Genomic DNA, 117,664 nt, shown 5'->3' with positions numbered 1-117,664 from the left:
TGAAGCTTCCAGCTCCCAATTCTACCAACACCACCAGAGACCCCTCTGTCCTGCTTTGCTTTCACATTTCCCTTCAGATGAATGTCATTTCTGCACATAACTTTCAGCCTTTAAAACCCTACTTTTTTTTTGAAGCCCTGGCTAATACCTGCCAATTATTAAATACTTCTATGATCCAGCAATGCCTTTCAAAGCTGCTGTGTTTGCGCTAGATTCCTCTGGTCTCAGTCTCCAAAAATGTGTCAGGCACTGACTCTGTCCATGGTTCTTTTGACTGGCAGCTGTTTGAGTGCTCAGGTCACCACTTCCATAATCTGCCCGTGCCCCATACATATGGCTGCCCTGCAAGCAGATTATCTGCAGCCTGTCTGGATGAGCTCAGTGCAAGATAAAAGTTTCCTAAACTGCAAGGCAGGCTCAGGATGGATGGTGGCAATGCACTGCAGAGGGCTGCCTGGGACTGCATTTGCAGGCTTGCTTCTAGGATGGACTGAAACTCTTGAGTCAGGCAGTCTACATGCACCCACCGAGCCCAGCTCCCAGACCCTTCACCTGGAAGCTTAAAGGCAGAAAATTAGCAGTGTGACCAGGGGAAAAGCAGGAAGCAAAAACCCAAGATCATCACATATGGATTTACAGGCTTTCTGTGTTTATCTGAATTTTGAGAGCTTGGTCTGGAAAGCATCTGCAGTGCTTGACGTCACACACAAGCATGGACAGCTCACCCACCGAAGGGAGAATGATCTCCTAACTCAGCTGCAGTGCTCTGGCAGATGGCAAAGATAGGGACACCTCACTGGTTTGTGCTGCTGCTCTCAGCAGCATCAGCCTACAGTAGAAATATCAATAAAAGTGAAGTTTCTTGCAAATTTTCTATGACTGAGCCAGTCTTGGTCTCTGGGCAGGGCTGTAGGCAAGGAAGAAAATGGGAAAGGCCCCTGTTGTGTCTGAGCACATGAATGAAAGGTTACCTGCTCTTCTGAGTGGGAGCCTCATCTCTCACCCTGGCTGAACCAGGGCAATTGTCCCAAAGTCCCAACCCTCACAACAGCTTTTCAGTCTCAATGATTTCCCAAATACTTTTTTTTTTTTTTTGGTAGCTGTTGGCCAGGTGCTTTGTGCCTCATACAAGATCAGGAAATTAACACTTAATTCCCATCTCCAGCATTGCTTCCTGCCTAACACAGGGTGTGTTTGGCAAGAATAAGGGTTTTTTTCCTTAATCCTGCATAATCCCTTTCTCAATGGATCTTCTTTTGCAATGCTAAGGATGATTTATACCCCAGAATAGCAATCTGAGGAATTTAGCTGATATGAACCAAAGTCCAAGAAGGAGAGAGAATGTGAGGTTTAGAAAACATCAGCTAGGAATCTGAGCATTGAGATGTCAGCAGAGAGCTCTTCTCAGCTGTATTTTATAATCAGGAAAGAAGTGAAAAGGGTGAAAGAGGATTTAAAATAACCTGTTTTACTCTGAAATGGAGAGGACATGTTTACATTTTACCAGAGTGAGAAATATTTGAACTTTTAGAGCTGGATTCTGACCATGCCCCATGCACACATCAAGAGGCTAAAATAAGGCTTATGATGCAGATGGCCTTGGAAGTGCATGACTTCATATTTGGACACTATCCTATGTTGTGCATAGGGAGGAGTGAAATGTATTCATCAACTAAAAGTCTCACCATGTTTCAGGATCTGCCATATGATGAAAACATGTCTAAATATGGTGCAGAGATAAGAGAGAGACTACTCAAAGCATCAGGACAAATACTAAGGTCTTGTCACTGTTCTTATTCATACTAACTCCTAGTGAAGGCAGCAAACATCTCCACCCAAACAGCAGTTCAAAAGCATTCTAGCTTTGTCCCATAACTGTTATATCCTCCCTTCATCTACTGATCAGCTCCCCTCCAGAAAGAAATGTGCAAAGCAAACTCTCTGCTTTTCATGGACTGCTGTTGGCATCTCTGAAAGTTTTATTTTCAATCCAAAAATCTCAGTCCTGCCTAGGATAATAAAATTCTGCAAATTTAACAGATAAATGCCATGCAATAAAAATATATACATATTCTCTGTTCCCTCCTACCAGTGACACTGTGCACAGCTGTGAGAGCATTCTGACCTGTTGAACTGAACATGTAATTATTTGTAAATGCAATATTTGTAAAATGCAACTTGAAACAGATTTTGCAGGAGGTCAATTCCTTGAGTGCTGTATCATTAGACAAAGACAAGACATGCTGTGAGGCATCTTCCAAAACTCTGTAATGTTTCCAATACAGCATCACTCATTCAGAATAGAAGCATCTGTAGGCAAAAAAAAAAAAAAAAAAAAAAAAGACAGTAAACATTACATTTTCCAATGTCAGGAATGCAAGGCTTGGTCAAACACACTGTAAGGTAGAGTGGAGAGAATTAAAATGTTAGGAATACTTGTATGCCTGTAGAGAGGTACTCAGTGGGAAATTAGGGCATTCCATGTTGTAAGAAGCCATCATTCTCTAAGCCACTCCTCCCAAGCCTGCTGGCATGATTGAGTACCTCCAGCAACAGAGCACACCTGGGTTCCCCAAGCCTGCCCACAGCTGGAATGCTTTGGCTCACCTGCAGGAGCTGCTAACCCCTGGTGTTGCCGAGGTGGCTCACTCCAATCCGGTCCAGAGGAACTCCAAACCTTCTCTTAGGCAGCTCAAGCACTTTCCTGCACAAGGAAAATGAGCAGAGAGTGGGGGAAACAAATGGGAAAGACATCTATGAATAATCAAGATGTTACTACATGTTTGATTCCTGCCTTCATCCCACTAACACCTTATTGTTCAGATAGAACAGTGTGCAGGAACAGCCAAAGATGTGAGTGTTTAAAAATAAGATGCTGCACTTGTCTGACAAAAGGCTGCAGTTGCAGCTGTTTTACAGACTGGCTGAGCTTGATCCACCACCCCTGTTTTTATTTGGCAGCAAACTAACTTCACAGGTTAACTGCTATTCATAAAAGAAAGGTGATACACTGCATTTATAAAGGGGAATTGTTTCCTGCACAGTATCACACACTGCAGGTCACCCATTACCTGGGTCTTTGAAAGCTCCAGGGCCAGCTGAGGCTAAAATTAGCAAGGAGGTAGAAAGTATTGCTCAGTAATAGAGGGGATGAGTCAGAAGTGCTCTAACAGGGTTTTTCTATAGGTTCTTTGGCAATGTATGTTCATCAGAATTGTACAGGAGCAGTCCTTCAATGAGATTGAAAATGGGAAGATTTTGGTGTTGATTTTTTTTCCTGTATATGGTAAATTTCCTGACCATTTGATGAATTAGGGCATGAGGAATGTGTGAAAGAATTTCTACACAGCAATATTTTTTTGCAATTATTTTTATATAAAATAATGAGTTTTCCCATCTTATTTCAGCATTTTTGGAGCATTTTTTTCCACCAGCAGAAGTTTTATTTTAATTAGTTGTGGAAATGACAAGAATTCCTGCAGCTGAGAACAACCTCAACTTTTGCCCTCAGAAATACTTGTCAGTGAAATGCAAGTCCAAGAGAAGCCCTGGAAGATTAATTCTTTATCAGTCCTTGCTGAGGAACATAAATAAAAATAAATTTTGTTCTGTAAGTTGGCAACTGCAAAGTAACAAGCAGGAGAGAACTTTGTGCCAGCACTGCTAAGCTGCCTCACCCTGGGGCTTTGGGGCTGTGCACACCCACCCAGAGCCCCTGAGCTCATGTGAGCAGCTCCTTCCCTCACAGCTCTCTGCAGCCCAATTCCAGCATCCACAGCCCTGCCAGCTCTGTCCTGGCTGCTTGAGCTCGGGGATTGGGAATTGGGGGCGTACCTGTGTGAGGGGAGCACCACATCAGTGCTGGAGCAGTTAGAGGGCATCACAAAGGAAGGGGAGCCTTTTGTTTGGCCTGTCCTTTCCTCAGGTACCCAGCACTGCTGCCCCAAGTCCGAGGGAAGGCAAAGGGAAGGAAGGCCGGGATGCTCAGCCTGTCACCTCGAGGGAAGCGCTGCTTTCCCCGCAGGTGGGGAGGCACAGGGGGACACTTGGGCTCTCAGAGCCATCCTGAGCCCGCCTGGAGAATAGGGGAGGTAACTCCTCGGGATGGAAGGGGATGGAGAAGGTGAGGCGAGGCGGTGTTTCTGCCCCGGGAGCAGTGCCACTGCCATGCTGGGTGTTCAGAGCAAGGATGAGGAGTTGTGTCAGTGAACTGTACCAGTGCTCAGAGCAGGGATGGGGAATGGTGCCCGTGGTTGTACCAGGGTTCACAGCAAGGATGAAGATTGGTGCCTGGGCTGTACTGGGGTTCAGAGCAGGGATGAGGAATGGTGCCCGTGGCTCTACCAGGCTTCAGAGCAGGGATGAGGAGCTGTGTCAGTGAGCTGTACCAGGGTTCAGAGCGCGGATGAGGAGCGGTGCCCGAGCTGTAGCAGCGTTCAGAGCAGGGATGAGGAGCGGTGCAGGGATGAGGAGTGGCGCCCGGGCTGTACCAGTGCTCAGAGAAGGGATGAGGAGCGGTGCCACTGCCTTGCTGGGTGTTCAGAGCGGGGATGAGGAGTGGTGCCCGGGCTGTACCGGGGTTCAGAGCAGGGATGCGGAGCGGTGCCGGGATGAATAGGGTGCAGGGATGAGGAGCGTTGCCCGGGCTGTAGCAGTGCTCAGAGCAGGGTTGCGGAGCGGTGCCGGGATGCGGAGCGGTGCCGGGATGCGGAGCGGTGCCGGGATGCGGAGCGGTGCCGGGATGAATAGGGTGCAGGGATGAGGAGCGTTGCCCGGGCTGTAGCAGTGCTCAGAGCAGGGATGCGGAGCGGTGCAGAGATAAGGAGCGGTGCCGGGATGCGGAGCGGTGCCGGGATGCGGAGCGGTGCCGGGATGCGGAGCGCAGCCCAGCGTCCCCTCTTGCGGCCGCCCGGCGCCACGGCAGCCCCGCCACTCTCCGCTCCGCAGAGCCCCCGTGCCGTCGCGCACGAGGGACAAAGTGGCTTTTTCGATTAAAACAGCCTTGTCTAGGATTCCCGCAGGTTCTTTCTCCTGCCTCCTGCACGCTTTTCCCGTGCTTTTCAAAGCGCTACAAGCCGATGCTGATGCCAGACCAGGATCTGGGCGCTCCTGTCATCATCGCTGGGTGTCACAACGAGCTGTGAAGTGGACTAACACTTGATCTGCTCTTTTCCAAAAGTTTCTGCTTTGTGCCAGGCACTGCACACACTGCACTGATTCGGGGGGCTCAATCTATTGATCAGCTCTCCCGAATTAATTTCCCGTTCTCCAAAGGTGACCGGCTCAGCTCGTACAGGACTGAGCTGCTATCTGCTGGCTGAGCCACCGGGACAGGGTGCTCAGCCTCTGTCTTACTCCTCCAAGTGCAGCAGCCTCTGCCAGTTTCTATCTAAAGGTACTTTTCTATCAAAAGCTTTCTTTCACAGCAATCTGTCTGATCTGCAGTCCATGCTGCTGGTGCTGTCAGGCTGTCACTGCAGTGATCAAAGCAGCTCAGGTGGTTCTAATAAATGGCTCAACCCCAAACTTAAAAGGTAAACAGCGCCCCCAGAGTGATAATCCCAACTCAAAACTGCAAACGGTGCTGATGCTGCTGGGAAAGGGGGAATTTTGTGCAGCATGTCACTCATTTTCGTGAGCTCATTATTCAGAGACAAACTGTTTTTCACCACCATTTTCCTTTTTGCTTTTTGTTTGTTTGCTTTTTGTTGTTGTTTTGGGGAATTTTTTGTTTGTTTCTTTGTTTAGGTTTCCCCTTGTACTGCATATAGAATGAAAGATTTCCAACCAAAAAAACCGTGAGAAAAATTTGGAATACCATGTGCCTTTGCAAAAAAGTATAGCTTAAAAAAACACTTTTTTTCTTTGCCTGGAAAGGGAAAGCATGCTAAAAAGCAAATGAAGAGTAAGCTGATTTTGATAACTTGAAGAGGCAGACAGAACAGAATAATTCTACTTAAGGTTTTAAGAATTTTGTATTTTATCACTTTTGGCTAGAGCCAAACAGTCCTAGTGGCAGACTGAGTGGATAAATGGAAAAACAACAAGAAAATATTGCAAAACTTTGTTTGAAAAAAATTCTTGTAATATTGACTGGCTCTCGTGAATACTTTCCATTTCCAGATTAAGCTCTAAGCATGTTATTAAATACTTTGTGGCATTAGGGATTCCATCCAAGAGAAGACAGTTACCAGAAGAGCAGAACAAGACAGGCAAGCTCTCTCAGACACAGGAACAGCCCCTAAAGCTGTGCCCCAAACTCGCTGTCTCTCCCCAGCCACAGTGAGCATCATTCTTTGCTTAGCCCTGTTATAAACAAATTTATCTTCAAACACACATTGCTGCATTGTTTAAACCCTCATTTATCCAAAGCTAATGGAGGTCTTGAAGCTCTTTCTACTGTCTGCCTGCCCATTTCCATGATGTGTCCTCCATCTTTCTGTTCAAAACATCCACTCCACCACACCTTCTTCCCATCCCAGCCTCAGGAGCACCCAGCCCTGCCCTCTGCTTGTGAACCTCAGGCACTTTTCTTGCTTTAGCAAAGCTCGTGGTCAGAAATGAAGTGTTAAACTGAGTGTTAGTTCAAAGCAGTGGAAAGAAGTGTACTGGAAAATCACAGGTACTGGGATGTTGTCTGGTAGCTGTGCAGCACTGTGGGGATAAATGAGCTGGTGAATGTATTGTACATCACAGCTGAAGGGTGACACACTGTTTGAAAGGTTTCTGATCAGAGGCACCTCACAGCTGACCAGCAAACATGCTGAGGGCTAAAGCTAACCCATCAGTGTCCAGAGCACCTAGCAACAGCCTTCCTCCACCTTTATTACTGGCAGGAACATTTAAGAGTTTACCTCTGCTTGCCTTTAGCATCCACAGCGGATGAAGAAATTCTGTCAATGGGGGAGCCAAATCCTGGGAAGCTCCTTTTCTTCTTGGTCTCAGTCACCTCGTTCTCCAGAGACACCAAGTCATCAAGAAGGAACAGTTTGGCTGCCAGATTGGTGGCTGACTTCTCTTCACTGGCAATGGGATGGTCTCCCACACCCAGAGCAGCAGAAGGCTCCAGAGGCTGCAGAAGAAAGCAGTAAAATTTCAGTTTGCTGGCTCCTCAGGTCCCAGGATAAAAAAAAGAATTTAACGAGTGTCATAGGAGCAGTCCTGTAAATAAAGAATTACCAAGACACTCACTGAAATTGGGACAATGTTTTAAAACAAAGTTCCTTCTCTGGAATGTGGACTGTTTCCATCGACAGGATTTTGCTGTCAAAGTCTGGAATTTTTTTTTATAGAACTGAACTTGCTTTCATTATTATTGCAAGAAATATTAAAATCTGTTACTTCACAAAGCCTATTTCTTCAGGCCATTCCACTATCCTTATCTCAGCACTGTGATCAGTATCATTTATAGCATGAGCTGACTAATATAATTATTCTGAAAAATGCAGTCACCATTGCCTGACTCCAATATCCATTCTGATAGTTTTCAGGGAACTGTTTTTTGTTTTTTAAATGAATGCTAATAAGTAGTAATGAAAACTTCTACAGAAGTTTCCATACATATCTGACAAATTAATTGTTATACAAAAAATGCCCCCAAAAAAAAAAACTTGCTTAGCCCTGGCATTCAAAGAAATTATGCAGTAACACTACTGGGGAGAAGGAAAGAAAAGAATATGCTCTTGAATTGACACAGCAGTTTGAACCTTAATTACAACATTAGGTTTAACACTACTTCAAATCCAAAATTTGCTATAAGAATAGCTGAGAATACTGGGGTCTATTGAGAGAGAAATTAAATTATTCAAAGTGAAATAGTTGCTTTGCATGTGACAGAAAAATACAGGGCAACAATTAGTAATTAGTCTACAAAAGCAAACTCAGATTGTTGTCTCTTTTAATGAAATGCACCTTCTTGTTCCCTTGATCTTCACAGAATTAGACAGAAACATTACAGCTTACAGCGTCAAACAGGTTTTATTCTCTTTAGAAGCACACTGCTGTTGTTATTCACACATGGTGGGGTTAGCACAGGTGTGAAGGAAGGCAGCACATGGATGGTGCAATATCTGTCTGCTCCAGGTGTGGTGGGGATGTTCCCCACTGCTGATGGGTGGCAGACAGTGATGGAGTGCACAAAACTGACCTTTATATGAGGAGGAGCACACAACCACAATGATCACACCAATGGTGTAGCACTGTTGAAATCTTTATAAAGGATCTCACATTGTCCCCTGACTCTGCTTTTTGTAAGCCTCAAGTGCACAGGGCAGTCCTTTCTATTCTCTTTCAGGGTTATAAAACTTTCATAGAGGTTTGCAACTGAATGATGCCTTCAAAAAAGAGTGAACCCTTCCTTCTGGTTAGTGGGGATAAATATCTACAATGTCTGTTGAAACTAGAAGCCAAAAAGAGCTTCTGCTCTTGAATACCTTGCAACTCCACTTACTTTGTCTTCAAAAGATGGAATGGAATTGTAAGAAGTGACAGCTAAAATGATAATCAGAAGTAGAAAACTTTTTTTTTTTCTGGTAAACCACTGAACAAAGTACAATTTCACAGATAAGCAGAGATGAGAGTGGGTGTAGGTGGTATAGTGGAGGGTTTGCAAACTTAGGAACAGCAACGAAATGAATAAAACCTAGTCATTCTTTTCCTCAAGAGAAAGAGATTCCCAGTCCACCCAGTGAAGTCACCAGATGGTAGATTTAAAATAAATATAACGAGTTACTTTTTAAACACAGAACACAGATGAAGGGAAGACACTGGCAAAGAATGTCATGGATACTGAGATTTTGAACTGGTTCAAAGACAAATTCTGGCCCATCAGCAGCTAAAACTTGTCCTGATCCAGTGCAGGTCTCTAGATCTAGAAGTCTGCAGAGATGTTCTGCTCTTATATTCTTTTCAGAAAAATCTATCACTGGTGGAGGCAGGATACCAGGTGTCTGTGGTACGAGAACAGCAGCTGCTGCAGCACTTTTGGAGAATCAGGTCATGCTTATGTGCAGACAGAAGGTAGAGGGATCCATCAGTATTCTTCAGTAGACATCTCATGTTAAGTTCATCTTAAAACCTATGTAAAAACCCTAGAGGCAAACAGTGCTACTTTGAGTTAACTTTTAAATACTTTTTTTTCTTTTTTTTTTTTTTTATGGCATGAAACCATTACATAAATACCTTTTCTGCCAAATCTGCCTTATGTCAAGATGACATAAAAATAGGGAATGCAGTAGAAGTATTTTCAGGTGCAACCCCTACATATCATCCTGGGTGAAACATGAGACAACTCATCCATTTCATCTGCTGCTTTCCTCTGCAAGCTTAGGCAAGAGACTTTGCTCCCTCCCCCTCCTGGTCTAGTCCATCTCCTTTAATTTGTCATTTTTGTGCAGGTGATCTTCTCCCAGGGATCTCCTTATGGCTTCTGAAAGTTTCAGCTTTCTCATGTTATTATTTGTCTGTAAGAAGAAGAATTCAACTTTCCCTCCAGTGTTAGAGAAGTTTGCTTTCCTCCCTTCCATCACCTCCTTCCCCTCTTCAGGAAGTTCTCTATCCACTGGACAATGTTTCAACACACAGGAAATCCCCAGATGTTTGGGAGACGCTGTGAGGGTTTGGGTGAGGCCTCATTCAGTCTGTTCCCCTAAAGCCATGCAATTTGCATCTCTCTCTTCTTGAGGCTCCTCCTTTGCCCTTACAGAGTCAATACTGATCCTACACCTTCCAGTTTGGATGCTCCAGTGTCCTCCCCACTCTGTGGCTAATGCCCAAGGAAGAGCAGTTATGTGACAACCCCCAGAAACCTTCACCTACCTCTGGAGCTGCCTGTGCAAGGAGCACAGAGCTGGAGTTCCACCACAGCAGGGCAATCACAAGGGCCAAATGCACCACCACGAGCTGGAGCTGCAGCATCTGCAAAGGAGAACAATCTATAAATTATTCCACAACTGCATCCCCTGAGGAATCTTGCTCCACAGGTCTTAAAGAAGTAAAAACAAAGGGAGACTCTCCCCGTGGCTGTTAATAAGTTTTGTCTGTCAGAGTCACTGCATAAAGATAATGCCAGCTGAATGCTCTTCACCCTTGCATGCAGAATCAGCTCCCTCCTCTGCTCCTTCCTACAGCCCTGCCAATCTTCTGATTCCTTTCTGCACAGTGGTGCAATCCTTGCAGCAGCAGCAGCAGTGAGGAATGCAAACTTGCCTTAAAACCAGATGAATTGCATGCTCACTTGTAAGCAGGAAGCCTTTGGCTTGTAGCCCAGGCTGCCCCTGACCTCCCCACATGCTGGAGAGGTGCTTGAAGCTGTGACAGAAGTCATACACTCCTCCAGTAGCATTTTGAAGGCAAGGCTGCATTTTGCCAGTTCCCAACACGATCTAGTGGGAGCCACAACCTCCAATGGCACCCTGCAATAAAATTATTCACAATAAGCTTGCAGAGGGATGTGTTGCTGAGGCTGGTGGTGGTCTGACCATGTGTCACAGCTGCAGAAACACAGATGCCCACCAAGCCTTTAAATAATGCAGGGAGTTTTGGGGGCTCAGGATGGGGAAGGTGCTTGGTTACCTCTGGACGTGGGTTTAGCCTACATTGTTTAAGTTCATGTTTGGATCCAGATCTTAAAACCTGATGTGCCTTCAATTCCCCAGGTGGGAGTGTTTCAGATGATGTTAGGAAGAGCTGGGCTGGGGCCTTTTGCCAAAGGCATCTCCTAATTTGCTGTTTTGTCTGTCTCCAGGTCCTGCCCCAGAGTACAATTCAAGTCTGATTCTGCCATTCTTTGCTGAGTCTCCACTTGGCAAAAGCAGAAACACAAAGAGTGTATGAATAATTATATATACATATATAATTATTACTTTTGTCCATAGGGGATGGGCAGTTAGGAAGAAAGCTGCTGGTTTCTCTGCAGGGGTGAGGCAGACAGTTCTCTGGAATCCAGGGACAAAGTCAAAGCACTAAGGCACCTGGTGTCCCTCAGCCCCACAGCAGCAGCCACTGCTTGACATAAACACAGAGGTTTGCCTGGGTGTTTTTAAAGTTGGAACCCTCTACAATGTATATTTTTGTATGTGGGCGTGCATTGAAATTTGAAGTAGCAGTCTACTACCTTCACAGATAACCACATCCTGATTATTTGGATACAGAGATGTAAAAATAAATGGCAAGGTTAAAAACATATGTTTATTATGGTTTTAAGATCTGTGCTGGTATTCATTCAAGCCAAAGACTAAAGAGCTAAAAATAGCAACTGGTACACTAATGAAAATAAACAGTGAGGCACCTGCAACACTAAAGACATTTGATTAAATGGTCAGAACTCGACGCCAGTGAAATTAGAAGCGGAGGAAATTTTAAGGACTTAAAGCTTGGCTCTACTTCCCAAAGAAATAAGCAGCTAAAGAGGTGGTGTCACTGACTGAAAAGGGAGCAAAACTTGAGTCCAGCAAGACTCTTTTGTACTGATTTTCATGCAGCAATGGGACCAAGGCAGGAAAAAAAAGGCAGGGTCATTGTAGTGGAGCAGTTCGGCTTTAGAAAAGTAATTGCAAAAAAACTAATAGTGCAGTGACGATTATGTAAATACAATTAAAATCACACTTTCTTCTGCCAGCCTGGGACTTAGTTTTACCACCTTCAGCCATGTCATAGGACTTCAGTTATTAAAAGAAGTTATTGGTATTTCTCCTTGAGCTTATTTGTTGCAACTGGCCAAGTAGAGCCCTCTGGCCAAAAAGGGGTTTTCCCAGCCATGCTCTGGCTATTGCTTCACTCCATCCATATTTTACCTTGACACATTCCAAGAGTCGCTTTAAGAGAGGCTGGACAGTATTTCTTCCTGAAGGAGACTAAGCAAAGCTCTGACAAGCTTTTCAAGATTCACCCTTAACTGAGTTTGAAATTCATTGTATTGAAATTGTATCCTTCCAGAAAATTCTTCACCACCAACTTCACAGAGCTAGGTCAAGGGATTGGTGTATAATTCCATGTCTGTAGTATCTCAGGGTCTTGTGTTATCTGACATAAAATACGGTTTTGCCTTCTCTAAATGAAATTGCAAGTCTGAAATTCAGACATATTTATGTGTCTTAGCGATACTTTAGCTTGAAATGTGTCAAAACTAAAATTCCTCATATAATTAGCTATCTTTGTTGCTGGTCCAATTAAAATAAAATTAAAGATAAAAGAAAGAACAGTATTCTACCTTATCAAAGCAGGATAAACACACAAAACTTTTACTTAGGAACCAGTGCAGAGCCATTTTCCAAGAAAATATCACAAGAAAGCAAAACGCTTTACCAAACAGAAACTGTTAAGTCTCCAACATCAAACCAAAGGACTTAAAAGATGTTTTTCTTACAGACAAAAAAACAAAACCCAAAATGACATCCTGAAGATAAGTGAGCTGAACAAACCTCAGACAGAATGCAATTCATCACCAAGCTCCAAACCCATTGCCTGTCAAAAATGGTAACAGCCATCATTGTTCTTACCCATTTGATCCACGATATTTCACATTACTCTGGAGATTACTCTGCAGGCATAAATCACAAGGGACTTATTTTTCTTACTGGCCTGTTAGCAAGAGAACCGAGGCAAGACATCAAGCCTTGCTCTGCAACCCTTCACTCCAGTGCCAGCCTGTCCTGATGGCTGTGCTCTGCTCGTGGCTGTGACACCAGCAGGGGACCTTGCTCTTGCAACCAGCACCTTGTGGCCAAGCCTGGAAACCCCTGAGGTTTTGCCTGGATGCCACCAGAATGACCTGATGCAGAGCCAAGGCTTGGCTGTCCCACAGGCACTGGGAAGCTCCTGGTGCCTCTCTGGCCTCCAGTGCTGCTCTTAGGACGCTGGGACAGCACTGGGAAGTGATGAACTTCATCCCTGCTAGGCAGGAAGGGCTCTGGGACCGTGCAGATTCCTGCCAGCTGGGGGAAATCAGGTCTGCAGACCAGCTACTGAGCTGTTTGTTACTGCTCCTGCACCACAAAATAGAATATTAACTGCTGCTACCTATCTTAATTGAATTGATTAATCAAATTGAGTACTCGCACTGGCCTTGCTATGCTTGCATTGCATGCCCAATAGGAATATACCTTGGCCAAAAAAATGATGATGGATGATTATCTTACCAAAAGAACAACTTAAAAATGGCTTGTGTGAAGCTCTAAAAAGTCTGCTCCTGCTGGAACAAATTTTTCTTACTTTTAAAAGTTGTAAAAGGTATCCTCTGATCACCACAAAGCCAAAAATACTGTCCCTAGCACCAGTCCCAGTGATTTCAGAACTGCTGAAGGACCCTGTCTGTCTCAGGTGCAATCTTGTAGTTATGTAAATGTAAAGGAAAAAGGATAAAAATCAAAACCAAATCCCACCCTCAGAAGAAAAATCAGATCTCAAAAATAGGCTAGAGTGGTGTTTTTGTTGTCATCCCACAGACAAGATATGGAGCATTTCTCACATATTGCTTTCTAAAAGATACTGAAGCCACACATTGAAATATGGGGCTTTAGTGACAAAATGAAATGTAAGCTGCCAGTGTCAGGCCCTTTATGTTATTAATAATGTGTTTTCTGGAGTAGGCATAGATTTTTAAACAATGCCATATGTTTTGTTATACATGGAACAGAAACTGACAACTTCTACAATGTATTTTTCCTTCTATTTTCAGTTTCATAACTATATGGATATATAGAGGCAGGTAGGTTTCATCTAGTGGAGCCAGAGAGAACTGGAAATTCATAGACTTATGCAAGAGGCTTATGATTAGTTATTTTGAGATAACTAGGTATTTTTGTGTCCTGAAAGAAACTTTTTGTCAGACAGTATTTCAAGGCCAAGTATGCTCCACTTCCTGAAAATGAAGTTCCTTCAAGGTTTCTCAAGACAGTCAAGATTTGTTGATTGATTTCTAAAGCCTTCATTTCAATAATTGTATTCCCTGTACCCTGATTCTGGTGCTCAGTCCTGACATGTTCTCACATCACCACGTTAGTCATCCTTGCCTGTTTGACAGCTGTGCTTTGGCTCAGAAGTTGCTCGAGCACAGCTGTTCCTACCACTGGTAGTCAGATAAAACAGAGTTTTATGTCATGGTTTAGTCACTGCATGGCTGTCCTGGACCCTGCCCACACAGGACACAAGAAAAAAGGATGGAAAGGCAACCCTCTAATTCCCATGAGGAGTTCAAGAAGGGCATAAATGAGCACAGCCCTGTCAGGGCACCTTGGCTGGACAGACACAAGCATGATTCAGGAACAAATTAACTGACAGAGTTGGGCAAACACTTGTGAAAAGACTAGTCAGTCATGGTTCTCATCTCTTCCTTAGAAAACAGGGCATGAAACTAAATGGCCATACAGAACAAATGAGGACAATTTTCTTTAGAATGGGCAGGAAGGACACTGGTTTGACATCCTGCAAAGCTGGCTACACATTTACACTATCACACTGTGTAATAAATCAATTTTTAGCAACAGATTTCAAAAATTAAAAGCCCCAAATTCACATATATTCCATGAAAGTAGGAGACCATGAAGCAACAGACAGATAGAAGTGATGGAGCCCATCTAGAAGCCCAGGGGCTATTAAAACAGAAGGATGGTATGAAGTGCAAGAAAATATCTCTTAGTGGGAAAAACCTCTTTGCACCTTTTCTCAAAATATAATTGAGTAAGCTGCAGTTTTTCTGGTCTGTGCAATGGAATACAAAACATTATTAGACTATTCTTCATTGCCAACAAACTCTCAGTCCTACACTGTTTATATATGTACTGACTAAACATGCCAACTTTTCTTAACATTTCCAACAATTTGACATTCAGCTTTCTTTCTTCTTTTCCGCAAGAGCCAAAAACTTTTCATTGTTTGAGTGCCATCTTCAGAATTTAGAGCAAAAATAAGGAATCTTTCCATCAAGAAAAATCAAGAAATAAACAATGGTTTTCTATATTAGAAAATAATTTTTTCCTAACAACATTGAAGTGATAAGTAGAAGATCTTTACATCAGGTATCAAGTTTATATTAGCAAAATAGTTTATCAATCGAAAAACAGACCATTTAAAGTATAATAAAAATATCCCTCAAGATAAGCTTTTAAGAGACCAGAATGGCATTGGAATATCTTAACAAGATTCAAACAGTGATACTGATTTACTCAAAAAACACTTAAACATTCTGATCAAGGGTATTACTTGAAGAAGAAAAGGCTTAGGGGAGATGCACTGCAAATGTAAATCAGAGAATAGCCCATCTCTCTGAGTTAAGTAAGAAGAGAAGGAAGGTGCAAGCACTTGCAATCTTTGTCAGGGTCCAAGAGCAGAGCTCTTACAGCTGTTGTGTGTTTTAATTGGCTCTTCAAGAAAGCCCAGAAAGGCACTTGTCATTCATTCAAAGAGTGAAAACAAAGTCCTAATCTGCTGAAATCAGATTGGCAGGTATTTATAAAAATGAAGAATGCCTGATCCAGTCAGATATATTTTGCAGTTTTCCCATCATTTACACCATAGATTTGCTTGGTTTGAGCTGGGGGTTTTTGCCTGTTATTCCTCATAATGTCCAAAGTATTTTACAGGAAAAGTAGGTTGAGCTGCATTTTGAATACAGGTGAGCAGAGACAGATAAATGCAATAATAAGTTTCTTGAGTTAAGCAGTGGGCAGAGGCACAAAATGTCCTCTCAGCTCCTCAGGTTTCAGCTCTGCTCTCCCCACGAGAGAACAATCATTGCAAAGTGAAAGACCAAGTAGGAAAGCTAAGGGCATTGCATGCTAGTGCTTCAAAAATTAGTGTATTCTGAACTTTATTGCAGCCTCTGGACATCTAAACCAAACGTTATTTGCATGTATTTACTTGTACAACTTCAGTGTGGGAGGAAAAAAAAAGTGAAATAGTTTGAACTCAGAATGAAGAAATTACAATGACTATCACAGAATCAGAGTCTGCCTTCAGTTACAGGGGTACGAAACTGAACTAGCCAGATCACTGGATAATGATAATTACTCTGTTAGTGTAGGAATGTTTTTGCAGTTATTCTATTATTGCAGGAATTCAGCAGAATCTGGATCAACATTTGTCTAATACAGGATACAGTGAAACCCTTTTGCAGATCCATAAATTAAAGGCTTTTCCTAAATAATTTATCTCATGTTTTCCAATATATTAGATGTAGCAAACTTGTCTACCACATAAGATATTTAGCAATGTAAAAGAATTATTCTGTCACAGCTCTTCAGCTTATTTTAAGAAGTAATATGCATTTGACAATAACTTACACAAAAGGAAAATCCATAACAATATAAACAGACAGTAGTTTACTGCAAAGCACTGCAACAGCATAAAAGTAATTTGTCACTGTTGCAAAATGCACTGACATATTCTGTTTAAGTATTGGCTGATTAACTGAAGGATATAAGTTTCCACTGAATATTTGTAGCTCAGTTTTACTACAAAAAATCCTAGGTGATAGCCACCTTGTTATCTTAATTCCAAAGTAAAAAGTACTGGAAAAAGTACTTGTGCTTTTCCCATCAGATTTTTATACCTTTTACATGTCTGTTAATAAAAAAAAAATAAGAAAACATCAAAAAAAGGAAAACACAGAAGGGAAGAAAGCTTCTGTAAAGAGAGCAGAAGACAGAAAACATTCCCAACACATTCTGCCCTCACTCCTCTTACCTTGCATTAGATGCAAGCAATTCCACCTTAATGGTCCTGCTATGTTCTTCCTCCTAACTTATCCTTAATGTTCAGCTTTCTTTCAGAGTTTTTATAGTGTCTGGTGTAGGCTACAAACTCCAATCACTGCCTTTGCTTTCTCTTACATCATTTCTAAAGATTTTCCACTGATCCTTGCCCTAAACCTTTCTGTCCTGCACTCTCACACACATATTTGCCTCACATTTGTTATATTTATTGCTGTGATCAAAATGATTAGGTTATAATTAAAGGTCTAGGAGTTTGCTCTGGGTTTTTCCCCCTTTTTTCATTTAATTTCAAGATTCAGACAGTCATGGGAGTAGAAAGATTTTCAGCAGCATCACCATTCCTCTAAACTCTCACTGTTGTAAACTGCAGTACTGAAACACAATGTCCTGAGTCATTACTGAGGGTTTGTTTTTTTTTTTTAACTTTGTTTCTTGGGGATATCAGAAGGACTGTATTAGCTTCAGAAAGAAATTAGCATGTTTTTAGTAAACCAAACACCACTGTAAGTTAAGCATTAGAAAAAGATTGTGCTTTGTAAAGCAAGTGACATGAACTTAAGTCTTTCAGAGACTTAATTTCTGTTATTGAACTGTTAAGTTATTGAATTGTAAAGCATGGGTTGTGGAGATGCTTATCTTTCCTAGGCAGTATCAGAGGGCTTATTTCTTTCCCTGTTTGCCTCCCTAGACTAACTCTATCTTCCTTTTTTAAAAATCTCAGATTTTAATAGATTTGCAGAACATTTTAGACCTGTTTTGGGGTTTAAAATTCTAACCAGAGCAGGCTCCTTAAGACTTGATTCACAGTAATTTTATTCCCTAAATAGAAAGGCACAGGACATTGAAAGTTTTTACTCTGACTTGCCAAAAGCTGTTCCTACAAGCCATGGACAGTGAAAGGAAATTTGCAGTATGTGGGAAAAAACTGTCAGCCAGGAAGCAAACACTTTGACTTCATTTGTCTTGATCAAAGTGATTAGAGAAAAATAAGAGCTTGGTGATATTGAGGCAAAGCAAGGACTGCTGCCCCATATCTGGACATGTTCCAGGCCAGGCTGGATGGGGCTCTGACAGCCTGCTCCAGGGGAAGGGGGTTGGCACTGGGTGATATTTAAGGTCCCTGCCAACCCAAGGTGTTCTGTGTTTCCACAGCATCTCCCAGCACAGGCCAGTGTGGGAATGTGGCCTAGAGCAGATCTGCAGAAATCCTGCAGAAACACAGAAATGGGCTGGCCACAGGAGCAGCCACAGCCGAGTCAGGCAGGTTGAGACTCTTCTGCACTGCAGGGTGTAACAGAGCAGTGGTGGCAGCTGCAGAGTCCAGATGGGCTCTGTGGGCACTGGAGGAGCAAGAGAAGCACAAGAGCAGAGCCAAACACCACCAGAGTGCTGAAACACAGCTGGAGATGCTGCTGCACAAAGAGAACGGGACTGAGGTCCATTGTACTGCATTTAGGTGGTGGTTTGCTGCTGGAAGTCCAAGGACACAGCTGTACTTGACTGATGGGTCTAAAACAAGCAAGCAGGACCTCAGGGGGAAAAAAATAATCATGACAATCTAACAATGAGGTATGATCAGTTTATGGGCTACCTTAGTGACATAGGTAGCTGCTGACCAGTTACTGCAGTTCCAGGCTCTGGGTTTCCTTCCTCTGTTGGATGGACACAAGGTGGCACTCACAGGCATTTACTCCTCTTGGGAGTTCTTGCAGGTTCTATCTTAAGGTTTTCAAGCAGAATTTCTGCAGGACTCCATTCTGCCACCACACTTGGTGTTGATGTGGCTGGTAGGAGACCTGGGCTGTGACACTGGGAACAAGCTGATGACAGAGAACTGAGTGCTGGCAGTGAAGGCATTTCAGTGTTTCACAACACAGGAGAAAGTCTGGAGAACAGCTGAGACTCAGCCTTCTACAACTCAGCACCTCAGAAGAGTCAGGGAGACAGGGGAGGACTGCAGAAAAAACAGCAGAAGTGCAGCCATAGTGTCACCTCCTTTGGCTCCAAGAGTTTGTCTAAGAACTGGCATCAAAATTTTCTTTTATTGTCTCCACGGATCAGTGATGCTATAGCACAGCTTCAGCCACTTTTGTTCTACCTATTGGACCTACTCAGAAGTTGAGGCTCTTCCTTTAAGAAAAGTTATTTTCTATTTCACAATTTATCACTGTATCCTTCCTACAAAATCTAAAATATTTCAGAAATGGTTCCTGATACACACAGCTATCATCAACTCTGACTAGGAGGTATGGAAGACTCAGATCTAGGTAATTTTTCATCTTCTTGGGCTGCTTCTGGCCTTAGCATAAGACATTCTACCAGCACACATGTGGGTTTTGTCTCTGGGGAAAAAGAAACCCCAACAAACCAACAAACAAAGCAAGCAAATAAGCCAACAAACAAAACAAAAGAAGAAATACCACTAATAAAAATGAATAGTGTGTTAGAGTGCTAACATTTAATTTCCTGCTCTAAATTGACTGTGATTTATTAACACTTTTTTGACACCCTCTAGTGAAGACTGCCAAGGAAGCTTCCCAGACAATGAAAAAGGTATGTGGTGGTTACTCTGCTGGCAGAGCATCTAAGGAACAGATATCCTCAGCAGCACTGTGGCTTAATTATACTTACAATGTAATTAAGTTACAGCAACCAAGAGTTTGGAAGGAGTCCTTATTGTCTTAACAATGAATGAATGAACAAATATAATGTGGTTTTTCTCAGCTATGAAGACAAGAAAAAGGAAAATTGGAGGAGATGAGGACACAAGACATGAAGCTCTTTTTGTTACCATTAAAGAGAAAGACAAACTTACCTCCCTACTGCCCTCATGGTCCCACAAGAATTTCTTTAAATCTTTCAACACTGGTTTACACATCAGTTGAGCTGGCTGTTTTCCTTAAGTAGACAAGTTGTGATTCAGAGAGCAGGGGCTCACTTGTGTAAGTGTTGAGCAATCTTGCTCTTCAGCACCCTTGCCTGTGGAAACTGTATTTGGGGTTGTCAGACATTGTCTGTAAAGGCGTGGGAATGGCACATGAATGCAATGCTTGATATTTCTGTACTTTTAGTCCTTCCCTTCTGCCACTAAAACTTGCAGCAGTGTTGTAGCATCCCTGTGATCTATGCCACAGGAGTCCCCTCATTCTATCCCTGAGCTGTCCCATGGGAACTTCACCTTCCAGCCTCTTCTAAGTGTGAAACCCTTTCCAGCAACCACGGGTTCCCCACACAACACCACACCTCACAAATCAGTGTGAACAGTGAGGGTCCAGCAGGTGTTATGGCCAAAGCAAGAGACCTGAACTCAGGAAGTTTTGATTGATCTGGCATGGACCTGAGGAATTCTGATTACTTATGATTATACATATTATACATATTTTCACTAAACACTGAGTGTGTCATCAGGAAGAGTCCAGTTCCCAGTTTAACATGGAAAAACATCACCACACTGAAGTTAGCAAAAGTGGACATTTTTCCAGATGTGCAAGGTTTGCCCCATAATGCTAAGAAATAATCCAAGGGCTTTTTTTATTTTCAAATTAAAAACTATATTCTTTAAAATAAAGAGCTGATTTTCATGAGCCAGGTGCTCAGCTGATGTTGATTCATATAGCTCTGAGATAAAAAACTAAGATATTCCAAATTACAGTGACTTCAATTTATTTTTACTTCTTGAGACAATAAACTCTTCAGACAAAATTGGCCCAATTCTGACACCAGTCTAAAAAAGGAATAGCATTCCACCAGATTAATCAAAACACAGCATTTTACAGCTACATTATTGGTACAGGGAGAACATCCAACATTACTTTTGTTGCATTTACATTCATATCTTGTCTGGAGAATGGGAAACATTTAAAAATAACCACCCCACATTTTTAGTCAATACAAAAGAGAGAATTTCAAAAACCAAGCTAGTTCCCACCTCTTTGCATGTTGATACAGAGAGCCAGAGAGCAGATGACTCGCTGTAAGACAGACTATGGAAAAGAGACCCTGCACTAACAATGTGCATTAAAGTTTTCCAACAGAAGGTACATTCCACCTTGGAAGGAAAACCTATGTTAAGACAGCTATTTTTAAAGCTGCAAACTATCAAAGTAGGCTTTGCTGTGTCACTTCCATTTAAGATGAATCCTTGCAGCTAGATAGAGTTGGAGAAACAAAACCCACAAACTGATGGTAGAAAATAGCACTGAAGACTGTAACATTCCTTAGGAATGTTAGGCTTCCTATGAGCAGTTTCTATATATGTACTTTTTAAAAGTCCTTTGTGCTGGAATTATGTGCTTGCAATAGGTGCTGGGTCATGACATCTATGAATCCATGAAAAGCTCTCAAAAAACAAAGCAAAAGTCCCAAAAAGGACAGCTTCTTGAAAGGCAAGGCATGCTCTGGTGCAGAAGGCTGTGTGTGGAAATAAAAGATGTTTTATCTCCGGTGCCCATGCCATTGGCTCCTAGCCCAAGATGGACGTGAGGAGTGAAGATGGCCAAGAAAAGCAACAGGACCTTCTGTGCTGTGGACACAGTGGTCCATGAGCTAATGGACAAGGGGTAACAAACACACACATCTCAATGTACCAAGCAAACAGTAACAGTGCTGGGCCAGCATCAGCCTGGTCCTGACTCAACTGGCAACACAGAAATGAAAATGAGTAAACTGTTTCCATCCCCTCTAACTATGCTCCTTGGAGTCAATGCTGAATATAAACACAACAAATTGGGAACTAGCCCCATCTTTCTGTGCTGGGAGGGAAGAATGTTGTTTTCATACTGCCTGCCTTGTCAAAGACATGTGCTGGTGGCCCCTGCCACTGAAACAAGCTCTTTGTGGCCTGTGAACCCTGGTGCCACAGTGCACAAACACAGGACAGCAAAGTGGCTGCAGAGCACGGGCACAAATGAGGCCATGCAGCACAGCCCTGAATGTGCAACAGCAGGTCAAGTTTAGAAATGCTCAAAGAAGAAAAAATGTGTCTGCCCCTGAAGCTGTCCTCACCTCAAACTTTATTTCAAACAACTTTTCATCATTTTCTTGCAGACCTGAGAAGTACAGTGGAGTTGTGTTTATTGGTACTAGGATGAGAGGTGCAAAAGAAATAAAGAAAGAAGCTAACCAGCAAAATGGTGACAAAAGACTGGGGAAAAAGAGGAAGGATAGATATTCTTCAGGCAGATGCAGAGGTGTGGAAGCTGGGCAGAGCCACGTGGACCACTCCCAGCATCACAGGATGCTGCAGGAAATCTCACCACCCATTTCCTACCTGACATGCAGGTAAAGGAAGTCATGTGAAAGGTGAGGCTGGGAAGCTGTTTCTCCATGGAAACAGTTCCTGCACCAAGTGGTATTAATAAGGAAGATTCTGTCCCAGAACAGAATCCAAACAGAGCATGCTGTTAGTGTCAACCCAGGAGTTCAGAGTGTGCTGGCTGATTTGATTTTTTTTTTCCTGCTTTGCTCTAGAATAAATGTGCTTATGGATTGGTTCTTTTAAGGGAAGCAGCAAACAAGGGAAATAGTAGCAAACCTTCATTACAGAAATGAAGGTCTCTGGTATTTCTCAGAATTAACCACCTCACAACAGTTTGTAAACTCATCCTAACACTTGAGCCAAATTCTGGTACATGACTTGCCCACTTCAGCTCCTCTATCCCTTCAGCTGGACAGAGACCTGACTGAGCTCGACTCTGCACCTCTCTGCAGGCAAGCTGCAGCTCCCCGAGCAGCTGCAGCTCGCAGCTGGATTATTCCGGGATATTTCGGGAGCCATCCCGCTAGAGCAGAGCGATCATCAGGCGATCACCGCCCTCTAGAGGAGCCCACGCCGGGCGTGGGGCTCAGCCGGCTTTGCTGCCATCCAGCCATCCTCCCCACAGCCCCAGCTGCAAGAAGCAGGAGGAAGGTGTTGGCTGGATTGAATGGATCCAGGTAGGCTCATGGCTACAAAGGACTGAGCCCCCATTCCCAGCTCCTCCGTTATTCCTTCCCTCTCCACTTCCAAGCTCACCCAGCTGGCAGCACTTTCCCTCTGTGCATTTTGCAGAGAGGAGTGAAACACACAGAGAACTGCAAGACACAGCTACAGTAAAAAGCAATAAAAGTAACTGCCAGACTAAACTCTTGCCACAGCTTATTTTTTTCACAAGCAATGTGCATAAACTAAAGCAGTGGCACAGCTGCAAGAACTGACTGTGCCCACATGAGCTGGATGTGCTGTATGAGAAAAGCAGCAAGCCCTTCTGTACAACTGCACACTCACGTTACTTTCCCTTGTCTGGAATAGCTTGGGAGCTTTAAAGAGAAGAATACAAATAGTGATGTTTGTTTATGATGTTTGTAGGTAAGTAACCTACCACATAATCAAGAGATGAATCTACTGTTCCTGGTGTGCAAAGGTCCTCTTTGATTAGGTGAATATTTAAGAAGAAACTACTCTGTACAGAGACTTAACATAAGATCCTGGAGGCAGGAATAGCACATGGCCAGGTTTCCCCAGACACATCCTTTCTCTTTTTTCCCAGCTGGAAATTCTGTCTAGTTGGAATTCAGCAATCTTTTACATTTTCTTCTGACAGGCTGGCTGGATGTGCTGGTTTGCCTGCAGATGGAGGGATTCTGCAGGTAACCATGCACAGACCACCTGTGCATGTGCAGCCCAGGATCCAGCAAACATTACATTTCAAACCTTACCCTGGGATTCAGGAGAGCTGTGTTCTGTTACAGAATCACAGCATGGTGGAGCTTGCCAGGGATCTCTGGATACTGATTAGTCCAACTCTCCTCAAAGAAGGGTCAACAAAAGCAACTTTTTGCCAGTGCTCTCCATGACCTCTCTGAGCAGCCTGTTCATTCTTCAGCTACAGTAAAACAAAAGTCTGATGTTTAAATGTAATTTCTTGTACTCAGTTTGTGCCCTTTGCTTCTTTTAGTGCACACCACTGAAAAGACTCTGGCTCTGTCTTTTCCTCCACCATGGGGTGTTTATATGCATTGAGAAGATCACCTCAGCTCTCTCACCCTTTGCTCACATATGACAAATGCTCCAAGGTGTGCCCTCCTAGTATGCCCACACCTCTCTTGCACTAGGAGCCCAGCACGCAGGTGTGCACACACTCAGCCAGCCCAGGTGCTGCTGCCCTTCTTTGCTGCAAGGTCACTGCTGCCTCAGTCAGTGTACTCACCAGGACCTCCAGGTCTTCTCTAAAGCTGTTTTCCAGATATTCAGTCATCAGCCTGTGTAGGTGCATGGGGTTACTCACAGCTTCACTTCTGCCTTGACTAGCTGGCCTTGGACTCAGCTCCCTGGGCCTTGCTCTCCACGGTGTGGATAACACTGATCTCTTTTGTAAAGCAATTTCAAACTTTGTTTATGTGATGTAGGTGTTATTTCATTTGTCAATCATAGGTAAATATCTTATCATCCTCCTTTAATGTGTGGCTCCTCATATTGGCAACATTCACTCCCATGGGGGCTTTTATAGCATGTTCACTGCCCTGTACTCCCTGTAGGATTAAAACTGGGGCTTCTCCCTCACTTTTTATCTAGAATACAACAGCCAGAGAGGGGAGAAAACTGGTAAGATGAAAGGGCATTGTTCATGTCATAATGTTCTGAACAGGACTTTACAACCTTTGGCTACAGGATATTATACAGTGCTCAGTTTACTGTCCCAGTCTCTAGACTTGTGGTGCAGTACATGTGTGTGCATGAGCACTTCAAGAAAACATATACTAAATACAATCTGAGGCGCCTGAGCAGCAGGACAGTGAACATTATCCAGTTCTTCTGCATGGAACTGAACAATTCATGCTTGATTAAAACTGAGACTGACAGCTTCAGAAATCTCAAGGTCCTAACCCTGCCTGCTTATCCATGCTGGTTTCCTTGTCCACCTCTGCACTGCGCCAGCCACACAGTCAGACCTTTCCTCTCTGCAGGCCAAGGCTTGTCTTCCATAAGGATCTCTGGGCTCCTTCATGGGTTTTTCTATCTCGTTCAAAGTTATAGTGCCCAAGCCCTTTGAAAATAATCAATGATTCATATATTTTCATACCACCTTCGGGAGCAGAGAAGCACAACGATCCCCTGCCAAATTTCAAAGCCCAGCTCTAGCAGTGCGGGTTTGTCACAGCTCCTCAGCATAACTCTTGCCCTGCTCACACACAGCAGGAAGCAGGCTTGTGCCACGCAGCAGCCAGCCCCTGGAGCTCCAGGCATTGCTGCTGGCACGTTAGCCAGCTGCAAAAATCACCAGAGATTCATGTGAGCTGTGTAATCCTCTGGGCTTCAGTCACTCACACCAAGCTGGGCGCTGTCCCAAAGCCACACGCTGCCCTCCCTGCAACGTGGCTGCTCTCTGTTTGGTGCCTCTCCCTACCTGTCTCTTGTTTTCCCACATCTTTTGCAAGGACCTTAGAACAGGGGACAAAGCCACCTCCCTTGCACTTGCTTGCCTCATTAATTAATCCCAGGTGTGAATCCATGGAATTGTGTGTGGAAGGAGGTTTCCCCTCTACCTCCACAAAGGCAGGCACACTGCATTTGTGCTTACTTTACAATTACACTTGGAGCCACACAGCAGGGATATAATACAGTTCCTTATGTAACCATATATTTATTTTGGTTACGTGCGGCTTCGAGACAAATCTGAAATGGTGCTGGACTGTGCTGCTGCCCTCAAAAGAAGTTTGTCAGCAGAGTAACAATAATATTCTGCTCCTGAAAATGATGTGCTGGGCTTTATGGTCAGCTTTTAAAACTGAATGCTTTTTTTCCACTTTGATATTTGAGCCCTGCCCCCAAAGCAATTCCTTTGAGTATATACATAGCTCTCCAAGCAATGGTCACGGGAGGACAGAGACAAAGCATTAAAAAAAAAAGATGCTGACAGCATCTGAAAATGATTGGCAATCTCAGCCACAGGAGCTCAGTCTCATTAACACAGTAATTTATATACTGGGGACAGTTTTCCTGATGTTCTTCTAGAAATCTCTTTTGGAATTATTAGGTATCGAAAATACATTCAGAACTAACTAACCAGAGGAGTGGAGATGGAACAAATAACATTGACTAAAGCACATTGCCCCCAAACACACAACTGCAGTGACCAGTCAGAGAGGATTTGGAGTTGGGTTCTGAACTAAATCATGTAACACAACCTGGGATGTTGCATCATGAGAGGATCCTTTTGGGATCTGAAGCATCTACACCCACCACAGCCCAGCCTTGCCACAGCAAAGCCTGGCTGTCTTTGAGAAAAAAATGGCATTGGGAGAGTATGGAAGCTTTGAACTTCAGATGTGCTTAAGTAAACATAGAAGAAGTAGCTGATCTTTTTTGCAAAATCTGCGATGAAATAACAGATAATAAAATCATCATCTCTGCTCATCCCATGGGGCAGAACCCCTGCCCTGGGTGGTGCCATGTGTGGGTGCACACAGACACTCCTGGGCACACAGCAGTGCCACTGGTGCCAGTCCTGCTCAAACCAAATGCTCAGAGAGCTCCAGTGCTCTCAGCAGCAGGGAGTGCCTGAATCGTGGAGGGATGAGTTTAGTTCTCAGTAGACCAAATAAACAGGGAGAAAAACCAGCCAGCCACCAGCCATCCCTGGTTCTTCCCAGCCCAGACAAGAGACTGGCTTCTATTCAGGGATGGTGAATAACTGCAATAACTGCTCTCAAGTCAGTACCCTGACACAGAGAATGATGCCATTACACAGTCAGCAGTGCCACTGTGACTGACACCTGTACAAACAGGGCAAAACCTGGCTGCAGAGGCTGAATGGACAAAAAGTCAGACCCCTTTTCTTCAAGGCATTTATCACACGCAGTCACTGTCTGAAGGTCCTCAATCCTGCCCTTCTTCCTTCTCTTTTTTCCACCTGGTCCTGTAAGCTCCTGGGAGCAAAGGGGACTCCCCCTGTCCCCTCCATCTCCTGCCACACAAATAACTCAGTGTGAGCAGCATCACCCTGAGGAGCAGCCAGGGCTAATGAACTGAAGCCTCTCCCTCCTGCTGCTCCTGCCCAGGCTCTGAAGCCCCTGGGCAGCCAGGCACATCACCCAGAGCCTCTCCAGCTTGTGCTCTGGGGCCGTGGGAAGCAGTGTCAGGAAGGGCTGTCTGAGCTCACTGTTAGGGAGGAGAAACCTCAGCCCAGGGCTGACAGTGACTGATGACTGTAGGTGCTGTGAGAACTCACTGCTGCTCACCTTACCAAAATGTCAGTGGGTGACAGTGATGTTACCAAAGCACCACAGGAGTGCAAAGATCTGTGTAAACTGAGAGGATAATCACCATGCAGGCAGAGCAGAAGCTGTTTGACAGTGTTGAAATTAAGTTCTTTGGTAGTCCTCTGGTTTGTCACGTGACTTCACACACTAAAACCACCCATATTGTGTTTTTATGTCCCTGACAATTGCTTTTCCTGCAGCAGACAATGATTTGTAAAATTACTTTTCTTATTCCCAAACCACTCAAAATTTTGCAAATTGTTTTCCACGAACTTAAAGTGGTTTGGAAATAACCTTGGCTCAGGGAATGACTCTGTTATGGGGCTTTTGCTGCCACGACAGCCAGCTGGGAGAAGACAGTTATTTCTAAATTACTCTATTTTTTACATTAATATCTCTTTTAGAGCAAAACAGCAGCAGAAGCAGTATTATTTCCATTGTGTGCTCTGAAATAGGACTGGTTCCTAGGAACCACAACTTATTGTCATCCCATCACAGGCATCCCTGGCCATTCCATATGGCAGTACATCCACTGTCTCCCCAGTCCCAAGCCCTGAGATCATTGTGGGGCTACAGAGGCAGCTCCTTTTCTCCTCTGTACTGGGAATTGCCATCAGAAACACAGATCCCACTTTACAACAGACAGCCTTGTGTGGACAAAATCCTGCAGCCCCATAGCATAGAATGGGTTGGGTTGAACTGAGCCTTAAAGGTGATCTAATTCCAACCTTCCTGACAAGGGCAGAGGAAAGGGAAAACCCATCTATGCATGGGCTCAAACCTCAGCTTTCCAGTTGTGAGCTGAACATGCTGATGGATTGCACCACAGAGAATCCCTAGTTCCAGCTATCTTCATAACAGAAAATAACTTTCCTACCTAAAATAAAACTACTTGCTGAAAAACATTGCTTTCAGGTAGCAGAAACATCACATAGACCAACGTGGCCTTTATCATGACATTAACAGTGGTTCAAAACTGCAAGGCCAAGAGTTCCCCTATGCCAGAGACAAACCAGCAGCTTCCCCATCTGCAAACTGAGCAGCTCAGACTGACAGGATAGCACCTTACAGGATCAGATCCCACATTTTCAAAGCTCCTGTTCCAGCAGCAAGGACACAAATGTGGTGTCTCCTGAGCACACTGAGGACTGAAGCACTGATATGCCTCAATCATTTCACTGGGCTCTTCACATTTCAAGATCAAATATGCAATCTTAAAGATTCCCAGAGAAATTAAAGGAGTGATTCAATGGATCACTTAAAATTTTAAAATATTTATCATTTAAAGAGAAATCCAACATCTTATTGAGGTGGGAGCAGAAAGAGGGGAAGGGGAAAAGGAAACAAATGAGGAGAGGCACAAAACTGTATTCCAAGTACACACAGTGGAAAATGCAGGTCAGTGCCAGCAGCCTAATAATCCAAATTCTCTTTCTATGCACTGACCTCTTCTGAGTCAAGGAAAGAATTTAAAGGCACATAAATGATAACTGTACATATTCTGGAAGCAAACCTAAAAGTGCTGCCAGGAAAAATCATCCTTCTCCACGCAGAGCCATTAACACATCCCTTCCACCAGGGCAGCAAAGGTCACACCCACTCTGGAGGCAGGGGAGAGAGGGAATGTTCCTTACCTGCCACTCACAGCCAGTCCTCAGCACAGCAGCAGGATGAGCATCAAATCTGAGTGCAGAGATGGATGTCAGGGCTGGCAGGACCGATGTACACACTGGCACCCAGGCAGCACTGCAGCTTTCTGGAGAGCCCAAGAGTGGAACCAGCACTGCACCTCCAGGAGTTCCCAGCAGACACCCTGTGGGTCACTTGCCCCTTCCCCTCCCTCAGTGAACCACAAGAACTGCTTTGGGTACTGCCCTCCAAAGAGCTGGCAACTGAGAAAATTGTCCTAAATGCTTTTTTTTAAAAAATAAATGACAAGTTTCATCCCTTTTACATGCTCCAGATGACTGTAATAGCAACAGTAATTCACCAAAATACCAGCAGCTAGATCCACCAATAGCACAATTCTGTACAGGGCTTTATTTTCCCTTGTTCTTCATGCAGCTAAATGCCCACACACATCTCTGCATTAGATTTCTCCTTTCATGCTGTTCAGTGCCTCCCCTTGGCCCCAGTGAAATGGAAGTACCACTCATTTTGCACACCCACTTCATACCAGCTTTGTTTAGATGCTTTTTCTGGCCAGCTTACACAATGATTGGGTCAAGTTTGCACAAAGAGGATTGCAAAATCTGCCCCCAGCATTTCCAGTGGAGGATATTCTTCCCTACCCCACTTTGCCTTTGGCCCATCTGCCACAGTTGGTGCAGGGTTGAGGTAGTGTCAGTACTTCAAGCAATGAACCAAATGCTCTTTAGAGGGGATCAAAATCCTGAGAAATTCACGAAAATCAATGGAGGTATTCCAGATGGGGGAGGTATATGGCTCAACAAAAAGAATGAAGCAGAAAACACCCGCAAATGCAGGAGATGATGTCCAGGCAGTTAAGCTACCCTGGCTCAGTCTGCCAGGAGCACAGCTCCTAACACCCATGAAAAAACCTTCTGCACTGCAGCTTCACCCTGGCACTTCTCTCCCAGTCACTGGCCCCAACCTGCTCACTTTGCTGGCTCCTGCTGACTGGCACTGGGGGAAAGCTTGACCACTGAAATTACCTTAAAAACACATTTGGGGGTGCTCAGGAGTGGTACCCTGAGTGCCTCTGGGGGTGACTGCAGAGCAAACCTGCCAGGGAAGGCTTGGGGCAGGAACACTGAGGAGATCCTGCTGGACAGGGTGAGGGACACACAAGGACACAAGCACAGGGTGAAGAATAAACTAGCAAAATAAGTGTGAGGTTTCTTGTATCTCTCAGTGTTATTTTGGCGTTGTAGCTCCTCTGTCCTCAGTAGCATTTACTTTGGTGGAACTGCAATGAAAATGTGGCTAAGTAGGATTGGAGGCCTCTGAGACCAGCTGAAAACAGAGAAAACACCACTTTACTCCACCAGCTTAAGCAGCTTTCCATGGGGCACATACCCTAAAAGAGGAAACAGTTCACTGTACAGAGCTGCAGAGATTTTCACAGCGACTTTAAACCAACTAGACTTGCCAACAGCTGAGATTTTGGGCAACAAACTGGTCTGGAGCTGAGCCAGCCTCTGCCAGGCTGGGATCCTGCCCTGTGAGATCCTGAGCACAGAGCTAGACCCTCGTGGGCCGAGTGTGACAGGGAGGATGCCCAGGGGACAGAGGCTGAAATCAAGCCAATAGCTCCAAACAGAAAGCAGGCTTGGCTGCAGCTGCAAAAGTAAGGATACACAAAGGAGGGCAAGACACCTGGACTGGAATGGTGAGCTGGGTGCTCACACCTCCTCTGGGAGCAAACACCTGCATTTAATGTACACACTTTTCTCACATTTGAGAATGTTAATCCAGCATAACGAAAGCAAGGGAAGTCAGCAGCTGTGTGCTGATGAAAGCAGAGCCTTTGGCTACTTCAGGGAGTTCACTAGGTGTGTATGAATAAACATGGAAGACTTCACTGCAGCAGTTTAACAAAGTACTAGAATCCCTTCTGAAATCTTTATGAGGTGAAAATGAGTAAGCAACCTCTGCAAAACCAACTGACATTTTTCAATTTATGAGGCTTCCCATGTCACAATACCTATTATTTTACACAAATATTTTAGTTTAAAAACCACCTCTCTGAGCCATGCTGAGATGAGAAGGCTGCTGAGATCCTGGGCTGACATCCCAGGAACCTCAGCAGAGTGCCTGGTATTCACAGCTGAATTTTCTAATAAGGTGGTGCACATTTCCAAAATATCACTGCACAAGTGTCCATTGGTGGAGTTATTTTAAGGCAGTGGTTCAGGAAGGCACTTCTTGTGCCTGTTCCAGACATGCCTGCCTTGAACTTGCTTAAGACCCCGCTGTGAAGAGAGACTTTAATGGCAAAGACAGCTCCAGGATCACTTACTGGAAGAGATTTTTATCATTTGATTTTCTTCTCTTTGTACTGATGTCAATTAGAAAAACAAAAACTTCTGAAATTCAAGGAGTTAGCCCTGGATCAAAGCAGACTGAAACCTGAACTGAGCCATATAAAGCAGCTTCTGCCTTAGAGCAGTGGTATTTTCCACAGATAATCTGCACTAGAATAGATGGAAACAACCATTTTCTGTCTCCCTTTCCAACACCACATCATCAGGGACAGCTCTGAGGCAGCTCTGTTAGGAGTGCAGCCAGGCAGGTTGAGGGGTATCACAGTCAGGGTTTGCAGTGCCAGGCAGGGATCTGAAAGGCATGTCCAAAGAATCTCTTCTGATCCTCACTTCAAGGCTCTCAAAGGCACATACCTCCATCCCACCATCCCTCACATCCTCTCTCTGGGAATCTGACTCATTGCCTTGGTTTTGTCTTTATCTCTGCTCCATGAACACTTTTAAAGTTAGACTAAATGCTCATGAAGTTGCTGCTGTGGGGGATTGATTTCCTTTTCCCTTCTAGAGCTGCAAGGTCCTTCAGCCACTGCTGGTAAGTCTTTCAAAAGACACTCATGAAGATCAAAATATTTACATTCTCTAAGTGCAAGGTAGAAAATCCAGGGAGTCTTAAGGTAGCTGCTGTTGTTCCTTAAGACACATTGGAAATAATTTTATTTCCATTTTTCTCCATTAGTCAGTATTTCATCATTCCTTCCTCACTGCTCAGCTTCTGTAAGAACATTTTGTGATGGACATTGTCATAGACTGAGGGGACTGCAAACAAGTCAGACCAGCTCAGCCTCCTTTAATTATTATTTTCCAGCACAGAAAAGGCCAATCATTTTCACTTGTGAAACCAAGTGCTTTAAAATTTGCTCTGGTACCTTTGTCGTCTGTATAAGTGTGAACTTTAACTACCCTCTTCTATGGAAAACAAACAAAAATCAGAAACAGTGAAATTGTAGCTTTTTACATGTTCTTCTACTCATGGAGATGACTACAGGAGATGCACTTTTGAGAATGAGGAGCAGTGTCCCACCTACACTCAAATTCTGCACATGCAGAGTCACACTTGGTATGGAAAGGACATGGCAGCAGAGGAGCAGAACTCCTTCAGGATCTCCCTCACCCTCCCTGCCCCTGCCTTGCCCAGACATATTTCCTAAATGATTTCAATTCTACCTTTTTTATACATAAAATGAGCTTCCTGCCTCCCCTCATCTCTGTTTCTACTGCATTTCAGTGAAATTTTACTTTGTCATATTCCCACAAGAAACTTAACAGAGGAGTCTGGAGAGTGGACAGCAGAAATGATACACTGGAAGGCAAAATACAAGCAGCAGGGACAATGTAGGGGGAGACACTAGAACTATTTTAATTCCTTTTCTACTGACTACTGAAATCTCCTGCTTCTGCTCTTTCTTTTCTTTTATGCTGGGGAAAGACTATCATGTGAAGAAGGAGCAATGCCTCCTGGCACACTTCAAAATTCCCTCTTACTGGCACTGAAAAGTCCCTGAGGAAGCTGCTAAGAGGTGGCAGCTGCCCTGCTCAGAACTTCTGAGCATCCCATCTCCAACAGAGATATTCACTTCCTTTGGAGCTGGAGAGGTTAAAGTGACTCAGCAGAGGAGCCACTGCTCTGGAACAGATTTCAGAGAGGATTGGAGAGCAGGGGGCTTGGGAGTCCCAATGTCACTGCAGGGCACAGGGTGCTTCACCTCCTGCAGGGTGGTGGGTTTGCTACCTTGCAATTCCTTCTCCCTCAGTCAGGTATTCCTACACCTGCCTGACAATCCCACATGAGGAAGCCACAGAAGCCACTTGGACACTTTCATCAAGAACTGTCTGGAAAAGGGAATTTTTGATCTGTGGGAAGTTCCAACATTCTGAAATTTGCTTTTCTTCCACTTATAAATGGGAGGCCAAAATTCCATGGTCTGTGTGGAATGGATCTCCTGGAGAGGAACAGAGGGAAGGAATGGAGAAGATTAAGAAACTTCCTTTTGAAGGAAAAAAAATTAAAATCCTGTTGATACTGTTTTGGTGAACTTTGCCACCTTTTAACTTCCATGGGGACCAAACCAGACCCCTGAAAAAACTCTCAGAGTTTGCAGCTCACAGGGAATCTGGCAGAGATGCATGAAAAACAAACAAATAACTAATGATCAGTCAGAAGTCCCTTGATAAAGAAGTTATTTTCAAATTGATTTTACATTTCAAACAATTCACATAAATTCAGTATTTTCAGACAGCTATACAACTCCTCAAAGAGTCCAGCAAAGGCTTTAGGTATGGTTTTCAATTTCAAAATATGTGTCCCTGCTGAAAATATTTACTCAAGCATGCACAGTTGAAGGTTCATTTAACTTATTCCTGGACTGGTTCCTATTCATTCTTAACCCACAAACATTATTTTTACATTTGATACAACATCCTACTGATTTCTAAGCAAGTTTCACTCTCAATTTCAGTCAGCTCTGGTCTGCTATTTAATTTTTACCAAAATCTATTGGCCTTTGGTGTGTCAAGTCAGCCCTTTAAAGTCACATAAATAAAAGGTACTTATCTTTCATTGAAGCAGGAAATCTGCAGTTTTCCTTAATCATTGCTATCAAGCATCTGCAGTATTCCCTTTTACATGACTCATGAAATTTTGGGATGCTCATGGGCATAGCAATATGCATATTCCTGACACTCCTGACTCCCACCTCCCTCTTTTTTATCATCTGAAGTGGCTAAAGCTGCTCAAAAAACCCCTCTTTTGGTATTTTTAACTTGAGAAAAAACAAGCTTTGTGCAATGATCTAGAAAAGACAGAAAACAGTTAGAAGAGAGTTTGCTACCAATTGTTAGGTATTCCAAAGTATTAAGGAATGATTATAGAAAACTTTAGGTGAAGGTGACAAGATGGTTTGTCTGGCCCAGAAAATGGACAGATGACATTGGGTGTCAATAAATGTGAAGTGATGGACACAGGAAGAAACAATCCTGAATCCTTCTACTTTGTCTGCATAGCAAAGGGCTTTGCTGGCTGTTCCTGATCCAAAATGAGCACCAAGAGGGGGTTTGGCAGGGCTGGTTCTCAAAATGATTGGTTCCAATGTAACAGCTTGGGATCTTGAATTGAAAACGACAGGAAATATACTTAAAAACCAGAAAGGACCTCTTTTTAACCAGAGTGTATTTTAACAGTGGAACTCCTCACCAAATTACGTTCTAGGTGCCAAAAGCTTACATAGATTCAAAAACAAAGTCACCAAAGGAAAATCCCTCAAGAACTATTAAGCACAAAATATTGTGTCTGGTTCTAAAATCCCCCAGCCACAAATGGTTGGAGGCTGGGAGAATGCTTGAAGGAAGTGACAAATATGCTTGCAAGATTGGCACTGTCAGAGTGAGCATCCTGAGCGAGACAGACGCCTGGGCTGACCTGGTATGACTGTTCTTGCACTTTTGTATCACATTTTCCTGTTGCCTTGTTCTCAGAAAAACCTAAAAACCAAGTCACTTTAAAAATGATAATTTACATTCACACACGCCCCATATTTTGTTTGATAGACAGAGTTGGCATGGAAAATTTCAACAGAAAGACTTCAAGTTTAGTAAATTCAATAAGCAACCAAAGGAAGGGAAATGCTAAATGTTGACAAGTTAAATAAGACACAGAGCTATCTGCCCTATCTTTAATTTAAAAAAATATTTAGAGTTCAAGTGGGTAGCACATATCAACAATTTAGGGTAATACAAAATACAGCAGTTATATAACTGCTCATGAAGTGAGCTAAAGAAATTCAGAGAAAATCTTAAAATTTAAAGAAACTCAAATATACAGACACATGAAAATAAATACATATTATGCATCCAGACATAGTGTGGTGACTTTTGCAATGTTTCCCACAGCCTAAAAGACTCTAGTGGTTTTAGAGATATTCTTTGCAGTAAAAATTCCGAGTCCTACTAAACCTAATACTTGTTCCTCCATTTGGTTGGAATTTCTTGTGCACACATATATATGCAATGTCTTTGTTTGAGAGGCCAATGCAAATTAAATGTAACTGCTTCCCCTGTGGACTTAAATCATGGCTGGATGCTAAATTAATGTACTTCTATATATAGTCTGTTTATAAGTAATTCTTCTTCAGCAGTTGCACCTTTTCCACCTAGTTTAGAATAGAAGCTGCCCTTGTTCTCTAGCACAACCTCTACCATGAAAGCACCAGAAGAAAATCATTACATTTAGCAGGCACCTCCCTTGTTTAATGGTGTATAAATGTCTTGGTGCCAGTCCTGTGGTTGGCATACAGGGAAAGGTTAAATGAATTAAACATCTGCAGCCCAACTAGTGAAACAAACACCAGTGAAATGCTACAGGACATGTGATAACCACAGAGAAGCACAGCAGAAATGGAAACACTAATGATGGAAGGGCACTGTTTAGGATAATTTGTAGTCATAGAATATGCTTTAAAAGTAAGTGCAGGGAAAATGATGCTGGAAATATTTTCTAATGGGGAGACCTAACAGGGTGTGGAATAATCACCCAAGGGAGAGGAAGGAAGTCCTTTTTACTGAGTAATTTCTTTCTGGACTGGGCAAAGCAGGGAAAAAATGTGCTGGCAGACAGAAAGACTACCAGCTCTGCTGTTCAGAAGCCTAAGACATTTCTGTTCTCAACAGCAGCAGTTTTATTCAGAGCAAAACCAAGCTCATGAAACCTTTTCTATTGTGCATGAAAGGATGAGTGACTTCTGTAATCTCTCCCTTCTCTTCCTCAGATTTAATTCATTTACATACATTTGTGGCTCCTTCTTAAACTTCATTTCCAGAAGAGAGGATTCCAGGGCTGCAGTCCATCTGATGATGTGTGGCAAGAACAGAGGCAGCTTTATCAGGAACTTGTCCTGATCAGGCTCTGGCCAAGCATGACTAGTTTAATGTGACAGATTATAGAACGAAAGGAGAGTGAGAAGGGAGGAATAACAAGTGCCAGGGAAAGATTAGATTCTCCACATTTCTGCATTTATTGACCTTTTCTCCTTTGATATACCATTAGTTACCCAGATTTACAGCTCGAGATGGCAGGCAAGCTGTCAGGTGCACTGCTTAGGTCATTGATGATGTTATGAACTCTACTGGAAACTGATTTCATTAAGCAAAGCTATGTGGCTTGGCATTTGATATAGCAAATATCTAACTGACATTTTAAATTGTTCTTCATACCATTCCTTTGTAATTAGTGAGGTCATTTTAATAACTTTTTAGGGAGTTAAAAATTTTTAAAAATTGCATGTTGGGCACCAACAGCTGGTGTACAGCATCCACCCCTGATGAACAGTCAGTGTATGTGAGTGCAGTCTGGCATCACTGCACATAAATCTGCAGACCAATCTGCAGAGAAACAATATTTTATACAATATAGTTTCTTGAAGGCTCACTTCTTTAGTTTTCTTTCAGCACCCTCTACATCAAGTATTCTGTCATAAATTGGACTTGAGTTGCAATTTACTCATTAATAAAATACCACCTCTGGTACTTCATCCAGAGAAAAAGTAAAGAATCTAACTGCTGCTGGCCAGCAGGACACCAGTCTGAAATGATGCAATAGCCTACAACAGTGCAAGCAGGATTTTCTAACCTTTAGACCCATATTTCTGAATAAAAAAATCTATCCTTTTTTTAAAGCACATGCAGGTCTCTATCTTTTTTCTAAGCCCAGGCTGTTCCTGTGTGTTCACTTTGCTCATTGCTGTCATGGTTTAACCCAGCCAGGAATGAAGTACCACAGTCACTCACTCCCTGACCCCAGCAGGGGAAAAAACTTCCAAGGGTAAAAGTAAAAAAATTGGTGAGCTAAGATCAATTTTATAATTGAAATAGGACAACAATAATACATTTTAATGAAAAGGAAATTAACAAAATGAGAGAAATAATGCTCAGAAAGGACAAGTGGTACAAATTAAAACAATTGCTTCCATCAACTGAGAGATCCCCAGCCACTCCCTGAGCAGCCTTGCCTGACTCTGACCTTCTCTCTAGCTTCCTGCTGAGCATAATGTCAGATGGTCTGGAATGTCCCTTGGGTCAGCTGGGGTCACCTCTCCCAGCTGTGTCCCCTTCCAGCTTTCCATGCACCCCCAGCCCCATCACTGCTGGGGTGAGGTGACACAGAAAAGGCCTTGGCTATGTGTAGGTGCTGCTCAGCAACAGGGTTCTAAAACATCCCTGGAATTCTCAGAACTTCCCAGCACAGATCCAAAACACAGCCCCATTCCAGCTACTGTGAAGAAAATGAACAATACTTTAGCCAAAATCTGCTCAACTACACCAGCTGAAGCAATGGAGTTACAGTGATGCACAAAATCCCCACCACTGGATCTCGGTAAGGGTTTGATCTCAGTTCAACTGCAGCATGCTGGAGCCATCCACACATTCATCTTGTAAGAACACTTTCAGGCTACAGCACACATCCTAACCCTAAACAAGTCAGGAAGAGGAATGATCCCTGCAGCTGAGACTGTCTTGGGTAGAGCAGAGCAATGATCCTGTTGAACGTGCTGTCCCTGCTTCCATGGGTGAGGCTCCAGGTCAGCACATTGCCTGGGTCTGCTCCACAAGTTATGTACAAACAGAGCTCTCCCCATCACCTTTCTGCTCCTGAACACCTTTGAGGGAACCACAAGCAACTCCACCTGGATCAAGTTGATTGTGTCACCATGCCATGAGTGTAGTACACATTTTATTCACCCCTGCAAGGGAACCAGGGCACTGGAGGTCAGCAGGGTGGGGCTGGCACAAAGCAAAGAGGGGGACTTGTCACCTTAAAAGTTCTTCCACAAAAAGTGCCTTATCATCCCCCAGTTCCTGGATTCTCAGAGTGAGAACAGGTGGGCACATCCTCCCTCTCCCCCAGGGTAGAAGGTTTCAGTCCTTGCATAGCTCAGGCTTCTGCAAAGCTGGGTGTACATGAGCAGACATGCTCACACAACACTAATGTCCAAATACTCCCAAACCCAAATGACATCAAGATTTTCTTTAATTATTGTATTTTTAAACCATTGATTTTCTCGTGGTGGAAGCCCAAGAACCATTGGAGACCTTGGGGGGTGGAGAGGTGCCAAAGACAATTGTGGCCTGGGAACATTTGGCAGTTGGACTGTGTGATTTTTTTTTTTGTTCTCAATTTTCGTTTCTCCTGTTCTCCTTTCAGATCCTCCATTCTGGCTTGCTGGGGTGTGCAATTGCCCTGATCTAGAAAAAGAAAAGCCAGACTGCATTGCTGCATCAGTCCCTGCAACTGAGAGCCAATGCAACAGTGAGCAGCAATCTGAGATACCAGGAATGCTGCCTTTAACAGCCTGCACTCACTAGCCCCAATTCCCACTGACCTTTGAAGGCCCAGGTTTGGTCCTTTTTGCCCCCTTCCAGCTTTACTGCTACTCCTGGTTCATATGAGGAATACAGTTTGGAATATGGGATTCATTTCCTATTCTAAAGAAAGAAAAAGGAAAGAAAAACCACAGTTTGGATCCAGCTATCTTTCAGGCTGAAATTCTGTTCTGCATTTTTTCCTTCCCTTGCTGCAGCCTCCTCTGCTCCTTCTGTCTACTTTCAGATGAAATGCTGAGATGCTGAAATTCAAACTACACAAATGTGCATCATATCTATCACTCACAAAGACTGTGTTATCTTCCTACATCAAAGTAAAATCCTCTGGGTGCCTGACACAGAGAAGACTATCATGCAAGTGTGTTTGGAGTTCTGCACAGAAGAGGGTAAGTGCTGCAGCAGCTGGTTCTTGAGGCTGCTGCCCACCATGGAGATGTGCAATGCTGCTTGAACTCAGCCCCCAGCTGATGTGCCAGCACAAAGCACCAAGACCCCTCCTTTGGAAAAGATACGAGGTGTGAGGCAAAAGGTGTTGATCTGCTCCAGCTGGTAGAGAGGCAGCACTCCCTCCAGCTGCACACAGAGGGGAGAGCTGGAAGAGAATTTTTGATCTCACAGGCCCCCACCATGGAGAAGAGCTGAGAACACAGCCCTTTTATGTAATAATCTTGAGGCATTGTCAGCAGCAGAGGTCTGAGGGGAATGGCTGAAGCAGGAGAAGGACATTACAGGCCCTAATAAGGAGCAATCACATAATTGTCTGGGACAAACTGGGGCTGAAGCTCCTCCATAGAATCTCACGAACATGAGCTGCCTTGCCAGGGACTGAAGGGACACATACAGCCTTCATGCTCTCAGAACAAGAGAAGAAATACCATAGGTGGAGGGCCTGAAGATTCCCATTTCCTGCAATTCTTGCAAAAGACTCTCTGTGGCCAGTCTGCAATCAGTTTGGTGCCATCTCCTTTCTGAACTGTTTCATCTTTTCCTCATGAGTCAGCTCCTGCAGTACCTGAAGCAAAATAGATCCACCTTTTGGATAAGAGAAACCTTGTCCTACACACTGGTTTTATCTTTAGCAACCTGAGCCAGCAAGATACCTAAACACCAGGAGGGTTTTCACAATCTTGTTAAGAGAGCAGGAAGGAGAAGCCCTGCTGGAAAGGCAAAGCTCTGCTGTACACTGCATGGCACAGCATTAGCATCCTTCCTCCTCCTCTGCTGTCCCCAGCAACTTTCCAAGACTTGATCCTCTAACAGCACACAGCATGCAACACACTTGGAACCCATGGTCTTATTTGGAGACTTTGTCTTATTTCTCACCCAAGTTAAACTTTTCTTTTGTGACCCTTACCAGCAGTTTCACAGCACTTCAGTCACTCCTTTCAGAAAGGAGGAAAATACTCCATCATCTGGATATGCCACAAACATGAAAGGAGGATCAGTTTACATGAGCAAAGTAGAAGCACGCTACATCTGTGCCTGTCCAAATTATCTGGCAAAAACCAAGTATACTGGGAAAGAACAGATAGACCAGGACAAAACAGAGGAGTTATTTCCTCACAAAACGCATTCTTAATAAATAACTTGAATCACTTTGCTAAGAATAATTTGACTGGAATATTGGACTTAAACTATTTAAAACTTTTATTTTCCACTTGCTCTTCATGCACAGATTCTGTGACAATTTAACTTTTTTTTTGCTGGATTGGGAGACCAGAATTACACCCCAGCATTGCATTATTAAGCAACACAATTACCACTGTTCCTCTTTGTGTGCCTCCTCTCTGTTTTAGCTTTCTTCACTGTAATGCAACACATTTCTATCCAAACAGAAATCTTAAAATGCAACTGCGGGGTAAGATGTAAAGTGCCCTGCATGGCTGATCAGGACATAAACAACCACAGCAAAAGTTGCTTGCTAACCTCCTACCACTTGGCAGAAGAACTAAAGTCAAGAAGGCACTTCCTCCCCCTCACCCCATCCCCTCATTTTTCCTTTTCCTACAACCTATACAGCTTCCACAAACACAGTTTCATTTGCAGAAGTTTCCAGCTTTTCCATCTGGGTCACACATCTTTGGGTGATACCAGTACAAGTTAAATACTTAAACAATTTGTGTGTGTTTGCACTGCATTCCTGTCCAGAGCAAAGCTCCTGATGGCATGCAGGCTCCATCAGCAGCCACACACCCTACAAACTGCCCAGGCATAGAAAGCAGATTTCTTTGCCATCTTATGGGGCTTTTTTCACCAGATCCGTTGTCAGGGGAAGGGAGTTCAGAGCTTATTTCCTTCCACCAGTGGACTGGTTTCACTTTGCTACATTAATGGGAATTGCAGGTGCACTTCAACCCAAATGTTCATTTCTTCAAACAGCAGAAAAGGCTACATGCACTTGGGGAGAAAAAATATCCATCCGTTTGTGCAATCTTAGCTTTCAAGGGGAAACGTGCAGTGGAAAAAGAAGGAATGATAGGGGAAATTAAATTAAAATGCAGGAACAAGAATATTAGTAACAGGAGGGAACTTTTACCTGTGGCGCTTGCCAAAACGCTTTCATGCTGCTCAGTGAGAATACACAGGTGTACAGGAAGCCCAGCAGACTATCCAAATAGGATGCCAAGTTGCCAGGTTCCAGGGAAGTTGTCCTGCAGCTGTCGCCTCAGAGAACTTAGCAGCTCAGTCAGCTCTGATCCGGGTGGCTCCCTTGTCCCTTCTTTCCCTAGGCTGGCAGGACAGCCCCTGGGGCATTCCTGCAGTATCTCCTGGCTCTCCTGCCAAAGCTCTGTGGCACCTTCAAAGGCAGCGCAGGGCAGCGCTCCCCGGCACGCACAGGGTGTTCTGGTCACCCCTCCACAGGCACTTTGTGACAAACAACACGGGAGGCTGTTTGCTCTGACAGTCCACGCTGCTTGCTCAGACCCACAGAACTGCCCAAGCACTGCCAGCCTGCACTCAGATAATTTGCAGAGCCTTACTACCATGCAGTGCAGTTCCATTTCCAGATATTTCACCAGTTCCTTGTGCAGCAGCATGAAAACATCCTTATCTCCACAGGTCACCTGCCTAATATACCTGGATTGTACTTGCAGTGGCAGAGAACAGCCAATGTTTGAATACCCAAGGCTGCACTGCTGGTGTTTCAGTTCATATAAAAAAACAGAGAATTTGCTAAAACACCAATCACGCGAATATTGTATAAAAATTATTTTCTCTCCTTTTCCACCTCTCCCATAAGTTCACTGGCATGGCAAGGTTTCTGATACAGACACCAGCCCTTAGATTAAAACTTGGCAAGTTCCACATCACTCATTTCATGCAGCACAGTGCTGCATGACATTAACAGCTTCCAGCCAGACCATTGACAAGAGGAAAATAATTCCTTCTGTTACCCGTGACCTTCCAAGGTAGTGTGCTAACAGTCTTTCTTTATTTAATTGATTTTCCCAAATCATCATCAGAATTTCTGGTAATAGGTTCATTAGTCTCACAACAAAGAGATGATTAATACATCCACCAAGACAAGAGCAGGAGAAGCTACAAAGGACACGAGCACACAAAGATGTGAACGACAGATCAGCCTGGGTCACAAGTGCTGCTGCCCAGTGTTGTTCCCCTTCTGTGCTGTTATGAATTGGGGTGTAATCAGGCACAGAATTGATTCTTGAAGACCTCACAGTTTTACCACTTAGCTCACCACGTGCTGATGACTTGCACCCAAACAAGCCCAGCTACTGTCACTGCCCTCACTCATCTCTGCTGGCCAAACTCTCCCTGCCACCACTGTTCACATCAGAGAGAGCAGTGCTCATGTTGAGGGAGCTTCCACGTGGGGCTGGCACAGTCCCACAGCAGATGAATGTGGAATAACCCATCAGGGAATCAGTACTGATGAAAGACACAGAGAAGCCATTTGCTGCCACGCCAGGCTGATGTGGCAGAGCCCATGCTCTGTGTGACACAGCTGCAACAGTTTGTTCAGAGCTAGCTCAGGTCTCTGACTTGGTCCTCAGCATGGTTCACACTAGCCCATCCAACTCCTTGGCAGCATCCTCCAACACTGGGGGTGTTTTAATAAGGATTTTTTATGGGAGTGATCTGTTTTTTTTCCCCAAATTCTCTATGATCTCTCTTGTTCTTTAATCACCTTGAAATGGAAAGAAATGCAACTGAAAACTTACCAGCCTTGGCATTACTTGAAATCACTAGTTTCTCATTTTTGTCAACTCCACATCACTCCCCCTATCTGTAAGTGGTTATACTGGAGATAATGTCTCTTCATAAAGTCTCCTGATTGGTTTGCTTAAAATGCAAACCATCAAAGCACATGTTCATGAAAATTGTCTAACTTTCTCCAGTAGAGTGGCAACTTGGAGCAGAGTTTGCAACAACAAATATTTAAAAATCAATAAAAATTGTACTGAAATAACAATTGCTGATATGATGTTATTGTAACCTCTTGAAGACTTAGACCAAGGCCATCTATCCATGCTTTCATTCCCCCATATTTCTAATTTCACTCTACTTTATCTACACCCTACCAGACTGTGGACTCTCAGAGTGTTATTTTTCCATTTCTCTTACAGGGTGGGATGGTAGAGAACAAGTATCACCACAAACTCCTCTGTGCATCTCTGAATCTCGAGGAGACAGGAGAACACGCAGAGCAAGAGGCCCCAGGCTCAGGGGGCTCAGCACCATCTGTGCTGCTCTCCTGCCATGGTCACGTTTAATGCTTTCCTGAAGCTACACCTGCATGCCAAAGTGGACAGAGTCACATCCTCAGGACTGGAGAGAAGCAGTTTCAATGCTCATGCAATCTTCTTTGGCTTGCTTTTGCTATTTGTAGTATCACTATAGAAACCAAACGTGACTCTGGTGATCTTTATTTAACATTTGCCTTCCCCAGACATGATCTCAGCTAACTTGTGTATCACTTAAGCCCAGCCCATTCTTTCCCATACAAATACCCAGGAAATCAGGTTGAACTGGAAGGCAAGGGATGATGGCTTGAGGATAATTTTTGTGTCCTGTCCATGGAGGGCTCCAGGCCTTTGGAGCTGCAGCACCTGTGATGTTAACACAGCATGTGATATGTTTGTTATAAAGATGATAATAATAATACCTCTTGCTGGAAGGTCTCGCTGCTCTTTACAGCAGTGGGATGTAATTACCTACCAGAAATGGAGACAAAGGGATGGGATGTGCCTTCTCTAAGGTCATCTACCTAATCTGGAGCAGCCACCAATCTTACAGTTCAGGACTTCCATGTTCCTACCCAATGCTTCGTCCAAGTGAGCCTGACAATAAAGCACACTGGCCTAGAAGAAAATACAGCAAATTCTTTCTTAAATCCAGGCTCAGCTCTACCCTTTCATAGCAACTGACACGTTCTTTTCAAAGCACTTACCTTAATTTCTGAATAAGATGATCACTGTGTGCCAGTGCTTGGTTTTGGTTACAGGATTTTAGTTTTGTAAAATCTGAGGGGGGTGTAAGGGAACCCAACAAACCAACCAAATCAGAACTCTACTTTCGATTCAAATTCCTCCAGAAATTATTCTGGCCTGCTTCTTATCCTGTGAGCCAACAGTGGGTAAGGGATGAATTTTTCATGGCAAGATTAAAGTACAATTTGCATTTTCTGAGCTTGATGTTTTCTGCACTTTTCCTCACAATTAACCTGGGGATATGTGACCTTTCCTAATGCAGAGGTGGAGTCACACCAAGGCCAAGCTCTGTGATCACCCACACAGCTACAACTCACAAAGTTCAGCTGATTGACACAGAGAAACACCAGCCATGCAGGGCTTGTTGTTGGCTTATGTTCAGGCTGGCCCTCCTGCATCTGGGTGCAGCCACAGGGTGAGGCAAATGTGAATTTATGTCACTTTTTACAGAGTGGCCAGTGGCACCAGTAAGCCACCATGCATCACCCAGCCTGGAGGAGCCACCCCTGGGAGGGCTCTCACCTCTCGGCAAGGGCAGATCTGTCAGACCCAGCTTAGTGAAGTTTCCCTTATTGCATGCTAAGGCAACAAGACCTTACATGAAGGGAGAGCTGAGCACCTGCATCAAGACAGGGATCATGACTCAGTGGTCTGCAACAATTTGTCAAGTCACAGCCATGTGAGAATCTATCCAAATTCAAGTGATTTCACAATAGTTACAAAAGAAGCCCAAAGCACAACAGAGTGAAAAGCTTCCCTGTTTCCCAGAATCTCAAATAACAAGCCCAGGTTCCCCTCCCTCCCCTGATAATAAAAAAATAGCATTCAGGTGTATCCTTTTATCAGAAAACCAGTACTTCTCTAATTGCTCCACCATAAGAGTTTTAAAAATATCATTCATTTAAACAGCTCCCAAAAGCACTGAATCTGTACTAATGAAGATTAATAGCAGATTTGCAATAACAAAGCTTGGAAAGGGTACTTTTAGAAATTAACATCTCGCCAAAAATACATTCAGCTGTACATTACTAATTCCATGGCTGTCCACTGCAGGGTTTCCTGGACTTCAGAAATAAAGGTATTGCAGGCTGTGGTGTATAGGACTAGATGGGACCTCAGTGTGGCAATTCCTGTGCAAGACAAGACTTCCCTGTTATAGGATTTCCCATGTTATCAAAGCACTTATGCAATCTCTTGAAAGGGAAATGTAGTGGAGTTTTACACAGCTGAGAATCATTATTCCACCTTGCAGCATGAAGCTGTTCTGCACAGGTAAGTGATCAGTGGGAAGAAAACAATTATGCCATTTCTGGTGCCATTTGGGTTTGCAGTGCTCATTTCCTATACACATATCTAAGGGTGAGACCCTGAGATTGGGCTCTGTCAGGCACTAAGAGAACTGTGAATTAAATTAGTCAGAAGTCGGATGCTTTCATCACACCCCAAAGTTATGTGAGGCCATTAAGTGTCTGGTGCCATTCTAAATGGCTTGCTACACCTCATTATTCATGCATATTCCTTAGGGGTTACAAGAATTTAGTGTGTAAGAACTCGCAGTGAAATCCAGCCCCACTGCACAGAGAAAAAGGATAGGCATCAATATTGAATTTTCCAGAAATCTGAACCTAAAAGTTTCCACAGGCTTTGCAGAAAGTAAAAAGAGTGGGGGCAGGATGCCCAGAAGCTGCCAGCCCCAGCACAAACCAGTTTTTCTCTCCAGTCTGCTCTGGCCCAGCCCAGCAAATGCACGTAGGGTGCAGAGTGGTTTGAGACTCAGCCCTTGCTGGGAAGGAGCAGCACTACTGACAGAATAATGCTCTGCAGGCTGCAGCAGAACTGGCTTTGGTTAAAGGCTTGGTCTCACTTGGAGCACAGGCAAAGCTGAGAGTCTTGCAGCCAGCTGTTACCCTGAGCAGGGGCAGTGAGGGCCTGCCACGATGAAGTGGAATTGGAGGAGTTTCCATGGAAAATATCTCTGTTGATACAGTTCTCTGTGCACCTGGGTATGGCAGAATTTAACCCCCAAGAAGCTCTGCCAGCCACAGCTGCTGTCAGTAAACCCTACACTGCTGAGAAAGGACCCATGACAGGGGTAGCACGTGAACAGCAGCTTTGCAGAAAGAGGATAAACAACTTCGGCTGAACTGCAGCAAAAGGAGATGGCCAAGCACCCTGTCCAATTTACACTGAGTGCCCAGGGCACTTACTGCAGAGGATATTACGTCCAAAGGACAAAAGACCATACCCAGAGAAGCTTACCTCTGGATTTCAAGTGTGCTCTAACTGCAGAGCTCCTACACAATTCACCTTTCCAGGTATTCTGCCAAAGAAATCCAGGCACGGATTATGGGACAAAGCCCGGAGAAACAAAGAACTGCTAGATATTAAAGGTGGAAGCTGATTTCCCTCTGTTTCTCTTGTTAGAGAGGTCAATCCACCTGATTTCTCCCACATGTTGTTCCTGCTCAGGCTGACACTTGCATCACTTGCAGCCAAAGAGGAGCATCACACTGGTAATCTTCCATGTTTGGCAGCAGACACACAAACAGTGAGGCTGACTAAATGCCCTCAGTAACTTTTGGTTTATGTATGAGTTGACAGCACTCTGACACTTTCAGGAGGTATTAAATACCTCATAGAATTGGGCCAATAGCCAGGGCACAGATCTGGCACACGGAAAATAATAAGTGGAGTATCTCCTTGTAACCACAGCAACTTGAAAAACACAATGAAAACAGTGCATATCCCTGCAGAATTACTGAAAATGAACAGACATATACTTGTGAAATAGTGAAATAAATATTATAATGATGCTTCTGAATTGCAGAACAGATCCTACTTCATGCAGATGTGAATGTCAGAAAGCCAGATGCTGTCTGTTGATACTGAAACCTCCTATAATCCCCTAAAATTTGTTGGATAACATACAGGAACTGATTGTACCAAAGCTGAAAAGAACAAGAACAGCCCTGACACACAACTAAACACAGGGCAATACTGATAGTATTTCAGAACTTGCTGAGGTTTAAAAAAACTTCAATTTTTTTTTTTTTAAAAGGCATATTTATTTACTTCCATGGATTGTGTGGTAGGGACCTCATCCACATTACCAGAGTTTGTATCAAGACAGACTTTCCTTCAGAATGTAATGCTAAGACAGAAGGGTAATTGAATGTCTTGAGATAGGGACTCTGATGCAGAAAGTATGGAATTATTACACACTCCAAGCTCCTCACAACAGCTGCAGAGCAGAAACTATAAACCAATTATTGGAGATAAAATATGTGATCATAATAAAAAAAATACAGTAAGAACAAGAATGTCCATGGCCAGAACCAAAGTGACAATAATTAGTGTAAGGCCCTCTTGGGTCTTGCTGAGTTACAGCCTTCTCATATTGTGTCCATCTAGTGATGAGGCCTAAGGAATTATTTTCTGGATCAATCAGATACTACAGCAATACTAAATTTAGTCTACCTGAAGTTCTGCACTGAGCCTGTCTGATTTTCTTGTCACAATCAGGGTGGGGACACATTCAGCTAAAAAGAGGATGAAGATCAATCTTTATCCAAAACTTCAATGAAAGCCATGAACTTTTCATGAACATTTTCTTCCCTAATGGCTAAACTTTCTGTTTGCATTTCCTTGATTTCAGACATTACTGTTATTAAAGGTAGGCATTACCTTGAAGATGTGAATAGTATCAGGTTATGAAGAAGTTTGCAGAAGTTTGCAGCAGTACAGAGCTCTTTAATCTGTGGGTTTCCCTAGAGACTAAAAGAAGCCTCAAATACACATAAAAAAATGATGATGATAAATAACCTGTGCTGGGTTCAGTTTACAAGAAAAAAGCCCAGTATTTCAAGACAATCCATTTGTGAATTTTTCCATGGTAACAGTAGGAAAACCCAAGGGCACGGCATCATTGTGGTTATCACTATTTGTCTCAGTTCCACAGCATCCAAGATTAAACAAGGGCCAGGAGGAATCCTAGGAGATCAGTCTGATCCAGACACTTTCAGTGCTGCAGATCCCAGACCCCTCTTGGCCAATTCATACTTAAGCTTTGTTGCCTTTCCATAAGGAACCTTTGCTGGAAATTGCAGCTCACACAAGACAGATTTGCACATGTGTTGTGTTTCACTGGTGAATCCACTCCAACCTCACCAGATCCTTCCAGAGGCTCATAAAAGAGGACAGAGATCCCAGCTTTATGGGAAATGGACCACTGAGAGACCAAGTGAGATTCCCAAAAGAAAACACACAGCATGCAGTAGAGCCAGAAAAAGAGTCATCGAAAGTAAGTCTTGTCAGGTGTTCATTGAAAAACTGCAGTTGTTGTTTCCCACTGGAAGGCTTCTGATCCTAAACCAGTGATCCAAGGGGAACACAAATGCCACAAACTGTTAACAAGGTCTGTTTCCATCATAAGCATACATTTATCTCATCATCCTCTCTCTCAGACCTGGATACTTTCACTGTAAGTCACTAACATGTCACAACAATTTCCTGAATTGATGCCAAAGAAACTGTTGCTTGTGATTGCTTTAAATATGTCAGAGCTCTGCCTTAATTTTTTGTTTGTTTGTTTTTTTTAAAAAAAATACCTTTTACCTGATAGCTTTTGCCTTAGACATGGCAGTTCAGTAAGAAAACAGAATAAAGCAATTTTTCCAACATATGAAAGTCCTTCTTAATTTAAATGTAGCGATTTTAAGCAAAGTAGCTGAGAAAAAAAAAAAGATTGATAGATGAAAACTGTGGTGACAATCACACATCAGGGGAATAACTCTGAGGCAGGTCCTGTTTTCTGCAGAAATGCCTGTGCTGGGAATGGGGAGTGCCTGGTGCACAATGTCCTTTAATCACTTCCACAGGGAGAAAGCCAGGACAGGCTTTCATTCTGGACTTCCAGCAAGACTCCCTCCATGCTGCTGGGCTGCTCTCTTTCAGGTACTCATCCCCTGTGAAATCCAGGGGTGAGGACCCTGCTGCAGGTGCTGCAGAACCCAGGAGACAATTCTGTGCTGACCAGACCAAGAACTGCCTTCAAGCATCTCAGGAACAATTCACAGAGTTTCTGTTTCCATGTATTTTTAATTCCTTTCTAGCTTGTCTTCTTTTAAAATGCAAACTTGTGAGGCAAGAACCAAATTAAGTCCAATTGAGTAATTCAATTTATCAAGGGGCAGAAAAACCCCCAATGAATAAGATAGTCCCACACAACAGCTCATTTATATTCAAGATAAAATGATGCTGCAAACTCAGCAATGATTACCCAGTAATTTAGAATAAAACACATCAGAGAGGCATGGTAATGGTCACCTTATCAGGTGCTAAAACAATAGAAGAAGTACTGTTGCCTCTTATCATGTGGAAAGCTGAAAATGTACAAATTGGGAGAAAATGTCCCCAAACATACTTCTGGTCTAACATTAATTTAAATGGCAACAGAATTGTCATTTTTCCTTTCAATGCTGCTGTCATTAAAAAGCTTTGTGGACTGAAGGGTGCCTGACCAGTCAAATCTGGGAATGAAATTGGGTCGAAGCAAATAAACCATAGAGATGGAAAAGACCCAGTGGGACTTACATTAAAAAAGAGATAAAAGGGTTTGTTTTAGTAATACAGATTAGGAACATTAATATAGATATATCTCTCCAAACTAATATATACATAATCATTTTTCATGTTGGCTGCATCAGTTTAAAGATGACTCCATGGCTGTTACCCAAAGGTTTGGAGAAGTGTTGGCCCAAAGAAAGTCACTATTATGGAGACAAAACCACTCGCTCAGGTTATTTGGTGTACATGGCAGCACAGTCGTGAGTTTTGCAAGGCTGGCCTTGTCTCTGTAGTTAACTCTGCCCTCTCCAATGCAAAGCTGGTGTCTGCCAGTGCCAGTCCTCCTTCACTTTGGTCAAATGCCTCTCAGAGCTGATGCTGGCAAGCAGCAAATTCTCAGCTTGCTGCTCTCCCCTGAAAGAGTTTCTTTCCTCTGCCTTTCACCAGTGGGCAAAGGGAGAAATCTAAATTCAGTACCTTAATCTTGCTGCTCTGGTGAAGTGCTCTATCACTCTCAAGTGCCACCAGATCTAAGCAAAGCCACACCAGCCCTCTGGAGTGACACTAACCCTTTCCACATAAACAGCGTTCCAGGACTGATTTTTCCATTAGGTTCTTGATCCTTTTGGCATGCATTGTTCTGACTTTATAAAATGAAATCTGAAACTTCCTGCTCTTGAGGAAGAAAAGGCTTTTGCATGCAACACAATGCCCTACAGCTCCAAAGAGGCAGGGTCTGTGTATCCTGTCTGCCCCGTGCACCACGTCCCTCTGCCAGAGGGCAGCAGCAAACTGCACAGCAGAGGTCCCAAAGCAGCAAAGAGAAACATGCAAGCTACCCAGACTTTCTGCAGCTGAAGAACCTGCAGTTGACTCTCACTATCCCTCTGAAGGTTTCGGTGTTGCAGCTTTGCAGAAGCAGAGGTGCCTTCAGCAGCCTGAGGAGCAGCATCGGGAGGAAGCTGAGGCAGGACAGTCCCAGCTCCCTGCAGGGTGGGACAGGGGGGTGGTCTGGGGGCCCTCAAGTACATTCCTGCTAGCTCCATGTGGTGGGGAAGGAGCTGCAACCAGAGCTCAGAGCACAAACAATGCCTCTGTGTTGGCACCCTGCGGTAAGGAGAGCAGGAAGTGCCAGATCTGATCAGTCCAACAGATAATTCCAACCACAGCTCACAGGCTGGGGCAGTGAATCACCAACCAGCCCAGAAACATTTCCTTCCATTAGTCAGGGGAAAGCCTCAAGAACGAGAGCTTGTTCCACTTCTGGTTTTAATTTCCACTTTGTGGTTAGCCCTGAAAAACTAATAAACATTTAGTGTATCCACCACATAATTCTATGTTTGCCTGCCTGTAAAGGAGCTGTAGGGAGCAAACACTCACAGCACACATTAAATCAAACTGACTGTCATTTGTCTGCACCAAAGAAATTTTTTTTTTTGTTCAGTGACAGCTTTTCAACCCCTAATAAATTTGAAATCAACTACATAAATGTGAAAACAGAACAGAAAAATTAATTTGCTAAAATATATGTGTATGTTTATGTGTGCAGATTCAACACAGGCTAGATGTCTTCCCACAATTAATTAATTCTAGGTGTTTTCCAGTTTTTAAGAATGCTGCTCTCCTGAAGCCAGTCCAGCCACACAGTAGAAGGCTCCTGGAATTACATCAGCCTATTTCTGATCACTTCCCATGTATTGATACTGAAACTCTCTTAAATTACCAAGATGCTGCTATTCTTCAGTAAATGCTGAAGAATACAGGTTCACCCCAGGTTAACAGCCTCCTTCAAATGACCTATACTTAATAACCTTAACAGCCAGCTGTAAGAGAAATCACACCACAAGCAGCTTGCTAAATAGGCACTGAACAAGCATCAGAATTTTGCTAAGCACATAGGAAAGGCTCTGTTTCAAAAAACCCAACTGACAAAAAACAACCATCAAACACCAACTAAAATAATACCAAAACCCTAAATCCAGGATTCTCTGTGTTTTATACACTCAAAAGAACTTCAGTCAAAGAACTTCCTCAATAAATGAGCTGCACCTTCATTTACAATACTCAATCAGGTTTACAGCAAGTCACTGCAATGATCTGACTATAATTACAGCAATAGAAGACACCAATTGCAACACTATAGTGTTACACACTCATCACTAAACATGCAACAAAGCATCTCCAGCCAGTCCCAGCACTCACACCCCATCATTCACTGGAGCTGGATGCAGACAAAGTCTTTATTACCATGACAGTTTAGGAGGTCTGTAGGTGCATTGTGCTTTGTGCCACTGAATCTGAGAGGGGTGGCACACATTACAGCAGACTACTGCCATGCAGAGAAAAGGCCAAGTTACTCACAGCTGTAGCTCCCATCCCACTCTGGAGCAGACCGTCTAACAAGACAGCAGGAAAACAGGGGTGGATATTTAGCCAGTCCCCAGTTCGATTTAGAAGTTAAATAATGCAAAATGTTGCTTGCAGTATTAAAGCCACAGTATCTTTCCCACAGGTCTGTTGCTCAGCCTTAAGACACAATGGATCCATGCTCCTGCCTCAGTTTCCCTTGGGTGAGCTGGCTAATTATAATTCATTGTACATCTTCTTATAGATAAAATAACAGGGTTTGAACTAAATCACAGTTTGGTTTTTGTGTAGAATTTTACACTGACTATAAATGCTGCTTCTGCAAATGGTTCCCAAAACAAACCTGCAGCTTTACACTTCCTGCAATTCCTCACTGACTGGAATATTGCTTTAGCAATTATAGGGATGCTAAATGAGGACAAGCCAAGCACATAGTTTGGGAAGGGTTTTAAAACTCTGATAAAATATGATTCATATTTTAACATTAGTCAGTCTTGCAGTTATGTAAATGTAAAGGAAAAGGATCCCTGAATATGTGTTTCCTACACAAGAAAGTTACAAGAACAGTGATTCAGGTTTGAGTACCAATGAGATGTTGCACAATTCAAACCTATGTTTACCTCAGGCAGCTCTCAGCATGCAGCAGAGCAGTGTAAGGCAAAAGGAAGGAATTCTCTCTTCACCCCCTTCACATAGTCTATACTGCACCGCAAATTTCACCTCTGGATTTCCACTTTTCAGAGTTATACTCTGAGATCACTTTAGAAAAATATACAGAGGAATTAAACTCTAGACTCGATGGGGTGCTCCAGAAATATTTCTTTGGCAATTGCTTCCTGTGAAGTAATTGAAAACCCAGGATAACTGAGCCCTGTGTTGTCACACGGATTTGCCGCAGTTAAGTGTTACTGCACATGGTCCCGTCACCTGGGGGTGGTGATCCAGGGACTTCTGATGGGCAAGTGCACCTGAACTGGTTTGCTGGCAGCAAAGCCTCTACAACCTCTTTGGGATTACATGGCTCCTGCAGGCCTCATTCCCCTTAGCTGGAAATACATGGGACCTGCTGCCAGTGAAGAGTGGGCACCAGAAGGAACACAGCAAGGGCAAGTGGCAGGGGCTGGGAAAAACAGGGGAGTCTTCTCTCTTCCATCAGACAGCTCTCCCACTAAACCTTATCCCACAGCTCTGACACCCTCAGAGAGCCCAGGTGATGAGTTAGAAAGTAGTCAAAAGTAATTCAAAAGAACAGGCAAAAATTAATGTTTGCAGTATGCTTGGCTGATGGCACACTGAGGTGAGAACTGCAGGAAGAGGGACCACATCAGTTACACTTCCAGTTTTCAAATACACTTATTCTGCCCTACTAGATTAAACAATCTTTGTAGTACTCATAAAAAGGTACAGGTTTTCCACAACTGTTCCTGTACCTGCTCAGCACTCACATGTGGCATTTCAGTAATTTCTGTTGATATCTAATGATCCAGCATCACACAGGCTGCTTCCAGGAAACCTGCGTTTCTGCCTCTCTAGCTGTCCACAAATTAAAATGGGGTCCCAGAACAAAAGAAACCTGATCTGTGAGGAGATTCAGATCCGGATTTGAATTCCAGTCCAAACATCACATCTGGTTTAAAGAAAATAAAATAATCACACACACAAAACAAATACAGAGATCTGGACTCCCCTGGGGTTCCAGACCAGGGACTAGGATGTATTTTACCTCTATCCAGTAGTCTTCCTAGATAATATATTCTATTAATATATATTCTATTAATTTCTATTTTTACTCACAAAATGTTTTCAAAGAAAACGGTGTGTGTCTTACTGGGGCAAACAGGATAAAGCTAGGGGAGGGTTCAGACACTGTGGAAAAGACTCCCTCCTCCCGGAGCTGCTCGCTGGAGGAGGGAGCTTTTTTCCCAGGACTGCCAGGCTGGATCATTCCCTCCTGAGGCCACGTAAGACAAAACGCTGTCCCCCGAAAATCCCTGGCTCCCGGGAATGCCCCTGGCTCCCGGGAATGCCCGGCCGCGCACCGCTCCGCGTGTGCCGCGCACGCCGCGCCGCGAGATGGGGCTGTGTGCGCACGGACAGACGGACACGGGACAGACGGCCCGCGTGGATGGGGCTGTGTGCGCACGGACAGACGGGCACGGGACAGACGGCCCGCGTGGATGGGGCCGTGTGCGCACGGACAGACAGACACGGGACAGACGGCCCGTGCGGATGGGGCCGTGTGCGCACGGACAGACGGACACGGGACAGACGGCCCGCGTGGATGGGGCCGTGTGCGCACGGACAGACGGACACGGGACAGACGGCCCGCGTGGATGGGGCCGTGTGCGCAGGGCAGAGGTGTCCCTGGGGTGTGTGAGTCACTGCACAAAGGGATGGACGGAGCTTGCCTGGGAGTGTCGCGAAACAAAAGCCAGCGCCTGACTCTAGAGACAGGAAAGCGCTGGAGACAGAGCCCCTGGCTGGGCCGGCCACAGCGGGGACAGACGGGACTCAAGATGTGCTCAGCAAAGGGGAACTGCCAGCCTTGCCCAGCTGGAACTCTGCACCGAGGCATGCCAGGGAAAGCAGTTCCATCTAAAAGCTGCTTTTTGCATAAAGGAGGGAGCAGGATATGCATAATGCTCTTTTATTTTAAAAGGACTAGTAATGGCTGGAAGGATTTGGAAAAGAGGAAAAATAAAATGCAGTCAAGTCCAGAAGACTACAAATGGTGTACATGGGGGCTTCTGTACAGAACATTGCTTAGCTGTCCTGCAAAACAGAAACAGGAGTAAAATGCATATCAAATAACTCCATAAAAAGTCAAGACTGGAGCGGAGTCTCCTGGCCCTTAAACAGGCTTCTGTGGCAGAGGCAGAGCCACAAACTTGTAAAGCAGCCACTTAAACTGCCTCCAAAATCTGCTGCAGACACCTCCCACACCCTACTGCTTCCTCCCAGGGGCACCTCTGCCTCTTTCCTTGATGCTTGCTCAGGGTTTTCTGCAGTTTTCAGCAGGGTTTCTGCAGAAGGAAGAGCAGATGATCTGCTATGAGGCAGAGCCATGGGGCACCCAGCCCAGCCTGTCCCTGGTCCCACTGGGCAAGCCAGCTGAGTGTGTCCAGGTGCACACCAGAGGCTGGTGGGTTATTCAAATGACCCAGACATCCAGGATGTGAAGTCCCACCTACATTTGGATGGTACATTTTGGTGATTTCACATAAGGGGTCTGGTCTGTGTGGTCTGGCAGCAATACACAGAGCTGAGGCAGTAGAGAGAGTCCCCTGTGATTCCACACTGCAAAGCAGATTGCAGGGGCTGTCCTTAGTGCTCTCTGGGGTGCCTAGAGATGTATGCATGGTAAGGTTGGAGTAGGAGATAAGAGACCAAAGAGCCCTGTAAGAAACATGAACACAAGAGAAACTTCAGCAGACACAGTATTTTTCTCTCACCAAGGCTGAGCCAGTAGGTGCCTCCCAAGGAGGTTGTTCAGAGTGCTCCTCTTCCCTTGGCAGCAGGGCAAGTGCATTTACTAATGAATAGGACTCAGAAAAGGCAAGGAATTTTTCTTCCTCCCTACACATATTCAGAGAAGCAGAGAAGTTTTTCTGTGTTTTTTTTTTCTTCACCCCCCTCTTCAAGATTCTTTCATTTGTGATTTCTAATCATCATTCCACTCTTCTTTCCCTCCTTTTCTTTACTCCCCATTCGTGGGTCACCCCCCCAGGCTTGGCACCTCTCCAGACCAAATGAACTCCAGGAAGGTTTTTTCCCTCTCCTTTCCTCACCACCACCACCTTCTCCTCCCTATTCAAGCTGAACCTGTGGACAAAATAAATGCTGGCACTGGGTCATTGTCCTTCCCCTCCCCATCACAGGATTCTGAGAGAGGATTAAACTAATCTCATGCATTGCCTCGCTCCTGGGTGCTGGCCTGGGCTCCTGCCATGCAATGAGATGGCATCGAGTGCAGTGTCCCAGCAAAGTGTTTCTGCAGTGACCTCCTATGCAAGGGCAGCAAAAGGCTCCAACTCAGGAGCTGGAGGTTCTATATTGTGCAATGTCAACACAGTCACCACATTTAACACATTGCCTTGATTTAAAAGGTAAAAAAACAAAAACAAACAAAAAAAAAAAAAAAAAAGAAAGAAAAAAAATAAGAAAGCCTAGGAGGTCCAAGGGATTCAACAATCCAACCAAACCAATCATTTAAGTGCTTCTGCACTGGCTCATTTGTTAATTAGTACTTAAGCAAACCAAATGCAGAGTTGTACTGTGATGAGAGGGAGGCTACTGGGAGTGGGAATTTCTGGAATTAAAGGGCTCTCCTCCTGTCTCCCATATATTCAGATGATCAGTACCTGCAGCCATCTCCTGGGAGCTGGCAGTGCCTGCCTGCAGGGAGCCCAGGATCAGCAGCCTTTGAGTGCTTCACAAAGGAGGACAACCATCACTGCTGCCTCTCAGCGAGAGGGGAAACCGAGACCTCAGAAAACACAGTTATTCCCACAGCCCACATGGGTAAACAAATGGCTTACTCTGGAGCTTTCATTTCAGAAAATAGCAGCTCGCTGCTGACATCTCTGAAAAGATACTGCTAGGGTTCAACTGCCTGGACAGCTCTAATGAAATAAAGCTGCTGGGCTGTGTGTGCATCTCCAGCACCTTCACTGACTTACACAAAGCTACTTCTGTGCAAAGATGTCAAAGCATTCAGCAGACAAGGCCACAACTCAGAGTTTGTGAGTCCCATGTGACAATGAGTTGACTTTGATGCAACACATTTTTGAGGCACTAGTGGGTTTTAATTGGTAAGGTTAAATCAACCTCAAGAACCAGGTGAGCATTAAAGACAGAAATGCACAAATGATTGAGGGTCACAGTTTGCCATTGGTGGGGACTGTATGTAACACATTTCTGGTATAAAGGACACTGTTTCAAGGCTTGGAATACCAAGGTGTATGCATATAGAGGAGCTATGGTCAAGTGCCTACAGTGGCTCTGTTAGCAGCATAACCCATAGGGGCACAGCCTGAGGAGAGCTGTAGAGCTCTGCCAGGCCAGCTGAGCCCCTGCTGCAAAGCTCATCTGCACAGCCAAGGCATCCTGGTGGCTGAGTCAGGAGCTGTGGCTATTCCTCATTCCACACCACAGATACCTCCACATCCTTCAGCAGCACACGTAACCTCTCCATGCTACAGGTTCTCATTTCTAGGTGCAGCTAATACAGCCAAGGACACCTTCCTATGCCATCCACCCCCACCCTTGGTGTGCAAGCTGGCAGAAGGGTAAAGGTTGCTGGGAAGAAATAACTGCAGAAAAATTGAAGAGGCCAGAGCATGACCAGAGCATAAAATCCTCCCTGATCCATTTCAGACAGCAAGTGCTAAGGGAACAAATTCTCATTCCTGCATCAGTCTTGCAACTGATGCCTGAACAGCTCTGAAACAATCCACAGACAGCAAACAATTCCAGTCACAAACACCCAGGCACAAATGTCTAGGTGGTTTGTCAGTGAGCAATTAAATCCTGTGCTGGATAAAAATGTTAAAAATGCATCACATTGTGGCTTTAAATAGTCTCTTGTTGGAGAACTTGGTCTCACTGCCAACTTGCACTTGGGTAAACTGTTTTTGCTACTGCTGGGATTTGCTGAATGTCCATCAGGCAGTTGCATCACACACTGAATAGTTTGGCATTACCTCATGCCTTAAGGGAAAAGCAGAAGAAAATGAACTAGCAGCCTGTTTTCTGTCTACTTATTTATTTACTTTGGTGAGGGGCTTTTTTATTTGCTTTTGTTTTGGGAGTATTTTTCTGTCCCTTTTCCTCCTGAACTATGGGTAACTTGAGTGCACAGCAATCAAAAATGTGGTGAGGAAAGTACTTTGGAAAGTAGTGGGAATGTGGAAGGCAAAGGAGAGAAGGAAAAATGTGAGTCAAAGGATTAAATCCAAATTCCAGTCTGGGACTTTTAAACGAAGATGGAATACTGACTAGTTGAGCAAATTAAGGTTTTTCAAGGGGGTCTGGGGAAATGATTGGTTTCTATCCAAGTAGAAAATGTCATTCTTCTCCATCGGTACCAGAGAAAATAAGAGAGACAAAACACTCCCAACCCTGCTCCGGGAAATCTGAAAAGATGGGAGAACAGACAAGGACAAACAAGCAATTAAAAGGAAATTGCTTCTCTCTCCCCACCAAACCTTTTGTTTCTTCCCAAATGAAAGTGGAAAAAATTGATTAGGGGGTCAAAAGGAGGAAGAACCAAATAACTGCATCATGTGCAGTGCCACGTGAAAACAGACACTGCTCTACCAGGGTGTGGGCAAAAACATGCTGCAGCAATGGGGCTAAAGACTGCAGGAAGGGACAAAAACTCACTTCTCAACCTGTTTGGGTTGAGCCTTCTTCCCATCTCTGAAGCTTACTTTGACAGTTACAGTTTCTCTGCCTAAGTCAACCATGACATGACTGAAAACTTAGGATATTCTAACCTGTGTTGTTCTTGTCTCATCAAGCCCCTCCACCATCTCTCAGTGTGCTTTCCCAGGGGACAGCAGGCACACACAGACCAGCAGCTGCTCAGATCTTCAGCTGGAGTCCCTGCCTGCACAGCAGGTCAGCAAAGAGGAATTTCTCATCTCTGCCACTGCAACAGCTACACATCCTAGTCACATCTGGTTTAACTGGAATAACTAATATTAGGCTGGCGAAGTGAATAAAAGGGATGCTCAGCACTTGCTACCTGCTGCCATTCTACCACACAGAGCTGCAGACAGCAACTTTGTCAACTTCTTCTGTAGGATTCATACGGGGACTTCCCCTGGAGCCCAGAGCATAGCAGCTACACAGGAAAGGGGGCAAAATTCATGGGACACTAAATATAAACTTTGTTTTCTGTAGCAGTACAGTACTTCTTAAGAAAGTAAAATTTCTGCAAGAAATCTAGATTCCCTTCTATGCCCAGTGGTCTGCAGCTTCAAAGGGTTCCATCTATCAGCTCTGGATGGAAATAATTCATACCCAAATTATCTGAGAGCTCAGTACTCACTAAGACTGGAATATAAGGCTAGGAGAAAATTATGTTAATAGAAAGAATTTTTATACAGAAACAGTGTGTGCTGCATTGGATCAGAGTGAACACCTCCCTAAGTAAGCAGACAGAGCTCACAGATGTGTGATACTTCTCCCTTAAATTCCTCCACTCTCCAACTGTTTTCAGCCCAGGAACTTCTCAACTGAGAGGGGCATTTTCAGTGGTTGGTAACCCTGGCTAGATCTCTCCTTTCTGAACTTTCCCAGCCTTCCCTTAAACACAAGTCCAACTTTATCCCCTACAACAGTTTTCGGCAAGGAGACTCCAGTCTCTAACATGGAATTTCTTTCAGGAGTTATCTGAAAAATCAGGCAGTGATGTACATGATCACTTGGTGGTTTGCAGGGCCCACAAAATTCTCAGCTCTTCTCTGTAAAACAGTGTTTAGCACTCCACAGGTGGGAAAATCAGAACCATCTCTCCTGCATATCCAAGCTGTCTCATAGGATGAGCTGTGGTAACATGTACTGGGCAGCTCAGCTGAGCAAAACTCAACGTCAGAGATCCTAAAGCACATACCACCAGAGCAGCTGGAAACTCTCCAGACACCCCCTAATTCCACCTTACACTACAAAATCCACCTGTGCAGAGCTTGGACCGTGATATCCACACAACCATGATAACTGTGACTCTGTCAGCAAAACAGTGTGAGAAATCATATCAAACCCACCAGATTTCTTGAGAAGCTTGAAGTTGACACATTTGTCAGTGTTTCCTAGAGGTCTGCATATTTCCAAGGAAACCTGAGAGGAAGTATCACTGATTTGAAATACAGCCACTCAGAATTTTGATGAAGGTGAGAAATCTAAGACATTTTGTTAAGCTCCACTTCAATATTTCAAACTCATGTGTGACTGCAAAAATGAAGTGACAAATTCATTGTGAGAAACACATTGGTAAAGCAAAGGGAAAAGCCAGATGAATTTCTGCAAAGTGTGAAGGCTGTTTCCAGCATGTCTCCTGTTGGACACACATAACCAAGAAAGCTTTCTATAGTAATTTAAACTGAGCCAGGAGACCTATGGCCAGCAGCACAGCCTCATCCTTCTGACCCTTGTTTCACCACATTCTCTCTACACACTCTTGTGCTGGGGAGGTTTATCCCGGGAAACTCCTCAAGCATAAGGCATTAGTGACAACAAAGGTTTAGAGTTCTTGCACATGTAAAAATGAGAATTCATTTTTATGTTAGACAAAATAAACACTTAAAATAGTCCTAACCTCCTGCACATCAGAGAACAGGCTGAGCACTCATTACCTCCAAATCAAACTTCCCTTGAGAATGTTAGAGACTGTAATTTTTTTTTTTTCCTGTTTTCTGTTTTTTCTTAACTAAAGCATTTTTACTGATATTTTCTGGACATAACACATTTATCTACTTGTGATATTTACCCTTTACAGTACAGATTTATATAACTGAGTGATGTCATTATATACAAGTGGCACCATAATCCACTTGCAAGTGCCATGTGGACAGACATTCCCCAGCAAGCTGAGGAGGAGCAGGGCAGTCAGTCTGCACTGGGATTTCATTTTGCTCTGCAAGCCTTCTGCTCAGAAGGGCTGGGTTCAGTAACCCAGAGGTCCTGGGTAACCCAGAACAACGATGCCTCACTCTTATGCTCCAGGCTTTGACTGGTGCTAGGGCAACAGCTCTGTCTGGCTGGGACATTTTCATTATACTCTCAGTGCTAGAAAACAAACAAATTTGTACAACGCACACAAACAGTCTTTTCTAATCTCTTTTAATGGCACTCTGAAGACCAGACTGTCAATTGTCTGCTGTGTTCTCAACAATTTGCTAATGATAATTAAAGATGCTCAAAGTCTGCCAACTATTTCTGCACTCTATTTAACCAAGAAGATAAGGGTTCAGGAGGAAAGCAAATGAAATGAACTTGATCCAAGGAGGAGGTGTTACCTACAAAGGAACCCATAAGGGCATAAAGATAGCAAAGGCAGGGTAAAATGTTCTCTAATCTGCACAACAGATACACAGGAGATGATGCCAAAACCCTGGAATGAGATTACAAAAGCAGGAGAGTAAGTGGATTCTTTTCCTTTCTTTCTAAAGGATTCCATCCCAAGGGAGTTGCTTAGACAACGGCAACCCCCTGCCATGCGATCTGTGTATGAAGAAAAACAAACCCATGCTGTAGTAACAGGAAGATCAAAACCTGGGTTGTGGTTGCTTTCTTGGGGTTTTTCCTTCAGCTGAGAGAAATTAAATACTCATTGTGTGCCCATTTCTGCAGAAAAGGGCCCTCTGGGCTGTGGAATATTGGGCACGCAGGCCCCAGAAAATGGGAAGAGAGAAAGAAGAGCAGGTGCCTCTAACTGGAAGTACAACTTTGGTTGCTCTGAAGTTCTGCTGAATTAAGGGTCCTGTATAAATTCTCGATTCCAGAGAATCATTTAAGGCATTCAGCTGACCCATGCAACAACAATCACTTACCACTAAAGCTGTGAGTTCACCAACTGATTTTTAAGAAGATCTACTGTGGCAAATTCCTAAATGTGTGTCAACACATGCTGCAAGTACACACCTGTCCCCTTGTGAGACTGAGCTTGTTGCCTTACAGGAAACATCTTTCCTTTCTGAAGGTCACCAACCCTTGCAGAAGTTCCTCTGCCATGATCCAGTGTGATCACATGCCTGCTCTCAGCATTTTTACAGAATTTTATCAAATTCATACTTTCTGCAAGCCCCATACATGCAAAACTGTAGCTATGGCCTTCTGGCACCCTTAGGCATTAGGCTCTTTGTACTTCTACTGGCTTATTGCATTGTGTTCTAAACCTGCTTACTCCCTGAGTGGGCCTGTGTTTGGAGCAGCATAACTTCCCAACAGAAATTAATAACATGGAGAAAACATTTGTAAAGGGCAGAAAGTCTTTAGTGGGAAGAATAGTCTTGCCTTATACCTGAAGGAGCTTTATCTGCCCACCTATTTTCTGAGAGCATCACATTCCACTTCTGCTTATTTCAGTAAGTGCCAATGACTTCAGCAACACCCACTTGGCAGGACTATGTTCCCTTTATGTGAGAAAAATAGTAATGGTTTTCCAACAGATTTCCCTCCACATCATTCTCAACTAGAAACTCAGTGAAAACACTGTATTCCTTAATTCTTAAATCACACTTTCCCCCCTCCAAATGACTGGCACTAAAAACCAATAATCAGAGACCCTTATTAAATGCCAATTTTGAATCCGGCCGTATCGTTGCTCAATTAGCTCCTACTGCTGGAACTGTTTTTATAAAATACATTCCTGCTAAGTTTCAGATAATTATATTTTCTAAGAAATTCAAATTTATGTAGAAAATCTGCAACAGTCAAAAGCAAATAGAAGCCTACTGCCTGTAAATGTATATTTCCAATGCAGTTCCACTTTTAGTGTCATTTATCTACAAAATCCTTTAAATTAGTGGTGCAAATTAAAAGCTCAGGAAGAATTTCATGTAAATATTTATAGGTTTGAAAGCTTGCAGCATTATGTTCACAGGTTTTGATGTTAGCACTTTGGGGCTAAATTGTCTTTATTTCCCCCACACTTTCATGCTCCCAAACTCATGTGAAGTAGGAGTCAATTCTCTACCAAAACACCAGTCATTTCAGATTCATGTCAGTACCTTTCTGGCCTAGTGGCAAGAACTCCAGGGGTGCCTCAGCACACAGCGTTCCTTGCCCAGAACTTGTTTGACTTGAACCAAGTACTTGGCCCGGCAGTGACAAATCAGGACATAAGGTGGCATTATTGCCCTTCCTTAACTGTCTGCAGGGCCTGAGTCCAGATCTGCATGTCAACAGTGCTACAACACCGTTGTTTGGCATTCCAGAAACAGTACAAAACAATTAAAAAAGACAGTGAGAAAATCAAGTCTGCACCAAGATGCATTCAGAATACTAGACACAGCCAAATCCTGACTGTTTCCTGACTGTAAATTTTCCCCAAATACTCCGTGTAAAAAGTGACATGACTGAAATTTAAAAAAAAAAAAATCAAACAAACAAACAAAAAAACTGTTAGGCTTTTAGTGCATTAACTGTACAGGACTTCTGAAATAACGTTTTAAAAATCTGGACTTCATTTGCATCCTTGACAGTGTTCAGCTGTGATTGCCCACAGCAGGAACTCCCATCAAATTGATACAGATGCTTGGAATAAGAAATGAGAAAGTAACTGCAAAGGACACAGCAACATGGTTTGCAGGTTCATCTGTTTTCAGATCACACAAAAAAATTAAGGATTTGAAGCTATTTTTTAAATTAAAGAGAGCTGATAGCTGTACATTTCAGATAGAGGAATGAAACTACAGAACAGGGAACCAGCTTTTCCGTGGTCTTGTCCAACACTTGTGGTGTATTTGGGTTGAGAAACATCTTTTTTGTCTGTTCAGTCCAGCAAAAGTGAAGAGTAGCATGAGACCAAGAGCCACATGTGAGCATGCTTCCAGTTTCAGGTACATAAAGGATCTTTCATTCAATAGTTGGAAGCCACTACTCACAATGGAAAGAAGGGGAAGACTTCAAATAATGCCAGCAGTTAAACACTGGAACTGTTTCCCACACAATGGCACTGTCCCTCACACAGTGACACTGTCATCTAGTGCTTCAAAATCAGGGCAGGTGCCTTTTGGGAGAGGATGTTTTAACCACATACAAAACCCCAGTGTAGAAAGAACTAAAAGAACTGACAGAGCAATATGGTGTCAAAGGCAAGGTGATCCCTTTTATGTTTCAAGTTCTGCAAACACTTGATTCTACAAAACAAAATTCATTGCAATATCCCCAAATATCTCATTCATTCATTTCTCCTAACAAAACACACTCATGCCTAATTTTTTTTTTTTATTATGCATCTAGCATGAAACTCACCAATGTTGGGTCCATGTCTGTATGAATAGAGGTTTAAAGATGAAAAGCTCTGCAGGTGTAAAACAGACTGTCACAGTGTTCTCCTCTGCAAATCTTGTGCCACTTTAACACTGAGATATGGGGGCCAGAAATAAGCAAAAGTGGGAAGCATCTAGTGAAAAACCATCAGAAGCTCAAGACAGCTCTGCAAAGGATTTGTTTGTGCTTGGTTACCGTGGTGGTGGCAGTTGGGGTGAGCTCCAATTACATCTGACCGGTTGCAAGCTTCACTGAAAAGGAGCTCATCACAGTCCAAGAGATGCCAAGGACAAAGGTGCTTCTTTAAATCTGTCTGTCTCTGGTTCCATTAATAATGACCTCCTGACAACTTCTGGATCCCACTTTCCTCTTCCCCCATCTTGCTGCAGCCCTGAAGAGCCTCTTTTATCAGGTCCATGGAGCCAGCACCCCAATCTCCATGAAAGCTCCCAGTGTGCACTGGCTCACTGTCAGATGTGGCTCCAGCTCATTTCTTTCCAGCACTGAGTCCCCTGACAAGGTTATTAATCATGGCCTCACTGACAGGGCACTGAACTGTCTGCAGATGAAACTTCATATTCCCCTCCAGGGCTCCCCAGGTAGGACATGGAATTTGTTTCATCTTTGTGTAATCAAGAAATAGAGCACTAGGGGAGCGAATTAACCCCAACTTCAGGTTCATAAAGGTGTCCCTGCTCTGTTTAATTAAATCTGTCTTAAAACCTCCTAATCCCAAACTAAAGACTTAATAATGTTCAAGAACCTATTTTTCCTTACAATATATTGGTATAAACTGCTGACAGCTTAATATTAAAATAAACATGCTGCTCCTGTACCTGACCTGGCCAGTACAAAGACCAAAACCCCCATGACTAAGACCAGCTTCTCCCAGAATGGCAAGAGGACAGTGCACCACAGATGTTAGGTGTGTAAAAAATCTCTTAATTTAATGCTACAAAATGTCAAAGACTGGGAAAAACATTTAAAATATCAAAATAAAAATCATGAATGGAAGCAAGAACAGGGTGTAAAGGTTTGATTCTTTCTCTGAACATGCAGAGATCTATCCCTTTAGACTGAGGATGGCAAACCCTTACCCATGGGTTTGGGGTATTACACTTCCCTTCAAGAGAGTTTTGAGGCACCAAACATCACTCCAGGCCTGTTTCATAGTGGTTAGAGAGAAGTTCTGCTCAGGCTCTCCAGATGTGGTGGCACATCTAGTTTTGTAGTTCCTTTTTTAAAAAAGTGAAGAAGATTTGTTTCAGATTGTGATTAGCAAAATTCAGACCTACATCAGAGTTTTCTTCCCTACAATAAAAAAACAGGTGGTTGGATTTGGAATTTTGGTACCAGAAAAGACGTATCCTGGAATATTGATCTCAGCATCTGTTTAGTCTCAAGAGGTGGAAAACCATAATCAACATTTTAGAAGACAGCTTGTGGAAAGCAGAGTGACTCTACACGAGATCTTTAAGGAGGCAACCACATCAAGAGAAAAACAATGTGGTTCAGCATTGGAGAAGAAAGACAGCAGGAATAAAGCAGAGATGTACAGAGGCAGCAGTGCAGGCTGGAAGGAATGCCAGTCTATGCCCAAAGTGATTTATGGAAGGCAGACCTATTGATAGCTCTCCATCCCAAATCCATCCAGGTCCACTTGAGGAGGGGTATGACTTGTAGTGCTTCTCCCTTCCTGAGATGTCCTGCTGTGCCTCAGAGACAGAGGACAGGGAGAAACAAGAAGACTTGGACACAGCAAACACTGCATCCCAACAGAACATGGAGCAAATGGAAACGGTTTCCACTCTTTCTTTCCTAAGAGGATTATGTCAGCAGGGCCTGGCTGGCGTCTGCACCAGAGCTCAGCGCCAGCGACCACGGCAGCCAGTCCTGCCCTCCTGTCAAAGGCTTTCATTAAGACTTTGGTTCCCTGTTGCTCACATGGCGGCTTGCACGTGCTCCCTAAATATCCTGCATCCACCTCCAAGGTATTTGCTGATATAGAAATCTCTTCCTCCCCCTTTGCCCCTCCTCCCAAGAACCTGGGGCCACAGCACAAATCACCACCCTGCTGAGAAATTTTCATTACACAAGGATGGGACAGAGGACTCAAGCTGAATGGGTAATACCAGAGGGGCAAGGACCTTAAAACTGTACATGGTGTCTACTGCTCTGAGCCTGCCATCAGTCAGCTAAGGGTGCACATAAACCCTACAGAGCACACAAACAGCAACAACCCCGTGCTGGGAATAACCAAAGGAGTTGCTGCTCCTGGCCAGCTCCAGGTGCTCTGTTCTGGCTGCAGAGCCACACCATGGGTTGGCACCTTAGACTTCCCTCATTGCTAAAGGGGTATTTCAAACCTTAGAATTAAATTAGAATCCTGAAATCCCAAAGAAACCCTTGTAACTCCTCTTTTGCAACCTGCCTTGCCCTCAGGCCTGCCTCTACCCCGTGTCCTCAGACAGCCAGAACAGATCCAAGGGGGTGAGAGCCATTGGGCCCAAAATAGGGAGGTCAAAGGACAGTCCCAGCCGTTTCAAATAACACAAATCTTTAATCTAGTTTTGAGATGAAAGTGAGGGATTTTCACCATTAAGCTCAGGGGAGAAAAGCCAGGATCCTTGTGGTCAGTCACACAGTTAAATACACCCAGCTGCAAAGAATGGTCACAGACCCTGCAAGTGAGGATGGATTTTCCCAGATATTTAGCTCCCGAGCACCCCAGTAAGAAGGGATAGCTCTACCTGTCTTGAGGTAACACTTCCAGCAGAATCAGTTAATGAATCTACATGGAAACCAGCTCACCACTTTCATCTCCTTTCCCTCTTACCAATTTGAACAAAACCAGGAGAAAGACTTGCCTCTGATTGAACAGATAGATTAAAGGCAATTCCATTTACAAAACACACCATATAAAATTGCATATACTCCTTCAGAATAATCAGCACATGTCAAAAATCACTTATAAATCCCATTTGTTTGAAAGCATGGATTCTGGCTTCAATGTCATGTTATGTTTCTGAAGTAGCAATTATGGCTCGAGGGAGGAACCAAAGCATCAGACAAGTCAAATGTACCATCTAATGTGGAACTACCAATTTTTTTTCAGTATTTTTCACACATGATACCTGCCTCTAGAGATGTTTAGTATGAAAGCAAAAAGGTAATCATAAGCTGGGATATTTGGAAAGGAACTTTTTTTTCCTAAAAACAATTAAAAGAAGTCTTCTTTACTAACCCCTCTCAATCATTTGGAAATTAAGAACTACCTTGAGTGTCTTTCTTTTCTTTTATTCTATACCAATTTCCATTCTGTCACTGGAGAGGTCATACTTCGTTCCTTTTTAATTTGAGAAGGCTTGTTTGTTCCTTCTTTCCAAAGACAGAAAAATTTGGAGAACCCAAAAATCATTAGCAAACCTTTTATTTTTGAGGAGGGATGAGCTTGTAAAGGATTCGATCAGGTCCAATAAGTTATCTTTGAATTTCTATGACAATACACATGGAAAAGTCAAAGCGACTAAAAATATTCATATTTCCTAATTAAGTCTCAGAATATTGAAGAAAATCTATTTCCATTTTAAAGTTTATATTCTATTGTATTTTTCATTTGATTCTTCTTAAAGCTTTAAAATCCTTTTTTTGCCAAAATATTCAAAGAATGAGCCCTTCCAGAAGCATTTAGGAAACCACACATTTGCAAATACAGCACTGCTGGAACTGTGACAACAGTTTCACCAATCATATCATTCATTGGGCTATGCGAAGTCCTCCTCTTTCCATAACCATTTAGTCCTTTAGCAAAGAAATATAAAGTCTGTATAAGCTAATGCTTGCAATCCAAGATGCAAACCAAGTCTTAACTCCAGGTTTAAATTAAGGATCCAACTTTTAGCAAAAACCAAATATCCAAGCAACAGCTATAAAGATGATAATCTGACATATTTATAAGGATGAGGTTACCTGCACATGAACACACACACTGCAGATAAAGGAACGGTACAAACTACTGATATAAAATGTAATTCACAAGTAACTGGATGCAGCATGCCTGTAACCCAAGTCTTATATTTAAGAGAGCCTCAGTGACAGCAGTGTATTTCAAGACTAATGATTACCTGAGGTGGCTTAAGGCAGTTCCACTTGCATCTCAGATGGGCAGCATGTTTTCCAGAGCACAGACTAATGCTACCATCTCTTTTGGAAGTCCTTGTCTGTCCCAGGTGGCAAGAAGCCCCAAGCAGAGCTGGTCAGGACAGTCTGGACAGGAGCCATAGGCACAACAGGTCCAGGCACAGGGCTGGGGCAGAGCCCACCACTGACAGTTGCTAATGTTGGCTTTGAGCACTTCCAAGACTCAGCCCAGTAATTCCTGAGCATCCTGGCACCCTACATCTAAGACCCAGGCAGGAAATAATGTTTAGAAAGGCCATCCTCAAGTCAGCACTTGGCATTGAAGGGTTTGGCTTTCTGATACAATCTCTGTGTTTCTGGCCCTTCATGCATTCCTCCCCAAATACATATCTTGCAAAGTCAGTGGAGAAATCACCTTGAAATGTGATCTGCCAGTCTAAAAACATTTAGGAAATGACCACAAGAGCCATTACTAACTAAAGCCCACCAAAACAATGGGATCTTTTTAAGAACACACAATTATATATGGTTATATGTGTGCAATATATGCACAGTGCCTATATCTAATTCCATTGTATTGTAATCAAGTACCTGTGCCATAAGGGAAAGTCACCAGGATGAACTTGCATCCTGCACAGAGCTAGATTCTGTTTTATATGCACAGATCTCAGTGTAAAGGCAGATGGAGGGGCCAGTTGTGTTAAACCCAGGTGATTAGGTCACAGGTTTGCAGTTTTGTTTTACGTTTTCTTTACCAGCAAACTGTCCATTAACTTTACAGAGAGCAGAAAGCAAAAGGAGAGGAATTTGTGAGGTTGGTAGCCCATATGGCTGGTGGGGAATTAATCTGTGTCTAAGCAGCAGGTCGCATGAGCCAGGCTGTCTGTTGGGGTTGTTAGTAACCTAGGGGCAGATCATGGAGCAGCAGGGAACAGGATAAACCCAGCCTACAAATACAGTCAGGAATGTGGCAGGAAATTATTTCTGAAAACATACTCTGAAGCATAATAGCAATGATCAGACGGTCAGGCTGTGTGTATGAAATCTATCTGGACTCAGGGCACACAACAGGAGTGCACACAAGGGTGTGATAAAGCAGATTGGGTGTATGCTCCTGTGTCCGTACATGCATGTTAAAAACATAAACTCTGCTCAGAGAAAACGTGCAGGCACACCAGAGTGTAGCTAGACAAACATTGCTTCCCCTACCATTCTAAGCAAAGGAGAATAAGTTATTTGCTTATGTTTCATGCAAACCATCTGCCACACAGCTTTATAAAATTATTCATCATGTCAACACTAAAGAATGAAGGACAGAATTAGCAGAAATTGAAAGGTTCAGGCAAGGAAAGATTTTTTTCTAAAGGGAAAAAATCAAGAGGCAAGTCTCAGGTCGTAAGAGCAGCACAGGACAAAGCCTTTGCACCCCAAGTACAGACTGTGACACCGGGCAGGGAGCAACATGACAGAAAACCAAGAACCAGGAGACACCAACAGACACAGCCTGAGGCAACATGGAGGAGGTCTGCAGGTTAGACCAAAAGAAGCAGGAAATCTTATTAATTTCTAAATTTCATTTTAAAATAAGTCACTCAATAAGAATTTTGATGCTCTAAGCTTTTTCAGCATTCAAGACAACAATAAGACAGCAAACAATTGTCTAGGCTGGAGCACTTTATTTTCAATCATCTTTTTTCACTCATCACTGGCAGAACCCCAGATAACATTAACCCTCCAGCTATTGCCAACTTTAGGATAAGAAATAGTACATAGTGGACAGTTTAAGCAACACAACACCACACAGCTGGGCAATCTGCCCTCATTTTGAGGAGAAGGGGTAAAAGATGATCAAATAATCTTTGTGAAAATGTAGATTTAACAGCACCAATGGACCATTTAGCTCTACAACCTGTCTTCTGCTGTGGCTAGCAGAGGTTGTCTAGGAAAGAATGCAAGAGCAGGACACTGCTTCAGCCATATACTCATCAACTTGTGAGGCATTTCAAGTTCAAGAACTTCTAGAAGCATTGTCTTTGTATTTACTACTAGTGATCAGTGCACTAGCAGGACTTTATTTTAGCCTCAGCAAAGAGCAGCCCTCTTTACTGACCATAACAAATTGCAAGGCAGTTCAACTCAGAGGGAGAGACCCAAAACTTCCCATGACAAGTGAGAGCTATTCTTCCCCAAACGTAAGCACCAGAACAAATCAAACATGACAGATGTCATTTGTATTACATATTAGGGCACTGCAGGAAAGCCAGGGCCCACCAGCAATGTGTGCTTTATAAAAAGCCCCAGCACAGACTGCATAGTTAAAAGAAAGCAAGCAATAGGAAATTATTTTTATGCAATGACTGATACTCTTTGATACCACTTGGAAACAAAATTTTTCTGAAAGTAGCAAAATGTTGAAAAGTGAGTGAAAAAGAAGATAGGCTGCACCTTGCCTCAGGTAAGCACTAGAATGCTATTTAGGTCCATGTACAAAGTCAGGCATCAGGGAAGTTTTAACAGAAATTAATTTCCCTAGATTAATACCTGTCCTCAAAACTGTAGGATGACAGCAAAAATGACAGAGAGGAGTTTCTCTTGGGAATACACATGAGCTTTGGAGGGGTATTAGATGTAAACCAAACCTTAAAGGGAAGAACAGGTCAACCTAAGTGTGAAAAAAAATCTTAAGAGGTTCTCCCATGACCTTTAGTCAGAAATTGACAGTATTTTACATCCAGCAATAGAGGAATGGAGAGCCAATAGCTGGGCAGAAGCACTGCATGCTGCCCTCTGGATCATCTCTGTATCTGCCCACCAAGTTTCAGAAATGCTTGTCCCAGCACAGAAAGACCCTGTCAGGCATTGATCTCAGCCAACTCTCCTCTCTTAAGAGGGGAAGTCCTGCTTAGTGAAAGAATCTTATCACAGTCTCCTAGAGAAACATGCAAGAAGAACTCAGTCTTTAGTGGATGAATGGAGTTGATCTGAGCATCCCTAGAACCTCAGCAACTGCAGGGCAACCCCATGTCCTTCACTGCCACGGGTCTGCACACACTGCCAGCCCTGTCCCAAAGATCAGCAGCACTGGGGATGCAAGTCTCCTAAGCAGAGTACCTGTGGAGCTAATTAGCACAATTGCACATAAGCTGAAGGTGAACACTAATCCTTTTCCTCTTCCTTAACCATCAGACTCTACCTTGGTCACACAGATAATTGTCCAAAAAGACTCTGTGTTAAGCATCATCTGAATTTCAAGATGGATATGGCATTCAAAGCAAATAAACTGCTGCTGAATATTCTTTGCCTCAAAGGGTTTTTTTCATTAGTTTTCAAGTTCTGTTTTTCTGCCTTTCTTCAGGTTCAGATATTCCACATAAGTTTATTCCTACAAACACCTCTCTAGCTTATTACTTTTAATTCCCACAATCCTTCTCCAGTTCTATCTTAGACCCGCAGTGTGACCTCAAAGATTCCAGCTGTCACAGACCACAAACACTAACATATTGGTCTTGAATTCAAAGTGAGATTTCTTCCAATACTTTAGTCCATACATGGAAAAAAATCCTTCCCTCCTGCATTTGCTTCTCTCCTTTAACTATCAGGCCCTGCAACAGGTCAAAATACTTCTCTGCACTAAGAACCACTTGTTTCAGGTGAGCAAGGAAGAGAAAAGGGGGTTCATCTCTTCAGAGGGCTGGTAGCAGCTGCCTGCTGGTCCTGGCACGCAGGCAGTGTGGGGGCAGAGTTCCACCTTGTATAGAAGTTGTTTCATCAGGTATCTCAGCTGACCAGCTGTTACTGACCAAAGAAAGACAACACTGAGATCCCAAATACCTCCATACTGCCTGCACAGCTCCCACCTCTGATGGGCTGAGGGTGCTTTGCACTGCTCAGTTCTTTAAAAGGCAAATCGAAAACCGCCAAGTTAATGGGGAGGTTTTGTGTGTGCTAATTATAGAACACAAACCCTCATTGTCTCTGTCCAAGGCTGGGTCACACTCTTGTTACAAAGCTTTTGTAACTCTACTAATGCCTTTAATATAAGCTCCTATTAATTGTATAGTCAGTTCCTAAGCCCAGTGCTACTGGGTTGCAGTAGCCAGGCAGCTGACTATAATTACAATGTGCTTATAGTGTGCTTAACCTGCATTTATAAAGCATGTTAATTCTCATGATTCTGTTTTAATTTGGTGCAGGATTGACAGCCTTTTGATTTTAGGCCACAGATCAGATCTAGCATAAGCAGCAGCCAGGTAAATACACCATGCTGTCCGTGTGGAAGGAGGTGACACAGCACTTTATCCTCCCTTGGGTAACTGGAACCACACTATCCCTACAGCTCTTTGCAAGTTGTTTTTTTGGATTTTTGGGTTGTTTTTATCTCCAAAATAGCCACCCTTCTAGAAGGCATAAGTGGGAGTCCAGGGCAAACAGGAGCTCCTGTGAATGTCACCATTAGTAAGGAATCCACAGCCTTCAAATGAAAAGTTTCCCTATCCATGAAAGCCCCAGTTCCAGGCCACTATGCAATATTTAAGCAGTTTTAGAAACTAAATGATTTTTTTCCTCAACTATTTCAGACCAGGTCTGGACTCTACAGGTGAATGCAGATCAAGGGAAACACTGCTTTGTCCATTTGCTTTTTTGTCTATAAAGAAAACCTCAGAGAAGCCCTGATAAAAACCAGAATACTGCATAAATTGGGATGGAAGCCAATTCCTCCTTTACTCTGCTGGCTGTCTGCCCCATGAATGTCCATTTTTGAATGACTCGGGGGCACTGAGGCGTTCAGGTCTTCCTGGTGCTACTGCCATGAGCTGCACTAGGATCAGGGAGCTCAGTGCTTATGAGGGTGAGCCACTCACAGCTGGGATGTGCTCAGACTGCAAGATGACAACTGTGGCTGCAGCACATATCCAGCACTGACTCCATTCCCCTGACACTCCAATTAGCAGGTGGCTCCTACCTACAAAAGTTCTCCTGGATAACAAACTCTCTTTGCAGCAGGGTTCACTCTTACTTCTCATCCACCCCCCATCTTCTCTTGGTTGTTCAGCAAATAATAAATAGCAAATAGACACTAGAACAATTAGTGATTTGGATACTGTGAAAGAAGAATAAAATGTGGTGTTTCATCTGAAGAAGATTTAAGAAAGGTATCAAATATAGGAAATGCTGCTGAAAGAGGCAAGTGAATTTATTTTATGCTCAAGGAGCGCAGGACACAAAGCAATGAACTTAAGTTACCACAAATTCAATATCAAGGAAAATCTCTGCAGTAAGAACAGTGGCATTCTGGATTTGGTTGGCAAGGACTCATTCTTCTCTGTTTTCAAGAGTGGGCCAGGCAAACACCCATCAGACACAGCTCAGCTAAAGGGCAGCTCATTTCAGAGCATACAGAGAGACATTTTGACTTACCAGGATTTCTTACAGCCATCTTTTTAAGAATTCTTTTAACCTTTATATTACCTTTCTTTGTGTCTACCCATTTGTCTCTTATTAGCTTTTTCTTTGGGAAAAATACTTTTAAGTGGGAACACACACCCTTCTTTTAGGACTTAATACCAATATCCAATCGTTCTCATTAGTGTTTCCTCTCTTGAAAGAGATATAAAATCCCTCTATTTATTCATGTAACTACACTGATAAATATTTTCAAATTAAAATGTTCTTTGGAATAAAGTGAACTTATGTACACAATACTAACTTCAAAAAACTTAACTTTTTTAACAATAGGCTCTCATGATAAAAAAAAAAATCACTGTTTTAGAAGACACTTTTCAGCAAAAAGGATCTTTGACTATGTTTTCAAAAGAAAAAAATTAACTTCCTAATTTGAAGTTCCTTTTATGATTATCTCAACATTTCCTGCATTAAACTCCTCATTAACACATAATTTTTATTTCTTTCCTTTAGTATTTTTCTAAAAACAAAGGCCACCAAAACCTAGAAGCTGAAAGTGTTTATATTGCATATTAGATCACTGCCCATGCACACGAGCACTTGTTTAACACATGCTCCAACAATAATATTTCAACTTTACAAATTCAGAGCCTGCTTAATCTCTGTTTAACAAAATCCAAACAGGGAAGCCCTGTGTCCCCAAATGCTGCTCTGCCTTCATCCCAACAGGTGGGCTCTGGGCTCCTCTGTGGATGTGATTATTGCTGACCAATTCCTTGCCTTTCTCCCAAGGCCATTCTCGTTCTGCAGGATGACTCATTAGCCCGGTCCCCGGCAGGGAGCTGACATCCAATTAACCAGCTGACAGTCCTCCAGTGCCTCCCTCTACCCCTCTAAGGCTCTGTTTACAAACACAGGCTGCTGTGCCCATAAAGGAGAGAAAGCTGAAAGTCCCCCTGCCAGGCCAGTTTGTCCAAAACGTTCCGAGCCCTTTAAACAATACTTTTGTAGGGTAAAGATTGGGCATATTGCGTGCAGCGGGATGCAAGTCACCCCAATGGCTGCAGCTGCATCCGGCGGGAAAGGGAGCAGCAACCAAACTCAAACAGCAGCATCAGGACTCAGGGCTCAGCTGCAGCTGGGAAACCACAAGAAATTAGCAGATGGGGAAAAAAAATCACTGAATTCTATATGGGGAAGTTCATCCAGAGTGATATCAAGGTGTCTCTGACAAAGAAATAAGCTTTTGAGTATAAACCCACAGGTGTTGCAATTCCTGCACGAAGGAACGAGTCATTTTACCAACACACAGCAAAGGAGCTCCACACACTCAAGCAGGAACATGATGTTCCTTGCAGAGAACAGAGGTTTTCAGTTTGCAGGGACTCACTGCAGAATGCCTCTGCCTTTGATCTGTATGTGTTGGTCTCATTCATTGGCACTGTGAGTTCTGCTTAGATTTTTCCCCCCCTCTGGCCAACTCCAGAGAAAAAAGGTGCCCAGAAAACTATGATTATTGCTACCCAACTTCCACTTGGCACCAGGTAAAGCAAATAACTGCTTCTATTAAGTTACAGGTCTGCCTTGGCACAACAACTTCCAACTTCAGTCAGGAAAGCTTCTCCTGCTCCAGCTAGGAGATCTCCCTTGCAGCAAGTCTGAAATTAGACTTCAAATTCACATGTTTCTGAGTATTTACTGTATTTTTGGGATTATGATCTGCATCCTCATTTTCATCCCCAGCTATCTTTTTGAGTTAGGTAAAAAACCCACAAACTGATCCAGCCAGTTTCAAATCTGAGCCAAATTCAGTTTAATTTTTCATAACCACAGTCTCATCTTTTTAAATAATCTCCACTTGCTATAAACCAAGGCAGTGGCTGGTTTTTGCAGTGAGGAATGACAACACTACCTCAAGAAGGTCTCCACTGTAATATATTGCATCTCTGGGTAAGAAACACAGCAGAGATGATCCCAAGAGAGAAAGGGAAGCACCAAATCCTGGTTCTTCTTTCCTCCAAACGTTTTTTGCACCATGCAGACATGCTTATAAAGTGTTATGCTGGGATTAAGAGCCCATTCCTTCAGATTTCCCCCTCTCACACTATTAGAGTGATACAAATAAGAATTTATTGAGAATTTAAGGCTGAATATTTCATCTCTGTGCTTTTCTTTAATGTAACTATTCCTGTTTGGTTACAGAGCAGGCAAAGATTTCAGCCAGGGAAGGTACTCACAGGCAAACACAAAACAAGGCTATGGCCAGAAATGTTCTCTAAGAGTAGATTTAATAGCCTGAGAATTTAGCCCTCCACCTCCTCTAGATGACAGCTGACTAGGGAGGAACATGTCAATAGCCTGTACCTGTAGTACAAGTGACATCAGTGCTTCCAACCTGCAGCAGTGTAGCTTAACCAGGTGAACTCAAACCATCTTCAGCAGCAATATGAAATCTCACAGGACTGCTCACATTCTGGTCTTCAACTCAGCTGCAGCATCCTCTCACAGGAGATAAGAAATAGATGAAGGACAGGCACTTATTTAGCCTCAAAAATAGTTTCAGCTCTAACCAGCTAATCACAGCTGAAAGGACAGCCTCTGCTAAGAAAAGCTATTGCTTTGTCTGGGTGAATTATATTCCAAATTATTGTGTACAGATCAACTTTACCCATTAATTAACTGCCCTAATTCATTCCATTATAGAGGCAAAAATTGTAATTGCTATGAACATTGTGGTGTGACACCAGAGCCACAAACCAGCCAGCACAGCAGCACCCAACAGAACATGAGCCATGTGCCTCTGTCCCAGGCCCTGGGCTGTGCTCCAGCTGCAGCCTGATCATAGGAAAATTAAGAGTTCTTTCCAAATTTAGATCACATTGCTCAGCACTTGGCCCAGGCAAGTTTTTTTTTATGGAAAAAACACAGAAATTATGATTTCATGACCTCTCTAGCTTATCATGTCTGGGTTTTCTTTCTTTTTTTTTCCCTTCCTCTCATACCTAATTGAAATATAACTTCTCCCAGTTTTTGAATGCTTTCTCTGTGCATGTCTGAGTTGGTCTCTGTCTTCTCTATATACCCCCACAGCAGCAGAAAACTGCCATCAGATTCATTTAGCCCTCTTGTCCAAGCTAAGCAAGCCCAGCTCCCTCACCCTCACATTCTCCAGCCTCCTGACCAGTTTATTGGCCCTCCTCCTTTGATTTTCCAGTTTGACAACAACTTGCTTGCATTGTGAAGACCAAAACCAGGTGCAGTACCTCATATGCAGTTTCACCAGTGCCTAGTAGGGGTTACCAACCATCTCCCTCAGCCTGCTTGTGGTCTGACTGTGGTCTTGCTAATGCACTCCAGCACACAGAGAGCCCCCTCTACCCACTTTTGCTTTGTCTAGGTAGTCATTAAATGATCTGTTTGTTGGCTGTGTCAAATCACTAATCCCTGGAGTTCTTTTTGATGCCTGTTACTAAAACTGTCTTCTTTCTACAGGCAGCATTTGCAGTTAAGTGAAGTCTAAGAACCCTAAAAATGTTTTAAAAGTTTGGGCAGAACTAATCTCACTCTTTCTGCAGACCATGTACGCCCACAAAAAACCAGTCTCTAACTACACGGCTTTGAATCCTGTGGCATAGACCAATTCACTTGTGAAAGACCAACAGATGGACCGAAAGAGACACCCTCCTCCCCCCTCTGGCTGGTATCAATTCCCATTAAAGACTCTCCTGTGTCCAGACTATGCATGCTGACCACTCAATGCAGGCAAAATTGCAATCCACCTTGATTAACTTCCTAACAAGTTCTTTGCGCCTCCCTCCTTGTTCCTCTACCAGTCACACTCCTTCTCTCTAAAGTTTTCCTCTAATTAATTCCATATTAAGCTCTGAAAGTCGGCAGGGTCCTCTCAGACAGCCCTTGTCCCTTTCTGTGCAGACCCTCTGGGTCCCCAGTGCTAAGCCCACTGGTAAAAAGCTGACATCTGTGCAGCAGCTCCCAGGCTGCACTTTCAGGTACAGCATGTGTTGCACCTTGAACTACCATCTCATTTCAGACCCCACCATTGAGACCAATTAAGAACAGAGCATGCAAGGAGCTGACCGAGTGTCGCATGCTGGCTAAAACCACAAGGACTTAGAGGCCCCAAATCTGTTATTACCAAGCTGTTCCTGACAGCAGCATGCTGCCTGCTAACAAAAAGAATAGATTAAGATCAATCAAGTCTCCCTCTGGCTTGTCAGTGGGACTTTGGACCACACCTTCCACCCAAAATTTCCCTCCGCTCCTGCTTCTGAACACCTAGGCAGCTCCAGGCTAACAAGGTGGCTGCTGAGTCGAGCGTGAGCTGAACCATATGTTCATAATTAGTTAACTTCTTGCTTTATTGCTAGAAGCATTATCAATAAATCAGTGACAGCCCATAGTGGCCTTAGGAGATGCAACAAGCCACCCCCAGGCAGCACAGGGCCCTCCCCTCCACACGGGCAACTGGCCATATTTCATTCCAGCTGTGGCATTGTGCACTGAATTAACTTTATCCTCAATTTAGAAAGCCAGCATGAAATCAAGAGACCTGAGGGAAAGCATAAAGAGAAAGAAAGAGAGAGAGAAGAGGAAGGGGAGGGAGGAGAGGGAGAAATCCTAGCAGGTCAACCCAAAAAACAGTTTGGTAAGTGACCATCTACAGGGATGGTGCTGCTTAACCCATTGCTGCAAGGCTGGTTGCAGGCAGCACATTAATTAATAAGAACCTTTCTGCCTCTTATTGCCCAGCGCTGTGATTGAAGGTTTCTTAGCACAAGCTAAAGGGGAACCCAGTGATATAATTGTTTTTTAACCAGACACTGTTCAGTTGCAGGCTAAATAGCAGGTAAAGCAGAGCAGTATTCAACAGTGGTGCCAGGATGAGTCTGGCTGGACACACCACGAGCTCTCGAGGTGAGGGCGCTCACACAGAGCTGTGTTCAGCTTGAGCACAGTGCTGTGACAGGTCAGCTATTCCCAGATCTGGGAAAGCACACAGGAACTGTCACAATGCTGGGTGTTAAGGCAGACTCTCTGTGGGCAGTGGAGAGTGCTGGAGGCTTCTACACAGCAACTCACAACACCTGAATCCAGAGCCTGCCCCTCACACCTCTGTGTACTGCAAAGTTACACAGACAACCTGAACATGACCCACAACTAAATGCTGAAATGCCTGTAGTTAACTCATCCTGGGATTGTTCTGCCTGCCTGGACATTTAACTGAAACACAGCCTGAGCTCGCAGTGCTCCCACTGGCAACTTTTATCTGGTTGAAAATGCACCTGAAAAGGTCATTGTCATAAGGCACAGTAAGTGCTATCATCCTCCTGGAGACATTGGAATTTTGAAAATGCAGCACAAAATAATTCCTTTCCCCCATGTTGCTCAGTCTCCCCCATCCTCAAAACCTAAATCCAGCTGTAAGATCCTAAGTGAAGGCTTCCTGATTTACCCAGCTGAACCTTCTTGCTGTGCCTGGGTGGGAGCAGAGGAAGAGATGCTAGCAAGCCCTCTAGTGTCCACCTGCAACATCCTTCTATAAAACATCCCAGCGTCCAGGAGTGCATGAAAACCAAAACATGCTCAGCAATAAGCTAACCCTCCAAATTCATGATACCAAATCACATCTTTGAAAGAATAAAGTCTATAATTAGTGTTACTCTTGAAATAAAACTGACAGCAATTACAGAGGGCTATTCCTCAGTAAGAACATCTATCATAGTATCTTCCTCATCACATGTTTAGGATAAACAAAGCAATAAAAGCAAGTTATTGAAGGGCACTTTGTGGGCTGGCAGCCAACCCAGAATGGAGCACTGTAGGGTCTTTCAGATTCCCAGTGAAGTATTTTCTTCCAGGGACCCCCACTCCTTTGTGCCCAAGGCACCAAGGGCGCTTGCCCAGACTCTTCCTTGTAGATTTTGTATCTCCTGGGTGCTGGACATTACAGAAAGGTCCAAGCCCTGTCCCTGAACATAAAACTCTCTTAAAATGTGTGGAATTTGCAAAACAACATCCAACAGCTAATAGCTGATAATCACAAATTAAATTAGTTCAGTTGAAATTAAGCTACAATTTTTCTCTAAGGGGGAGGTCAGCAAACACTGACCAGAGCCAACAAGGTCCCCATGTGCGTGTCAGGAGTCTGCTGAGCTTCAGTGCTGGCCACGGGTGACAGACCAGTCATTGCAGCCTCTGTGGGTGGCAAGAGGGCTCATTTCTGTCTGAGTAGAAAGAGAGAAAGGAGAGATAATACAGAATCCACATGAGCTTCTGGGCAGCGCAATAGCTGCCATTTAAGTCTCTGTCCCTTCCAGTCACTTCCAGAGATTCAGACACAAGAACATCTCCCCTCCAAAGCCTGCTCGCTTGCACTGTACTAACCTCTTCTTTCTTTCCCTGCTGTACTATTACAGTTTGCAATGGAATTGCAAAATTACAGTAAGGCATGGATGAATCCTGCTCTCTTATCCAGGAGCAGTTAAAAACCAAATACTTCTCTTGTTTCTTATTCACTCTCAGGCCTTTTTACATTGCTTTGGCACAGTATGAGGCTGCCAAATGGATACAAACCTCCCCCCACCCCCTTCTCCTCCAGGATAGCATAAAATATAACCAGACCAAAAAAAATCCTGTCTGCAGTTATTATCCACTGCATATCATTCCTACAGGGGAAGTCACACTGCTATTGAAGTGTGTAAACTTTTGGTTAAAATTAAATTTCAGCAAAAATTCAGGGAAAAAAGCAGCTCTGATGTGTTTTGAATGGAATTCTTTTAAAGGGCCTTGGGATTTGGAAGACATTTACTCTTTTAATCCATTATATCAAAATAATTGACAAAATCACAATGAAACATTTTGTTCCTTCCTAAAAACAAAAACCAAAGAGGGGAAAGAAAAAAAATCTCTCACAGAGAATTAAAAAGCATTCAGGTTTCATTCCAACGAGCTGGGCGTCAGGACCTCGGCATTCTTCGAGAAAAGAGATTATTGTCTCCAGCCAGCCCTGGTATAAGCCTGTAAAATCCTCTGCCAATCTTTTAGATGAATTACCAGCCAACTAATTCCTTTTCTTCGCCAGTTCATCGAACACTACCTGCACGGACTAGGAGCTGGAAATTTTGTGTATACAGACAGAGCTGTTTTACTAGGCTATCTCCCCTGTGACTTATTGCTTTAACTCAGCCTTTGAAAAGTATGCACAAAAACCCTGACATCTTTCTCAGCTCATGACAACAACATCCTTCACCTTCTGACCTCCAACACATTTACACACGTCCTAGAATCTTTCTTTCATTATTGATTAGGGAAGGCAATGCCATACAGCTCTGCAATGAAGAGATGCCCTCACACATATTTACTCAGATCAGAGATCTCTGCCAAACATCCCAACTGCCAGCCAAGAATGGAAAGTGCCCAGCTCTGCACCCAAAGCAAGATGGAGAGAAGCCAGACTGCCAACTCCTGAGCCAGGGCCAAGAGGAAAAGCACTGTTCAGCAGGTGAAGCCCAGTACATTGGGCTGGCAGCACCGTTCACACAGGAACAGGCCAGGTTAGAAGCAGGCAGATGCACACATCAGTGCATGATTAGACACGAGGCCCCATTCAGTTCTGCATCTGGTCCCATGAAAATTCATCCTAATTTGGACTAAACCTGTGAGCTAAGCTTTTCTGGCATGTCTCCCTGCAAAATAGTTTGAGTTCAATAGAAAACACCATGGAGAAAAACATGGCTTTTTAGCACACAGCTCTTTCTCTTGCAGGCGCAACAATTTCCCCCAAACCAGGATGGTCAACACTCCGAGCACACTCAAGAAAAACTGTTTCTGCCATCTGTTATTTAACCCTGGGACTACCTCAGGGTTTTTGTTTGCACTGCTGAATCACTTTCTATGGTGTAAATGTTACTTAGCTGCAGCATGGCAGCTCAGGGCGGTGGGAACCTCTGGAATGAGGGACATGGACAGCAGCAGCATGCTGCTGAGGCCAGCCAAGAGCAGGCTTTGCTTCCATAACTACATCATCGTTTCTATTAAAACTCCCATCCAATTAATTCCCAAACGTCACAAAAAATTATCAGTTCACAATTAATTTGCTCTTCTGGAGCAAATTGGTCTCAGCCAAGAACAAAGGAACTCATTTGGCCTGGGGCTACATGAGGACAGTTTTTATTACAGAAATGCGAAATCGAAGCAGACACACCAGTCCTAACTGACAGATGAGGAACTGAAACAAAGATGCAGAGACTGACTTATACCATAAATGGTGTATACCATAAATGGGTGATCTGAAGTTTCAGAAATTTAAGTGCTACTATAAAACCGTACAACATCAGACCCAGGAGTAGAACATGTTTCTCTTCCTTAAACAAATCAGATTGGCAACAGTAACAAATTCTCACCTGCAGTTTTCAGGAGAACCCATCAGCTCATCAAAAGCCAGCCCTAAGATCAGGATCACAGGGGTTTTTTATGATACAATTCCAGCCAAAGGAAAGGGCAAGAAACAGGCAATAAATAGAGCCTGGGATGACTTCTGAGAGAACATGTCCATAGGATACTAAACAAGTGCAATTAATGCCCTTCCCTGACAAAAGATCAATATACCCAGAATTAATGAAAGCATTCAAAAGAAAAAAACAAGAATCACAAAACTCATTATGTTTTCATCCTCTCACTCTCAGTGACATTCTGCAAGGAGTGAATTCTGTAAACATATTCTGTGCTCATAAAATCTGCACTTTTTCCATTTCAGGGAAACCTCATACCTTGCACCTGAGGTTGTAATCAAGTGCAATCTCCAGGACTGCTTCTCAGATGGCTGGCAAACAGAAAAACAATAGCACAAATCCAGACAAACACAGCATTGATTGTTGTTTATAACACATCAAATGACACAGGGCAAACCAGAAAAAGCAAAAGCCACAAATATCAGATTTGAAATTGGAGTGAAATTCTGAACAGTAAAAAGCAGCACCAGCATCACAAGAGCAAGCCTCTCACATAAAAGTGCCATTATCTAGAAATCTTTCTAAAGATTTCTATCTTTCTATCTTTAGAAAACCTTCAAGTTTTTCGGATAAATTCCATCCTCTAGTCACTGACTTACCACTCTTGCTGTGAGAAACACCCAGAAAGGTGTTTTGCAGTTTTTCCACCTTGTAGTCATCTTTTTTCTTCATTCTAAACACTTGTGGAACTCCACAGTGCCAAGAAATATCAACATGGGAGAGCTGGAGCCCAACAGCAGTGAAGACTCAGTTTGACTTAAGTGCATTTTACAGGCAATAAAGCCCACAGGTGTATTCACTGCCACCTGACAGTGCTTTCAAGACTAGTAACAGGGGTGAGAGAGTGATGAGAAAGGTAAAGGCTGCCCTAAAATATAGCAGGAAGATATAAAAGAGAAAGATTTCTCCAAGCTTTTCTCTAAACTATGGTGTGTTACACAGCAACCTGAGTAATCCATCCGAGAAACAGGTTAATATAATCTGGAATATTTTCAGAGGTGGGTTCCTAAGGTTAGGAAAGACTGTAACAGAACCTGCCTTCTTTGACCTAAAGAAAAAGACAATGTGTGATAGTGCTTTGCAAAGACATCAAGGCTAAACACTGGAGAGGCAGATGAAGTGTCTAAACTAGAGCAAGAGTTTGGCACAAGGACAAAAGGGATTATACCTACTATGAATACATTCAGCCTGGAAACTAGAAAGTGTCCAGCCATCAGAGCTCAGAGTACAGGGTAGCCTCACAGTGGGAATAACATAAGGAAAATAACCTAATTAGTTTTAAGAGGCAGATTGAAAAGTTTAAGAATGTCTCAACAGCAGGGGACTGGATTTGGGAAGTGCCTTTTAGTCCTGCGTTCAAGGAGGAACACTGATCAGAAAACCAGCCAGAACCTGGACCTGCATAAATTCCCTTTCAAAAGCATTTTTGCAAATCAGTCTCATCAGGTTTAATTTCTCACACCTTTGGTTCACAAACATGATCAGAGATTCATGCAAGTGCCAGGTACCTGTGTGTATCTGTCTATAGGTTAATATCCTCAGTTATAAGTGAGCCTCTGCTTTGTCACTGATTCACTTACACGGATAAAGAAGCACTGTAGCAGTAACACAGAAGGAAAAGTAAAGAGGATTTGGGGTGGGTTTGGACACCAGTGCAGGTGTCAGCACACAAAGTAACCCATGCTGCAACTGTTGTAAGCCTGGTATAAAACTTGTATTGAACTATATTATTTTCTTCTCTGTACCATCCCTTCTGAGAGCCCATTCACTATGATGCAAATGCAACTTTCAGGCCATTTTTACATAAAAAAGGGATAAACCAGATAAAAAGTTGGGGTTTTTTGTGTTTTTGTTTGGTGGGGTTGTTTTGGTGGTTTTTTTTGTTTTTTGGTGGGTTTTTTTAGTATTAATCTGAAGGATTAGCTTCACCACTGTTGTATAAAAAAAAATCATAGAAATTACAAAAGAAAATATAGGTACAAAGAACAGACAGTAATTAACACACTGCAATACACTTAAATATCTGTTCCCAGAACTTCAGAAGAGTTGCTATGACATTCAAAGTGAAATCTCCACTGAAGCAATATTGCAGTCTTGATAAACCTTTTCCCCCAGAACTTTATTCCCAATCCATCATTAAGTGCAATAAGCAGTAAAAGCTCCAGATGAAGAGGAAAATTAGCAGATACTGGTTACTTAGTTTTGTTTTACACACACACATCAATGTGATTGTTACCGTGACTTCAACCTCTTCCACCACCATGTGTGATCATCCATGCACCATTCTGCAAAATGAGGTGTTTCTCTCCTACAACAGCATTTTTCTTTCTTTGGCAGTCACCGCAAAGGGCATCTTCCCAAACCTACCAGGGTTCTGTTTGGTTGTCTTTTATGCATTACCACCTTCCACTCCCCAGCATACCAGCCCTGGTGAGCTGACCTGGATTCCCTGAGCTCAGAAAGCCCAGCGCCGTCAGCCCCAGCCAACACACTGTGCCACGCACTGTGCCACACACTGTACCACGCACTGTGCCACACACTGTGCCACGCACTGTGCCACGCACTGTGCCACGCACTGTGCCAGCAGCGGCTCACGGGTGGGTGTGACATGTCCCCAGACAGGGAGAATCCACACACCGCCTGGGCAGCTCTTCCAGTGCCTGCTCCCTCAACAGACAGTTCTTCCAGATGTTGACGTGAAGCTTCTTGTGATCTAGTTTATGGCCATTGTTCCTCGTCCTGTCACTGGGCACCACTGTAAAGAGTCTGGCACCTGCCTCTTGACCTCCGCCTTTGAGACATTTATATGCATTAATAAGATCCCCTAAGGAGAGGCCGCGTTCCCTCAGTCTCTCCTCACACCAGAGCTGCTCCAAGCCCCAGTTCCCCCCTGGATGTGCTGTTCATCCACCCGGCTCTCCTCTCCCTGCGGCTGCCCCGACACACGAGCCGCGCGGCGGCCCGGGGCCACACGGGGAGCGCTCCCTGCGCAGGGCATCCCTGCTCTTCACCCGCTGCAGGCTCCTCTGCGCCCGCCTCACCCCGTCCGGGGCCAGCCGGGCACCTCCCGAGCTGCCTGGAGCCGGGCACCGGGAGCGGGGCACCGGGAGCGGGGCACCGGGAGCGGGGCAGTCCGGGCCCCTCACCACAGAGCGCGGCTCCCCCCGCCGCCATCGGCGCGCGCTGATGACGCCCTCTTGGGCAGCCGCAGCATGGCCGCGGTTCGGGCTGTGCCGGGCCGGCGCTGCGGGGCCCGGCGGGATCCGCGGGGTGTTCGCCTTTCGCACGGGGCTGCTGCGGGCTCCTCCAGCCTGCCCGCCCGGCACGTCTCCTCTCCCGGCTTTACCCGCCATGACCCAGCGCGCTGCCGCCCGCGGGGCCCCAGAGCAGGGCGCTTGCCCGGTGTGAAGGAGCCGGCGGTGCCGCAGCGCCCTGCGGCGCCTCAGCGGTGCCTCAGCACTGGGCAGCGGGGCCAGGGCCGGCCGAGGGGCTGCGCGGTTCGGGCGAGTGTCACTCAGCCGCAGTTCCTCGGCAGCCAGCAGAGAGCCAGCCGTGCAGAGGGGTTGGCGTCTGAAGGGAGTGGGTTATCACAGCAGTTACGAAATGTGCCGGGCTGCGGGTTGAGAAACCTAAAGCGTGACCCCAAACACTCTAGGCTGAGTGAGAGAGTGTGAGGCCTTTTTAAATGCTTCTGTTGAAAAAAAAAAAAAAAATCACATACGGCAGGAGATGGCGGGGGTTTAATTTCCAGTTTACCTTGGGCACCAACCTAGGAAAACAGGCAGTGATAAAAGAATGGAAGGCAAATGGCCCTCTTGGTTTGTCCCACAGGTATTGTCCCTGAGGCTTGCTGAAGGGGGAACAGCACTGAGCATCCTGCAGGGGGGAAATGAAAGACCATCCCATATGCCAGCACGGCCTGCCCTTGGCCAAGTCTCATCCTGGCTGGCTGCAGACAGGTTGGGATAGCACCTGGAACAGCCCTTGCCATGGCAGAGACAGGATCCTGGCAGAACAACTGCTCTGCTATTGGCTTTATTCCCACCATCCCCTATGCTATTCAAAGGCAGACCCTCAGTGAAGATATATATATATATATATATACACACACACACATATATATACATATATATACTTTTTGTTGTTTTGTTGTTGTTGTTTTTTGGTTTGGTTTTTTTTTAATTATTTTTATTTTGTTTTGGTTTTGTTCCTCTATGGGAGAAACTCAAGTTTATCCATGGATTTTGATTGCTACATAAATCTGATATGAATCAGAAGTGACTATATGGAGACAATCTCTGCCTTTCACACACCTGTCCATGGCTTTTGCAACATCATGGTAGTAAATCCTTTATGATAAAAAGGATTTTACCACTGCCACATTTATATCCTAAGATCTTCTGGAAGTCTGGGGCTTGATGGAAAACATTCTCAATATAGTGAGACATTTGCAGGAGCTTGTCCTTGCAGACTCTGTTGTTCTGAGACCTGCACTTTCCTTCTTAGAACTGTCCACACAAGTGTTCTGAATCATATTTGCTTCTACACACCTCTGAGAAGCTGGGCAAAACCCACTCTGTCAGCCAGGCAGTTGGACAGACTTGTTTCTTCCTGCTGGATTTTACAACTGCAAACAAGTCTTCAAAACAAAACAAAACAAAACAAAACAAAAAACTCACCAGCAACACCAGCAGCCTTATTCTGAACATGTGGGATGCTTCCCTGCATGCCTGTTCATTTCCTGGAGTGAAACTCAGACGCACCAGTTCACTGCTGCCCTGAAGTGTGTGGAAGCTTTTTTTTCCTTCTCCCTCCTTTTCTTTTCCCTCCTTCCTTGTGTTGATTTGTGGGACCAGAATGACTTTGATTTCAGCAAGTTTGCTGTTTATTCACGTCACAAGTTTGACAGCTTTACACCAAATCAGATTGCTGGGTTTCAGGAGAGCTCTGAGGCGTCACTGGGAGCTCCTTTAGATTAAACTCGCCTCCCCGGTCTCCCCCCTCTCCCCCTCCTTCAGAGCCATTTAAACCTCTCTGGGGCTTTAACAGAAACGTGCTCCCAAGACCTGCATTTCATTCTGCCACTAATATGGTAAGTGCTCTTTGCATTTCTCTCGACCTCGAGGCAGAGGAGGAGAAGCTGGTCTCTCCCTTGGGGGAGTGCAATAGATTTTGTGCCCTCTTAAGATGGGAAAGAAAGAGGGCTCTTCTCTACCTGCCAGTGCAGTCTCTGCTGCTGTGCCTTCCCATGGGCAGGCAGACTCCCTGACTGAGATTCCAAGTTTTGCCGTTGCCTTCCTTGCAGAGATTTAGAGCTGCTGCAGATGAGGCTTATTTAGAGGAGGGAGAAGGGGTGAATCCAGAGACAACCCCAAGGCTCTGCGGTCTGGGACTCCTGCAGAAGTGCAGGGGCAGGACAAAGTGCGAGCAGCCAGGAGGTGACTCTGCTGGCTCTGTGCTGCTGCTGTGCAGCTGAGTCGAACACCCGTGGTGGCAGCAACGGTGTGGCCAAGGACAGCACTGGACCCCCCTTCACCCTAAACCCGCTCAGGACCGTAGCATTCCCCAAGGCTTTGCAGGAAACGGAGCCGCCTCCGTGGCACAGCTGTGCTCGGAGCCCCAGCGCTGCGGGGGCTGCCGGGGCGGCACGGAGCGGTGCCACCGGGCAGGCGGGGAGCGGGCACCGGCTCAGGGCTGGGCGCTGCCTCGGGGGCGCCCGGCTGGGCGGTGGGGCTGCCCCGCGGCAGCACCTGAGCACAGCCCGGCCGGGACAGCAGCGGGGACAGCGCTGCCCCGCCGAGCGCCCCATCGCCTCGGCCCCTTCCCTCCGCAGAGCGCCGGCCGGCCGTGCCCGGAGCCGGACTTCGCCGGGGGCTCGGGCTGCGCCTGCCCCTGGTCCGCCCCCGCCGGGGTTTCCAAGGAGACCTGGGCCGCCGTCTGCGCCGCGGAGCCGCCGCACAGCCAGGGCGGGCGGGAGGCTCGGCCGCAGGGTGAGTGAGCGCTCCGCTGCCGCGTCCCCAGCCGCGCTGCGAGCCGTGCGGGGCCGGGATAACCCTCGCTCTCGTCCGCAGGACAGTTCTGCAGCCCGCAGCTCGGTGCCCAGGACGCGGCGTGGCAGGGAGACCAGCTGTCCTCCCAGCTCTACAGAAACAAGCAGGTAAAGGCTCCGCGCCCCCCAGCAGCCCCGGGTTCACCCCACGGGGCTCCCGAACTTTGTGTCACGTATTGCATCTTCTGGGTTGGCTTATGGCAGGTCTCCCTGTCACTGGCACAGACGTCAGAACTGACACAAAACTGTTGTTCTTTGCTTGATGTATTTGTCTCCCCCATGTTGTCCTGTGAGGTTGGACCAACTGTGGTGGGATTCCGTATCCATTCCTCCCCTCTTACATCATATTGCAGCAGCAGCCTTGGCACTAAAGAAAACCAGGGGCATGAGCAGGGGGACCTCAGGCTCTGGTGATGCTGTTGGCTAGAAATACGTAGCATGTGTCCTCCTGATTCCACCAGGTTTAACTTCATGGGAAATGAGTCCACCAGAACTGTCTAATTACATGGAAGATCAACCATTTTGACCAACAGGTTTTCCTTGTTACTTTATTTTCTCTTATATTTCATTTTTTTTTGTAAATCCCAACAAGAGACAGGAGAAACTGAACTGTCTTTAATGAAGGAGCTCCAGTTTGATGACGCTGATCAAGTACTTGGAATGATGTTTTGACACAGTCAAGTCAGTGAAAATTCAGATATTATCTTAAAGGTCCCTGGATCAAACCATAGTTCCAGATGTCAGTGTACTTCTTTCTTTGGCTCGGCCTCAATCATTTAATCTGTTTTTGACTAAGCCTATGCTCAGCAGATGCCTGTGGTCCAAGGCAGAAGATTCTTTGTCCTCCTAAAGAAGTCTCCAGAGCTATGATGAGGAGCCAAATATCTATCTATAAACACTTAGATTTCCCATAGAAAAGTGTTAGGTGTCTGCCATTCCTGTTCAGCTTTTGAGACCAGGGATCATCTCAACTCTGTATATGTATCAGTTCTGGCACAGTAGGGTCCAGAACTGAAGAGATCACTGAGTGCTACTTTATCATAAAGAATAGCAACTGCATCTCACTTCTGCACTCTACCCCCATAAATTGTTAGTTTGCAACTCCTCCTGCTTTTTTTTTCACTAGCCAGCTATAAATGGGAAGGAGGGGTGCAAAGGGATGTTTGCTGTGGCTCAAGAGGAGATCCTGAAGCTGCTGTCATGCCCGTGACCATTTCTGGCTGCTCACAGGGCTACTTGTAATTAATTTCTATTATTATTCTGTGGTTGCAGTTTTTTTCAGAATAATCTTTTCAAACACTCACTTAAAGATTAAAGGAAGTCAAAAGTGAAAACTGAACAGTCATGCCACTTAGAGTTATAGAAACAAGAGGCTGGAGGGAGTGGGTTGAGCTCACAAAGCAAACACCCAGATCATCAAATCCAAGCAGCTTGTACCAGAGGGCAATTGCTATTAAGTTACAGAGTCAACATCTATTCATCAATATCTCTATTCCACAGCTTCAAGATACTTTGCTTCAGAAGGAAGAGGAACTTGCTAGGTTACATGAAGAAAATAATAACCTCCGACAATACCTGAATTCTGCCCTGATTAAGTGTTTGGAAGAAAAAGCCAAGGTATTGTGTTCAAACCTGTCACAGAAATGTGTGCAGAAGGAACAGGTTGATTAGGTACATGCCAGTAAAATATATGGAAAATCTAAGAGTGTAGACAACCTGCAGTGGAACTCACACTCACATTTAAATTCACAAAGGTGACAGTTTGCTCCAGGAATGATATCCTGTCAGTAGAAAAGGTCTCCTTCACTGGGCACATCAGGGGCATGTGGCCGCCCTGTGTCATGTGGGGAAGGGTCCAGTGTGGAGCAGTGAATTCATGACATGGTGGGGAGCTTCCTTGTTTATTCTTGCCTTCGTTTGACCATAGCTGGATGCCTGAAGGGCCCTTGTCCTGGGATAATGACAACTGAGGTGAATTGATGAATGCAGTGCCACTCAGCTGCTGCTCTGAGCACTGCCTTGTCAGGATCACCCTGTTCCAGCACGAGTTACCTTTGAATCCTCTCTCTTTGTCAGGCTGCCACTTTGCCCCCCATGCCCTGCTCACCTGCAGAGCACTGCTGGCACAGAGGCAGGTGGCAGCTCAGGGCTGGGAATGCATCAATGCACAGGTCTTATTGACATGGCCACACTCTTCTCTTTCAGGAACAGGGTTCTTGCAGACACTGTGAAGATACAAAAGAGTTGGTCATGCCCATATGTTTAAGCAGAAGGGGAAAAAATCTCTGTAAAGACAGTAGTAATCGAGTAGGAACCGTCTTGTGCATCTGAGGTCAGACACATGTTGCCTTCTGGTATCTAGAAATTCAAATTTTAATCTTCCATCTCCACCTTGTTGTTTTCATTTTTTTAATAGAAACTACTGTCTGGCCATGGGCAAAAAACCTGTCCTATCCTCAAAAGTACCAAGAGGAGATTAAAAGAGGACCACTGCTTTGTTCCTCAAGAAACTCCTCATGCCTCCAAAGCTAGAAGGAACCTCTTCAATGAATTCACTGCCTGTGAAGAGCAAGCCAGCCCTGCTGTGGACAGCTGGGTCTTGCAGACTTTAGGATTAAAAGATGTGAACACCATTGATGAAGCTTCAGCTAACTACAGTGCCCTGTCCCCAGACCTTGGAAAAGACACATACTGCCTGAGCCCTGGGGGAGCAGTAGACTATGAGCACAGGGAAGGAGCAGCAGCAGTGTTTAGCTGCAGCCATGTGCCTCCAGCCAGCAGCAGCACCCATCCCTGCAGCGAGGATTCTCCCTTCCTTCCTCAGTTTTCTTCAGCACCATGCATCTCCTCACCTGTGCCAAGTGTTTCCTCCATCCCAGCCTATGGGTTGCCTTATTTGACTGGTGGTTTGTCACCCAACAAAACAGAAGTGGCCTTCACAACGTCCCTGAGTCCCCACCGCAACGTGAGAACGCACAGCTTCCACCAAGGACAGGCCTTTGTGCGCAGGGACGACGATGGGGGCTGGAGATTCACCTGGGTGCCCAAGCAGGCTGAATGATGCGCCTGATCAAGGGTCAGCCACAGAGGACGTAGGAGTCACACTTCACCTTGTGCATCAGACAGGTCCAGGCAGAAAAAAAGACCCCTTTTGGGCTTCTTTAAATGCTGCTCTGTCACTAACCCATTCCTCATTCCCTCCCAGATGTGACTCCAGATTGCACTTGCACAATTTTCTGCCCCAGATGTTCAAACTGGATTCTTTTCTCTTGTGCCTATGTTGAGATACTTGCTTTCACTTGTTTTCTGGGGTTTTGTCAACAGCTCCTCCTTGTTACTGGTGGTTTCCAGGCTGGAGGGCTTTCACCTTTGATGATCACTTTCACATGCACCAAACAGGAAAGCACTGTGGGAATACACCTCTCTCACTTTGGAAATAGCACCTGTCTCACAGATACCCAAAGATAACAAAGGAGGCATAGGCTGGAGGCTGAGGATCAGCAGTTTCTAAGTGATTTATGCCTCTCTTGACTACACAGATAGCCTTGGATTTAACAAGCACCCATGGTTGCCTTAAGTGCTGCACAAGGCTACCCTACCTGCAGTCCATGGTGCTGTCACATTCTTTGGTGATGCCTCAAAATAAAACCAGGATTTACTTCTAATGCCTGGAGGCTACTTAGTTACAAGAGATTCAGCAAGGGCAGGGGATCTTCCTAAGGTGTGATGAAGAGACTGATGTGTTTACTAATACATTTTAAGGGTATTTGTCTATCAATAAAAGGAGTTTACATGTGGGGAGGCAGTATCACTTAGTGGTTGGAGTGGGTCTTTGGGAACCCCAGCCTTCAATGCCAGCTCCTGCCTCTCTGTGTCTGCCAGACTGGGATGGGCTGAGGGTAACACCAGCATTACTTTGAGAATGCTTTAAAACTCTCTGAGAGAAGGTGCTCTAGCACTGCACAGGACTTAACTTTCACTAGTGCTATTAATGATATGAATATTTAATGATAGGAAGTCAATGGACATGAAGGAAATTCACCAGTACTGTTTTCTGTTACCTTTGTCTTCAGTTCTACAGTAGTTTGACACATAATATTCAAAATAGACTGACTTGGTTATTCTTGCTTTCAGAATGGGGCCACTGACATTGAGGAGGGACTTAAGTAAAAATAACCAAAATAGAGGATTTTTTTTCCAGTGGCTTATTTTAATACAGAAAACAGGATATTCCTCTATTTTTAGAGGATAAAAATACATTCTAATAGCCTGTTGTGCCTTAGAATTGCAATATTTGAGACACTCCATCAGGAGTAGTAAGGATTTCCCAAAGCACTCCTAAATAAACAAACTGTATTTCTGGGTAGTTACTTTAAAGTAACTGTGGCAGACTTCCAGAATAGGCAATATAAAAGCATTGATTGTAGGCATTATTTCACTGGATTAAAAAGCCAAAAAGCCAACCAAACTAAAAAAACACCACAAACCCACACAACAATCACAGCAGAAGAAAACCACGACAAAAATTCAGTAAAACCCAAAAAACCCAAACCAAACAACGCTCATGGAATAAATACAGGTATTTGTTTGGGGAGCTTGCTGTAGTCCATAAAATTGTTGTAGATTTATGAAGACTGGTCAGACAAGACCACTGTTTCTGTAGCACTTTTCTGCTTTTCAGTGAAAGCTGAAGAAAAATCCTGTCCTACAAACAGCTCATTTTTTTCTCAATGCATTTCTTTTCTATTATTCTTCCCTTGCCCCACTATACAAGAGAGCATTGAAGAAAATATTCCTATCACTGGAGATTTTGTTGATATGTGTGGTAGTGTAGAAAATGCCTGAACTTAACCTGAGTATGTGATGGGAACCTTTGGTACAGGTGGAGGATGTGGAGGATGCACAGCAAGCTGGGAGTAAGGCAGTGCGGCCAGAGGACTACACCCAACACAGCTGCAGATGCCACATCTCTCAAAGCAGCTGTAAAACAGAAGTAGAGAAACATCTGTCTATGTTTTCTAACACTATAGAATGCTATTACATGTGAATTTCAATGCTATGGAGTGAGCAGCACTAATAAGTTCTTTTGTACTACCAACAAATCTTAAATCAGGGTTTTTTTCTCTGAAGAGAGAGAAAAGCTTTCCATTTGCCTGACTTTCCACATTTTTATATCCCTGCATGTGAGAAGTTCTCCTGCAGAGAGCCAGAACAAAAGTGTCAGATCTTTGGTACAATCCCGAAGTAGGGTTTCAGTAGGAACAAGCTGATACTTGAGCCTTTGCCAGCCTTTTGTCCAGGGGTGACTGACCCTTTGCCTCATAGCAAATAAATTATGAATGTGAGGAAATAATTTACCTGAATGAATCCTCTTCTTTTCCAGTGGGTTCCTGAATTTTACTGTATATGAAGGAACTGAGTTCTGTTGGAGAGATTTTTTTTCTGAGCCTGACTTTACTGGAGGTCATTTGGGTAGAGGATCCCATGGTGCTGCTCCTGTCAGCTGATGGATGCTCCTGACCTGAACATGCAGACTTAAAATTCTGGTGCAGGCAATTGCTTGAGCAAAGTTCTCTGTGGTAATGATGCTGCTGGGCACTGGAGCAGAGAGAGCACACTGGAAAGGAAACAGAAAAATCCCCAAAGCATTTTAACAAATAAATGAGTGATTTGTTTTACTCTGAAACCACCATTTGAAGCAGTATTTCCTGAGTTACATGAAAAAGAATAGAAACAGGGTTTGTCTAACACCAACCCACAGCAAGCAAATCAGCGCAGTGACCAAACCATTCCTTGAGATAAATATTGCTCCTATTGCCAAAGGAAAGCCATTGCTCAGCATACCTCACTCTAAACTGCCTGGCTCCTCTGAAAATCCTGCCTTCCTACAGGTGTAATAGATGTGGGAAATGAGTAAGAGGCTGAAGACATCTCATGGCAGATTGCTGTCACATGGTGGGATGTGAGGACAGTTTCTGACTGGGCTGGTGCTGGGTTGATATGCTGATTAACCTGCTGTGTCCCCATGATTTCCCTGGGCCTGGAAGCACTGAAGCTGCATTAACGTGGTGCCATTCTTTGGCCTGAAAAGATGTGGGGGAAAAGCTCTTGCTGGTACAAAGACTAGATGGAGCTTTGAAATGGGTGTTCAGTCTTGTTTTGTGCTCCATCCTCCCTATTTGTCCTTTTGTATCCATTCCTGGCGGGGGAAAGAGATTCAAAGCCACCCTGCTGCTCATGGAATGTCCGAGGTAAAGCTCAGGGAAGCTTGTGACACGTTCCTGTGCCCCAGAGGTAGCTAGAGATCAATGGCAATGAAAGCAAAAAGTGGAAACAAAATCTAGTTATTCACACTGCCATCACAACTAGGTAGCCAGGAGATAGCAGAGATAGTTTCAGTTTGGTACTCTATTTCTAATTTTAAAAAAAAGGCAGCTGGAAACAAGAACCAGAAGGCAAAAGTTCTGGGTTCTGATGCTGCCTCTGGTATTTGGTTTCTATGGAATTCACCACTGGACCAGTTCATAGCTATTTAATAATAAAACACAACTCTTGCTGCTGCAAACTCCAAGAAGTTCCCTCTTGCCAAGAATCAGTACCAGCCCATAAAACTCCAGGATGGGGAGCTATGACTTGAATGGCCATAGGGCCCTGGGTGGTGCTTTGAGCAGCATTGAACTTCCTTGTCTGTAAATACTCATCTTGTATTAACATAATTTGCTTTATTTTTTTATTTGAAGGTTACTTTATTGTGTGAATGTAGCATGCAGCTGCATAGTTTAAAATAATCCATGCTTCTAGAAAGGTACACTAACAGAAATGGAAGTTAATTTAACACCTAATATGGTTTCTGATTTTTGTGACTTAAAAAGGCCATGATTATATGTAAATGTCAATTTTACCACTGTCACTAAATTATGGCTAATAAAACTTAATTGATGCAATTGTTTCTGCCCACTTCAGCAGCCATTAAACCATGCAGCTGTTGTTCGCACAGCACAGCATCCACCTGGCACCTACACATCTCCCCAGAGGACTGAAAGGCACCTTTATTTCCTGCAGTCACAAGTGTCCACACGAGGACATGCCATGTTTTTATGGTACCAGATCCAACTATATTGACAGCCACGGGTGTGCTCATTTCAGCCTGGGCTTGCACAGCGTATTGCAGTGACCCATTATTGCTTTGGCTCAGGAATAGATGTCATGCTACCAAACAGCAAGCACAGAGGGAATATTGTGCTTTTAGTCTGTTGTTTCTGCAGCATCTGGCTCTCTCATTTATACCTTCCTAGGCAGCTGAGCATCCTCATCCAGGACAACCTGACTCATTATAGTATTCTCACTATTCTTGATTTTGACTCTGAAATGATGAATTGCAAAATGGCACTGAGGTGTCACATAAAGAGACTGGAGGTGAGACAGAAAAGCCTGATTAAAAAATTCAAACCTTTGCTTAGCTCCACTTGACAACAAAGAAAAGCTGTGTTAGTTATTAACTTTCCTTTCTGTACATGAGCTGGTTTATTGGTAACCATGCACCAGCTGGGACCAGAGAGATTTTTCATTGGAATGGAGATGGCTTATTGCTTATGAAAAGATACAAAGTGAGCCTTCCTTAATCTCCTTTGCCCTCATCTTGAAGCCTTACTACGTCTATGAGATGATTCATAAACACTCTGGCCTGTTGCCGGGTAGCTGACACCCTGTCATAAAGAGAGAGGGGTCTATAAATAATTTGAGGAATGAGCTGTGATTCACCTAAAATGCCATCTCTCCAGTCATTCCTCTGTTTCATTAGCTGTGCATCACTGAGTTATTTTAAGGCTGAGTGCTTAAACACAGTACAGCCCAAGGAAATCAGTATAATAATAGTTCACAAGGAACACATTATAAAAATCAGTATGAGTATGAAGAGCTGGGAGGTCTGAGGTCCCCATTTTCCCTAATTTATTTTTAAAAATCCCACTCGAAGTGTGGCTGTGGTACTGGTATGATTAGCTGAAACTCCCAACAACTTCTGCCTCCAAAGCTGTTACTAGTCGAAGATCACTCTGAATATTCATTTACTAAACAACTTTTGCATGTGTAACATCTTCCACCACGACATTATTCTCCGTTATACATCACAGAACACAAGGTCAGGAGCTGGGAGCTCTGTGATGCTTTCAGAAGCACAAACAACGTAATCAAAGCAGCTTCTAGCTGTGAAGAATGGGGGCCTAACAGCCCATGAGAGAGCGCAAATGTGCTGTCAGTGTCCCAGATGTGCTGACAGTGTCCCAGATGTGCTGCCAGCGCCCCAGATGTGCCACGCGAGCCCAGCTGTGTAGAAAGCAGCAGCCGCGCAGCCGGGGCCGCAGCAGTTACACCCAGCGGTGTGGAGCGATGCCGATTCCCTCTGCAGGGCTGTGTCCCCAGGCTGTCACATCTGGGGGTCCCGGTGCACATCTGGGGGTCCCGGTGCCCACCGAGCCGCGGCCGGCCCCCGGCAGGACCCGCCCGCCGCCGGCCCTGGCCAAGGTGCTGAAACGGGCACGGGCTGCGAGAGCATCAGGGCGAGCCGGGCTCCCCAGCAGGGAGAGCCGCGATACCCCACCCGAACGTGCTGCCACAGCCCTGTTCCTCACCAGCAGCTACCAGGGCTCGAAGGACGCTGTCACACGTGATGGGGTTGGTTAGAAAAAGGAGCTTGCTTTGATCTCGAGGCAGTCTTTGCCTGACAGCACAACTGGGGGTGAGGAAGCAGGGAGAAATATCACGTTCACAGGGCTACATCCTTGGTATGTAAGCGACAGTTTGCAGGTACAAGCAGCGCTGGGCTCCTCTGCCCAGGCTGTGAGGCAGCTGGGTAAAAGGCAGGGTAGTTTCAGAGTATCCTACTCCACATCACGGCATGTAGAGGCAGTGTCAGCTGGAAAGCTCCCCTGCACCAGTATTATGCACTGCAGTTTATCCCAGACACAGAATAAAGAGGCTATCTACTGCCTCCCAGCTGGGACAGAGAAACCAAGAACTCCTGTGACCTTTGAGAAGAGCATCTTTGTAATCTCCAAAGCATCACATGTTTGATTATAGGCTTGATTCTACAGAAACACTTCTTACTACAGATTTTAAATACTCATCACTCTGTGTTATGGGATTATTTAGACTATCCAAGTAGGAATACGATCTCCATTATATAGGAAATGGTATCACAAATGTTAATCACTCTGTAGTAAATTTTTTTCCCCTTCCTCCAGACTAGGATTCCCAACAGACTCCCTCCCACATTCTAAAAGGTTTTTTCTGAGTTACACTTGTAAGTAAGACCCAAAATATACATATATTGTTTCTGTTTTTCTCCAACATCCACTCTGGAATTACATGAAAGACAGCTGCTATAATGATTTTCGGTAATCAAGAGACAAGAATATAATAACAACTACCTTTTTGCTACTCTCCTGCTTTTTGCTCATCTAGTCCAATTTGAAATCCAGGATCTCAAGATTATCGGACAACAACAAAACGTGATGGAAAAAAAGGGAAAATCTATGCTGATGGAAAACCTCTAAGGAGAATCTGGTTTTAAGAAAAGTTGACATTTCTTTTGGTTATAAAACCACACAGTTCCAAGACATAAGCAGCTCCTCTAAGAAATACACATTCTTATCCAAATCTAGACAAAGTCTTCACCAACAATGTAATCCAGGTCAGCTCATTCCCAAGTTCTGATTATTATTGTAAAGCAAAGATCTGTTCAGCAATATTCAAACTCAGCTGTAATTGTTGCACCTGCTTTGAGTTCCAATTCCCTCCCTTGGAGATAGAATCAAACAGAACAAGTAGGAATGACAGGATCCCTTCTTGCTTCAGAAAACAGGGCTAATTTTGTTTACCTATGGGTCATGAAATATTTCGTGATATGTTTCTGCAAGTGAATGGAGAAACACTGACTTAATACTGGTAGTATTGTTCAAACCTGCCAGCTTCAGTTCCCTTCAGAGCGTGATATTAGCCTGGTCATTTTTCTTGCCTTCTTACCTGAAAAAATCAACAACACTGCTAGGGGAAAGATGCCGTGTTCCTCCGTCACAATGGTTTCGTTTCAACAAAAGTGTTTTTCTGAACTTTTACAGTCTATAACAATTGCAGTAACTCATTGAAATCAGCATGGCTAAGTCTGACCCCGAGAATGAAATGGAGCTGAGATTTAAGTTTCTTCTTAGTAAAAGACCTTTTATCAAAATGGAATATCATTACCTCAAAGGCCCTTTGGCCATTCCAGAGGTATATAAACATTTGCTGCCTATCTGTAAGCCATCCAATTATAAAGATCTTGATACTGTGTAAATATTTAACTACAATAGAGGATATAAATCAGAGAAAGTGATTCTGTTTCATTTCACTGGTGGCAGTAAATCACAGGCTATTCAGACTACTGGGCTACACCCAAATAAATGACTGAGCTGTGAATACAGGCAGACATTACCTAAAATTTCCTGTAAAGCAAGTCCTAATTTAATTCAGAATTCATAGAGGGAAGATTAGGAGTACCACAACTCCAGAAACCTGAAGCACTTCCAGATATTTTTACTGTATCATCCAAGAAGGGAGAAGTTGCCAACACCCAGCCTTTGCCGAGTTTTCCAGAAGATGTGGTCAGAAATGTTAAAGGGCTGCAAAAGCAGGTGCTCTTGAGTTTGGGCCCCTGGATATTAGTGACAAAGGCAGCAGAGAAAAAGAGTAGTCAGTAAATTCCAGTCTCATTTAATCAGGTAGGACTCAGTGTAATTAGAAGCAGCAGCATGTTGGAGCACAAGAGACTGTCAGTCCTTATCCAAGGGCTGATCCACGTTTTTGTGCTATAATGAAGGTCCTGGAGCTGCCACATGAGAAACAGCCCTCCAGTCACTGCTGCAGAGATGCAACCCTGGGCTCCCCATCACAACAGGGACATGAGTTCCCTCACTGCAAATTGAAAGTCAAAGTCTTCCAGGAGTTGGCTTTTTCTAAGAGAATAATAACTGCAAGTGCATGGACTCATGCTCAGCTGCAGCCACAGGGGCTGAGTCACTGTCACCATTCTCCTGTGAACTGCCACTGCAATTCCCTCTCTTTGGCTTTCTGACACACAAGGTTTGGTCCCAGCCCTGGGTCCATAAGGATGGGTCACACTTCCTCATTTCTAAGAGCCACCAACACAACTGCTTGTTTTGTCAGGACCTGTTTATCCTCACATCCTCATTTCTGCCTGTCCCATCCTCTGCCATCAAAACACTTCAGCCAGAGGAACAGTTGGTGTCACCCAAGTGGCTTACAGACCTTCTGCAGTCTTTAAAGTGACAGCAAGGAGACAAGAGATCAGATAATAGAAAATAGAGTAGGAATGAGATGCTTCTACTGGGAAAGGATGGGATGCTCCTGTTGACAACATATCACTGCCCTAGGGCACCTGACAGGTCTCTGCTTACCTTTTGCTTTGCTCTGGAATGGGCTCTTTATCAGAGAGAAAAGTAAAATTTGCTCATGAAAAGAAAAGAAATGGCTTTATTTCTATCAGTTTAGACTTAGGGTTTATCTTCCTGCTCAAAGGACATTTCATCCCATCAGTGCCACCTGGGGGGACCAGCTCCACAGACAGGGGAGGAAGAGGAGGGTGAACCAGAGATCCAACACCATCAGAAATTCTGAAAGAGTGTGACTGCAGAGAGAGCAAGTGTAAGCCATACACACCTTTCTCAACTTTTCCAAGCTGTATGGCTACACCTGGGGCTGACGACAGTGGTTTTAAATCTGAGCAAGAGCAAAAAAATCCCTCTGCCTGTCCTCTTTTTCCACTTGGCCCACAGGCAGGTACAAATTTAACGAGTGCCTGCAAGCTCCAGTGCATACAAACGAGCCTTGTGCAGCATTATATTTTGGTTTTCTCTACCCCCCCTTTGGGCTCCCCTGGCTAAAGTCAAAGAAACATTGAAAGCATCCAAGTAAATCAGTCTATTGCATTTTCTCATCAGCTTAAAATGCTCTCCTTGGTGCCAAAAAAATGACAATCCACTGAAGAACCAGGCTTGCAGGATAGTTGTATTGAAGCTATTTCTTTTTGCCTTGCCATCTTGAGAGGCCTGTTGGCAGGGAGCATATCCCCCTGCTCTCCAGTCCACTGTGCCATACTGAGCACACAGAGTTATACACATGGCTCTGACAGAGGGTGTCCCAGCAGAAACCTGCCCCATGAACACTTGCCTCCTACCATGGTCATCCTAAAACAGGTCAATTAAATGCAATAAAACAAAACTACTCAATAAAACCCTGTCAGGAGACAGGAGCTCAGACTTGTTTGTGTGTTACCCACCCTGTGGGACAGGGCTGAATCCTTGAACCACCCTGAGCTAAAGAGCTTTGGGGTTGGGTGATCCCCAGCAGCCTGAGCAGGGTCTGAGCCCTCTTGTGTGCCTTGGGCAGAGAGGGGCTGGGGCTGGCTGCAGGATGGCTGGCACAGGGCAAGTTCCTAGGATGGCACAGCCGCTCCTTAACACATGGAAGTGATTTATTAACAAAGAAGCAGACCCAGTATCCCCAAGTCATGTTCTGCAGCACTACCTGAGCAGTTTAAGCCATGGCAGCTACGTCTGTCACCAGCAAAGCTCAGGCTGCCTGTGACCAACTGCAGCACTTCACCCTGCTCTCCTCTTCCACAGCAAGAGAGGAGAGCACAGAACCCCAAAAAGGGAAGATGGGAAAAGTGGGTTATCCACTGCTGGAAACCACAAACAGTCACTACAATTATAATTTGTAATATATTATCTGAAGAAAAAAAGTAGAGTCTGAACATCAGCTCAGAGAAAGGAATTAATCGCTAAGTTGCCTGTGAATGGTTTAGAAACACCTGTTTTACAGAAGTCTGGGGAAGTTTTAGAAGGATAGAAGAGATATAAAAAAATATAACCCTAAAACTCTGTGATAACCTTTTTCTGGCTATTGCCTGAGTCCAAGTCAGAAGAGTTAGCATGCAATGGGAGGCAGCAGTCAAGGCTGGAGTAAAGGGGAGCAACAGTGGCATGTTTTTCTTTCTTATTGATTTAATTTTCAGCGCACTCTGGAATTGGCTGTTCATTTCAGCATGGATGCACTCAGCAGTTTGTGACACACTGTGCTGCTTTGCTCTGCCAGCTGTGCTGTGCCTGCCAACATTTGTTGAGAAATAACAGGAGGTCACACATGGCGTCAAAAAAAAAATACCCCTGGCACAGCACATAGAAAAAAGGCATTGTATTAGTGGCAATGAATTCAGACCTACTGATGGTGGAATTAATGAAATCCATGGCTGGCACTCTCTTTGCATCCCAACAGAGGCTACAACAAACAAAGAAAATGTACTGGCCACTAGCCCATGGGGTCAGCAAACCAGCCTTGTCCAGGGCAGCTGGAAGCCCATTGCCTTCCTTGGCAGGCCCTGAAGTGGAGAATGGAATTCAAGTGCTTCCCTAGGACCTCTCTTCTCTGACTCTAAGGCAACAGGAAACCAGGAGACAGGGAAGCAAGGAGCTAAGTAATGCTCATAGGAGAAAAAACAGCACAGAATGGTGAGAGGCATTTGATTATTTTAGTTTAATTTTCTTCGTTTCTTAAGCTCTTTTTTTATCTAGCTACAAGGAAAAGACATCTTTCCCTTTGATTCTTATTTGCCCTGAAGGTGAAACTCATCTCCTGAGCATCAACATTCACTTACTGTTCTTTTCTTTCCTGAAGGGTTTCAAGCCCCTTTCAGGAAACCCTCAGAGACATTTACACTGGCCTTTGTCTCCCCATTCTCTTTATGCTGCCCAGGGACAACTAAGGATACATACATTTCCACATAAAGACAAAATTCCTCACAGTAAAAGCAAGGATTTAGGTAGGTGATGTGCATCCTTGGACATAGCCAGCAGGTGGCTGGACAAGGCCCTGAGCAACCCAGTTCAACTTTGAAGTTACCCCTTTGAGCTGAAATGTTGAGCAGAAAACCTCTGTATGTCTCTTTCTACCTTCAGATTTCAAATATTTCAGCAATTCTAAATCCACATCTGATCAGCCATCTCTTCATGTACTATCTACATACAAGTGAAACTCAGTCAGCACTCACCTGCCTTAGACTAGCCAATCTTAGCTGGAGCATGATCCACCACTTGCCCTTTCCCCCTATAAAATAGGACCATGGATTCTTGCTTTTATCTTCACACTTTCTACGTTTGTCCAAATGCATTTGGGAGCAGAACCCAGAAATTGCAGTTATTCCCCAGGCGTCTTAAAGCACAAAGTCATTTGTTGATATTTCTGCATTAACCCCAGCAGGGTGTTCATTCCCTTTTGGGAGGATAAGTTAACTCCTACTGCTGTTCAAAAATGTAGTTGGGTATACCAAGTCACACACATGCCAGTGTCAAATCTAGAAGAATCACCCACTGATCAAAAAGTCACAAGTAATTCCTTTCTCCTAGGGCATTTTAATGCAACTCTTTCATGTTTAATGTTTAATGTGAGTGGAATAATAGTTTGTCTCTTGCTATCCCCCATTAACAGAGATCAGAGGCACCAGATGCTTACATCCAACTTAATACTTCCCAGTTGGTCACCCAACCAGTAGGTTCAACATGGGGAAAAGACTGTACAATTGCAAGCCTCTCCTCTCAGATAGTTTCTAACAGAGAGTAGCTAATCATGGATGCCAGCCCCTCCTCAGACTGCATTATTCTGCAATTCCACTGTAACTCATCCCTTGCAGCAACCTGAGAAACCTGATAACAATTTTTACCATTTCAGATTGACAGATTCTCCCTAAAGCTAAGCTGAAAACAGGTGATTCTGTCATGTTGGGCACTGACATTATACCCTTTGTTTTCTTTTTGGAAAAAAAAAAAATCACTGGACAAGGAAAATTAAAGATTTTTGTGTCAAAGGCTTTGAAATAGAACAATTGTGGTTCATTTTATGGCTGAACTGGAACTCTTCTCAAAATCAGTAGTATCCATTACATCTCCTGTCATTTGGAAGACCAAACTGCCCACAGACAAAGGCCCTGGAAGAATCAGATTTGCACAAAAACTCTGCTTAAGCTGAGCAAGGAGGTGGACAAAGAGACAATAATTAGTGATTTATGGATGTTCAACTGTTTCTCCATGCTCGTGACCAGCCTGGAGCAGGGAAGCACTGCTCATCAGCTCCAAAGAAGCCAACTGTCTATGGCTTGCAGGTGAGGAGGGCCTTGCCAGACAGTACCAATGATCTGGTCTTGGGGTTGAAACAGCTTTTGGAAGACTGAGGAGGCAACCATGTGTGCTGATAAAGCCACGAAACTTGGAACCAAGGCCTTTCTTTCCTCTGATGCCAAGGAGAGGAGCGTGCCTGGGTCTGCACAGAGTGTTCCCACTGAACAATGTCAGACACACGCCAGTCTGGAGGTCTGCCAGCCTAGGGCCACCTCAGTGAACTCATATGGCAAGGCAGGAGGAGCACACAAAGACCAGACCAAGGTTATCACAGTCTTCCCAGAGAAGGCCAAAGCAACCATTTGTCATCATTATGTTCACTCTCTATTCTTATTTCTGTGCTCCCTAGAAAATAAAGTAATGCTTGCTAAGAAATAAGAAGGGGGAAGAAACAACCTGAATACCTGAGACTGGCTGAACTGATGGAGAAGATGATGAATAACCAGCATGGCTGGCAGAGCTCCTATTCTTCCTTTATGAATGTTACACAACCCACTGCTTAAAATATCAGAGCCTTGATTTATTACTTGCCACGCTGTAAACAGGTTTTGATTGCTTGGCACCTCTCTTCAGTCAAAAAAAATTGAAGAAAGTATCCACCCCTGGTGGTTCTCTATGCATGTCCTGAGACTCACTTTTGCAGATTCAACTTCCAGCAGAGTTCTCAGCAAGTACCCTGCTGGACTGGGACTCATGTCAGTCCAGAGGAGTCTCTACACCTCCTACCAAAATACATTTGGGTGTGAAAGCTTAGAATGAGGCATATAAGCAGTAAAGAAACAGAAACTAGAGAAAAACAGATAAAAACAGTGGGAAAATGCAAAGACAGAAATGATAGTATTTTACCTTTCTGTAGTATTTTTCTATCAATTAACCTGTATTTGCAGCATTTTGCACTTGTCTCTGGTTTTGCTCATTTCTCCTCAGCAGAGAAATCCCCTGGTCAGATTTGCCTCTTCACTGTAGTTTTACATAAGGTAGGAGAGTAAGAGCCCAGCCCCACAGAGCCCACAGCCAAACTGTGTCAGGGCCAAAGATCAGGGACAAGCCTTGTCTGCACAGAAGGGCCAGCTGGAACACACACCCTGAAACACACAGCTCCTGACTGAACCTTCATATCCAGCTGTTATCCCCACACCCCCACCGAGTCCGTGGTGCCTGGGAACAGGCAGGAGAGGATGGATGGCCATCCTTGCCTCTGACAGACAGCCCTGCTATCACAGCAAGGATTCAGCCTCTGCCTCACATCCACCATCCTGCTGTGGGAGCCTTCACCACAAACAGTGACTGCCTTGGCTCCACAGATCTGCTCCTGTAATCCCAGCACTGAGCAGTCACTGAGGGACAGAGTAATTCCAAAAAATCACAATTCAACATGAAGTGACACGGGGCAGTGAGCATATTCATGTTGCATTCTGCCATATATCACTGCAGTCAATCCTCCCCAGGCATGAATTAGGGTATAAGAAAGTGTCCCAGGAAACAAACTAACCAATTTGGCTTATTTAACCAAAGTTTTCCCGCTAGGGACATAACCTCTTCAGACTGTCCCTGAAGAAATCTGATTCTCAGCCCTGGCAAATGATAACAAGCAGAGAACACTCAGATACTTGCAGTCCATAAAACGATAGGGTTGTGATCATCAGCCCACACAGGAGGAGGATGGCCATGCCAGGTTAATCCAAAACCAAGGAAAGGCAAACAGAGTGGGCATGGGGCACCTGTGGAGGCGTGTGCATTAATTGTGCTGTCCTGGGTCTGATCATTTATGCCAGCAGCCCTTGGTTAGCTGCTTCCTTGTTGACACTAGGTCTGGTTGAGTTGTTAAAGAACAGCAGAGGACACTGGAGAGTCTTCGTTGTAACTGCTGAATTGAGAGCAAACAAGGAAGCTAAAATTAATCACTTGCTCTTAGGTTGCCATCATGGTGCACAACACACACCACAGATAAACTCCCTTCCCTACAGGGAGGGCCTTGAATACTGTTCTGCCCCAAAAAGGAGATGCAGAACAGCAGGTCCAGGAGCTACAGTCAGTCTGGGGAGCTAAAAACACCTCAGCAGGACTGTGAAATGGTGGGGTATGAGCTCCTATCTCAAGAGATCACCTGAGGGAATCAACATGGATCAGGCAGTAAGGCAAGCTGAAAGCCTGGCACTTTACACTAACTTCTGACCTTGTCCCCTGGGTGGTTTTACTTCTCTTCTAGTCTGATCTCTTCAGCATTCTCCTGCTGTCCATCTTCCTCCTGGAAACACATCTCGCTTTGTGGCAATCAGCAAAGGAGACTGTGCAAAGTTTGCAAACACTTTACTATCCTTGTTTCTGTTTGAAACAACTGATCATTCACTCAGGTCAGAAGAACTGCTTGGTTCTAAAGTTATTCTCCCGTAGTAAAACCCCTCTGCTTTTGGGTACTCAGCTTTGCAGTCAATCATAGAAATACTAAAGGAGGAGAGAAATTTCCTCTTCTGCCACTGTGAGTTTGCCTCTGCCAACTCCACTCTCCTACTTCTGATAGATTTTAGAAGTCAGCATGATAAAAATAATAGCAAGAATTTAATGGCAATCATCTTTTGAAGAGTCCCATGAACTTCTTATCTTGCATGAAGAATCAAGGTCTTTCTAGAGGTGAAAGCAAAACCAGAAGAAATGCAGCACAAAGTGCTCTGGGGGATACATCTCATGATGGAGCCAGAGCTGCCACACCAGGAATAACACCCTCATGTCCCTGGAACAGGTGAGTAATAATTCTTTTGAGCCTCTAGCTCCCGAAGGGCAGCTACACAGCTTCATTTTCACTGGTGCTGAGCAATCTCTGGCAATGAACCTTGTGTTAAAACTACATTCCTGCTTTAGAAATCTACACATTCTAACAAATCTTCTCTACACTGTTAAAAACCTCTCAGCTGAAGCTCCAGGGGAGTAGCTACCCTGGGCCCCAGTGCTCAAGTGAATCTTCAGCCATCTGCTCTTCCCAAAGTCCTTAAAACAGCTGCTAAATGTTTTTTTTTGGCCTTTACAACCACTGTGCAGTATATGAAAACCACATATGAAAGATCAATTAAGGGACAATTAATTTTAAACTTGCACCTCCATTCCCTCCTGCTGGCTTGCTCACACACAGCCCACTGGTGACTTCATCTGTGTAGAGGTGAAGCTGGGGATTTTTAATTATTTTTTAAAAATTTCTGCCTGGAAGGATTTGACATATAAACTATGATCAGCTTGAAGCATCACAGTACAATACTTGATTAAAAAAATAAAGCGTAAAACCTCATTTCTCATTGCCATCTTCTGGCCAGAGCAGTGTAGTGTATTCTCTTACCAAATCAAGCTGCAGTAGAGCATAGGCAAGATGCACAAGTTGCATGAGTGCAACCCTGGTTTGGCTGCAGTATGTGCTACAGTACAGGCAGGGTATGAAAGCAGCTACCTGGGATTCACCATCCAGCTGGGACAGCTGCTCAAGAAGAGAATCTGTGAAAAATTATACATTTGAAACTATTTGAAAGCTAATCTCACTGAAACCTTTATTTGAAATGGCATTTATCCACCAAGTTCTTTCTCAGACTCTAGTTATATTAAAATGGTTATCAATCATTTCAACACCCTCGTCATGCTTAAAGGAAAAATACTCTTTAAAAATCACTCTTTACTTAATCTAATCTCTTCCAAACGAGTGTCCTCCAGCAAACTGTAATCTTTGGGGCTAGGCTAGTACATCTATATTCAATGAAGCATACTTGCAATGACAGACCATTTATTTCTGATCCAGAGGCCAAATTAGGCTTGGCACAAATGCACCACGCATCTTGCAGTAGTCTGATCGTGCACCTACTGCCCCACTATTCAGTTACAGTCCCAGTCAGCCTGCAAGTTTATGTTTATACACCAAATAGACACAGATAGGAGATGGTGTGGAGGAGATTGATCACTATAAAACTGATCTGACAAGTGGATGGGAAGCGATTCTCCCTGTCCTTTGTTCTTCCTGCTTTGTAATCTCCTGAAAGATTCTTTGTCTTAGCAGAGAACTGTTTTCTCTGCATCATTGTGGAAGAGCATTGCTCTTAATCACCTTTCCCAGTATTTTCTCATCTTGAATACATCATCCCAAGCTGCTTCACCTAAAGGCCATTTAAAATACACACAACGATTCCTCCAGATTTCCAGATAAAGAGTCAGTGCACAGAGCTTTTTTCCAGCTCTGCCTGCAGAGTGGAGGACAAGGGGAGATCTGGATGCCCTCTGCTTGCCTTCATCCTTGAGCACCTGCCCTGTGGCCATGAGTGACACCCCAATGGAGAAGCAGTTGTATATTTACACATGACACACCTCTTAAATCTATAAGGATTTTGCCAATTTCTGACCAATCCCTAACCTCTGCTGTCTTTAGCCTTTAGTTAAACAAGTTAGAGGGTTTAACTGGGAATTTAAAATAGAATAACAAGAAAAGAGCAAAGTAAGTAAATAAGTTAAATCAAAGGTAATAAAATGTAGCAGGATAAAGGAATCATCATAGCAGTAGGTATTTGCAATAACCAAGTTCCCTACTCCTCTTGCAGAAATACACCTGAGTCAAGGAGTGGTACAGTGCCAGAGCTGCTCCAGGTGCACTGGGAAGCTCTGCAATTCTTTCTTAGAGCAGCACAGCACTGGAATTCTGCTCATGCTTTCCTAGACATTCTTCACACTGCCCTTTCCCCCTGTGCTCTCTGTAGATGTTTCAAGTCCTTCCTGTGGAGCATCAGCACAGGCTGGCAGTGAGGGGGCTGCTCATGCAGATTTTCCAGATCCTGTGCTGTCCATCATGTGCTACTGTGACAGTGCTGACAGTCTCCAATAGTCTCAGCCTGGCTGCTCTTTTCCCAGTTGTGTTGCTAAACCAAACTGCAGTCAGTTTCTTTTCACCACTTGTTTGTAATGGCTTGGTTAACACCCTGATCTTTTCCTCATGTCTTTAACCATGACACATTTTCAAAGACCCATTTGTTCTCTGAGCCTTGGATTTGAGGACAATATGTTGTATAATCTTGCTTTACAAAACAAAAATCTTCATAAATCTATATTCCCTTTGGGTTCCCTCTTAATTATTTAAACTGTTCAGTAGACAAAGATGGGGATTACCTAAACATATAGACATGTTTGTTTACAGAGTCTGTTCTACTCAGTAACTATTTTAGAACACTATTAGGATGTTGAAACCCAATCAGATTAGGCCTGTTTCTTGGATATGTTTATACAGACACCAGTCTTCAATTGAAGTTTTTACCCACTAGTGCCACTGCTTTTCTGGATAAGTAATTGTACCCAGGCTCCATAAAATAAGTCCTGGTTATAAGAGAAGCCTGCAGCAGTTCCTTCATGAGTACCTCCAGGAAAGGTATCCAGATTTGTCTGAAAGCAACGCCACCTTCCAAGTGGATGACTGATGCCATTGTTACTCTTTAATGCACTCAAATCACATCTTGGCCTTCATTATAATATGCTTTTACACATAGCAAAAGCTGGGTTGCTTTGAATAAAAGATTTAGACCTTGAATGACTTGCACTAAAAAAGGGAGCAGATGATATCACCTGAATGCTCCTTTTACAGGTTGCACAGCCCATGAGGCCTGGAAGGCAATAAACAGTGATAAGGAACACATCTGAGGGGAGCAAGCAGCAGTGAGAGACCCAGCCAAGAGTTGTGGTTTTTTCTACTTATTCTCTGAGCAAATGTAATACCTTTTTCTTGTTCTTCTCTGCCATGCTAAGCTAGTTAATGGATCATTGACAGTGAAAACATAATTAGCAGCAATTAATAAAGGAGAAATGGCTTGCATAACAGCCTACACAGGACATCTTGCCAGGAGACCATTTATAAAACGCCACTTATTAACACCATAATTATGACTATCTGCTACTTGCATTGTATTTGCAGGTTTAAGCTCCACTGCATAAATTATGTACAAAATTGCTGTAGGACCAGACCCCAAGCACCTAATAAATAGATCTGAAATTTTTGGATGTGTCCCACTAGTAAAATTTTGCACCATTGGGTGCTACTACACATGTTGTGTGAAGAACATATGGAAACAAATTGCTGTGCCCTACAGCTGTGCCTGCAGTGGGTGCTGGCAAAATTGCAGCAAAAAACAGTTGAGGTGGTGGAGATTAATTCAGTGAAACAGCTGCAGCTTTGAGGCAATCCAGGAGGCTTCTCTGAATTTATGCAAATAAACAGCATTTACAGGACAGAAAGGAATCACAACAATTTAGGGTTTCCACCACGTCTTGGCAGCAGCCTGACTCATATCTGCTGTTTGTGGTTGCAGAACATTTTACACTGAGATTGTCAAGCAGACAATTCATGGACTGTGTGGAGTCCCTGGATGCACACAGGTGGCCTGCATTAAGTGCCCATATGCTCCACAATTTCAGCTTTCAGACAGTAAAAGACTTTCAAGCAAAAAAAATAAAGATTAGGCAGGCTGGCCAGAGGGAAAAATAAAACAGAAGCCAGAGGAAGATGAAACAGAAGAAAATGGGGAAAGGAAGAGAGATAAAGCAGCAGCTCATGACAAATGAGCTCCCTCACAAAGCAACTCTGTCAAATATGACAGATTGAGATATAGTCTGTTTGATGCTGAATTAAAGACTGGCATCACCTGGGATGGCTGTGCAAGCCCTGCCTGAAGGAGCACGCTGAAGAGTGCAACCACCCCCACGTGTTACTAGTTACCAAAGCCAGCAGGACACCCTGAAACCCAGGATTCATCCCTCTCCCTGAAGAACAGCAGCCCTCAGCCTTGTTCTCTGATCTCAGACCACTTTAACCAGCTTGTCCTGAACACTCAGACACGACAGTTTGGATTCCAGTCGAGCAGCATAAAGTGCATGGTCTGTTGCAGCTGAGGCAAGGGAGATGCTGGCAATGCAGCCCCTATTGTTTGCACAGCAAGGGCTCTGGTTTTGTTTCAGAACACAATATGTTGATTTGAAGGAATTTTCCCCCTTGAAATAACTCATTTAAACCACATGACAAAACAGATTTTGAAACAAAAACTAGTTTTTCAAACCCCACAGCTCTTTCAATAACTAGGAACTTGGACAACATGTCCCCTGTTCTCAGCACAGGTGAGGCCACGCCTTGAGGTCTGTGTCCAGTTCTGGGCCCTTCAATGCAGGAAGGACATTGAGAGGCTGGAGTGAGTCCAGAGAAGGACAATAGAGCTAGTGAAGGGTCTGAAGCTACAAGGGGTGGCTGTGGGGTGTTTAGCCTGGAGAACAGGAGGCTCAGAGGGGACCCTCTCTCTCTCTACGACTCCCTGAAAGGAGGGTGCAGCCAGCTGAGGGTCAGGCTCTTCTAACAGGCCACCAGTGACAGGACAAGAGGATGTAGTCTCAGGCTGCACCAGGGCAAGTCCAGGTTGGACATTAGGAGGAATTTCTTCACAAAAAATGGTGATTAAACATTAGGATGAGCTGCCCAGCAAGGTGGTGGAGTCACCATCCCTGGAGGTGTTTAAGGAAAGACTGGATGTGGCACTCAGTGCCATGGTCCAGTTGACATAATGGTGTTTGATCAAAGGCTGGACTCGATGATCTCTGAGATCATTTCAACCTAATGGATTATGTAAATTCAAGTATTTTCAACAAGCAGGACAGTTAAACATTTCCCAAGGCATTTACAGAAGCAATCCTAGTTATTTATTCCCAAGAGTAACCATGTCTATCTGCTAACATACCTCACCCATCCTTACACACTGCCAGTGACAACAGCATCCCCTTTGGAGCAGGGTCTCTTATTGGTAAATCCTGAATTCCAGCCCTCTCTGGTATGTGAGCTTATGAAAAGCAAAACAAAAGCAGCCAGAGCTTGGATATTACTCTAGTAAGTATTTACATTTCAGCAGCACCTGGAATCATGACCAAAACCACACAAAGGCAGGTGCTCCATGTGCACTGAAAAGATAACCCTTGACAAAAAGAGTTTACAAACTTGGCAAACGATGGGGTCTTGGTCACGCCTATTCATCTACTACTGACATCTGTAAGGGTCACAGACCTGACACTCTCTGTGCCAAGGCTGGCTTTAGAGGGTGCAGAGTCCTGTCAAGGGCCGAATTCCCACACAGCACCCAGCTAAGGAGCATGCAGAGGAGGCAGTGGCTGAAAACAGGCTGCTGCAACTGCTCCTTCTCCAAAGCAAGGTCTGCACAGGGTGCAGGAGCAGTATATTCCTTAATCCCCTTTTGTCAGAATAGAGAGGAAACCCTCAAAGTAAAGGCATATCTCTGAGGCACTTACAGTGAAAACTGCCTGGACAATTCCATGGCTAAATCAATTGATTTAGAAAATTCATCCACTGCATTGAAATCTTCTGCATTCAAGGTGCCCAGCAGGTTTCCAAGGACTGACTGGCAGCACTGGGCCTCACCAGCCAGGAGCCCATCCACAGTACCCAAGCAAGGCTTATCTGAGAATTCAGATTGCCGGAGAATCCACAGTGATGAGGCAGGTTTGAAGTCAAACCACAGGTCAGACTCAGGTGGATCCACAGCAGCAAGGCACATGCAGAGCCAGGGCAGAAATCACTGTGTGCACTGGAGTCTGGATCAGTGGGATTCACAGCCAGGAAAGTGCATGGCCAAACTGCAGACCACCCCAGTGCTGCAGCATAGCTCAAACCAGAACTCAGTGACCCAGTCTGAGCCTAAATAGGATCCCTGGGCTGATGAGCCAGGGCTGTGGGTGGAGGTGAGGCTGATCAGGACAATGAAGATCCATTGGTGCAATCAGGGCCCCCACAGGTGTGTAGAAGCAGCAGTTATGGGCTGTGGTGGCACTTTTGTCAGCAGTGCCACTGGCCACTAGAAGACAAGTGATGGAATTACTCTGGGATCCTGGGGAGTTTCTGCAGCCTCCTGCTTGTTTAGTGCCCATCCATTTAATCTATCCTAGAAAGAGCCTTCTGCAGCTGTGGCTTGAGCCATAAACAGTTGCCTCTGTAAGACAATGGAAAGCTCAAAGAAATTAATAGAAAGCTCTTTTCCAGTTATTGGCGTGGACTTTGAATCATCATGCAACAGCACATCAGCACCTATTGTGCTGGGAGCCACAGAGCCAGTGTGTGCTGAAGAAGTCATTCCTCTATTCATCTGGATGCTGAATTAGAGGTTTATTTTTTCCTCTGCTTACTCTTCAGAGTTCCCATTTCATTAGTTACACACATATTGTGCATTAGCCCCATCACCAGCGCTGCCCCAGCTGTATCTCTGTTGATGACATATGGGAAAACAGCTCTCAGTAATTCTTTTTCCAAATAATTTGTCCAAAATGGCATATATTGTTCTGACTGACTGCAACTAGAATTTGTTTGTACTTTTCTATGCAAAATGAGATTAGAGGTAAATATTCTGACTCGCTGAGGAAGTGCCAAATGTAGATGCACTGGGTATAAAGGCCTGTCTGTCTACACACCAGTTAGATATTCAGGTAAAGGCAAGACAAGTTTGGTTTGAAACAAAAAGTGCTCTTAATTCTTGAAATTAAAATAAATGTTGCAACCTGAGGGAAGAATCTTCGTGACAGCACTGCCAGGCCAGAATAAAGGAAAACTGACTCAACAAGACAAGAAGAAATACTCAGCAACACTCTCAGCTTTTGGAGATCTGTTCCCCAAGTCTGCTTGCAAGTGTTGTAGGAGCTGTAGCAGCTTGATGCATATAGAGACAGCAGTGACACCTTGCTGCTGTGCTGCCTCAGATATCAGTGTGTGTGTGTGTGTACACAACAATTCAGATTTCCATGATATTTTTGATTGTACTCCCTGTTCCTGTGGTGAAACACCCCCAAAGAACTTAGAAAGTGGAAAATGGAGGAAGAAATGTCTAACAAAGCAACCAAAGTTGTTTCACCGCAAGGATGCAGGGCAAATTATGGACCTAGCTTGCCAAAGATGATTTCTATTGTTCAGTTTTTATTTTATTAAAAGAATCATTGAACATTTTTATTCTATTATTTCTTGTTTCATCTTAATAGAAGTTTCTCTGCATTTTCAGCATACTAGCATCAGTAACTTTTAAATACTATAAAGTGTGGAATGATGACTTTCACTTCATCTCCTTTTTTCCTAGCCAAAATGTCCAAGTACAAACCCTGTTGTATTTGATGCAATGTAAGCAGTGAACACAATCCAAAAGCTCTAAAAACTATAAAATATTAAATACATGAAACTAAAAGAAATTAATACATGAAGAAATGGCTGATAGGAGAAGCCAAAGGGACGGTGATGTTCAGTGTATTTCTCTTGGTAGATATGAGTGTGGTGTCCAGCAGCCCAAGGGCTGGCAGTGGAACAGCTGGGAGCATTGGCTCTCCATAGGAAGATGGATCCTATTCAATTGTATTCCTTTTGCTTGTTGTTTTGTCTGTATTAATCTTCCCAGGGTTTCTTCATTTTGTTTTATGTACAGAGAGCTCTTAGCGGTGTTGACTGAGTTTCTGAGAGAGGTTCTGGTCTGCTCTCTAACCACAGAATCCACTCACACCAGAAGTCTCCACTCTTGTCCATTAGCAAGAGAAAATGTGAATGAAATCTGCAGTGGAGGGCCCAGGTCAGGGAGGGAAAGCAATACCAGAAGCATTTTGAGAATGAGGACATGGAAAATAGTCATGAACAATTTCCAGAAATGTCCTAGGAGATCATTGCCTTATTCAATGCCTCTCATTTCTGCCAGACTATTTTTGTCTCAGCCCTGAATGTGTCCATCTCGGTATGTGCAGCTAACTTGGTAATTTTTAACTCATGGCACTAATTGAATTGTTATTGAATGTGATTAATTAGAACTGGAACAAGCCTCTAACAAAGAACTTATCAGATCCCTCCACTGACTCACTGCTTCCCAATGGCTTTGAAACTTGCAGATTGGACATGCCCCTCAATCTTTGGCAGGTCCCAGGTATCCCAGCTCCACTGGAACCTGCTGCCTCATGGACATGATGGCTATGTGGGCACTCTGGCCCCCCTACACCCAAAAATGAGCCTCTGCGGGGGGCAGCTTTTTTTGCTTGCACATTTTTGTCTCCAAGAGCATCAAGGCTGGCTCAGCAGACCTCTGCTCAGAGCTGCAGCACTCCAGGCACAGTAACTGAGCTGGAATAATGCACACTCCATAGCAGGACAACAGGAGGGTCCTTCAGCCTGTCTGGGCTCCTAGACTTCAATAGGAACTCAGATCTTTAATAGAGATTAGGGTTAAATATCTTTGTGGCACAAACAGGGTGGCAGAAGGCTTAAAATTATATGCAAATATCTTAGAATTATTTAGGATACCTCGGAGATGTGTGTGTGTGTCCAGGCAGAGACAGATGCACATTCATCTCAGGTGCAACATTTTTCATGTATCTTGTGCTATTCTTGACCACAATGATGTCAAATAACACTGTTTTCCCAGCCTGGTTGTTCCTGCGGTGGAAAATGTAATTTTCATTAGATTTGATCTTGCCTTTTTTTATTTGGCCATATCTTCCTCTATTTCCCATGGGAGCAAGCAAGGAATACTTCACTTCAGAGGTCCCTGGGCAGGAAAGCTGCTGTGCTTGTGTTAACTGGAAATCCTTCGTATATGGGTATTAAGGAAAGGAGCACTTTGATTCCAGGAGCTGCATCTTTCAGACCACAGACCCAGGATACAGGCTCTGCCTGGACAGATCAAGATGATGCTTTTGATGTCGTTCCTGTGCCTTCTGCTGGGTGTGTTTTGTACAGGAGAGGAGCACAAGGACAGTCAGACAGCCAGAGGGGAGGTTTTAACTGAGCTACTTGTCAACCAAAATATCATTTTCATCTAAATGGAAAAGCAGTGTATAAAAGCCAAAAATAGAATGATGTTTTTCTAAACCACTGAAGAACTTTTACATTCAACATTTACATTTTTTATTTCCAAATTGTCTTTCAAATAATAATTGGGTTTTTACTTGTTTCAAGGGAAGCCACATTGGTTTTTAGTCTAGAATTCAAAGTATGCTGAAATACTGACTTGTCCTGGAATATTCAGTTCTGCTGTGGAACAGCTTCAGGCCAAAATCAGTCAAAAACTGAGTAACTTTTTGACTGTTGGATGATGAAGGTCAAACAATCTGTGAGAAATTATCATTCTCTGGAAATTATTTCAAGCATTGAGGTACCTCTTCTGCATGCATAAAATTGAGCTTCTTTTAGGTGGTTGCATGAACTTGAGACTTCAAACAAGCTTAGGAAAAGTCTTCCGGCTTCTCTGAATATAGATGAAAGAATTTGAGTCCTGGCTCAAGCAACCCCAAATTTATTAAGCTAACCCAAAAATATGCCCAGGGAATTGCTCACTCACAGAGAATTATGGAAAATAAAATGGAAATTTAAAAATAACACAAAAAGGAAAATGAAACACAAAGGAAAACAAAACAAAACAAAAAGCTTTTCTGTTTCTCTGTTCAGTGCTCAAGCAAGACACAAAATCCTGATGCATTTCACCCCTGGCCCAGCCATGAAGTGCTGGGTGGGTGGTAAATGGAAGCTTTGGACACCAGACCCAAGTGCCCATCCTGTTCTCCTTGGCTGAGTATGTGCTGCTTAGGAATCCAGAGAGAAAAGAGATGCAGCCTACCATCAGCTCAGCTCAAGTATTATTTTAAAACATGAGCTATAGCACACTTAGACAATTGGACTGAAAAACAAACAGAAGTATGTTGATAGCTATTTACACTAGATTTAGAGTTCCCTTTTCTATGATGTCTCAACTTACAAAAAATACACATATTTAAGTCTAATTTTCCAAGGCCTTCGTATATTCATCGTGGCAACGTGCTTTGGCACCTGAGTCCAAAGAAAAAGGAATGAGGACAGAACAAATATATGCTAAGAAAGTTCAGTCCTGCCCCCTTATTTGAGCTAATCATCTCATCTGTACATGCTCAGCAAACAAAAGGTGATCCAAATCAGTTGTCCTCCCTGGTTTGCCTGGGGAGCGTAGGGCAGGTAGACCATGTCACCTGGGGGGTGAATTCATCATTGTTCCTCCTGCCAGCTCACCACAAGGTCTGTTTTAGAAGCTTTGGGGATGTGTGTATCCAAGGGAAAAAAAAAAGAAAAAGGAGGGGGGAGATTTACTATCAAATTGTCAAATTTGGAATTAAAAACCCTCTTATTCTTTCACCAGTAGTGACTTCAGTGGATGTTATAGAGCAACTTGTAACACAAACTGGCAGCAGTATTTGAGCAGTCTTCAGTTTTCCCTCTGGGTCCTGGGTCCCCATCTGTACACATTTTTCCAACATTTTTATGGCTCAAGGAAGTCTGAAGACAATAAAGAGGCTTGGCTTACACATCTTAAAGGGCAGGTCTTGGACTGATGATAAGGGCAGGCAGTGAGCTTCTGCTTTGGATTTTTCATCACTTCACCTGCTGCAAGCTGCCACCCCCACTCTATCTTTTTCAAAGGTAACTAATGTAAAATCCCCCTCTGAGGGCCAGAGAAGGGATTTCCCCTGTGATATTGGACTTAAGGGAAGATGGAATCATTGCTTCCAATCATTCTCTATATAACTCTCCTGTATGGCCAGTAAAAAGTTGAATGGGAAATGGCAGTTAATTGTGGATTACAGGAAATTAAATGCCCATACAGCACCTTTGACAGCAGCAGTGCCTAACATGGCTGAATTGATTGCCATAACACAGGAACAAGCTCATCCAATTTTAGCCATCATTGATGTTAAAGATGTGTTCTTTATGGCCCCACTTCAAGGAAATGACCAAGAATATTTTGCTTTTATCTGAGAGCAAAACAATTGGGAAGTTAACAATGTCCCAGACTTCTCCATTATTGCTGCTCTAGTGGCTTTATGCCAGACAAGATGAGGTATTTTCACTGCTGCTCCACTGTGGATGAAGCACCCTTCAAACCAGCCCCTGGCAGCAGCAGATGTGCCACAGGAGCTCGGGACCCTGCCCTGGGCTGGGGACAGATGCTGAGGCAACCAGTTCTCGCTGCCATCCCCACATGGGCATGCCACCCTAACAAGTGTGAGCCTCCCCCTCTCTGGTCGTGTGCCTCACAGGTTTTGGGGTGTTTAATTTTTCAACTCCCTGTCAAGAGTTCCAACTGTCTTCTAGCATCACAAGATGCTGAACTTCTGTCCAGCATGGCCAAGACATGTCCTTGTATTCAAAGTGTTTTGAGCAGGTATTGGAGGAACATTTGCTTACTACCAACTGCTTAAATTCCTTTTTTCCTTTCCACCCAACAAATATTTCTCCAAGCCAAACACAAAGAGTTATACTGTACACAGTCTTTGAAATGTACACTTCATTTTCAAGGAGCTGGCTTCAAGGAGGGCAGCATACTTGTAGGTATTTTGAAGTAGCAAAAGAAAAGAAAAAAGATAATGCAACAGCAGAGAACTGAAGCATGACTTTTCTGGTGTTTGGGGTCTTTTTTCTGTGCCAACAAAGATTCAATAGTGTGGAGGATTTGTCTGCAAAGTCATTCTTTGCCCTCCTTCCTTTTCTTTCCATTTCACGTCTGCCCCCTCAGCTCTAGTAATTCTTTACTCTCATGATAGTTCACAAGATGCCTCAT

The 117,664-nt window shown here is 44.0% G+C and overlaps 2 protein-coding genes and 1 long non-coding RNA gene across 11 annotated transcripts; 1 reads left to right on the top strand and 2 right to left on the bottom strand.

Annotated features, from left to right (window-relative positions):
- Positions 1–1,945: 1,945 nt before the first annotated feature.
- Positions 1,946–86,588, bottom strand: OSTN (osteocrin). 7 transcript variants are annotated; one of them, XM_064385662.1, is made up of 7 exons: positions 82,382–82,526; positions 28,583–28,631; positions 19,525–19,697; positions 9,817–9,915; positions 6,855–7,072; positions 2,608–2,704; positions 1,946–2,310 (listed from the first exon to the last, which is right to left on the bottom strand). In XM_064385662.1, exons 3-6 carry the CDS (start codon positions 19,585–19,587, stop codon positions 2,620–2,622), a joined length of 465 nt encoding a protein of 154 aa, XP_064241732.1. In that variant the 5' UTR covers positions 19,588–19,697; positions 28,583–28,631; positions 82,382–82,526; the 3' UTR covers positions 1,946–2,310; positions 2,608–2,619. The 7 variants fall into 7 exon arrangements, with proteins under 7 accessions (XP_064241732.1, XP_064241731.1, XP_064241737.1 ...); XM_064385661.1 differs by lacking the exon at positions 28,583–28,631 and having other exon boundaries at positions 82,382–82,539; XM_064385667.1 differs by lacking the exon at positions 19,525–19,697 and having other exon boundaries at positions 82,382–82,525.
- A 9-nt stretch (positions 86,589–86,597) lies between these two features.
- Positions 86,598–91,643, top strand: GMNC (geminin coiled-coil domain containing). The gene is made up of 5 exons (XM_064385660.1): positions 86,598–86,874; positions 87,616–87,772; positions 87,854–87,939; positions 89,332–89,448; positions 90,248–91,643. The coding sequence occupies exons 1-5, from the start codon at positions 86,872–86,874 to the stop codon at positions 90,890–90,892; spliced, it is 1,008 nt and encodes a 335-aa protein (XP_064241730.1). The 5' UTR covers positions 86,598–86,871; the 3' UTR covers positions 90,893–91,643.
- LOC135278829 (uncharacterized) lies at positions 87,962–111,754 on the bottom strand. 3 transcript variants are annotated; one of them, XR_010346229.1, is made up of 3 exons: positions 111,354–111,754; positions 93,190–93,448; positions 87,962–90,056 (listed from the first exon to the last, which is right to left on the bottom strand). It is a non-coding gene; the product is annotated as an uncharacterized LOC135278829 (long non-coding RNA). The 3 variants fall into 3 exon arrangements; XR_010346228.1 differs by lacking the exon at positions 111,354–111,754 and adding an exon at positions 93,587–94,286; XR_010346227.1 differs by lacking the exon at positions 111,354–111,754 and adding an exon at positions 93,676–94,286.
- Between the last annotated feature and the right edge of the window lie 5,910 nt (positions 111,755–117,664).

This window comes from Passer domesticus, chromosome 11 (assembly GCF_036417665.1).
Source record: "Passer domesticus isolate bPasDom1 chromosome 11, bPasDom1.hap1, whole genome shotgun sequence".
Lineage (NCBI taxonomy): Eukaryota > Metazoa > Chordata > Aves > Passeriformes > Passeridae > Passer > Passer domesticus.
This window is presented reverse-complemented; position numbering and strand designations above follow the sequence as displayed.

What these genes read in the sequence shown, in the direction of transcription:
- GMNC (XM_064385660.1), top strand. An exon ending in GCGGGAGGCTCGGCCGCAGG is followed by an intron (nt 87,773 to 87,853) that starts GTGAGTGAGCGC and finishes TCTCGTCCGCAG; the next exon opens with GACAGTTCTGCAGCCCGCAG. An exon ending in AGCTCTACAGAAACAAGCAG is followed by an intron (nt 87,940 to 89,331) that starts GTAAAGGCTCCG and finishes TCTATTCCACAG; the next exon opens with CTTCAAGATACTTTGCTTCA.
- OSTN (XM_064385661.1), bottom strand. Translation starts at nt 19,587, where the DNA reads ATGTGTAAACCAGTGTTGAAAGATTTAAAGAAATTCTTGTGGGACCAT. An exon ending in TTGCACAGGCAGCTCCAGAG is followed by an intron (nt 7,073 to 9,816) that starts GTAGGTGAAGGT and finishes TTTCTTCTGCAG; the next exon opens with CCTCTGGAGCCTTCTGCTGC. An exon ending in GATGCTAAAGGCAAGCAGAG is followed by an intron (nt 2,705 to 6,854) that starts GTAAACTCTTAA and finishes TTCCTTGTGCAG; the next exon opens with GAAAGTGCTTGAGCTGCCTA.